Genomic DNA, 142,440 nt, shown 5'->3' on the forward strand with positions numbered 1-142,440 from the left:
GATCATATAATATAAATAATTAACACGAAATTATTTTTTCAATTTAGAAGAGTTGTTCGATTAAAAAAAGAAGTTTTGTTTATATTTTTTTCTAAGTAAAATATGAAGGGTCTTGAAAAAGTTTTTAGTGGGTAAGAAGGATAATTATGACACCAAAACAATTTGTACATAAATCATGAAAAACAATAAATTACAAAGATTAAATAAATCTGACAAACTTAATTTGTTACGTTACATGATTCAGATTTTGAGCATAAAAAAATATTCTTTTAAAACCCGTAACGTCATGTCTCGTGTGAAATAATGATAAACCGGTAGAACAAAACGGTGCCGTTCAGTCGCGCTTCATCGCCTTCAAGAGCATGTTGAAGCAACTTATCAGGGAAGGTATTTTATTTTTTTTAATATATAAATATCTGAAATATTAGAAACCCTATATTTCGGATCTTACTGCAGAGAACTCGAATCATTTTCCAGAGAATCGAGGTACAACGATGGCGGACAGTTCGGCGAAGCCTTCCCAGGCGGAAATAAAGCCCGAAGTTGAAGACACTGCCGCCGACGTACAGTCTAAACCTGCTGGCGGCAGCGGCGGAGGATGGGGCGGTTGGGGGTTTTCTACGTTTTCTTATCTCTCGGATCTTCAGAAAGCTGCTACCGTCGCCGCCGGAGAGATCTCTCGCAATGTATGTCTCCTTCCTTGCCAACCAATCATGTGCATGAAATGTACCGCGGTCTTCTACATCTTTATTTGCATTACTAACTGAGTAATTAGGTTGATTTAGTTTGTAAAATTAGATGTTTGAAGTGAATGAGTTCAATCTGTAGTCTGCAGCTGAAGCATTAGGTGGTAATCGGTCATCTTTTTGGTAATGTATTTGGTGTTGAAGGTTATTCTTTTCTTTTTTGATATGGTCAGTTGACAGCAATAAATGTGGCAAGATGCTTTTGCAAACCCTGTGTAATTTTCATTTTATGATTTTAATTGGAAAAATTTATGTTAGCATTATGATGGCTTTGGTATCCATTCGCTAGAGTGGAGAGAAAATGGAAGAAACATACTGCCTTGATGTTGGTTCAAATTTTATGAAAATGTTGACATGGTTCAGTAAGTCCATCATTAAAGAATTTCTCACTGTGATCATTAGTAGTGCTGATTTGGATAACAGAAATGGCATCGAATTGTCCGTTTCTTTCTTGGCCTAGTTCTCTCAGTTATGAATTATGAAACATATTTTGTAGAACATGCAGGTTTTTTTTATTACCTGGATCAAATCTCTGAGTTTCTTTGGTGTATCATTTTGCTAAATGTTTGAGTCGAATGGTACCTCAAATACAGGCTGTTGAGGTTGCTAGGACAGCAGCACAGAGCATTACTGATACTATGGCTGAAGAACCTAAATCAGCTAACGAGTATGGTACAGAATCATCCTTGGTCGTAGATGAAAGTGATGAGGTGGACGAGCTGCGCAAAATAGCATTGGATAAACTAGAGAAAGCCAGTGAAGAAACTTTCCTTAGCCAGGTATGTCATGTGAAATAAAGGTGAGAAATTTATTAACTATCTTCACTTCAATACCTACATGTCTCCCTTCCCTTTTCACATTCGCATCTTTCTTTTGACATTTGTCCGTCATTCCTAAACGTCAAATTGTGATGAACAAGAGTGTGTGCTTAGCCCAGATCCAACATCCAAAGGAGCATGTCTGAAAACTTTATACTCTCGGCTGTTTCAAGCACAAGAATAAGGGCCTGCCTTGGTTTATAATTACTTTATTTCCTTTATGTGTTGTAATTAGTATTCGAATAAACCGTGTGATATAGACATGGATTAAGTTTAAACAGTTTATATGTATAGGATTAGACAGTTATTTCTTAGTAGTTTGTTATGGAGAACTTTTTGTATATTTTGGATGGTTGTGGTATGACCGACGATTTCGGTTGGGATTAATTCTAGCAAGCGGACTAGGTCAAGTTATAGTAATTGGACAGACGTCCAAGTATCGATCCCACAGAGACTATTATTTAATTACTAAGATTCGATTATTTTATTTAATCTAGGCAAACAATAAAGAGTGATTTGATTTTTAATTCAACTACGTAAATTTTAAACTAAGTTATGCAAATTTAATGGCTAAATCGAATATCAGAGAGGCTTAGAACTTGGGATTTTCAAATTTAAATAGGATGACCGGGAACACACGACGGTAACAAACTTTGATTAAAATCATGCACTGGAATTATTTAACCACAAATTATTCAACATCACGATGCAATTCCCTGATTTAATCATAAATCTATTTCTAGAATTTATAATCCTATTTTTATTTAACAGTTCAATTATTTCTAATTGAATTTAATTAAACAAAAACGCATTTAACAATGAATGAATTACAGCTGTCGCCTAAAATCGCACACTGAAACCGAATACTATTTCTAGTCGGTTTAACCGTGTGTTGATCAATATTTTCGAAGCTAAACTCAATCTGTTCTCTTTCGAGTCAAGATTGAACGACAAACATGCAAATAATTGGCCAGATTAAAAGCACGAAATTTATACGAATATTAATCAATAACAGGGAACAAGTTTATAAATCAAATACTTCAATGAATAAATAGAAATCAAACGTTTGTCCCGTATCGTGGTCCCGATCACAAAAGAAAACTACTCCATAAATTCAAGACTAAAATCAAATTTAAATGTTGAATTCATGTCTGAAAATAAGAAATTAAAAAGAAGAGAGATTCTCAATGATGGCGCGCGGATCTTGCGTGTAAATTGCGTTGTCTTTCGCCCACGTTGTCGCCGTCTTTTCCGGGTCGCAAATCTTCCCTTCTTCTCCAAAAGTCGGCCGCCTCTTCGAATATTCAACCCCCCTTTTGTTTTGTCTTTTTCCTTTTTATTCTTCTTCCAAATCTCGAGCAAATCTTCGCCAAATTCATCATCCGATATCATGGACACGGACCCCGTGCTTGCATCCGGGCAAGGGTCCGTGTAGACTCTGCCTCAAAATTCTTCCGGAATGGTGGACACGGACCCCGTGCCTGGGTCCGTCCAGGGGTCCGTGTAGACTCTGGATTTTTCTTCTCTGGATGATGACAAGCACGGACCCCGGATATAGGTCTGGCAAGGGGTCCGTGTAGACTCTGTTATTTGTCTTCCTTTGGCGTATGAGGCACGGACCCCGTGCAGGGGTCCGTTTACAGGTCCGTCTACACTCTGCTTTTCTCTTCTTTGGAGATTGCTGCACACTGACCCTTACACGGGGTCCGTGTAAGGGTCTGTGTCTGGACTTCATATCTTCTTCCTATTTTTCCGGGTATTTCTGATGTGGCATTGCGGAGTTTGACTTTTCTCTCATTTCGTTGGCTTTCGCCCTCTCTTGGTCAAACCTACAAATAGCCAAAATTAATCGAATTAAGCGCGAAACTCGGAATAAAATTGCCAGATAAGCACGAATGCGACAAAATATAATCCCAAAAACGCTATATAATTCGTGCTTATCAACTCCCCCACACTTAACCTTTGTTCGTCCTCGAACAAATCAGAGAAAAATAAAGATGAGAAATATTTCAGATTCAGAACTCTAGAGACACAATCAAAACTTCTCAATTTGTCAAATTCTTTCACCCCCGGTCAGAAGATCATGCTTCGCATATCACAAGACTCGCTTTCGTTGCAATTTAAGATTCAAACATTTACCCAGTAAGGATCAACAGAACAAGATGTGTGTAGTGTGTAGGTCAGACTCGTACTCATCTTCAGCTACTTGGTTTCATGATCACTTATTTTTTTTTTTTATTTGTTATCGAGACGCCCCATATGCTTGACTTTCATACCCCTCTCTACTAAATGTTGAACGACAGTGACTTGGTTAATAGGTCTTTTTAAGCTTATAACGTAAGGCCAAGGCTCACGGCTACAATAAAAGATAGGGAATCAAAAGTGAGATACAATAAACATTATTCCTGTATCACATTCATTCAACTTTCGACTCGTCAACAGTTATTGTCTTTTCATCAATTCCAGAGCTCTAGCGTCTCCTTTTCTTTCTCATTGTCCATCAACTTTCACCCATAGAATTTTGTTTCGGGTGCTTTCAACACTATACATTTTCCTCCTCTTTTTTTTTTTTTTTTTTTTTTTTTTTTTTTTCATGAATAAAAATTCATCGATTCCTTCACACATAATTTTTCAATCCATTGGAGTAAAACATTTCAATGTGCACAGGAGTTTTATTTTTCTCACATGTAGGTAGGAAAAAGTGTATAGGCTATGATTCAGGTAGTTGATGTGGGATATTGAATAACCGACGAATGGGGGCTAACTGTGTGTCATACCATTCGATTTTTTCAGGCTCAAAAGGGGTTACTAGGGGCAATGAATGATGTATCGGTCAGGCTTGAAAGGCTCAAACGGTTCAAAGATCGCCTAAATCATCCCTAAGTCACCATCGTTCGTATTTTCGCTTCGAGGGCTAATCAGACAAGTTCTAGGGATCGTTGTTCGATTTCTCTTTTTCTTTTTTTTTTTTTTTTTTTGATTTTTTTTTTTTTTTTTTTTTTTTTTTTTTTCATTTCACCAATTCACTATCAACGAGTAAAAGTTTGACCTCGTGCATTGAACAAAATGTTGATACAAAACTGGTTCATGTCTGGCCCTCTCCTTGAAACTACGACTCATCTCATTCAATACTAGGCACAAAACCATTTTCCGGGTGATCCAAAATCTAACAAATTAATCCGATTATTAAGTGAAACAAGAGTTCTTTGTCTAAAAATAGTCTCCTCCTACGTTAAAAGTGATGTTCAGTGTTGTGCAACGATGTGTAACAAGACTGACCCACCCCCACACTTTGAACTTGACACTGCCCTCAGTGTAAAACAATATAAAATGAACTATCTAATATGTGAAAACAGAAACACTTCCCTGGTCAGATGTCGAGTACGTGGTGAAAAGAGGTAGAGATCGGCAAGTCCTGGTCTGTTCGAGATTTTGAGATCGGTCGCCCTGCTAAATTTTCCCACACCTGATAAATTCCACCGCCAGTAGATAAATTACCTGCACCACCAATCACTGAGATTAACTCATCAACTAAATACATAAAACAAAAATAAAGAAAACGAAAATAAAACAGGAAACGAAAACTAAAAATAAACACTGGGTTGCCTCCCAGTAAGCGCTAAATTCATTGTCTATAGCTTGACTACGGAGAAGCATCCCTCAAATAGCGGCTTCCGCCCATAGTAAATATCATACAATATTACATATGGGTCTTGGTTATATGTGCCCTCAAGCTTGGCATGATATTGACATTGTAGGCTCGTCACTCCAACAACACTCATGTATGAGTTCAGCTCCTTCGACTTGAGTTCTTCTACATCCTCCAACTTCTCTTCTGCCTTATCATCGCATAGGAATTCCTCGAAGAATTTTTCTTTCGTCTTTGAGATCGGTCTGCCTGCTTCCAGGTACTGCATGTATTCCTTAACATCCTCAGTTTCCAACTTTCCTGGACATGAATTAGTCAAGCAAATTCCTAAAGGATCTTCACCTATCAATTCCTGCGAACCACACTCAACAAGTTCGTCAGTAGCATCAATTCTAAAACAGTTAGATGTATCATTAGGATATTTGATGGACTGAAAAACATTAAACACCACACTCTCATCATTCAATCTCAACACCAACTCACCCTTTTGTACATCTATCAGAGCTTTTCCCGTGGCTAAAAACGGTCTTCCTAAAATAAGAGGAATCTCACGATCCTCTTCCATATCTAACACCACAAAGTCCACTGGGAAAATAAACTTATCAACCTTCACCAACACATCCTCCACAACTCCCCTAGGATATTTAATTGACCTATCAGCTAACTGTAGGGAAATTGTAGTTGGTTTCACCTCACCTATTTTCAACTTCTCAAAACATGAATATGGCATCAAGTTAATGCTTGCGCCTAAGTCACACAACGCTTTATTAAAATTCGAAGTTCCAATAGTACAAGGGATAGAGAAACTACCTGGATCCTTAAGCTTCGGAGGGAGTTTATTTTGTAAAATTGCAGAACATTCCTCCGAAAGCTTAACTGTCTCAAAATCTACCAATTTCCTCTTGTTTGATAAAATTTCTTTAAGAAACTTTGCATAGGAAGGCATTTGAGCTAAAGCTTCTGCAAACGGGATATTTATGTGCAGCTTTTTGAAAATCTCAAGAAATTTTGAAAATTGAGTATCCAGTTGCAGTTGCTTTGCTCTTTGGGGAAACGGGAGTGAATTAATATCAATATGAGAGTTCGAGTTTAGAGACTTACCTTTCTCCCTTGCGTTCTCGGACCTTTGCTTTGATGACTCCTTCTCCTTCGCATAGTTATCGACATCAACCACCTCTTGCTTTATGGGAGACGTCACCGTGACTGCATGGACACCTTTAGGATTCTTTTCCGTGTCACTAGGTAGTGAACCCGGAGCTCGTGTGGCCATCTGTGTCGCTAGCTGTCCTAGTTGAGTCTCCACTCTTTGCATCATGGCATCATGGTTTTGCCATCTCATCTCGTTCCCGGCTATGTATTTGGCAAGCATATCCTCGAGATTCGACTTGCTCTCTTGTGGCTTGAAACTGGGTGGCATTGAAGGTCCAGCACCTTGCGGTGGTTGAGGTGGCTGTTGAGGAGGTCTTTGCTGTGTAGGATGTTGTGGCGGATTAAAAACTAGTGGCTCAACAGCAGTTTCAGGTTGCCTCCATCCAAAATTCGGATGATTTCTCCAGCCCGGATTATACGAGAAACTGTATGGGTTATATTGTGGAGGACCTTGGTTTCCCACATAATTCACCGAGTCCCCCCCAAAGCACTGTATTCCCTCACAAGACATATCCGGCATGAATGGCATGTCACAAGATGGACCACCAACTAATTCAGCATTTCCTTGGATCTGATTCACTGACTTGACTGGTATTGACTTCTGCGCTTGTAACTGTGCCATCTGATGTGTCAATCCATCAAGTTTCGCTGTAATTGCTGCCAGAGCATCCATTTCCAAGAATCCTACTTTCTTCTCCCTGCGGTTTTCTTGCCAACCCACATTGCTCTCGGCCATATTGGATATGATTTCAAGTGCTGCAGTCGGCGTTTTTCGATATAAGCTCCCATTTGCTGCCGCATCGAGCATAGATCTCACAGAAGGATCCACCCCATAATAGAATGTCTCCACTTGCTGGCCAGTTGAAAAACCATGTCTCGGGCACATTCTCAACATCTTTTTAAATCTTGCCCATGCTGAATTCAGTGACTCCCCATCTCTCTGCCTGAAGGATGTGATCTCATTCCGCAATTGTGTAATTTTAGTTGGGGGAAAGTACCTATGCAAGAATACCTCAACCAATCCATCCCAAGTAGTGATGGAACCAGCTGGCAGATCACGAAGCCATTCCATAGCGTCTCCCTGCAGGGAGAATGGAAATAATCTGAGTCGAATGGCGTCGGTACTCACCCCATTGCACTTAATCGTATCACAAATCGACAGAAAATTCTCCAGATGTGCATTGGGATCTTCAGAAGGTGCTCCTCCAAATTTGACTTGAAGTTGGATCATCTGGATGATGCCTGGCTTAAGTTCGAATGTATTCGCCTGAATTGTAGGGCAGATGATACTAGAACCATAACCTCCAAATGCTGGTCGATGAAGCTCCATCAATGTACGGTTATCCTCTTCTCCGGCCATTTCCTCAACTTCTGGTTTACGGTCTATTTCGGATTCTGCTTCAGATTCGAATTCCAGAGTCAAGTTGTTGTTCCTTCGGGCTCTGCGGATACTGCGGAGAGTGCTTTCAATCTCAAGATCAAGTGGCACTAGATTCCTGACGTCTTGAGCACGGCTCATATAACACGAGCTAGCCCCTGAAATCAAAAGTTTAAGTGCACGATTTAAGCTCCAAGAGAGAATATAATAAGAAAAACTGAAACAAAATTAATTAAAATACTAAAGAATAGAATAACTGAAAAATTTAAAACTAAGAATAAAAGCCTAGTCTCAAACAAATAATTTATCCTAATATTAAATAAATAGTCCCCGGCAACGGCGCCAAAAACTTGACCGACGATTTCGGTTGGGATTAATTCTAGCAAGCGGACTAGGTCAAGTTATAGTAATTGGACAGACGTCCAAGTATCGATCCCACAGAGACTATTATTTAATTACTAAGATTCGATTATTTTATTTAATCTAGGCAAACAATAAAGAGTGATTTGATTTTTAATTCAACTACGTAAATTTTAAACTAAGTTATGCAAATTTAATGGCTAAATCGAATATCAGAGAGGCTTAGAACTTGGGATTTTCAAATTTAAATAGGATGACCGGGAACACACGACGGTAACAAACTTTGATTAAAATCATGCACTGGAATTATTTAACCACAAATTATTCAACATCACGATGCAATTCCCTGATTTAATCATAAATCTATTTCTAGAATTTATAATCCTATTTTTATTTAACAGTTCAATTATTTCTAATTGAATTTAATTAAACAAAAACGCATTTAACAATGAATGAATTACAGCTGTCGCCTAAAATCGCACACTGAAACCGAATACTATTTCTAGTCGGTTTAACCGTGTGTTGATCAATATTTTCGAAGCTAAACTCAATCTGTTCTCTTTCGAGTCAAGATTGAACGACAAACATGCAAATAATTGGCCAGATTAAAAGCACGAAATTTATACGAATATTAATCAATAACAGGGAACAAGTTTATAAATCAAATACTTCAATGAATAAATAGAAATCAAACGTTTGTCCCGTATCGTGGTCCCGATCACAAAAGAAAACTACTCCATAAATTCAAGACTAAAATCAAATTTAAATGTTGAATTCATGTCTGAAAATAAGAAATTAAAAAGAAGAGAGATTCTCAATGATGGCGCGCGGATCTTGCGTGTAAATTGCGTTGTCTTTCGCCCACGTTGTCGCCGTCTTTTCCGGGTCGCAAATCTTCCCTTCTTCTCCAAAAGTCGGCCGCCTCTTCGAATATTCAACCCCCCTTTTGTTTTGTCTTTTTCCTTTTTATTCTTCTTCCAAATCTCGAGCAAATCTTCGCCAAATTCATCATCCGATATCATGGACACGGACCCCGTGCTTGCATCCGGGCAAGGGTCCGTGTAGACTCTGCCTCAAAATTCTTCCGGAATGGTGGACACGGACCCCGTGCCTGGGTCCGTCCAGGGGTCCGTGTAGACTCTGGATTTTTCTTCTCTGGATGATGACAAGCACGGACCCCGGATATAGGTCTGGCAAGGGGTCCGTGTAGACTCTGTTATTTGTCTTCCTTTGGCGTATGAGGCACGGACCCCGTGCAGGGGTCCGTTTACAGGTCCGTCTACACTCTGCTTTTCTCTTCTTTGGAGATTGCTGCACACTGACCCTTACACGGGGTCCGTGTAAGGGTCTGTGTCTGGACTTCATATCTTCTTCCTATTTTTCCGGGTATTTCTGATGTGGCATTGCGGAGTTTGACTTTTCTCTCATTTCGTTGGCTTTCGCCCTCTCTTGGTCAAACCTACAAATAGCCAAAATTAATCGAATTAAGCGCGAAACTCGGAATAAAATTGCCAGATAAGCACGAATGCGACAAAATATAATCCCAAAAACGCTATATAATTCGTGCTTATCATGGTATATAAAAATCTATCAGATTATTTCTTTAAAAAAGGTTTGAAGAAACTGCAAGTTTCTCTCTTTTTCGAGCCTTACTTCGATATTTACAGGAGTTTTCTTGGAAGAACGAGGAAAAATGCATGCTGGAAATTAATTATCCTAATGCAAATAGGCCCGTTACACGATCCATTTCACAATCACGTGACATAAATACTATCAATTATATTCAGAGGTTTTATTTCCTCGTCTCATTTCATTTTCCAATTCATACATAAATATGATAATGCCAATGCAGGGCTTGAAGGCACTCGATACTTCAGTGGAATCTCTTACGACAGGAGCTTGGCAAGCTTTAGGAACAGCATGGAAAGGAGGAGCGAATTTAGTTAACAAGTATGTCAGTACAGTTTCTTATTTTGGAACATAAACACATATTTAGTAGTTACTGTAAAAACTTGAAAAACAAATAAAATGTAGTTTTTATAGTGATTAACTGAGTTTGCGAGCTAGAGGATCATGGATCTTGAGAAGCTTGGCGGTTTAAAAGTTACCGCATTCAAATTTCAAGCTGAAGCATGTATCATGTTTCACTTCTCTCTATGCAGATTTGTTATGTTTTTTCAGTACGCATTAAAAATATATGTAAGGAATAGTAACATTAGTCTCAGTTTTGGAGGAAATCTCCAGTAGAAGATGGATGTGATCTCAGTATGGTTGCAGTGCTGTCAATATTTGATGGATGATATGCATACATTGAAAATTGAAAATTGAAAATGTTATATTCCTGTTATTGGTGTTACATGATGAAGCTGATGGGTGTAGTGAGACACACATCATGTTTTATGTGACAAACAACCGAAACATTTACTTTTGTGATCCTTAATTTTTGCTGTCTACTTTTCTAGGATTGAAAATTCAGCTTCCAACATTTCAGAGTCAATTCAACATGGTGGAGTTGTCGGACCAACTGGTACTGTTGCGCCATCTCTGTTGGAGGTTTGCACCAGGTTCTCTGTTCTTTTTCACTTTTTCCAGAATTCTAACCCAATTTCTTGTCTTTCTTATTTCATAGACTGGAAAAGTTTTGACAGCAAAGGGAATGCAGGTGCTTGAGCTAGTTGGAAAAGAAGCTATGGATCTTTTAATTTCAGAATCTGGGATCGAAGTGGATAAACGGACCAAATTATCTGAGGGAAAGATAGATGAAGATCAACTGTTTGAAGAAGTTACTTTTGACAGATGCTTTTATATTTATGGAGGTCCAGAGCAATTGGAGGTATATAATTTGAAAATGTTGAATCCATTCATGTTTTAATTGCTTGTTCCTAACTTCAAAGTTTATTGTCTTGTAGGAGTTAGAAGCATTATCCAATCATTATGCACTATTATATAACCGAAGAAAGGGTAAGCTGTCCTCTGAACAAAAATCTATATATGATGGAAAGATTAAAGACATCCAGCACATTTTTGACATGGGTGTTGGACTTGATGGAGACCGTAATGAGTTTGAAAAAGGGAAGAAAATAGAGGATGGAAATATTGACAGTATTGACGAATTAAAGAATTTACATGAATCCAGTGTTCACAAGGCTGCTGAATTAGCTGCAGGGTAAATTTTCCTTCATTATTCTTTTTATTTCTGTTATTCTTCTAATATTTAGCTTGTGGCAGGTGCACTCATCTACGATAACCTGCTAAATTTTGTTGTTTTTCCTTGAGAAAAGAATCTTGTGATCTGCTATGATTTGTATTCAACGACTTTAATTTAGTTGAACCACAAAGATTTCATTTTCATGTATATTATCTCTTTGCCTATGGGCCTTCTTGCAATCTATTTTCATGATGCAAATTCTCATAGGGTTGCTGAACTGGTGTTATTCCAGCAATTGTTATTTAAAGTTTGGCATATTATAGTGTAAATTGATATCTTTCTTTTGCTTCCGTTTGTTCTTTTCCCTGGCTCTTATATTCATCCTGCATACCTTGTTTCAGAATCTTGTGAACAGGATCCCGATCTATGGAATTTAAACTGCTTCTATATTTTATAATCTATTGTAGCTTCACAAGTGCTTTGGCTGGCCTGGCTCCAAATGACATAATTCAAAGAACTTCTGGGAGACTTGATTCTCTTCATTCAGAGGGTGTTCATGTACGTAGAGGAGTTGAATTAGTAAGCAAGTTCTTTGGTTTTTTAAACACGTCAAGTGTGATTGATGCAGCTTTTTCGTATCAGAGACTTTCTGAGATGTGCTGTTTTGCTGTAACTCAACTGCTGATGCTTGGGAAGTCTATTATATCTAATGCAAACAAAGTGCAAGATCAAGAGATTAGTGAGGAAACAGTGAAGATAGATTGGCCCGAAGATTCTTTTGAAAGAGCCAAGATAATCCGAGTGAGGACAGAATCTATGACAGGAAATATTGAAGCAGTTTTCCACAGTTTTGTTACTGGTAAATTTTATCCTAGATTTCTTCATGCTTCTTGTGTTCTGTAGCATTACAAAGAAATCATATGTCCGCGGCCCTCGTAACCAAACAAAAAACACTCTAATCATTTTGATATGAACTTCATTGCTCAGGCATATCAGACGTAGCAGAAGCATATTTAGCAGCTATTAAAAGTGCCACTGCTAATTCACAAGAAATTGTTCCTAAGAACTCTATCCAGCAGAAGGCCAGTGCATTTACCGAACATCTCCGGACTGATCATAGCACGGCTGTGGGGAAAATGCAGGATGGTCTACAATACTTGGCTTATGTCGTTCTCTCATCATCTATGCCTCCTGCTTGAAACGTGAAAATTTTAATTTGTGAATATTTCTTTCCGTTTAGTGCTTAGCTGACCCATCTCCCTTTTTTACATAAAATGCTATAACTTTCTCTCTTTTCTGTTTTCTTTTTTTGTACATTTTCCCGATGTTTTATACAAGGGAAGAACTCACATTTGTGGATAGTTTATTATGATAAAAAAAGAAAAAGATAATACCGTTTATTTCTTGAGAAGTATATTTCAGTTGGAATTTGGGGAGAATTGTTCTGATAAAAGTTACTTCAATATTGTTGGTTCATTTAAAATATTTCACGTTAGTATATCACAACGGATATCATTACGACTCAAAACCACAAACTGCGAACGAGTCAACGGAGGAAACATGTCACCAGGTATTGGTCCTGATAAAGAATCGGTCCCAATCAGAATTCGATTCAAACTTCTCAACCCTCTAAAATCCACAGGAACCGGCCCTGATAGCATATTGGAGCCAAGATCAAGGTCAACTAGGCTTGTTAGATATTATATTACTGTATTATATTTTAATCCCAATATATCTTATTTAAATATTTTAAAATGCGTTATATATCGTTATATATATATTTTTCCAAAAGTTATTTTTTTAGGCTAATGCTGTTCTTGCAAACTAAGTTCTAATCGAGCGATAAATTTATTATCTGAAGCATTTGTTCTTGATTTCCAGCTAATATGAGTCGGTTTGGTTCGAGTCATAAATTATTTGCCACATGTTAGGATCCTTTTGAATATGTTTCGAACAATCTAAATTAAATAAGTGTTTTTAAAGTGGTGAAATTTTGATTTTGATATTATGTTTGTGAGACGGTTTCACGAATTTATATCTATGAGACGGATCAAGCCGATCTATAATTACAATAAAAAGTAATTTTTTTGGTTGCTGAATGATAATGGAGTAGTGGCTTGAGACATGAGATGATGACATGTAGTTAGGTGTTTTACCAATTCTCTATAAAAGGCCAACAATTACTACACATAAATCACATTTCACACGCTTGAAATCTCTTATATTCCGAAAGCAATTCAACAACAAAAAATTCAAACAACACTCTACTTATTTTCAAACAAAATTTTCGCCCAAGAAACAAGTCAAACAGCACCGAATTCTGAACAACACTCGACTCTTAAGATCGGAGAGTTTATCCTTCACATATCTTCAAAAAGACAATTTTTTTCGTTCACTTTTTAAAAATTGAGTTTGTCCTTCACATTTTCCCTAAAACAAAAAATGTTACTATATCCTTTGAAATCAAACATTTTTATATTATAAATTATGAATTTTTATTAACGTAATTAAAACATCTTACCTGAATTTAATTATTGGGAAACAACAATTCTACAAGTGACATGACGATTGGAATCAGATACTTAGATGATGTATATTTTAAAATATTTGAAGTATATTACTGATCTCCGTAATATAATTTTTGATAAAATGATAAATACTGATAAAACAATTAAAATAAATATTAGTATTGCAATCTAATTCTAATATTAGTATTAAATTATTTGTTTCTATACTAATAGTTATTATTTGTTATTGCTTTAGAAAAATACATATATTTTCAACAATTCTATACAAAATTTTGAATAATAATGGAAACAATAGAAATGATTTTTCTTTAGTTGTTTGTTCTATCATTTTGGGTTGAGCTTTTTCGTTTTGTTAACTTGCTAACGGCCCAAATGCTGCATAGCTTTGTTATCACGCTCAGGCCCGGGCCCAGGTCCAGGTCCAGTGTCACTTATTTCACCACGTAATTATTAAGAGTCATGTTATAAGTACAACGAGATTTGTATAACAATTTTCATAATACAAAAATTCATTTATATTTTTAGTTATCCAATTAGTCAAGTTTTAGTTTCAGTATAATAAACTAATTCTTTTTGCACATTTAGTCCGATTTTTATTTGAGTGTTGATATATCACTGATGATTGCTGACGTGAACTCAATGTGATATTGGTTATTGCTAACTTGTCTGATATCATTTCAGCAGTTCAATGAAAAATACAAAGAAAAGCCAACTTATTGAATTTAGATCGAAATTTGATTAATTTTTTGAATATAAAAAAATTAATTCCATCGTTGAAAAGATTCATGCGAATGTGGTATGATGAAGAATAAAATATAGGGGTACAAAAACTAAGGACCAGTCTACTGATTGTGAGTGTATGTAGTTGATAAAATGAAGCCATACAATGAGCACAAGTAAAAGAAAAAGAAAAAGTAAAGTAAGAATTTAAAATCCGTAATAATATATGGCAAAAATTTGTGTGAGACAGTCTCACGGGTCATATTTGTTAGACGGATCTCTTATTTGGGTCATCCATGAAAAAGTATTACTTTCTATGCTAAGAGTATTACTTTTTATTGTAAATATGGGTAGGGTTGACCCGTCTCACAGATTAAGATCCGTAAGACGGTCTCACATGAGACCAACTCATAATATATATATATATATATATATATATATATATATATATATATATATATATATGTGTGTGTGTGTGTGTGTGTGTGTGTGTGTGTGTGTAATATATAAATTATAGCTATAAAAAGATTAAGAGAGAAAGCACGTTCAATTGTGTCGATTGGACTTTTTGTGAAACAAATCTCCTATTTGAGTCGCTCATAAAAAAAATTTCTTTTTATACAAAAATATTTGTTATTATTGTCAATATGGACAGAGTCAACTCATCTCACGGATAAATATCTATGAGACCGTCTCACACGATACCTAATAATAAACAAGTCACTTGATCGTTAAAAGAAAATAATAAATTCCTCCAAATTAATTAATTGAACTAAGAAAAAAAGAGATATCTTATCTTGCATGATATTTTTACCAATATTCGATCCATATATCCCAAGAACAAATGGAGTCAAGTGTAGATTGAATCCGAACTTCAAAAATCCAATCTTCTTGTAATCTAGAAAGCATATATTAAAAGTTCTGGCACAAAATTGTTTTCAATAACCGATGTTTTCAACAAGAATATCATATCATCGTATACCATGGACCATGAAAAAAGGAGAAACATATTATTTCACTAAAGACACTCAAATAATTTATATTTTTTTTCTGGGCATATGATGCCTGATAAAACAATGGTGAAATGAAATTTTCTTTTAAGATATTCTATAATATATATTATAGTTTTTGTAGGACTGAACACTTATCGTTTTACAAAAAATTTTACCTTATGGTAACAGAGAAAGTCTAAACAACATGTTTCGGTTTGTTTTGGTACATGATTTGCACCCCCGCTGGCGCAAAAAAAAATATCTTGACCAATCATTCTTTCATTTTCATAAAGTGTAACACAATATAAGTTCATCTATACCATTTTATTTTTCCTACGTCGAACAAATTTATCATTCCTCGATTTCCATTCACAAACACAGAAAGCTCATTAGCACACACAACCCAACATAATTAACACCCTTCATCCTTTATGCGAACACTTACAAGCAAATCTTCTACTTCGATTGGGTCCAGTTTTCCAGTGGTGCGAGTAGATATTTTCCCCATAGGCATGCATCTTTGTCCTACTAGAAACTCATCTCGGTAATTTATAAATATAATAGGAAAATAACCAAGATTATCGTATAAGTTTACATATTTTGGTTTTGGTAATAAGCAGCAAAAATTTGGTTTTAGTACATAAATTTTTTTCCTTGTACATTTAGTTCTTATATTGATAGGAGTCTTGACGTAGTGTTGGACATATAAAAAGTGGAGTGGGTCTCATGTGAGACCGTCTCACGGATATTAATCTGTGAGACGGGTCAACCCTACTCATATTCACAATAAAAAGTAATACTCTTAGCATAAAAAATAATATTTTTTCATAGATGACCCAAATAAGAGATCAGTCTCACCTCGTGAGACCGTTTCACACAGGTTTTTGCTTAATCAGTGTTCATCAGGTTATCGAACTTCATGTAAGCATAATCTTGTACCACATCAATACTCTAAAAAAAGACAAAGTGTACAAAAATCAATTTAATGCTATAAGACCAAATTTTGATGATAAATAATATTCAATGCGTACAATTAGTTATTTATTCCTAGAGATGGTGACTCATGAATAAGAATATGTGCAAATCAACCATAATTAGAGAACCAAAAGTCTGTATAAGCCAACTTACACCATAAATTTTAAAATTTTATTGTTCCCTTATTTACTTCCCTACGATTTTATTGCTCCAAAAGGTGAAGTCGCTCACCTTAAGCGCCCCTCACCCCCGACCCGACAAGAATGTGAGAAGAAGTAAATCATGGTGACTCAGCCAACTAGCAGCAGCTAGACATTATGCTACGCCGCGCACAAGGAGCTCCCCATCATTGGAGGGAATTTAACTCTCACACTGCCGCTTGCGAGACTCGATTCCTGGTCATTGCTCCAAATTTCACTGCTGCTAACCAACTGAGCTAAGCTCATGCAGGGCCCCTACGATTTTATTGAATATATAGGATATAGCTAGGATTTCTCCTTGTAGAAACAATCCAAACTACAAGAAACTCGAACGAAAATCTCTCTCGGTATACTCAGGAGATTGGCAAAAACTTGTGTGAGACGGTCTCACGGGTCATATTTTGTGAGACATATGTCTTATTTGGGACATTCAAGAAAAATTATTATTTTTTATGCTAAAAGTATTACTTTTTATTGTGAATATCGGTAGGTTGACCCGTCTCACAGATAAATATTCGTGAGACCGTCTCATAAGAGACTTATTCCCGGAGATTCTTCAGTATTTTAATGTCTTTCGTCCCCGTTTACTCAATTTTGGTTCTTAACGAGACAAATCTCTCAAAATTCTCCATATTTTACAAGTTTATAAAGGTCAAATATATATACAAGGAAAACATAGAATTTGAAAATTTTAGGATGACGTCAACACTAAGACAGCTTATAAATATGCAATAATTCCCAACTCTTTCACACATCCAAACTTCTCAAGTTTTACTTCATTCTCAACCAACTCAGAAGGGAGTCTAGCTTCCCTCTTTTTTACTAACAGTTCCATCTTCATTCCCCTGATCTCGCTCTCCAGTATTCTTGATTTATCGATGGCATCAACCTCGATGACCCGTCCCTCAGGCAGCTCTTGGACTGCCAAAGAGAACAAGGCCTTCGAGAAGGCGTTGGCCGTGTTCGACAAGGACACACCAGATCGTTGGGCGAACGTGGCGAAGACCGTCGGAGGGCGAACCCCAGATGAAGTGAAGAGGCATTACGAAATCCTTGTGGAAGATGTCAAGTATATTGAGAGTGGTAGAGTGCCTTTTCCTAACTACAGGACCACCAACGGGGAAACACAAAGGTAATTGGATTACATATGATTTCTCCGCTCAAAACATTTTGACATCCTCGGTATTTAAGGCAAAAACTTGTGTAAGACGATCTCACGAATCGTATTTGTGAGACGGATCTATTATTTGGGTCATCCATGATAAAGTATTACGTTTTATGCTAAGAGTATTATAGTTATTTCCTTATTTCAAAAGAGTAAGCACCAAACTAATCAAAAATATCAAGAACAAAGATATGTTATTTTTATTGTGAATATGTGTATGATTGACATGTCTCACATATTTAGATCTGTGAGACGGTCTCACATGAGACTCACTCAATATTTAAAAGTCATATTTACGATTTTGATAAATTTCATCGTATTCATTACATGAGTGTTACTTCATAGGTGAACACATATGTAAGCACAGTTGGTGCAGAACTTATCAAAACATATATATATATATATATATATATATATATATATATATATATATATATATATATATATATATATATATATATCATGCTCGCATTTGTGACCACCAATGAGTTGATACTCACCTGTTAAATGTGATGAATCATATAATAATTATAAATCTAATAGATGAGTGTCATCTTGTTAGTGTGCAGGCACAAAGATGAGCACGATTGATAGACATAATAGCAAAACTATATATATAATTCATATCAAAATAATACGCCTAAATTATCAATAATGCAAAATATAAAATTACTATAATTCATTTCGAAAATTCTCAATTGAAATTATCATATTTTTTATGGATAATTAATTACAAATATATTCTTGTGCAGGACGATGAGGATCGTGAACATGCGGTGAATCGCGAAACTAAGCAATATCGAAGATTCCTCTTTGATTCAATTAAGGAGTCTATTAAGTATTAATTAAATTATATATTTTATCTATATTGTACAGAAGAATCATAAATTATAAAAATGACGATTCTTCCATAATTATATTTATTTTATCCAAAGTCTATCAATTTATTCCCGTTCTGTAATATTTTATACTCCATAAATAAAACATTTCTGACATGTATTACGTTAGAATTTGTTTGATTTTCATTTTCGATCATGCTAGCTGTCAATTTATGATATTAGTATACTAATTTATACTTTTTTATTTCAGTCCTTATTAATCAGAGTGTTGATTTGACATCAACGTGTCGATCAACGTTGCTGACTTATCCGATGTTATATGACAACTCTGATGAAAAATTATTAAAATTGAAAAAACTGCCAAAGTAGAGGGTCCTCACATCATAAAAAAATTGAAAGTGTAAAAGTTACGGTACCAAAAATATAATTTCCACATCAAACTATTTTTGTAATATCATTTAATACTTTTCGTTTGTGTATTTAATAAAATATGAAGTTTGTATTCATCGTAAAACATGAGGTATAAACAATATATAAATTACTTCACTTTTTAAAAATCTCAAGTCTTATAATTATTGAACCATAGAGGACCCTTAATTATTAGTTTCTGAAAGCTCATTAATTTGCATTTGTTTCCCAAGATAAATTTGATATTGTTTACACGTTTTTTTTTTGTCGCGAAATCTTTGAGTCGTTAACACTCAAAAGAGCAGGTCTCTTGTGAGACGGTTTCACAAATCTTTATCTGTAGGACGGGCAACCCTAACGATATTCATAATAAAAAATAATATTCTAGCATAAAAAATAATATTTTTTCATGGATGACTTAAATAAGATATTCGTCTCACAAAATACGACTCATGAAACCGTCTCACACAAGTTTTTGTCCACTCAAAATTGGTCAATGTAGAGAATCCCGCATATTAATAAAATCCCCGATTTCATCCGGAATTCTCTTATTTGACCGGTTGCTGATTTGAGTGTTACATGGTTTACGTTGGGCACTTTCCGCGCCTCTAATGCTTTGTTTTTACGCGAGTGACGATCCAAAAATTTCATCTTTGGATTCATCAAGCGACAGCTGCACGCCCGGACTCGACTATCAACATTTTCTTGAATATTCCTAATTCAGGGTATTGCTTTTTGTTCGGAAGTGCAATTCAAAACTTTTAAACCGTATATGGAGCTATCTATGTCTTGTTCACTCTCCGAACAAGGGATTATTGCTTCAAAGCAATCTTCCCGGTGATTGCGTCAGCTTACAACTTTTTCTTATAATCCAACATATGACATGATATTATTACCAATTGTAATATCGAGTGATAAAATCAGATATTTTGAATCATGTAACAGTTCGGATATCATGCTTTGATTATTGTTTCAATTGGACAATTATTGCTCCCTTTTTAAAAAAATATATATATTATTTGAAAAATAATTAGGATCTACTTGACTACTTCCACTTGTTTTGAGTACTCCAAATCATTAGTTGAACGTCAAAAGGATTTTCCGGTAAAATAATCAATAGTTTTATTATTATTTTATCTTTTTAAACAAAAGTCCATTCTTATATTAAATTTTAATAAAAATAAAGTATTTAAGATAAGTTTTGTCTAATAGTTTTTATCATAAATATGTAAAAATAATTATATTTCCCGAAACTCATTGAAACAAAACCGTTGTATCCTTTAATTTGAATAATATCTCATCTTCTTTTTTCGCTAAGGCACACGCAAAATATATCGTTTTTGAATCTATTTGCGACGGTTTTAATAAACTGTGATTATAAACCAAACTACGCTTTTATTAATCGGTGATCATACAATTTACACCAATTTTCGAGTTAGAAATTGATACATACTTTGCTTAATATTGCTTTTAATTAATTAGGAAGATGCATACAAAAAATATATTTGAAGGAAGATTAAAACATAGATTCTTAAGTGAAATTCGAAATTATTCGATATATTAAAACAAAACAGAACAAAACAAAAGGTGTTTTGAAGTCATCGATAGGCTCCTCTAATATGAGCAAACAGTTGATGTTTCTTGAAATACACTTCCATCTTCCGATCTTTTGGATTCCTGTCCATTAACCGACAAATATATATTATCAGAATGAAGAGTAGGTCTTTTGTGAGACGGTCTCACGAATCTTTATCTCTGAGACGTGTCAACCCTACCGATATTCATAATAAAAAGTAATATTCTAAACATAAAAAGTAATATTCTTTCATAGATGACCCAAATAAGAGATATGTCTCACAAAATATGACCTGTGAGATCAGTCTCACACAAGTTTTTGCCCAAAATTAAAGCAATAGTCATACATATATAATTTGAGTTAGATAAATTTGACACCATATAATATTTTTTTGTTTTTAATTTTTCTTGAATTTTTTTTAAAAAATTACGATCTTCTTATTTGAAAAAAAAAAAACACAGTTTAAAGACGAGACGATATTTGTAACTGAAGAGGCCATCTAAGCACATAGTCCTACCTGTAAAAAAAATATTTTAAAATGATATTTAAGAGATTTTTTTAAAATTAAAATTTACGTAATCTACCAATTTTTTTCTTAATCCTCATTTGTTTTTTTAATTTAAAAAAATTTTGTTCAAACGATTGCATTAAAGTTTTTAAAAAAATCAAAACATGCATGCATGTCTCAAAAAAATATGAAAGATTCTGGAATATTTATCATTTAGTAGAGCAAACTGAGAAAATATAATATATAATTAAAGAATTTTTCAACTTACATATTAATCCATAATTATGTACTTCATCATTATATATAATATATTAAATGTAGAGGAATATTATATATATTGACTCGATTTTGTGGGATATTTTGATAATAGAGACATTATTGGATATTCCCTTGCATGCAACAGTGAACCCTAAAACTCCAAAAAAAAAAAAAAAAAAGAATGATGGACCAGAAAATAAAGTCAATAAATAATATCGAAACATAAAGAGAATCCATCAAAAAAAATAAAGCTAAAAAAAATATATCAACAATAATAATACGAACCTTTTTAATATTTTTTCATCTGTAACTAGGAAACGGGACGTAGCCGGACTCGATTCGCCGGAGATCCTCCATCAGAATCTCGAAATGCCTTTTCACCTCGTCGGCCGACTTGCCGCCGCCCATGGCCCGAGCTATGTTCTGCCAGCGGTCGGGGGTGTCCTTGTCGAAGCGAGCCAATGCCTTCTCGAATAGTTTGTTTTCTTGGGGCGTCCACCGGGTTGAACTCAGTGAACTTGAAGCCATGATATCCAAGAGAATAAAACTGATCGATATGCGTCTTGAATTGGGATGATCGTAAAAATGTTTGCATGGGGTGCCTTTTATTTACTGTGGAAGGAGAGGGCCGGGAATCTCTCTACAATATTGGCTAAAAGTAATTGGAATGAGTGACTCGTCTGCACTACAGCCACAAGCTGAGAATGTGGACAAAGAGAGTACTTAATTGCAAGAGACCTTAGCTAGCAAATTAATTAACTTAGTGGATCGAATGATTTTGTTACATTTTGAAGAGGGCAAAAACTTGTACGAGACAGTCTCACGGGTCATATTTTGTGAGACGAATCTCTTATTTGGATCATCCATGAAAAAATATTATTTTTTACGCTAAGAGTATTACTTTTTATTGTGAATATCGGTAGGGTTGACCCGTCTCGCAGATAATGATTCATGAGACCCGTCTCACAATAGACTTACTTTTTGAAGAGAACATATATTTTGTTTTCAAGGAAAAATAAATTTTTTTCCATATAACTCGCATGCTTTTCAATTTTGATAAATTTATTTTTTTGTCAATTCACGATCTTAGTCCAGAAATTGAATTTTTTGGTTCATTCAATTGTTCAATTTCGGTTTTTGGTCAATTAAGTTTTCAAAATTTTTTTTGGTATATATATTAACTTTTATTTTCGACTATTCTGATTTAATATATTGCCGACGTGATATATGACAAGTTAGGAATTTTCAATATCACGTCAACATTTTTCAATGTCATATCAATATTTTCGTGTCACAACAGTATGTTATAATGTCACAGAATAACCAAAAATTAAAAGTTAGTGTACAAAAACCAAAATTTTAAAACTTATTTGATGAAATCATAAAAGTTAATGCACAAATAAAAAATTATTTTCCATTTTATTATCCATACTATCTTTTAAATTTTAAGTGGTCCAATTAAATCAGTGATAAAGCTTCATATAGTTGATAAAGATCAAATTAAATAGTGAACAAAGTTGGTCCAAATTCATATGGCTTTCAAAGTCTCTTCTTGTCTACACAAACTAACATATATATATATGTTTATGAGGTTCATGTAATTCTTGTAGTCAAATTAAATGACATAGTGATTTTCTTTTCTTTTCTTTTTTTCTTTCCATCTTTCATTTTTTCCATTAGTTTTCGTTTCTTTGTTTGTTTTTTTTTTAATGAACATCAAACTTTAAATAAATTTAATTATGGACATTAACTATTTACATATTTTTTGGGTCAAAACTTTTTAAATTTGTAATTTAAAACAGATTTTTAAGAAATTATTGATTTTCTGAAACATCTGTTGTTATTTTTTTCCGAGCAGGATTTCGGATGCAATTTACCCTCAGTTCAATTATTTTAAATCATATAACAAGTTGAGCATGATGTTTCAATTGCTCTCCCAACTCCTAATTATACAATCAGTTTTCACCCCCAATTTTTTTTCAAAAAAAAAATATTTTAGAAAACATATGGATTACTTCTACTTGTTTTGTGTACTTCAAATTGTTAGTTGAATGTCGAAAGGATTCTCCTAATATAGAAGGTCTCCTGTACAATGATCAAACAGGTCATATCCGTCAGACGGATCGACTCGATCGATATTTTTCACTCAAATCTATATATATTACATAATATACTTTTGACATAAAAACTAATATTTTTCATTAAAAGTAACATATATTACAAAATATTTCTTCATGACATCATTAACAAAAAAATGATAATTTACAGTAAAAAATAAAAATTTAGACATAACAAGTAATATTTTTCACGAATCCGGTCATATAAAAACCCGCTATCGATATTTTATTTCTAAAATATAAATGGCTTCGGTGAAATTTAAGGTTGTCAATCCAGTCTTTATATGTAATAACAGGAATCACTTGATAATATATATGATGATAATGTTTCTTTTTCAAAGAATCAAGCCCGAAGATTTTTGAATCGCTTGATAGCTTATAATTGGGTAATAACTCGAGATTCGGACCTTTTGGAATCCGACCCGCAAGAGGGTCCACCATCTCGTATTTGGATTTGGTACCTCCCAATTTTGGGTCATTTAAAAGAACAAATTCGTCGGATTATTCGAATTAATTAATGTGAACAAAATGGGGGAAAAACGAATGTCGCACGTTTGATAATAAGTCGATATACGTAAGAGTTTTCCAAGCCATGCAAAGGGAATCCTCTTCCCAATCATTGGCTTTAGGGTTTTATCCCATTTTATAATGACATTCAACTTAAATTTAAAAATACAGATTCAATGTGGTTTTATGGATGTTGAAGCTGTACCCATGGTTCTTTGATTTTTTTATTTTATTTTTATTTTTTACGTTTATAAGGACTTCTATTTTAGTGATTTTTTTTTTGTCTGAGTGCTGATATGATAGGATATATAAGCAATGTTAGATACCGTATCAGAAATAGTTGACGCTACATCAACAATGTTCAGCGTCATATCGGTTTTTCTGTGCAAAAAAAAAAAAGCTTAAAATTGAAAAAAAGTCAAGGTATTGTATTAGGACAAAAATTTGATTAACTAAAGGTTTGAGAATAGGTCTTTTGTGAGACGGTCTCACGAATCTTTATCTGTGAGACGGGTCAACCCTGTCGATATTCACAATAAAAAAATAATATTTTTCATAGATGACTCAAATAAAATATCTGTCTCATAAAATATGACATGTGAGGCCGTCTCACACAAGTTTTTGTCAAAGTTTGAAACCCCATTTAGACCAACTTATAGAATTTTCCCAATATTGACTGATTTTTGTCTCCAAAACACAATCAATTATATTTCCCAAAATATCACATCCCATAATACCTTGATATTATTATTTACAATATTAAGCAAAATAAAACTTAAACATAAAATAAAAAGATTAATTGGCTCGAATTATGTTTCTAATCGACGGAATATTAATTTCTCCAACTCTTTTCAAGTAAAAAAAGATGGCCTATTTTCCTTTTATCCGTACCATTTATGGTAATGTCGTTTTTAATCTCTAGGCCCAACTTACCTGAGGAAGGTCGGCCCACATATTATTTAGGTGTTTTACTAGCCCATTTTGTCAGCCCAATAACAAAGTAGATTGGTCATGAAATTTAAAAAAAAAAAATTGTAATAATCCATTTAATTCCAATACCACCTTCTTGATTGTATGATTCTCTTCAAAGCAAATGATTGTAAAAAAATGGAGTGTAAATAACAATATTCTCTTGTTTAATTTTTATTTTGGATAGCTAATTAGTCATAATTGAGTATATTGGTGTGCTAACTTTGTTTCTTTTACAATTTTTATTTTCGATTATTTTCGGAATATCAACTTAACATCAAATAATATCAACATGACACCAAATATTACTATTATTTCGCACATTGTATCAGTATTCCAAAAAAAAAAACTAAAGTTGCAAAATATATATACATCCATTTATATATATATATATATATATATATATATATATATATATATATATATATATATAATGGCAAAAACTTGTGTGAGACAGTCTCACGGGTCGTATTTTGTAAGACAGATCTCTTATTTGGATCATCAATGAAAAAATATTAATTTTTATGCTAAGAGTATTAATTTTATTGTAAATATCGTTAGGGTTAAATCGTCTCACAGATAAAGATTCGTAAGACTATCTCACAATAGACTTATATATATATATATATATATATATATATATATATATATATATATATATATATATATATATATATATATATATATATATAATTATATAATTATATAATTGTAATATAATATACTCCAGCTTGTGAAAGTTCCTCTAAGTTTCCGCCCGTAGGCTAAAGCATTCAAAATCGTGTGGACTTTTTGTATATGTAATATAATATATAGTAATGAAGCCGCGTGAAAATATATATATTTTTGGTTATGTTTGTCCATTTGTTATGTCAATTTATAACAATTTCGATGTTAAAAAATGACACGACACTCATATTTTAGATATACAATTTAAAGATATTTTATCATATTTAATATATCAATAAACAAAGATAAACACTCGTCGACGAGTGAACACAGTAAAAAAAATCTATACACACAAAGAGACGACTTGAGAATGAAACGAAGTCACCCAAATAAGACGAATAACCAATATGATCATGGGAGTTAAATTCTTTCCATTTTGTGAATCCATGTTCATGAACATGAAAGTCTGCTGCTGTTGTTTGATTTATCTGCTGGTGTTTACACACTATTTTATCGCTTCCACGGAGTACTGTATCGATGATCATGCGGATTACACGATCAAGGGTGATGTCTCGATAAACTGTGGGTCCAATGGCGTTTCCGCGGCCCGTAATGGCAGGAAATGGGTCGGAGATAAGCATCCGAAGTTAAGATCCTCGCTGCAGTTGAATGGCACATCGACCACCTCGAGTGTCTCAATTTCTGATGACGGCCAGATTCCTTATAAAACAGCAAGAATTTCCCGTTCAGCTTTCTCCTACACGTTTCTTCTCAATCCAGGTCAGAAGTTTATCCGCCTTCACTTCAATCCTACTGTATACAAAGGGTTCGAAACACGGACGGACTTGTTCGATGTTGTAGCCGGACCCTTCGTCTTACTTGGTAACTTCAGTGCTTCCCTGACGAGCGATGCGCTTGGTTCGAGTTACTTTACTAAGGAATATTGTTTAAATGTAGAAGAAAACCAACTACTGAACATTAGTTTCTCCCCTGCAACGAGTTGGTTGCGAGATGCTTATGCTTTCATTAATGGGATTGAGATCATCCCAGTGACTCCGGGGCATTCTCACTTTCATGGTGAGGATATTGGAGTACGAGTGATTGGGTATGAGTCTCAGTTGTTCTACATTGATAATGGAACTGCTTTAGAAATGGTTCACAGAGAAAAGGTTAGCTGGGATTCTGCCTCGCCGGATGACGATTTCAGCGACATATTTGGAACGGTTCCGAAAGAAAAGGCGAGAGTTATGAACTGGAAAATATCGGTAGATGTGGGATTCAGGTATTTGGTCAGGCTTCAATTCTCCAATCCAGGACTAAAGATGATTGAGAAAGGCAAACTGATTTTCAAAGTCCTCATCAATGAAATAGTTGCTTGCACGAATATTGACATATTCCAAGTAACGGACAGCATTCTCTTGCTCAAGCATAACCACAGGGACTTTATAGTTACAACCAGAGGGCGAAAAGAAGATGGTAGGCGTGATATCTCCCTTCAATCATATTATGAATTAATAGATGGGAATGGACCCTTTACGGGTTTTGAAATATTCAAACTGAGCAACCTTGACAATAGTTTTGGTTGCCCAAATTCCTTGCCTTCTAAAGGGGACTCACCATCCTGGACTTTCCAATCTTTGCTGTCCATTGTCGTGAATAGAAATGTCATTCAGACTGTTGTGATAGCTTTATCTTTTCTGGCAAACGTCAACCTTCCTGAGCTGAGAAGAATTTTGGAATCTAACAATACAGAGGAGAAAAACAAGCCATCAGATATAGCCGGACGATTCTGTCGTTCTTTTTCACTAAACGAGATACAGTTGGGTACCAGCAATTTCAGCGATGCACTTGTAATTGGAAAGGGTGGATATGGAAAAGTTTACAAATGTCTAATCGACTGGTGGGAGAGAAACTGTGGCCATAAAGCGATTAAAATTAAACTCTAAGCAAGGGGCACCTGAGTTTCTTGCAGAGGTCGAAACACTTTCTGAGCTTCGACATGTTAATCTGGTCTCTTTGATTGGCTACTGCAATGATCATGGGGAAATGATTCTAGTTTACAGCTATATGCCCAATGGAACTTTGGCAGACCATCTCTACAAGCTTGAAAGAAATGGTAATGATTGTTCTTCTCTCACCTGGAAGCAACGTCTTGACATATGCATTGGAGCTGGTCGAGGACTAGATTATCTTCACACAGGACACGCAGTCATACATCGTGATGTCAAGGTTTCAAACATTTTGCTGGCTGAAAATTTCACGGCTAAGATTTCAGATCTGGGTTTGGTCAAACATGAAAACAAAAGCGATGCAAAGAGCCCTGCTAGCACAAAAGTTAAGGGCACATTTGGATATCTTGACCCGAGTTACTTAAGCACGGGTAAGCTTACAAGGAAAAGTGACGTATATGCCTTTGGTGTAGTGTTACTGGAAGTATTGTGTGGGAGACCGGCATTAGACCAAAGAGTTTTAATGGATGAGCATATTCTAACAAAGTGGGCTCGAGACAAAATCAGTAAAGGAGAAGTTGATCTTATACTAGCTTCAAGTTTGAAAGGGGAAATTTTACCAGATAGCTTGAAAACATTTGTACAGGTTGTTGAAAGATGCTTGGATGATGAGCCAAAGAAGCGGCCAACAATAGCTCAAGTTGTGGTGCAACTAGAGTTAGCACTTGAGCAGCAGGAGACCCCGAGATCTTTGACACCAAATGAGATAACAAGTGTTGCTCCTCATCATGATGAAGCCAACATTTTAGTCAGTGGGCAACGAACATCGTCCTCCTCTAATGGGCAAACTATAACCTCTCATCCTAGAGAACAATCTCGGAACAATGATAGAGCCAATGTATTAGTACATGGGTCACTATCATTGACTTCCCCTAGTGATCAAACTATTAGTCCTCATTCAAGAAAACAAACTAGCCGCAATAGCAAAGCAATTGTACTTTCCAGTAGGCAACTAGCATCGTCCTCCACTGGTGAGCGAACTATGACCTCTCGTGGAAGAGTACGAACTGGCCACAGTGATGAAGCGAATGTTTTCCGCAGTTTGCAACTAACATTGTCCTCCCCTGGTACAGTATCCTCACCTCCTCCTAGAGCACGATCTAGCAGTAACATGGATACTGGTTACCCTTCATCTGAAGGAAACCAGAGGAACACCCCAGCATATAGGCCATCATTCCGGCGGTCGTGGAAGGCATTTGTGAACAGATTTAAGTCCCCCAAGAAAAAGAAATTGCCAATACCAGGTATACTTTGATACGAAGCAGTAAATTTAGAAAAGAATAAAAAATGCTCATGATTTATTTCTTGTTTTGCTAACATTCTGATAAACAAAAGCTTTTATTCTTAATGTGTAAAATATTTGAGAATCGTTTTAAAGGAAGTCAAGGTTGAGCCAGACTCAATGGATCAGCCAAACTATAATAAAAAATGTCACTGGTGAATGTGCTCGTACTAAATAGATTTACTTAATGAAAGCCGGAGCCGGATTGCACATGTTTGATTGGAACACCCTCGCATCTGCAACCAATCAGTTCGCCCAATCACATAAGGTTGGACAAGGTGGATTCGGTCCAGTTTACAAGGTGAATTTTTCTAGTCAGACCATCTAATTTTTTGTTGCTCCATTTTGCGAGATAGATTGGTGAAGTAAAATTTTTGAATATTTCTACTGAGCTTCATAGTTATTGCCATGTGTAGGCTGTACTGCCTTCAGGAGAGACGGTCGCAGTTAAAAGGCTTTCAACACATTCTGCAATGGGACACACTGAATTCGAAAATGAGATTCGTTTACTTCATAATCTCAATCACCGTAACATCATTAAACTACTTGGATATTGCCATGATGGTGAAGAAAGGATTCTGGTATACGAGTTCATGGAAAATGGCGGGCTGGGTGATTTTATTTTTGGTCGGTGATCTCATGTTCTGTTTTCCATTTCGTACTCTACTTTTGTATTTGAGAAACACTGATCCACTATGTTTTGAAATGATTTCTACACATACATAGATGAAGCACGACGAATCCAACTTCAGTGGAATCACAGGTTCAAGATTATCATGGGAATTGCTCGAGGACTTCGGTATCTTCATGAAGATTTAGGATCACAGATAATCCATAGAGATCCCAAGCCATCCAATATTTTGCTAGACAGCCAGATGAAACCTAAAATTTCTGACTTTGGACTGGCGAGATGTTTGGGAGAAGATCAATCACATTTGACAACGGCAATAGCCGGGACATAGTAATATAAATACTTTATCCAACACCCCCTCCCCTCCTTTCAATCATGGTTTACCGTTGTGGCCGTCGAATGTGGCCATTCAAGAATGGACTCAGCAGCTACCGAAAAAAGTTCTAGGTTGTAAAGAATAAAATGCTGTCACAGCGTGTTTTAAACAGAAATCGTCCGGCAACTACAAAGCAGATGACCGCTGCAGAATATATATTTTGAACTTTTTTCCAAAAGTTTTAAATAATGATTTTGTAAGAAAATCCAGGACGATCATCAGTAACATTCTGTGAAATATCTATGGAACAGGAACAGTAGCCTCTGCAACGACGGCCTCCTCGGTGAACCATGGTGTCAATATTAAATTTGGTTTGGAGTACAACCACATTTTTTTGTGATGTGTGTTATAAATGTGCAGTGGCTACATCGCCCCAGAATCCATGATGGATGGTAGATTTGCAACTACAACAGATGTCTACACCTTTGGAATTGCTGTCTTGGAGATTGTGAGTGGCAAGCGAAATGTTGATCTTCGTCGTGAAGATCAAGAGGACGCACCTTTGTTTGGCTTTGTAAGTATTAGATTAGTTAACAAAATAACATCAGTCAAATTGTTACTTTTTTAAAAAAAAAACTGACATTCTCAAGCGTATTTAGGATTAGCATGCAGGGGTTTAGTTAGGTATTGGTTATTTTACAACTTTTGGTTCAGATCATAGTCAAACTCAGGCTGCTTAAAACCAGTTTTTGATTAAGATATCTTACCACAAAAGCCTAGAAAATGGACATTTTTTGTCATGTTCTTTTCAGGGATGGAGGCCGTGGGAAGACGGCAAAATATTAAATTTGGCAGATAACTCGATTCAGTTCGATGTGGACGAAGCACTACGTTGCATCCAAGTTGGTATTCTATGTACACGAGAAGCACATGAACGACCAACCATGTCCGATGTGGTCGACATGTTGGAGGGAAAAAAATTCCTCACATGACCACAATGGTTGGCGTCGGCGTTTTTATTCGAATTTTCGATATATATGTTGAGTTGTAAATAATTTAGTTAGAAATGGGTTGTGCTTCTTTCATTGTAAGTTTGTGTTACCATGTTCAGGTAGGGAACATAACAAAAATGGTTATACAAATTGGTCTATTTTAGCGTTTGGTCTGATAATATGTTTGGTTTTAATCCTATTACTTGTCTCTTTTTTTGAAGTCTTCCATTTAATTTATCAATATAATTTTTAATATTTTTTTTAAAAAAAATATTGAATGAAAAGGCAAGGAAAATATGCTAAATGTCAAATTCTGATTCTTCGCCTCGACTTAAATCAAGATTGTGACATGGAATTAAGTCATAATATGTAACTTTATACATTTCCAACTCAAAAAGAGTGCCTATTTAATACTAGTAATTAAATACATTAAAAAAATACTAGTATGAATTCTTCATGCTAAATTAAATATAATATATTATAATATTGTACAAATGTGGATGAATTTGGATTAAGGTATTTAAAATTAATAATTGAAATAGATTTAAAATGAATATAATTAAGATGATTATCGTTTATCATTTAAAATCCAAATGTCAAATACATTCTCAAATCAAATCATTAAGTCAGATTCTTCCATCCAAACACAGCCAAGGGTTATGCTCGGATTTAATAGTTTGATTGGAGTGATACTTTTGAAAATGTCGATTTCAAAAAACTGAGTTAAAACAATTTGAAATTTGTCTTTAGAAATGGAAAAACAACTAAAAATCAAAGCAAATGAAATTCGAGTCGATATATTTAATCATCAGCCAAACAAGTTGCCCAGATCAAAATATTTAATATAATAATATTTAAATTTATCATAACAACAGTGATATTGGGAAAAAACTATGATATTAAATAGAATATTATCAGTAAATAATTCAACAATAATAAAAAAAATACTTACTTATAATAGTAGATAAATATATAAAAAATGTCAAATTCGGGTTCCAAAAAATATTACCAAAATAATCATTTGATAAACCGAAACTATTAACTTTGGATATGGGCCAAAGAAAATCTAGTCTTCGTAAACTTACCTATTTGGATCTAGCAAACACCACCAATGGAAACGGCACAATTCAAAGTGATCATAATTTTTTATAAAACCATACATGTTGGCAAAAATAGGGAGGTAATTCTATTAAATCCACCATTCTTTGACATGAATCAACAGTAAAAGCAAAATTTTAACTCAACTCACATCTAGTTCAAAGAACTTAGGGGGTTCACTTCAAGAAATGCATCATCCCATTCAGTCACAACGAATTGTTGAGATGTCCATACTTCTGCCTTTGCCATTTCTATCATAATGCAGATTCGTCCCCTGCCTCTGCTATCCGATAAATTCAATGAAGTTTTACATTTATGACTTTATAGACTAATCAAAAAATGGTTTGCCGGATTTTACCTTTCCCAGGCACAATAATGATTGGCGCTATTTTACAATTATGGAAGCAATATTCACTTGTGCTACCCTGCAGAAGGCTGTAAAGAACAGGATGAAAGAAACGATGAGAACTCGATCAAGCATGTATATATATATATATGATGAAGCATGTGATTGTGCAAGCGATAAAAAGTAACGGATGAGAAAGACCTTTGAATCAAACTTCGGCCTCTGGTGCCTATCACCACGGCAGCAGGCTTCAACCTTTCTGCTTCCTTGCATATAATCTTTCCTGCATCTCCTTCCACGATCCTAGCTTTCGTCTTGACCTATTCACCCAAAAATTTAATACTATTGGCTTGTCACAGATATAAACAAATATGTAAATGTCATTCTTGTCAGAAAAAATTCAAGGTGTTTCTTATTTAAATTTCAATTTTCAGCAAGTCACCATTATACAGAATCAATATGTTATATTCTTTAGTGATTTCTCAAATAAAAAGAGCACACACATTTAGATGCAATAAGCGAACGCGAGTTTCATCCGATCACAAGAATACTACGTGAAGTGGTTAGGGAAGACAATGATGAAAAATATCATATGATACAAATAAAATTTTCAATTCATTAATATATGCTTCTATCTAAATTTTCATGGCCCAATCTTTCTTAGCTAAACCATCTATTCCCACGAAACAAACACAGAAATCTTGCCTAGAATCATCACCCACATCCATATGTCTCTCAAACATCAAGATATCAAAACATTGAGAACCTGAATAAAAAACTCACCATAGCCACCTCAAGGGCCTCCACCGCAAGTTTCTCCATTAGGTTATGTGTCATCTCATATACGATCTGGTTCTTAAAACCTTGCCGAAAAATATGAGTTGAGAATAAAAAAAGTCATGAAACCACAGAAAATACATGCAAACTAGTAAGTTGGGGACCAAAACCAACAGAAGATCACCGAAATCAGCCCAACACAACATTGAAAATCAAACAATTTCCAAGAAAAACAAGAACCGAAGCATACTGGAGATTGCATGCACGAGGTGAATCGTATCGGCGAGGCGGCATAAATGGGTGACTGCCCAATCAAACGCGTGCTTGCTATTTGGACCATGATCCACAGCGATGATTATATCTCTCCCCCTTCTCCTCTCCCCGCTTTCCCTCTCCAACTCCGGCTCAGGCACAATCGGTATCAACGATGGCAGAACCACTTCTCTCCAGTTGTACTCTTCCTGTTCCTTCAGTGTCTCCATACCTTCCTCCCTTCCCTCCGGATCACAGCTTCTGGGATCTTTGGTATACGTCAAATCAACGGCCAGTGGGTGCAAAGATTGGATATTTTTTCAAAGCCCCTTTGGACAATGGCGTGTCGATATGAGATTACTTTTCCTTGTTTTACCCTTTTGGTAATCTGGATCCGAAAGGTGGACACCACTACACCGCACCGATTTTCCAATTTGCGAACTTTTTATTTACACAAGAGCCCCCACAGGCCTTATCCGGCCCCACCACTAATAGTCTGTCGCCTGAAAACTGTGAATCCAACGACCAACCAAACTCAAAATTCGAAGACCTTCTTCCATAATTTACCTCACATTCTTCAAACCGAATTGAACCCATTAAAACTTTTTATTAAGCTCATCTTAGCTGCTCAAATTCTAAATAAAAAATTGAATCCGATTCAATTCGAGTCAAAATCGTTACTTTCCGTTCAATTTAACTGAACTCCTAGAGTCCTGATTAAACTAATGGAACATTTTCGAAAATTCCAGTAAACAAGGAAGAGCATTTCACACACAACCACCTCCCAAAAAATATAAAAAAAAATAATCGAGAAATTCAAAATAGAAACCAGTGGGAAAAAATTAAAATCAACGAAGAGATCGAATGGAGAGAAGGTGCTCAGGTAACAAGAATGGATTAGATAGTTTATCCTCAGTAATCATCAGATTAACGAGATTATATTCAAAACCTCATCATTGCACCTACTCTTCTCACTCATGAGTCCTCCATTAACATAAATCAAAGTGCATGTTTTCTGTGTGCGCCGCAGAATTCCGGTGGCTGATAACGAAAAAAGAAGAAATCTTGAAGCCGCTAGGGTTTGATGCCATGGATTTGGTCTGAATTTATATAACGAGTGAGCTCTGGAGGGAAACCTCTTTTCATTAACGAAGCCCTAATCTATTTGAGAAAGGGCCCAAATAGTTTTATTATACATCGGCCTCTTTGGTGGAAATGCCCATTATTATGATTTAAGATATTAATTTAATTTAATTTAATTTGACCGTGAATCTATGCTACATCTGAAGTAGTTCTTTAAACATCCCGACACCACCCTCAATGTGACGGTGAATATTACCTACACCCATCGTCGATAATAAGATTTGATATCTGGATGGCAACAATGGTTTAGTAAATTGATCCGCTCGACGATTTTACTCGTGCATCCTCCATTAACATAAAATTTTGGAGATATTTGTAAGTAATTATTAAGTATGAAAAAATTTATCACTTTCTAGCACAAACGGAGCTTAGACCACAACTTTTGTCTCTAGCTATTATTTTTTTGGTTTGAAGCCATCCGACCCTCAAATTTTTTTAAAAAATAAATTATATTTATAAAAAAATTAAATATACTTTTTACCCCTCCCCCTCGATTTTTCTTCATTCCCAAAGTTTTTAAATTAGAATAACAAATTTTCAATACCAAATTTTAAATTAAAATTGAAAAAAATCTCAAATCTAAAACTAAATATTTTATTGTATCTCGCATTTGATTCTTTAACCAGATATAATATTCTAGAAATTTTGGGTTTGTTTTGTTATAATAAATAAGAAGTTCAATTTGATTTTTTATATTTAATTTTTTTATAAGTACTATTCAAAAATTAAAGGTAAAAACTGGTGTGAAACAGTCATACGAGTCGTATTTTGTGAGACAGATCTAGGGATGGCAATTTCCTCCGAACCCGTTGGAGGATCCGATACCCGACCCGAATAGAAGAGGGTATGGAGGGATTTTTAGACCCGATTAAATGATTGGGTAATTGGGTATGGGGATTTTCGGGTTCGGGTATGGAGGCGGATTTGATATAATCCGACCCACACCCGACCCGATTACCCGTTTAAATTAATATATATTTATATATATGTATGTATGTATGTATGTATGTATATATATAGTAATTATATTTATTTATATTAAAGATGCATCTTCTCAAATCCAAGTAAATCGATACCTTTTCTTTTCTGTTCCCTTTCACTTTCACTTTTACGTTTCAAGGTTTTACCACTTTTTTATTTTTCATTCAATTTCTCATCTTCTCCGCTGGTAAGTTTATTACATATTTGATTTCAAAAATTGAAAAAATGGTTTATTTCTTGATTATGGTTCATCATATTCCTTAGTTCGGAAACATGTATGATTAGTTCGGAGATGAAGACATGTGCCTTAGTTCATTGTTGGAACTTTTCAAGTTCTCAATCTTGATTTTGATGTTAACAAAACTTGTTATTGTGTTTCCAACATATTTACTCAAGTGTGAAGTTGCAAACACAAGAAGGAAGCTGAAACAGAATTATGCACAAACTGAATTTCTGGCAATCTTCGGTGTTTTGATGATATCTCCCAGCTGGATGATTCAAATGACAATCCGCCAATTGGACTGATTCGAAAACTCAATTTGAAACAATTCGTATTTCAAGTCAGTTGGGCAAAATCGGATGTTATCATGGTCTAACTGATCGCTCAATTACCGAACTGATCACACGAAAACAGCAATCAGTTGTATTTGAGCAGTTGCCGTATTTTAGTCATATCTCTCAGCTCGTTTATTGAAACGAAGCGATTAAGTATGCGTTGGAAAGATAAGACAAAGATCTACAAATCATTCTTATAAGTCAAAGTCTGAATCGAAGCTTATAATGCTGATAAATGACGATGAAGCTACTGGTTCTGCACAAACTGAAATCAGCTAGGCTGATTTCAGCACACCAGCTGAAACTGAATCAGCTGAAGACCAGTTGAACCAGTCCAACTGAACCAGTGGAACTGAACCATACCAACTGAACCAGTTCGACTGAATGACCAGTTGAGTTGACCATAGTTGACCAATTGACCAGTCGGGAAAATGCCCAGAAAGCTGAATTTGACCGTTGCAATCTCGGAAACAGTACAGAAACTTTTCAAACGGTCATATTCTTGTGTCTAACGTATATATCAGTGTTGGAGCCTATAAATACAACATCTTGAAGATCAAACAAAAGCTTTGGAAGAGGATTCAAAGCATGAGCAGTTAGCATGAAGAAATCAGCTAGTTGAGAGCACAAGTCCTTGTGTGAGGATACATTTGAGATGTACACTGTAGCTGATAAATTCCTCACACACGATCACTCACACATATACAAGAGAGTTGAAGTTCAAAGTTTAGTTGAGTGAGTCTTGCACAAAGACGTAAAACTTGTGTATGTAGTCTTTGCATATGAGACATTAAATAATATGTTGATTGTGAGGTGTTGCCTACAATCTTGAGTGCTAGGAGTTCAGTTTAGGCAGTGGAGTAAGTCCTAGCTGAATGGGTTTGTACAAGTAGTTGTATAAATCAAAGTCTTCTAGTAGATCCTTCCCAAGGGGAAGAAGGGGTGACGTAGGAGTGTTTGAAATCTCCGAACATCCATAAACAAATTTGTGTCTATTTGTTTATTGCATTTACTTATCATTTCCATAGTTTTAAAGAAACATTGTTGCAGCATTTTATGTGTTCTTCAAATACCAAAATATTGTATACCAAGTGTTTGATAAAATGCTTCAACCGAAAATATTTTTACTCATTCAACTTGCATATATTTTAAATGGTTTACAAAATATTTAGTCAGTTTGTACGAATGATTATTTCGAGTATTTTCCGCTTGGTTTTTAACCAAACTCGATTTAATTCATCGGTGTTCAATATTTCAAGAACCGAGCTATTGTAGCTCAACTACTACTCCCCCAATCGATCCTAACATTCATTGTATTCCTTCTACAATGTCAAGTGAAGAAGACATGTACGATTAGTTCAGAGATAAACCGATCTAGTTTTATTTTGGGTTGATAATGTTTACATATGATTAAACTAGGGGTAGCCCATATATTATTAATCAATTGAATTATAATTTTTTGGATATGATGTAAATTCTACTATATTTTTGTTGAATTGCATACTTTTGTTCAACTAATATAAATTGAATTGCATACTTTTGTTCAACTAATATAAACTATTTTTAATAATTTGTTATTTTTTGTATAAAGTTTATTTTGTAAATTTTTATCATTAATAATTTTTTTAATTGTTCATTTAAATAATTTTTTAAATATTCATAATTTCATTGAAACAATTTAAATTTGAAAACAATTCAATTGTATATGATGTGTATTTGGGCAGGGTATAGGTATCCGATAATCCGATGGGTATGGGGATGGGTATTGAAATTCAATACCCGATGGGTATGGGGATGAATTTAATAAATGAGTATGGAGATGGATGTATGAAATCTGACCCATATCCTACACATTGCCATCCCTAGACAGATCTCTTATTTGGGTCGTCAATGAAAAAATATTACTTTTTATGCTAAAAGTATTACTTATTATTGTGAATATCGGTAGGGTTGACCCGTCTCACAGATAAAGATTAGTGAGACCATCTCACAAAAACCCTACTCAAAATTAAATATCATCTCAAGCACGTTAATTTTGGGTTTAGTCGTTTAGAGCAGAGCGATTTGAGTTTAAGTTTAAACAAGTCGGACAGGTACAAATCTTTCTTAACCGATGTACCGCCATGCCTAACCAACCAACACACAAAAATTTGCCAAGTAGAGAGAAAACCTTGTAGCATTTAACCAAAGGATCCATGAAATTAAGGCATAACTGGCGGAACAAGTTAAAATATATATATATATATATATATATATATATATATATATATATATATATATATATATATGTGTGTGTGTGTCGCAAATTTTTATTCGTGAGCCGAATAAATTATGTTCATATTATGATAATAAATAATATTTTTAACATAAAAAATAATATTTTTTCTTTAGTGTCTCAAATAGAAGTTATGTCTCACAAAATTTTACTAATGAGATCGTCTCCCAAGAGTTTTCTGTGGGAACATAATCAAATAATAGACAACAAATCTAGAAACAAAAGCATAATGGATTTAATTACACAACCATTCTTGCACAAGATTTTGTACCTTTTTCTTAACGATAAAGGCCTATAAATCTCACGGTTGGCACGTACCTCTCGTACACAAATTTAGCATTACTTTCTACTTAAAATACCCAGATTTCCCCTCAAATTTCCAAGAGTTTTCATCCCACGCAGTCTCTTTCAATATATTGCTTGTAAGTCTACTCTTTTTATAACAAACTGATGGCTTATTTTAACCAGTAACCTCCCATCAATTCTTATAAAAATCATGTCCAAAACATGTAAGAATCATCAATTTACGCCAAACTCGGACAAAAAAAATGGGTTCGGGAAAAGTTTGTCGTTGGACTCTATGTTTCTTGTTCGCGTGTGTCGTGGGATTCAGGTCAGTGGCTCAAGTCGAAGCTGCGCTGAAAACATATCTGTTCGATGTGAGAAAATAAACGTTTATCGGATGTTATAAATGTATATATTCATTTTTTTTACTTTTGTTATTGTATCAATGTGTATATTTTTTTCAGATTCAAGTGAAGAATGTGAGCAGATTGTGTCATGCCAAGCCAATTGTGACTGTGAATGGAATGTTTCCAGGGCCAACAATCTATGTTAGAGAAGGAGACCGAGTCCAAATTAATGTCACAAATCATGCACAATATAACATGTCAATTCATTGGTACTAAAATTTCGATACTATTCATGAAAAAATATATGACCCTTGAATTATCCCCTCCAACTGTTCTTGATTCAAATACGTCGTGATTTTGGGTCGAATAACGAGTTTTATAGAACCCGAACCATTTAGTTTAAAGGTTTGTGATTCTATAATAGAATGCTAACATTTGAAGTTCACCCTTTCGTGACGACAATTTAAAAAAGAAAACATTGCATTTTTTTCATTGTTTTGTAGGCATGGAATAAAGCAAAATCGAAACGGTTGGGCGGATGGACCGGCGTATATAACGCAATGTCCGGTTCAGACCGGGCAGAGCTATACCTACGACTTCAATGTAACAGAGCAAAGAGGAACATTATGGTGGCATGCACATATTTTTTGGCTCAGAGCCACTGTATATGGTGCCTTTGTCATAATGCCCAAACCGGGTTTCCCTTATCCTTTCCCTCAACCTCATTTTGAATTTAATTTAGTCCTAGGTAATTATTTATTTATTTATCGTCATCGTCGTAAACTATATACGTATATAGATGTATATTAGATGTTACGCGAGTATTAATTTTTAATCTCGAGTTTGTGATTCATAATTCCATGAATCTCACGAGCTCGACTCGTTTTCTTATCGAAATGCATAACGTGTTTATGAGAAGAAAAAAAAAACAGGGGAGTGGTGGAATGATGATGTTGAAGAGGTTGTAAAACAAGGAAACCAACTGGGATTGCCTCCAAGAATGTCGGATGCACATACTATAAATGGCAAGCCGGGGCCTCTTTTCCCATGTTCCGATAAACGTAAGGGGAAATTTAGCTGTTTAATCCTTTCGTTTGGTTCAAGTTTTGATATATGAACTCCTCGATTTTCAAATACTGTAGTAGGACTGTTTATTTATTACAAATTTGGGAAGGTTAAAGAAAAAGGTTAATCTAAACACTCCAAAAACAGACACGTTTGTGATACAAGTTGAGCAAGGAAACACGTACCTCTTGAGAATCATCAATGCTGCACTCAACGACGAGCTTTTCTTCGCCATCGCCGGCCACAGCATGACGGTAGTGGAAATCGACGCGGTCTATACCAAACCATTCGCAACAGATGCTGTCCTAATAGCACCCGGTCAGACAACAAACGTCCTTGTTCGAGCCGACCAACAACCAGGCAGATACTTCATGGCCGCAAGGCCGTTCATGGATGCGCAGATTCCGGTAGACAACAAAACTGTGACAGCTATACTGCAATACCGAGACGTCCCGAACACCATAATCCCAAGAATGCCTCATCTGCCAGCACAAAACGACACTGCCTTTGCTTTGAGTTACAATGACAAGCTTAGAAGCCTGAACTCGCCACAGTTTCCGGTGACCGTACCGCTTAAAGTCGACCGTCATCTGTTCTACACTATTGGATTTGGAGTTAACCCATGTCCATCTTGTCAGAACGGAACGGCTGTCACTGCTTCCTTAAACAACATAACCTTTGTTATGCCTCGGACCGGCCTCTTACAAGCTCACTACTTCAACCTTAAAGGGGTGTTCACCATGGACTTCCCCGACCGTCCTCTGGCACCGTTTAACTACACCGGTGCACCACTCACGACTAATCTCAGAACCATGCAAAGCGCCATGCCACGGCTCAGTAAGGTAGCATACAATTCGACGGTGGAGTTGGTACTTCAAGACACCAACCTTCTATCAGTGGAGTCTCATCCATTCCATCTTCACGGTTACAACTTCTTCGTTGTCGGATCCGGGATCGGGAACTTTGATCCAAAGAACGACCCTGCGAAGTTCAACTTGGTGGATCCACCCGAAAGAAACACGGTAGGAGTCCCCACGGGGGGCTGGACTGCCATAAGGTTCAGAGCCGATAATCCGGGTAAGTGAATTCCCCTCCTTAGTCACACTTTCTTGACCCGAAAAAGCGTACCTTTTCATGCTTTTTGATGATCATTTAGGGGTTTGGTTCATGCATTGCCACTTGGAACTGCACACTGGCTGGGGATTGAAGACAGCATTTGTAGTGGAGGATGGACCAAGTCCAGATCTTTCAGTACTGCCTCCACCAAAGGATCTTCCACCTTGTTAAACTCATCATATTTATTGGATTTTTCATGTCATAACATGCGAAGTTTGAGGTTGTTTTACATATTTCTTGAGGCAGAAAATAGGCATTATTTTCCATTTTATCCACATGATGTGAAGTTGTTTGGCAAAGTTTTCATAAATATATTTTTAAAGTTTTTTGACTTCTAAAATACTATAATTACTGATATGTTGGAATGTATTACTTCAAATAAATGAAATGAGTTGGAGAAAAGAAAAATTAGTGAGGAAATAAGCTTGAAGTATAATTCTGGAAATAAGGGTAAACATCCGGGTTATTTTTATCATTTTCAAGTTTTAATTAATAAAATTTTATAAATTTCAACCCCCAATTTCGAACACTACCCAATCTTTTTTTTTTATTTTAAAAAAGCAAGTATCTATAAACATTATAAAATCAATGATAAATGTCCATGCAGTCCTCCACGTTAAGAATTTTTTTAGTTCGATCCATATTCTATTGTGTGCATCAAATTCATCCCTCGTGTTACTTTTTTCCCACCTTTAGTCCTCCTCTTACGTCAATGACGACCTTTCATTTGAAAAAGCCCAAGTTTTCTGATTCATTTCCGATTCAGTCTGTCCATGTTCGGGTGTTTTCACATGAGCATCACTGTGCCCAAATTTGGCCTATTTTGGCCATCAACATAACAAGATAAATAAATTTCATGTGGAACCGAAACCTATTCATGAATCCCGAGCTCAAAACCACGTTCGATGTTGAGACGCTGCAACCATAGTCCCTATAATTTTGAGTATCCAATAGTTATATATGTTTCTCGACGCATGGCTCGTGTTGGAATAGATCCAACGGCCATCATTAGCACTAGTCACCCCAGTGCAACATTGAAGTAATTCTCGTGTTGTCATGGAGAATATTTATCTCAAATATGATGGGGTGAAAAATACGTATAACACCTACTTAGTATTCACACATTATTCTACATTTTTTTGTCGTGCTAGCGCGCGGTAGTAAATGAATTCTGCTGCCATGATCAAATCACTGCACACTTCGGAACCATATATCATATGCTTGTAATTTCCACATTCAAGTGCACGTGAATCATAAAAAATGAAGAAAAAATACCCATATACTATATATAAATCTTTAAACCCTTCTCCTCATTCCGTCTTCAGATTCTTCTCGAATCATAAATCAGTCCACATTCAGTCAGCTCGGGGGTCGTGGGACCTAGCAGCAGGCTTTTTCCCTCGGTATGTCTGATAAAACAAGAACCCATAAATATAACATCGATTACTAATGAAAAGATTCAAAAGGATGATGACTAGTTTTTTGCAAGGGCATAAGAAAACACATATATAATAATCGATCTCGTCCCAAGATTACCTGCTTTCCAACATTGAATGGTATATATTTATACTTGATCATGTGCATGATTTGGCGCTTCATTGTCAGTACAAAAAGAACGATCCAGTAGAACAACAAGATAGGCCAGAACACAGGGACATCGAACATGGAGAAGAAGGTCATCAGAAATGCTATACAGAAAGCTTTGGTGATTGCATACCTGAAACCATTAGATGCAGAAAATGTGATATATAGTATAATTCAATTGGATATCCCAATTGACACATTAATTAAAACCAGTCACTAAATTATTAAACAATAAAGACTAACAATGGAGAACGATTATTTCATCCACAGATGAATAACGAAAACTATTTATGCAGGAAAAGTAGAGGATGATTCAATGATACCATCAGTTGACACTGTCTCTCACATAGTATTATTTATGCATAAAAGCATACATACATACCATTCACGCTTGTCATCACCTAGTAGCAGCAACCATGTTCGTTGCTCGAAGATTACTAGTAAACTGATAACAGTTCCATATCATTTTCCAGGTGACTTGCACTTATTTAAAACATTAACATGTTTATAAATCAAAATCAGTAGCAATTTATCAGGTAATGGCAGCATGCTAAATGTTCTAAGTGTTCTCAATTGTATCATCAGCTCGGAAATTAGTCAACCTTGGAAATATATTAACGATCAGCAGTCAAATATACAAAAATAATTACCAAAATTTGAACTCGGGAAGGCGGCGAATGAATGGTTTGAATTCATCAGAACCTTTTGTAGGCAGCCGAGGTCCATCAGACTGTTCAAGTTCCGGGTCAACAAGAGGTGACAAAAATCCAATAAGAAGATTTAGAATGTAGATCCCCAAACCATAGGAAACAACGTAAAACCCTTGAAGATAGTAAACTCGCAGAGCATAAACCAAAGCTAGAGCAAAAGTTCCAGTCCACCGGTAATGTGCGTGCAGAGTAGATTTATCTAAGTAGTACTGGAAAAGCCGAGATAGTTCATGCCTCTGTTGGTTCAGTGCCGCAGCTGCCGTTGAGGGCCCGTCACCTCCACCCCCCTCCATCAATAACACTCTCAAAAAAACTACAATTTTGATATAGCACTTCAACCAGGCCAACAACCTACAGTTGACAAGGATCAGCATGCTTCAAGAATCGTAAGGCAACACATTATCCCTATGCCGACTGGTAAAAATGCAATTGAGCAAAACAAAACAGCTGGAAATCTTTTATATGCTTTCCACTCAAGAGACAAAATAAGGAAAATTTTGAGACGCTAGAAAACAACACCCAGATTTGCAAAGAATAAAAAAGCTTCTCCCAGATCCCAAAAGAATACTCCATTAACAAACAATGGTGGCGTCAATGTTTCTTAAGGGAAACCCGAACAGCAAGACAGTTTCAAAATCCACAGACCCACCCGTATTAAAAAAAAAAAAAAAAAAATCAGCTGAGAGCTCCGAATAGAAAGATTAAATACATGATTCTTGCAATATATTGGACTGCTAAAGACATTTAGCACAAAATAAACAAATATTAAGAACACAGGCCAGTTTTTTCCATTTCTTTAAGCCCAATAACACACTTTGACTTGAAATGCAACTTCAGCTAACAACTGCATTTCAATCCAAATACCCCAAACAAAAACATCAATCTTAGTATTGTGTCCATTGTCAATGACTCCTTCGTTTAATCCTAATGGCAACAAAAAGCTAAAGAAATATTTGTTCAATTTCAAATCAACCCTAATTTCAAAACAAGTAGATCTCACAAAAACCGATCCCCAATCAGAACACTCAATCTTGGAGAGCAGAAACTATCCGCATTCCACCAGATATCAAATCAAGCATTTTCAATAAACAGTTTGCATTTCTTTTCTCTCAATAAACTAAGAAATTAGGTTTACCTCCCAACCCGGTGAAAGAAGATTTAATTTTCGGAAAAAATTTCGTCGGTGAAGATATATGGAAAAGTGTGTTTGAAATGCAGGTGGACAAGATACACACACCTGAGCTTAAAATACCAATTTCCAAAACAAATTTCACCGATATTTCACGATAAAAATAATATTTTTTTATAGATGACGCAAATAAGATATTCGTCTCACAAAATACGATCTGTGAGACTGTATCAAACAAGTTTTTGTCTTGAAAATAAATATTTTTTAAAAAATCTCATTCGGTAATTTCCGAAACAAATTTAAATTGGATTTTTTTTTCACTTTTTTCTTTAAAAAAAGCAATTGAATTGAAATAAAATTTTTAAAAAAATCTCATTCCCCATTTGTTATAGTCCAATTAATATAGATATCAAGTTAAAAACTTCGTGAAAAAAAGATTTTGATCATTTGCATTCGCATTAAACTCTCTTATAATTTTATGTGACATTTAATAATATCAACAATAATTGGTGGCATGCTTGCATCTATAGGAAAAAGAAAAGGAAAGAAAAAATAACAAGAGTGCTTTAAAGCGGCAGCACGATTGATTTAGAACGTGATACAAAATTGGGTGGATATTCTCTCCACCATTGTAATTGTTCAGAGTACTCTGAAACGATTTACAAAAATATATCGGGGTACATGTAAAATTATGAAGTTGGATATATTATTGCATAAAATTACAATAATAATAAATCACAGTTAAGATAAAATATAAATTTGATTAAATAACATTAATAAATATTTGAATACTAATGAACTTATTTGCTAAGTATAGAAATGGCGTGTCCAACCAAAATATCTAAACCCAAATAGAAACTTGAGTGTTGAACCAACACAATAATAATTCTTATAGAATATTAGTAGATATTCTATAGAGGCAGAACTTCATCTTATATCAATTATCATTTGAGCGATATAGACTTACACTTTAGTCAACAAAAAACATATACTCAAAGCAAAATAAATTATCAATATCAAGGTCGGTGAAACTCGTTGTTTCTTTGAAACATATTTGTTCTCTCACACGAGTCGCTTGAAAATCAATTAGAGTTTGTTTCCCATGATACAATGGTTCAAAATCTAATGACAATCAGGCACCAATTATTACGCTAAGCGAACTAAAAAACGTACCTGAATTTTATCACATTGAACAAAAAGAATCGAATAAACTACATAGCATATTTTAAGATGATAAGACAAGTGAATTTCTTAGAAAATCAAGTGTGCGGATTTTGAAAAGTACTCTCTATTTATAGCTTGTATGTTAAACATCAACACCCCAAATAATTCATATTCAAGGGCACTTAAAGCCCACTCTCCCACTACCATATATCGATGGTCATCACTTAATCACGTCATTAAAATTATGATCAAGAGGATGCGAAGGGGGTTGATTACATATGTAGGGGCACTATCCCATGATAGAATCAATGACCCAAATTTAACCACAAATACATGGGGTCCACTAATTTTTTTAAAATCACATATATGTGTGAATCTTGTCCATCCAAACCATGTGAGGGCAGTGCCCCCACATGAAGCATCGACTTAACATGCGAATGGTTGATTACATCCTACATGTAGGGGCACTACCCCATGATAGAATCAATGACCCAAATTTAACCACACATACATGTGGTCAACTAATTTTTTTAAAATCACATATATGTGTGAATCATGTCCATCCAAGCCATGTGAGGGCAGTGCCCCACATGTAGCATCGACTTAACCTGCGAAGGGTTGATTACATCAGACATGTAAGAGCACCACCCCGATGATAGAATCAATGACCCAAATTTAACCACACATACATGAGGTCCCCTAATTTTTTTTAAAATCACATATATATGTGAATCTTGTCCATCCAAACCATGTGAGGGCAGTGCTCCCACATGTAGCATCGACTTAACCTGCGAAAGGTTGATTACATCCTACATGTAGGAGCACTATCTCTATGATAAAATCAATGACCCAAATTTAACCACACATACATGAGGTCCACTAATTTTTATAAAATCACATATATGTGTGAATCTTGTCCATCCAAACCATGTGAGGGCAGTGCCCCTACATGTAGCATCGACTTAACCTGCGAAAGGTTGATTACATCCTACATGTAGGGGCACTACCCCCATGATAGAATCAATGACCCAAATTTAACCACACATACATGGGGTCCACTAATTTTTTTTTAAAATCACATATATATGTGAATCTTGTCCATCCAAACCATGTGAGGACAGTGCCCCCACAAGTAGCATCGACTTAACCTGCGAAGGGTTGATTACATCCATGGGCGGAGCTTATTAAGGCCCAGTGTGGGCAGACCACACTGGGCCAAAAAAAAATATTTATAAAAATGGGCCCAAAAAATTAATAGGGTTTATAAATATAAGTGGGCCAATTTTCTTTTAAAAAGCCCACTACACCTTGGAAAACAAATTAATAGGGTTTATAAATACTATTCTGTTGAAAATTATTGGAGCTACATGTCAAATTTCTTGAGTTGATCGCACGAAATTATTCGGGCTACCTGTCAAATTTCGCCGCTAAAAAACTGGTACAATTCTACTTTAATTGATTCTCTTTACATTTTCCTCTCAATTATTCGATTCTTTTTTGCTCCGAATTGTCTTAAATGGGCTCTCACTTGTCCCGCTAATTTACTATCCAATATTCAATTTACGTTAAACCCCAAATCCTTTTATTAGTTTTATGATGATTTCTGATGATTTTTTAGGATTTTCTTATAATTTCAAAAGTGGTGTTTGTTATTTTAATATGTGTTCGATGTTGTTTTCCCCTATGTAGTGTGTTCCATTTGTTCTTAATTTGAGCCTCTAATACTTTTATGTAATCTATTGTTGTTATTTAAAACCGTGTTGGTAGATATTGATTATGATTTATATGCTGATAGCTTTGTCATTTTTATTTTATTAGGAAATCAATATTTACAATGCATAGATTTTTTAAAAGAAAAGATCCAGAACCAGAAGTACAAAGCATTGGAGACGTTAGGGTTGAAGAATTTGATTTCTCACAACTACCGGCAGATCCTGGACTTAGGACTCCAATTTGTGAATATAATGTTAATATTAGAGATCAAGTTCGAAGGGCATATTTGCAAAAAGGTCCATGTTTCATGGTTTAATGAATTTGGTGATTGGTTAGAGTATAGTGTAGAAAAAGATGCCGCATATTGTTTGTATTGTTATCTCTTCAAGACAACTGAGGGAAAACAAGCAGGAGGGGAGGCTTTTGTTAATGAAGGATTCACAAATTGGAAGTGTAAAGATAGGTTAAATATTCATGTTGGCCAGCATGACAGCGAACATCATAAAGCTCGAATGAATTGTGAGACTTTGATGAATCAAGATGAGCACATTCAGTCAGTTTTGCACAAACAGTCAAAGCAAATGCGGAATGATTATCGTATCCATCTCAATGCTTCAATTGATTGTATTAGAGTTTTGTTGCGACAAGGGCATTCATTTCGAGGTCACGATGAAACTGAAAGTTCTCATAATCCAGGTAACTTTCTTATCCAATTGGAATTTTTAGGTGCTCATAATAAAGAGATTAATGATGTGATATTGAAAAATGCTCCTAAAAATTGCAAGTTGACATCACCTGATATTCAGAAGGACATAGTGAGTGCTTGTGCCACTGAAACGATTAATATTATTATCAGAGATGTTGGTGATTCCTTGTTCTCTATTTTAGTTGATGAATCTCGTGATGTGTCAACAAAAGAGCAAATGTCAGTTGTTATCCGTTATGTGGATAGTAGTGGACATGTAAATGAACGCTTTATCGGGATTGAACATGTTACCAGTACTACATCAACCTCACTTAAAGCTGCTATTGATAAGATGTTTTCTAGATAAAATTTGAGCATGTCTAAGTTGAGAGGACAAGGTTTTGATGGAGCAAGTAATATGCAGGGTAAATTTAATGGTTTAAAAGCACTCATCTTAAAGGAGAACCCATGTGCATTTTACATACATTGTTTTGCCCATCAGCTTCAACTAGCTCTTATAGCTGTGGCCAAGAAAAATCTTCCGATTTCTAATTTCTTTCGTGTTGTTGGTGATGTGTTAAATGTTGTTGGAGCATCTTGCAAACGTTCTGATCTTCTTCGAGAGAAACATTCGGATTTTATTGTCGAGGCATTAGAGAGGGGTGAGATTTCAAGTGGCCGGGGACTTAATCAAGAAACTACCCTTCAACGTGCTGGGGATACACGTTGGGGATCACATTACAATTCTTTGATAAGCTTGATTTCCATGTTCTCTGCTGTCATTGATGTGCTTGAAATAATTTCAGAAGATGATTCCAGTTCTCCTGATCAAAAAACCGAAGCATTTAATTTATTGGAATCAATACTTTCATTTGATTTTGCATTCAATCTACACTTGATGAAACACGTCTTAGGAATTTCGAGTGAATTGTCGACAACATTGCAAAAAAAAAGATCAGGATATTGTGAATGCAATGGATTTGGTACAAATATGCAAACACCGACTCCAAAAAATGAGAGATGATGGTTGGGATTCATTTTTAGAAAAGGTTAACAGATTTTGTGAGCAACATTACATTGATGTTCTCAAAATGGATTATATGTTCACACGTTGGGCACCACGTGGTCGTCCCCATCGTAATCCACCAGAAGTGACAAATTTGCATCATTATCGTGTGGATTTATTCTATGCTGTTATCGACATGCAACTTCAAGAGTTAAATGATCGTTTCTCAGAGGCAGGTACAAAGTTACTCCTTTGTGTAGCTTGTTTGTGTCCACAAAACTTGTTTTATGCTTTTGACAAGAAAAAATTGATGCAACTAGCTGAATTTTATCCACAAGATTTTTCAAGATTTGATCTCCTCACACTTGATGATCAACTTGAAACTTATATATGTGATATGCGTTTTAACAAAGCATTTCAAGGATTGAAAGGACTTGGTGATCTTTCAGAGAAGTTAGTAATGTCAAAGAAAAATATGGTGTACCCATTGGTTTATAAGCTTTTGACATTGACATTAATTCTACCGGTTGCAACGGCGACAGTAGAGAGAGTGTTTTCTGCCATGAGAATTGTGAAAGACAGATTGCGCAATCGAATGAGTGATGATTGGATGAATGATAGTCTCATTGTCTATGTAGAGAAAGATATATTTCTGACCGTTGATAATGAATCTATTGTACAAAGGTTTCAAAATATGAAGACTCGAAAAGAACAATTGTAAGGTAGTTATTTTGCGATGTTTTATGATTAAAAGATTTTTGTTGTTTTATTAATTATAGCATATCATAGACTACACTGAATAAAAATTCTAGCTCCGCCCCTGATTACATCCTACATGTAGGGGCACTACCCCCATGATAGAATCAATGACCCAAATTTAACCACACATACATGAGGTCCACTAATTTTTTTAAAATCACATATATGTGCGAAGGGTATCCTCAATGGCAAAAACATGTGTGAGACAGTCTCATGTGTCGTATTTTGTGAGACGGATATCTTATTTGGGACATCCATGAAAAATTATTACTTTTTATGCTAAGATTATTACTTTTTATTGTGAATATCGCTATGGTTGACTCGTCTCACAGATAAAGATTCGTGAGATCGTCTCACAAGAGACATACTCCTCATCAATTTTATGAAAAGTTCATGTATTAATTTTTTTTTACTATTTTCTAATTTTACTAATTGTTAATTGTCCCACATCGGTTTGATAAATAACCTTTGAGTGACATATATTGGCTTGGACAATCCTACCCCCTTGAGCTAGCTTTTGGGGTTGAGTTAGGTTCAAGTTCCAATCTTAACATGGTATCAGAGCCCGGGTTTCACCGTTATGTGTTGGACTGCCTATAATTAGGCCACCATTCTGCCTATAATTGGGTTATTTGTAAACTCCACGCTCCAGATGTTCATTCCTGGGCGTGAGAGGGGTGTGTTAATTGTCCCACATCGGTTTGATAAATAACCTTTGAGTGGCATATATTGGCTTGGACAATCCTTCCCCTCCTTGAGCTAGCTTTTGGGGTTGAGTTAGGTCCAAGTTCCAATCTTAACACTAATATTCATTTTTAGGACAAATAACTTTTAGTGGTACCTTATTTAACTCATATATATGCTATGTCTCTTTTGTTTGTTAGTAATGAAATCAGAATGTTTCACGATTTTGGCCATGACATAAAATATGTATAATATAGTGATAATTAAATTTAAAATAGATAATACAATATTTTTTTACTCCAATATTTAAGTAAAATTTGGTAAATATCTTGTAAATGTGGTAAATAATTATACCATTAAGTCTCTAAAACTTTCAAAATGACATTTAATTACGACTCAATTTCCACGTGGCACAGTATCAGCCGTCGATATTGAAAAAGTTGCTCGCTTTTTAACAGTTTGAAATTATACTACCCTCATATTTGAATTCTGTGACCGTTTATTTAATTTCTGTTTTGTTCTCTCCAGAAACACACAGTTCACACACCAGTATTCGTTCAAAGCACACAGCGTGCAGCAATTTCCTCTCTCAATTCGACATTGGATTTGCGGAGGTGTGTGTAGCGCATCGTGATCTTGGATCTGCATATGCTGTTCGAGAAGCGCATCTATTTCGAGTTTCTAAGTTGTTCGATTGTGATTCGTCGAGCTAGGTTTGGTGAGATTGAATTCTGATTGGAGCTTTTGTTTTCGATAAAAGGTATGAAATTTGGATTTCCTGAGTTTGATTGCGATTCAGACACACGGCACACGTAGTATCACAGCAAGTAATCTGAAAAGAGTATCGAAATGCTAAAAATGGATAAATTTTGTCCCATTTTTAGCCATTTCTCCGGCATTTGAGGGCCGTCGGTCACAGGTATATTTAAGGTGAAGTTCTATTCCTTCCTCCCGGATGATTTCAGTCGATTTTTGTTGGTTTTATTGCACTTTCGGTTTTTCGATCTGCGACCTTGGGGAAAAATTAAAGCTCCCAAACCGATATTTTGTAACCATCTAGTATTTGTACGTATAGTATACATATCGGGAACTTTTTTGTTGAATTGATTTCAAAATTTTGAGTTTCATACTGCCGTCCATTTGAGTATTTTGGCTTCTTGAATTTTAATCGTTCCATTTGTGGGTCTCCCCTGCACCACATAACGCGATAGAGAATATAAATTTATTCATAAAACTTAAAATGGGCATGGAATAGTATCTTTGAGGTGGGTTTTGATAAAGTATATTTTGATGTTGATATTCTGGAGCCAGCACAAGACATTGTATTTTCTCAATTTGTTCGATAGATTGCAAAGCATGGGTAGATAGCAAAGATGCTGGTTATAAATCTTTGAAAAGCGTATTGAAAATTGTACTTTGAAGTCCGAAATTCCAATTATATGATAGGAAACAGTGTTTGGAAAAGAAACTACTACACAGTTTTTGGAGAAGAAACTGTTGTGTCAGTTGTTTCGCACATTCAGATGTTGTCAATAGAGTTATTAAGAGGCTAATTTTTTATTTTTTTGATTTTTCGACATACCAATGGGGACCATACAGTTATTAAGAGGCTCTCATTCTTAATATATATATATATATATATATATATATATAGTAATATTAAAAGATGGTAAAAGATGAATGAATAGTAAAGGCATAAATCTTGTGACCCATAACCTTTTCATTAATATGAGAACTTGCTTTTCCTGAAGTAGGATGCCTGGATTAAGTATGAAAAAGAGAATAATGCCTACTGATTTCTTCCAAATCATTATGGTATCTACTGCATTTGCATTTTGGTGTTAACATTCTGATTTCTCTCTTTCGTAATTTTCGTCTTTCATGAAGCCACTGACTTCATCCTTGATTGTTATATCCCTAACTCATTGCTGGGTAGCATATAATGATCTGGGAGAGACAATTCGGAGAAAATTGCCTTCTTGTGGAAAGTGGCGTGTATAAATCTGCGTATCTGTGAAGCGAACATGGAAAGTGATATGACAAGCACCGCAACTCCAGATGGTTCTAGAGATGGTCTGCAAAGATCTCGACCTTTACATGGGTACAAAGAGTTCTTTTGTTTGTTTTAAATCTTTTTACAATTGATATGTGTTTCTGAGTTCGTCAGATGCATTTTAATCGTATCAGTTTTGAGCATTTTCTTGGTTGATGTTGTCATTATTTTAAAAAACTCTCGATTCTTTTTGGGTTTGACTTATGAGTCACTAACACACACAAAATTATATTGCATTCAGCTGTTTTGACATTTGCATAATTTTTAGCAGGAGGACGAGTGGTCCTACAAGGCGTTCCACAAAGGGACAGTGGACTGCAGAAGAGGTCAATTAGAGTCTTTATTGTTAAATGTGAATGTATCCATCCATATCAGCTACCAGTCTTTCCAGGATTTATTTTGTGTTCATATACTTTGAAGAATGGAACTTGTGTAAAGTTATATCGGATGCCCTGTTTTTTGTTGTGTTGATGTATTTATTTATTGTAAAAATGATTTATTTTTTTTGTAAATTGCAAGTCCTCCAGTGCATTGCTTTTTGAATTTTATCTGATAAAAAACCAAGCAACTTTATGAAGGTTGTGCCCAATACGTGTTATCTCAATCCTTTTCTTTGTTCTTTTTTTCCTGGAATAGAACGTTGATCCCCATTTGTGGAAGAGTTGCACAATTTCACAATAACTTGCACCATTCAGAGAAAACATATGAATACTATCCTTGTAGAGATTTTGGCTGTCGTAGTTATGAATCCCTAGTTATGAATGCCTACATTTAAGAGCTGAGTTTAAGCATGGATTTTTTGGTTTGTTTCTAATTAATTGACTCCATAGCATTTGACAAAGTTCATCTTTATGTTCTGTTTGCATTCAGTTGTAACAATACTCACTGATATAATTTTAAATAGTGTGTGGGGTCCTTTTTAAAATATGCACTTTTGTCTTTGTTAAAAATTCAGTGATCCTATATATCTTTTTTTCCCTTTATATTTACAGGATGAAGTATTACGCATTGCCGTTCAACGTTTCAAAGGCAAAAACTGGAAAAAAATAGGTAGCAAAAAAAAATTGCAATTGGTGCCTTTCGTCATTTATTACTAATCTGACTTGAAATTTGTTTGAATAATCTGTGGTTTTCTGGAGTCCCAAATCCTTGCTTAACTTGCGATTCTAATAGTTTATAAATATTTTAGCATAGTCTGCCTCTAAATTGGAACTTTCCGACAAAATGCAACTAAAAAATATGTATTCAATATAAGTATATCCCCATAACAGTAATGCTTATCCCCGAAAGTAGTTTATGTCAGCAGATCAAAATATAATTAACATTATTAGTAAGAGTATTTGTACTTACATCGTGGCTTATACGACTTCCTAATTTAAACACCTACACTTCTAACTTGACTCTGTGCCTGTTCTACTGCCTAGACCTCTCTCAACCGGTCCTTTCACCTGTTTCAACATAAACATCCTCACGTGAATGAACAAACTCATATACAAATATAACATCATCAAACATAATAAGATAGACAAGAAATAAAGAGTAAGTACGCAAATGTTTAAATGTTACTTCCTGAAAAAATGATGATGGAGTAATAATTCCCTTGGCTAATCTTGAACATATAGGAAATTATTTTGTTTGGTCTAATTTGTTATTTCAATTACATGGAAAAGTTAAGTGTATGCTAATTAAGGCTTTTTCATATGGGTTTGACTTGATTGCATATTTATTCTTTAATTTTAAGAGTAAGTAGGGCAGTCATTAGCTAACTTGTTGGTTGGCATAGTTGAGGTTTTGAAAATATGTCACATAAACTGTATGCAGCGGAATGTTTCAAGGATCGGACAGATGTACAGTGCTTACATAGGTGGCAGAAGGTTCTTAATCCAGAACTTGTCAAAGGTCCATGGTCAAAAGAGGTGAGGCAGTTTTTCTCTTCTTCGTTCTGGATTTGGCTCCCTGCTCGCACCCTCAGTTGATTGTATCTTTTTTCTCATTTGTGTTAGCTACTTATGTATTTCACGAGAGCACATCTAATACTCCTTTTAATATCTGATAGGAGGATGAAATTATGATTGAGTTAGTGAATACATACGGTCCAAAAAAGTGGTCTACCATTGCACAACATCTCCCTGGACGGATTGGGAAACAGTGTCGGGAAAGGTAAACTCGTGGGAGTTTCTCTTGATCTCTAGAGCTTCCCCTTGATATTCATATAAAGATTTTGTTGTTAAAAGCATTTTCCTTTTATATGCTTTCAAAAGTTTATGAACAAAGCAGGTATAAAAGTTTGTGCTTCGTTTCTGAATTGAATATTCAATACATCAAGGTGCAAATTTTGAATCTTGTCCGTAAGCTTCACTAGGAAAATTCATTTCTTCTATCTTTTGTGTAAGGTGTAAGCTGCAGTTTACGATTTAATTCCTTATATCTTGTCGCTGCACTGTGCTTTATCTGTTAATAATGTTTGTTTTGCAGGTGGCACAATCATCTTAATCCTAACATAAACAAGGAAGCTTGGACACAAGACGAGGAATTGGCTTTGATTCATGCACACCAAATTTATGGAAATAAGTGGGCAGAGTTGACTAAGTTTTTACCTGGGAGGTACTTGAATGCATGCTAATTACAAGAAAAATAATGTTATCCTGTTAAGTAATATGAGCTTCCATATGTAAATTACCTATATATAACTTATATATTATATTTATTACTCCTCAAGAGAGTTCTGTGTGTGCCATCAGGACTGACAATGCAATTAAAAATCATTGGAATAGCTCTGTCAAGAAAAAGATAGACATGTATATGGCCTCGGGGTTACTTTCACAGTTCCAAGGCCCACCTCTTGTTACCAATGCATGCAAATCAGCGGCATCGTCTTCGTCTAAAGCACAACCGAGTAGTGAAGATGGTAGTTTTAGAGATGGAGTAGAACCGGAAGAAATTTCAGAGTGCAGTCAAGGTTCAATTATGACTGGTTTGTCTCAATGCACAAAGCATGTGGTTAATTCGAGAATAGAACTCGATAGAGGGAATTGCAGAGTTACTGAAGAATCCAGCGCAGTGCCGTGTTCTGAAGATTGTCGTCCTGCAATTCATGAAGTTTCATATCCCATACCAGAAGTTCCTCATGAATTTGGTAGTACTTCTAAGTTTCTTGAACATGTTTTCGCTTTAGATTGGGAGCTACTTGACATGTCTTTGCTGGATCTGGGGCCAGAATCATCTGGGCAATTCCTGTCATCTTTGAGTGTCATGAATAACCATGAAACAGTGCCCTTTCCGCCAGAGACCCCTATGGGTGCGTCCACTTCGATGGAAAACACAATGGTGAATTCTGATTTTCCTAATTTTGTAGCTGGTTCAGATTGTGGAATGATTTACCCTGATGTGGGCCATGATGGATACTGTCCCTCGGAAAATGTAATTTCCCATATGGATGCAGCTGCAGAACCATTGGTTCACCACTCTTTGAATTTTCAGATTCCTGAAGATGGAAGTTTTACTTCACAGCGTTGCTATATGTCATCTGATATGCTTGGAATCCCATATAGTCAGCCTCTCCCTGTTCCTACTCAACTTCCTTGTGATAATGGTTCACTTATGTTTGATGTGAAGTCAAAGCAGCATAATTATTTTTCGATCAGTAATTCAGCACAGGAATATCTTTTACCTTGCACGGATGATGGTTTTATAAATGCCAGATATTCTAATTCCTCTCCCAGTGAACATACATCCGATCAGACAATGGGATTGTCAACACTAGTTCCAGCCAATGATTTTATTTTGGCACAATCAAATGATTCTCAAAATCATTCTGCCGGGGACAAAGATCCAGCTGCAACCAATGAACATAAGGACTCGGGAGCTTTATTTTATGAGCCTCCTCGTTTTCCAAGCCTAGATATACCTTTCTTTAGTTGTGATCTTTTACAGCCTGGAAGTGACATGCATCAAGAATACAGTCCACTTGGCATTCGTCAACTAATGATATCTTCTATAACTCCATTCAAACTATGGGATTCCCCAACAAGGGATGATAGTCCACATGCTGTTCTGAAAAGTGCTGCCAAATCTTTTACCACAACACCATCAATACTGAAAAAAAGACACCGGGATTTGGTTTCTCCTTTGTCTGAACAGAGAGGTGAAAAGAAGCTTGGAGGTGATTCAAACCAAGAGACATTTTCCAACCTGACCAATGATTTTTCCCGGTTAGAGGTTATGTTTGATTCGTGTGTAAACCATAAACGACCATTTCCAAATATATCTTCAAACAACAGCAAAAACTTCGAAACATCAGATGTAGGAAAAGAAAACGTTGCTCCAGCTTGCGAAAAGGTGAAAAAAGAAATAAATGAAAGGAATGACATTTCAGATAGCAAAATGCCGCAGAAAGAATTACATAGCATTGACGTTAAAAAGGCAACTGAACAGACTTCTATCACAGATGTCAAAACCAAGGCTGGAAGCAAAGAAACGGTGGAATTGGTTAGTGCCTCATCCCCCCCCCCCCCCCCCCCCCTCTAAATGTATAAGGAGGGGTATTTTGGGGTGTCTGAATCTTGCAAATCCATATAGTTGCTGAATTCTTAGATAATTTGAGCTCTTGATTTGATACTGTTATGTATAATTTGTCACGAGTGGATGTTTCTGAGATCATGTAGTTTTTTATTCTATGTAACACAGCATATGTGGTCGTACCCTGCGTATGTACCGCACATGAATGTCAAGTCAACTTAAAATCTTATGTAGGGGGTTCCGAGTTGTTTTACTTTTGTAAAGTTTCTAATGTTTTGATTTTAAAGTTAACTTAAATCACGATCACTTTTCCATTTTGACAGAAAAGAGAGTTCTCTGGAATCCTTGTTGAACATGGTATGAATGACATGCGCCTCTTTTCTCCTGACCGCTTTGTCTGTAAGAGTGACGGATCAATTGGTCCAGGTGCTATATCTCTAGGAAATCAGTATCCTAGAAGACTAGATGCTGTACCAAAACACGGAGCTATTATATCTTCTTCTGAAACTCCGTGTTTGTCTGTAGTTTGTTCTCCTCGTCTGCTTGCAAAAAATGACGGGACTACTGTGGTCATAACTACGGCTCTCCAATCCACGAGTCCTTCAGAGAAGAAAGTTGAAAGTTCTGGCAAAGGTGTACTTGTTGAAAACAATAACCTGTAAGACGAGTTCCGTTTCCTGTTTTTTCCGTTCTACTTATCTTCACTGTATACCATTTGCTTTTGTATTGGCCATGGTGTCATAGAGTGTTTTTATTTCCTTTAGATATGTTGACAACCCGTTCAAGAGGAGTATAGAATCCCCTTCGGCATGGAAATCCCCTTGGTTTATCAACAGTTTTATGCCAGGGCCCATAGTTGACACAGATATAACAATTGAGGTAAGAAGTATCTTTCCCGTCAAATCTTTAATATGAATTTTTTAAAATTATTTAAGCTCTCTCATATTTGGAAGTTTTGTAGGACATGGGGTACTTTTTAAGCCCAGGTGACAGAAGTTACGATGCCATTGGATTAATGAAGCAATTAGGAGAGCATACAGCTAGTGCGTTCGCTGATGCTCAGGAGGTGTTGGGAAGTGAAACTCCAGAAACAATATTGAAAGCAAAATGCGCAGAGAAGGAGAACAACCAAAATCTTAACTGTCAGGCAGAGCATCAATCCCTTTCAGCTTCATCTTTTCTGGTACACTTGCTAAGAGTGTTTTGAGAAACTGCCTTTTTCTCCTTGTTTTGTCTTCGAGAACTTGGTGTTTGTATTATCAGTGGGCAGTAAGCCATCATTTTTTTTTTGCCTGGTCAAAGACCTAACACATGCACACCCGGTCTGAAGCTCAATTAATTTGCATTAAATAGATATTAAATCATAATTTTCTTTTTGGAAGTTAAATATTATACCCAGTGAGTGTTCCAAGAGTTTTTTGACAGGTAATGTTCAAGCCATCATGTTACGTTTATGTAGGCCAAAGGGCGGAGCAAGGGAACTCAAGGGATGGTTCCCCCTCAAATTATAGGTGTCAATCCTGTTTTATCCCTTCAAAGTTCCCCTGTGAGTGTTACAAGTGTTTCTACTTAGGAAATATTAATTTTCGTCAAAATCTTGAAATTTTTAAGCCCAAGAATAAGCCTTTCCCAATATGTACGAGGGTTTGGAAGTTTAACTCAATTCACCGTATGTCTAAAGCCTAGAAACATGTAATCCTTGGTGTTATTATATGGCTTAGTGGTTATGATAGTTATAGCAGAAATCGGTTACCGAACATATATTCTGGTAGGAAAGGATTTGAGAGTGGATTTACTAGTGTGGTCAAAAAATTATTTTGCACTGTATACCAAAGCCAACCACTCAATATAAGCATTATCGATTATCTTGTGCTTGTGTTTGTAATTGTTTCGTTCTGTTTTGTGCATTATCTTCGTAAACCGCTGACTCTTCTCCAAATTGTCAAGTAACTATTTTTCTTCGAAAATTGCTTCACAGACGGAGAGACGAATACTTGATTTTAGTGAATGTGGCACACCTGGAAGATAAACTGGCAAAAATCTTGCGCAGGTGATGGTTGTACAAGTTCCTGTTCTTATTTGGTGAAGACTAGGACGGTAACGTGCGTGTTATAAGAGTTCAAGTGTAAAGCATGAATACTACAATATATGTATTATTACTTGACAATGATACATAATGTGTGACATTTGATTTTAATTTATTATATGATTATTTTATTGATATTTTACTGTATCAGACAGAACATAGCCCAGAAAGGTAGGAGGACAAAATTTTCCCAAATGTTTGGTGGTTGATTGTTGATTTGTATGAATTTGATTCAATTTATAAACGTAATTTAACTGATCAAAATGTGTAATAAAGAGAAGTAGGTTGATTACTTTTTACTCTTTATTTCTTGGGGGTATATAAGATGAAGAGTACAAATCAAGTGAGGTTATCGTGATAGAATAGGTCTCTTGTGAGACGGTCTCACAAATCTTTATCTGTTTGATGGATTAACCCTACCGATATTAACAATAAAAAGTAATATTCTTAGCATAAAAAGTAATATTTTTTCATGGATGTTTCAGATAAGAAATCCGTCTCATAAAATACAACCCGTGAGATCGTCTCACACAAATTTGTCCTTGTGATATACGGAAGTAGCTAAAAATTTAAAAGAAAATGGAGTAACTGTAAAAGGCAAAAGCTTGTTGAATTAATCGTTTGATACTTTGATTGGTAGGGTCATAATTGGATAACAGTAATTGTTCAGAAAATGAACCCAAAAACCCAATAGAAATATTATAATAACCAATTTCCTCTACAAATCTCATTCTTTTTTTCTATGCTCTTGATTAATTTGATTTAATAACAAGAGTTCGATAAAAATATAGTTGTAAGGATAATATATGTTTAAACTATATAATTATAAAATATTTCAAAATTAATTATATATATGAATAACATGTTTTAAACATATTAAACGGAAATAAATTTAAATATACATGTTTTACTGCAAATTTCAAAAAAATTAAATGGAATTCTTTATTAATAAGTGAATTTCTATGGAATAAAAAATTATTATTTGATATTGACATGTGATAATGTTTTTTTAATCAATTTCATGTATTGTATCATTTATAATCATAAAAAAGTTCTATTTATGCTGTTTTTACTGTTATGTTTAGATATACTTCATTTTACTTTTAAATATTATTCACACACGTTCTACGATTATATTTGTGATATCGAATTTTTTTTAATTCATTTTAAAGATGTAGCATATGATTTTAATATTGACCAGTAGTTGGGCCAATGTTAATCGATTTTAAAAATATAATTAATTTTACCTTTTTATTATATTTTTTAAAAGAACAATATTTTAATTTTAATAGATAAAAAAAACTGACAAAAAATTCACCTACTAATAATAAATTTATCTGTGAACGAGATGTTGGGAGCGTTCCTCATTTTGAACCAACTTGATTGACCACATCTGGACATATTATGCATACAATCAATGAAAGATTAATTTATTAATTATGAAGAATTTAATTATCTTATGTTTTTTTTATATAAATTATTTGTATTAATTGTTTTCTTAATGTTGTATTTTTATTTTATGTTTTTTATTTTTTTTATAATTAAAATTATTTTAAAATTTATTTTAATTTTTAATTGTTTGTAATTTATATTTTAAATAAGGAAAATTTTATTGAGGTATTTGAATTGGGTGTGAGGTTCATAAAAAAGTTGTCTACGGTTTTTCGGACTGTGGATAGATGAACAAATTTTATTTTATTTTCGATGTGACTATGATATGACAAATTGTTTTAGGAATAATGATATTACTTTTATTAATAACAGTTATAAAAAGAGTCGTTTTTCTTTTTTTTTGAACTAATTTGATTAACATTAATTCTAAAATTAGAAATTTTGGAATTCATTACTTTATAAAAAATTCTATATAACAGAGCAATCATATAAATCCCTCACCCCCTACCCCCTTCTTTATATTTAAAGTGAGTGCTTACATGATATTTGGAGCATAAAGTGAAACAGGAAAATTAGGAAAACAACTAAAATGTATAGGTCCTTCACATAATGAGAACCCTATTATTCAATTTATTCCTAATAAAGAATCTTCAAATTTATTATTCCTTTGATCTCTGATAATTAAGGCTGAAGTATTTAAACTTAATCTTATAAAATGTTTTAAACATACTTGGATCATTCCTAAATGAATAAATTTATATGATTGCTTGTGAATATTAACAAGCTTTTGTCGTAACAAATTAAATGAATCATATTCTCTTTTTAGAGGGATTGCTTCTTCAATAGTTTTTATGATATAATCAGATCTAAAATTAAAACTATCAGATCTATAATTTTCATATCTGATAATTTCTAGTCTTGAATGTTTTTCTCAAAATTTTCAGAAATTATTAATTCTTTATTTTTGGTATTACCACTAGTAGAAGATTTCTTCTTAGTAAATGATCTTATTATCTTGTCCATTAGAAATTCGAGTAGATACTGTCAAGGATTTATTCCTACCTTACCCTCTAAGCTTTACAGGTTTTATGGATATCTGACTTAAGGATTACTCCCGGGTCGAGCTACCTTTTTTTCCTATTGAACAAGAGAATATAATCTCTTTTACTTAGAAGAATTTCTTCAGTAAATGGCTATGATACCATCTTTAAGCAGCAAGTTGTGAACTTTGTTTCTCGAAAGCGTTTAAGGCAAGCTTAGATCTTTCTAAACTTGGATTAGAAAGATCACTGCTTATAAACAGGATTAATAACTGGGTCTTTTAATTGAATCTCAAGAAAACTGATACGATTTTTTACGAATATAATTTTAAAAGATAGTTAGCGGTATGCATGATATAATCAAAAGGAAGATTAAATATATAATGGAATTCATAAGACATAAACTTACATAATTCTGAATCGGAGAGATGCTTTTCCAACTCCAGAGATGTTGCACAAAGTCGACTATTATTGAAAGAGAGAAGAGTTTTTCGTGTGTAGAGCACAAAGAGCATACATTTCTTAAATAGACAAGAAAATGAAACAGTACTTCCACTATCTACAGTACTAATAAGAAACTGACACATAAATAATAACAGATAAGGTTACAAACACAATAATTCAAGCCTTAATACACAGACAAAATTATTACAAAAGACTTTTAGTCACAACTTCATCTGATTTATGAATTCAATAGTGCAAAAAGATCATCTCCCTCTTCATAGGGGTCCTGGACATCTTGCTCTTGATTTGTCATTTCCGTATTTTCAAAAAATTTATCTTTTCCTTTTGAAGATGTTGATGCTTGTGTAGGTAATGGTAATTGAGATTTCTCACCAAAGACTTCTCCATACATATTAGTAATAGTATCTTTGTCCATATGCTCAAATATTTCTTTAAGCAATGTGGCATGGGTTAGAGTATCTTTGTTTAGATTCTTCATAGCTTCTTTAGTTGGTCCGATAGCTATGACTCCTTGTCTATCATAAACATTTCCTTCAGCAAATAAATCTTCTTTGTCTCACCATTTTGTTAAAATCTTCCTAACTAAGATAGTAGAAGAAAATTCTATTTCCAATTTTTCTTTATTCTGGTCTTATAGTCCGTATTCCCATCTTATGATCCATGGAACATTGTAATTGATAGCAAATTGGAGAATGGCTCTTAATCCATCTAATCGGGTATTAGCTTATTGAAACTTATTCCATATGCTTTTAACATTTCTGGGAAGTATGGATGGCATTACACCCATGAGAGGAAGAAGTTTTTAAACCATGTAGGTAAAAACTGACTACTATCCTCAAGTTGGAACTTTATCCACAATGAATATTTTCTTTGAGAATTATCATAGATGAGAATAATATCCTATGCTTTGATATAATCATGATAATTAGACATATTTGGCATTGCATGGAATGTGTTTAATTGTCTTGCTTGTCCTAGAAGTAAACCCCAATTGGCAGCTGGGATAGTTTTCTTAACGATCATTTTAGAAAATGCAAAATCACGATTTCGATGCATGTGTTGAATTTCAACGGATCCGGTTTCAAGCAGGATTGTTTCAAAATAATATCTGGTCTTTCTTCTCAAGATGTGTTGTAAATCTTTGATCAAATAGCTTTGAGCTATATGGATAGGAGATAAACCTTTAGGGAGTGTTTGGTTTGCTTGATTAGGTGGGTTTATTTTTTTTAAACTCACCTAATCACTCGTTTGGTTCGATTTTTATTAAACCAAGTCAATCCCTCCTATGAATGATTAGGTTATATTAGGTAGGTTAAAATAATACCTCCTCACCCCCTAGGATTATTTATCTCACTCTTAATACCTCCTATTTTTCCAATTTTACTCTTCTCTTATATTCAAACTCACCACCACTTCCCGTCACCGATTGCCGCCGCCGCCGCCGCCGCCACGACCGCCACCGGCCGACCACCGGCCGACCGCCGACCCACCGCCGACGCCGACCATTTCCGGCGCTGGCCGATTTTTCCGGCCGGCCGTTTCAGGCCGCCGCCCCCGTCAGCCGTTTCCAGCCGACCATTTCCGGCCGCCGCCGCCGCCGCAGCCGACGCGAAGGGAAAGGGCAATTTTGTCTTTTCATCAAAAAATTCAAAATTATCTTACACTTAAAAATCGTACCAAACATAATATTATTTTACACCATATATTACAATCCTACCACAATCATTTTCTTTATCATTTACATACTAATCATTAGTTTATCCTATACTTCCAACCAAACGTAGCCTTAAGGTCTTTATCTACAGGACAACAATTAATGTATCTTGAGAGTAAATATAGATATTTGAGTTCTTCTTTAGAACCCTTTAATAAAAATATTGCATTATTGTAATATTGAATATCGTATGCAGTAAGATCATCTGCAAATTCTTTAATTGGATCAAAATTTTCTTCTACTGGATCTGGGAATTATGGATGTCATTACCCCCCATGAGAAGAAGTTTTTGAAACATGTAGGTAAAAACTAATTATTTTCATCAAGTTGAAATTTCATCCACCATGAATGTTTTCTTTGAGAATTCTCATAGATGACAAGGTGTGCGGACTCAAGAAGTCGTTATATGGACTCAAACAATCTCCAAGACCTTGGTTCGAGAGATTCTCAAAGGTACTGAAGAACATCATTATGTTCAGAGTCATGCTGATCATACCCTATTCACTAAGCATTCAACATGTGGTAAATGCACGATCTTGAGCTTGTACGTGGATGACATTGTCATCAGTGGAGATAACGAAAGTGAGATTGTTGCATTGAAGAACACACTCGCTTTTGAGTTCGAAGTAAAAGATCTTGTGAACATGAGGTATATCTTGGGAATGGAAATTGCTCGCTCAAAGAAAGGGATCACTGTGTCACAACAGAAATATACTCTGGATTTGCTCAGAGATACAAGGATGCTAGATTGCAAACCAGCTTCTATCTCAATAGATCCCACTATCAAATTAAGTGTAAGAACGTACGATGAGTCAGTAGACACGGGAGATAGCAGCGCTTAGTGGGCAAATTGATATATCTTGCTCATACAAGGCCCGACATCGCATTCTCAGTGTCTATGGTGAGTAGGTTCATGAGTAATCCGTCAGTCACACACATGGATGCAGTATTGACGATTCTCTGATACTTTAAAGGCTCCCCTGGGTTGGGATTGTTCTTCCAGAAGACAAAGAAACGAGATATAGTAGTGTTCACGGATGCCGAGTGGGCAGGTTCAATCTCTGATCGAAAATATACATAAGGGATGTGCTCATACGTTTGGGGTAATTTAGTTACATGGCGGAGTAAAAAGCAGACAGTGGTAGCTCGTAGTAGTGCTGAGGCTGAAGTGCGATCACTAACGACTGGAGTATGTGAGGGTTTTTGGCTGAGACATCCGCTAATTGATCTTTGAGTTCTTGTAATCAGTCCCATCACCACGTACTGTGACAATCAAGCCGCCATCAGTATCTCAAAAAACCCCGTCTAACATGAGCGCACCAAACACATAGAGATTGATCGCCACTTTATCAATGAGAAGGTCGCGAATAAAGTTATTTCTATGTGTTACATTCCTTCCCAAATGTAAGCTGCTGATATTTTTACTATGCCTCTTCATCAACCTAACTTTTATGGCATGCGAAGCAAGCTTGAGTTGTTAGATATTTACAATCAAGTTTGAGGGGAAATGTGAAATATATAGAGTTAGGTTCTTAGCATTCTTGGATGCTACATAACAAGAGTGTGTTGTAATTAGTTGTTGTATCCTTTACTGTTCTTATGGTCTTTCCCTATTATTAGGAGTCATTTGTGATTCCTCTTAGTTTTGTGGTCTGTTACGTTTATTAGCCTTGTACATGTATGGTTTCACAATGAATGAATAACACAAATTATTATTCACAAAATAAGTGTTCTTCTACCGTCCCTACCAAATAAGAAGATTTTTGATATACTGGAGTTTGTGCAACAAATATTAGAGAATGTATAATGAAACTAGTTACCTCAAAGCTTATTCATCTTCGAAGGTCGGCGAGCCAAGTTTATCATAGTATTGTCATTTTGTTTTTTTTTTCCTCATTCATCTTTTGTTTGAGTGAACGTAGAATTTTTATCTTGATTGGATAAAAATCACGAGTTATTGTCTTAACAAAAACCATTTGTAAGATGATACTGATTAATTAATTAATTACTTTAGATAATAATAATATTTTTCTTTGCATAAACAAAATTTCGTTAAAACTCCATAATTTCGACAATTTATAATTAAAAAATGTAATAGGATAATACTAATAAATTTAAGAATATACCTATTCGTATACAGACGTCTAGGGATGTAAACGATCCAAACCAAGCCGAACAGTATCAGGCTTGAGCTTGGCTCGTTTAAGAATAATTCAAGCTCAAGCTCGAGCTCGAGCTTGATTCGAGCTTTTATAATCTGGCTTGAGTTTGGCTCGTTTAAGATTGATAGAGCTCGAGCTCGAGCTCGAGCTTTATTCGAGCTTTTATCATCAGGCTAGAATTCGACTTGTCTTGAAATTACTAAGTTTGTGAAAAGCTCGAGTTCGACTCGTTAAAAGCTCGTTTATCATGTTAATCAAGCCGGGCTCGAGCTTGGTTTATTAATAGCTCGTTTATCATATTTAACAAGTCTGACTTGAGCTCGGCTCGTTTTCGAGCTCGTAAAACATACAATTGAGCTCGAATTTGAGCTTGATTCGAGCTTGTTAAAATTAAATATATCTATGAACTAATTTTATATTAGACATAAAAATTTAACTTTTATTAGTACTAATATTTTTATTTGTCAAATCAACAAATGAGTCAAGCTCGAGCTTACGAGCCACCTAAACGAGCCGAGTTCGAGCTCGCGAGCCTATTAACGAACATGTTTGCGAGCTCACGAGCCGAATACGCTTAGGCTTGAGCTTGGTTTGATTAAGTTGTCGATCTCAAAATCGAGCTTGAGCTTGGTTTGATATGAATAACAAACGAACTCAAACAAGCTTTTTATCGAGCCGAGCTCCGAATAGCTTGCGAACGGTTTGGTTTGTTTACATCCTGCAGACGTCCGTCCCACTTGGGTCTATCTCATCTTCTCCATTGCAGGTCCTATCTCTGTGTATTTATCCCAGCCTCAGGAACCCATTCTTTCATTGCAAACGGGGTTTTTGAAGTTGGATTTGTGCTGAAGAAAAGTAATTTAATTCGAGGAATAAGTACACCGGCAGGTGAGTTGGCGAAGCGCCGCGTTCTTGGAGTTGATTAGCTGCTGAATTCTGCTTGTTTATGGATTTTTTGTTTGATTTTCTAGTGTACTGCTGTTCTGTGTGATTTCCTCAAATTTCCCCTTGATTAAAGTCTGGATCTTTTAAATGAGAGGTGGGATTTGTTTTGATTGATGAAATAGACTTATCTGGTTTTGATTTTGGTTTTCCTTTTTACTGTGATTTAAGGCAGTGGTTTTGCTTTTGAATTGTAGCAAAAATATGTTTTTCTTCTTCCAGCTATAAAATTGGCGTTTTTGATTTTATGCTGACATGCTAAACTTGATTCTTTGGTGAAAATTTGAGGTAGAGTTGCCATTCCTTGAGAGCTAAAGCTATCATGTCTGATCGAGTCGTCCAATCTGTTAATGAAACCAGTGGTGTACAGCCTATGCAAACGTATCAGTCTGTGTGGATGTCACATTGGTTGCGAGCGAGATGCGAGGCCATAGCAGAAACACTGAATCTCGCGTCTAGTGTGTCTGGAAATGAGGAACTCAGCTATGGTATTAAGGGGGGTAATTTAAGGCATGAGTTTGGCGTGTTGACGTCTGGCAAAGAACCTGCGGTGACTGAAACTAAAACTTCTGAGATGATAAATTATAGTACCAAAATGGGCACTGAAAGATTCGGATTCGGCAGTTCTATTTTCGAGCACAATCGAAAGACCGCCGATGTGCAAGTGCAAAGAGCTGTGATTGATTGCAGCTTTGAGCTAGGTAAAGATGTTGACGTCAACAGGGGGACTCAGTTTCCCTCCATGCTTCGTGGGTTTCCATATGCCAGTGATACTTCATCCAGAAGATTTCATCCTCCAGATGAAGGTACTTCAAAGAATCCTCTCGAATTGATGAAAAATCATTCTTCTGCAGAAGAGAGCTCCTTCGTGGCGTTGAAGCCTTTGCAGGAAACTTTTGCTGAACCATCATCACTTGGTGTTCTGTATAAACATGATCTAGGAAAATATGGATCACACAGAGGAAAATCTGAAATCTCTTCTTTGATAGGTGGAGATGACATGGTTTGCAAAAATCAGTTTCAGAACACTCATCGGAGAGTGCGAGAGAATATAAGCTGCAATAAGCACAGCCAATCAGCAGATTTGGTTTGTCAGGGAAAACATGACAGCCTACCACAATTAGAGAATTTCATGAATGAATGTTTTAGGGAGAATAATGCATCCCTTTTTCTTGATGTTCCTTCCACGAGTGCTAATCGCCTACCGACATTTAATCAAGGGTGGTTCCAGAAGATGCAGAAGTGTTCAGGTCTCAGACCGTACCCTGATCATTTCATGGTTTCAGCGGAAACAGAGGCAAAGAAATCATATTATAATTGTTACTCTTTGCATAAGTTACCAAATCGTCTTCATAATGTGGAAACAATGAGAATATGCACCATCATGGAAGAAGAAAATCTCGAAGGTTTTCCCAGGTTCTCTCAGACATCTCGCAGTCTTTTAATCACAAAAACAACCGTTTTCAATCTGTCAAGTGAATTTGATATTTTTGATGCTACGAGAGTAATTACTGAAGTGAATGGAAATACAGCCGGTCAAAGTAAGCGAGAAGTAATACTTCAACCATTGAGTAATTCTACTGAGAGTGAAAGAAAAGGATATGTTGGAGATGTCGAGACTCATAGAGCAACACTAAACAATGAATCAACAGCCGAGACTGACACCATGGACATGGATCACTTTAAGGAGAATAACCCGTATTCAGGTATTGTGTTTTTTTTCCTATTTTTTGTATGGATTATTGCAGACAGATGTCAGACTTTTAAATAGTTCCTTTTTTAAAAAAAAAATTGAAGCTGATGTGCCATCGTCGTATGATGCTCGAAAGTAACTGTAATAAACTATATTCTCTTATCTCACCCGAGTTAGTTTTTGTAGTAGCTACTTTACTGATCCTAAGCTTCTCTATTTTGTCTATTGTAGGTGCAAATTCTACTCCATCAGATAAGGTACTCTACTTATGCCTGTCATTGTAAATTAAGTATTCTCATATGTTTATACAGATTTAAATCTCCATCTGCATGTTCCTTTTACAGTATGACCTACAGAACCTCATGCTTTTGCCTAGTATCTGTTAATTCTAGGGTGATGAGCTCACAGATCAAATTATTGATGATAATAAAGGTCTACTTGGGTGTTATTTCTGCTGGCCAAGTCAAGACTACTTATTGAATATTTTCCATATGCATGTTGTACATTCTAGGCATGTTAATTATGAGGTAGTATAATATGCCCATTGGCTGAGTATTGTCTTGTCTGTACGTCCAAGATTTTTCTGGTTTAATATAGGATGTTTGCATGACCTTCTGTTCTCTATGGTGTTTATCATACTATATTCTGCAGTTCTTACACTTCAGTATGACAATTGGTTATGTGTAGGCTTTTAATATGAACTCGTTTCTATCATATCCAATTGATGTTTTCTCCTCAAGAGAGACTAAAACACGAGGCCCAAAAACCAAACTGCCGGATATCAACTTGGAGCTCCCTGCATTCGCAGCTGCAAAAGCAGCGTCATCAGAGAATTCAGGTCCTAGCTCCTCAAAGACTCAAAGTTTGGAGATGGACATGCTCATGGCGCATGCTGAGCCATCTAAACCAAATTCTAATCTCAGCCTGGAAGATTCTCGAGAAGCAGATCCAGGCAACAGATGGGTTAAGCGTCTCAAGTTGAGCTCTTCACAATCCTCTTCTTATGGCATGAATAGTTCCAATCCGACTGAAAACTCACATGATAAGAAAATGAAAAAGCATTTTGGTAGAATTCTTATGAATGGCATCCCTAGCTCGGAACCATATTCGAGGAAGCATCATGGCAAAGAATCAATGGCGTTGGATAATAAAAGGACCTTATCTAAGCAAAAGACTGAAATTACGGTGAGCCCAACAAAAAAGAATTCGGAGTTGTTGCTTTCACAACCCTGGATACAGAGGTGGCGGCACGGTGAATCACGTGGTTCCCGGGAGTATACCGAAACAATGGCAGTTTGTGCACTACAAAGTTCGAAATTGGCACTGCAGGACCATCATAAGAAGCAGTTTCCCAGTATCGGAGCTATGGCACTGATGGGAAAGGCTATGAGAGGTTTTCAACCATGTGATCTCCAAAACAGGGGTTCTTTCACTGTTTGGAACACGAAGACCATATGAAAAATACCCTGTTCCGCTGGTGTTACTTTCACTTTCTGAGCCCCCCTCCCCGTCTTCTCAATCAGGGCCACTGGCGTCACAATCTCTCAAGTTGCTCTGTCTGCACTGAATTTCCATCTGTAAGTGATCTATTTAATCAATATATTCACTTCACTGTAATTCGTGAGGCAATTATATTTTCATTACACAAGGCCGATGTCTCGAGCTACACCGGAAAAATTACCCCGAAAGCGTGAGACACATGAACTCGAATAGGATACTGAGACTTTTGGTCTTTATGTAGCATATGAGCAACTTTTCCAGCCCAATATATGGGGAAAGATTCAACATAGAACAACAGCCCTTCTGTCAAGGCCACTAGTGGACTTAAAGAACACGACATGTGAAACATTTAGTGTTGTGGATTGTATGAAATTATCATATGATATACGTAGATAGGTTACGACGAACATATGTATTCGATCGCTAGTTCGAGTCGAAATCAGCTGCGTGAAACTTCTTGTGTGGTTCTCTCAACTTCAGCTGTTGAGATGTCATCACTTGTCTATTCTATCTTCATTGAAAAATGGCAACAAAGAACAAAGAATTTGAAGGGCATTTTGACAACTTGAAGTTAGTGATATTTTGCAATGAACCAATAAGAAACTGGTTTAGGCAAAGGATGTTACATCCTTATTTTTCTTCATCAGTTTAATCAGTTTTCCTGTTAATAAATTGCTCAAGTTTTTCCATAGTCAACAATCCATCCAACCATTGCTTGGGCCTATGAATTTAAATCCAAATTCGTTGAATTTGATTCCAATTTTAAGGTTGTGTCTGAATTTCATTAGAGGGAATTCTCTTCCTAAAATCTTTTTCACAAATTGAATTCATCATTCAATGACACTGGAGATTAATTTAGAGTTGTATTCTTTTTTCCCTTTTTTTAGATTGAATAATGATATTTTAATAAACATCACAATATAAAAATAAGATGAACTTATAATTGTTAGAAAAAAGTTAGGTATTTGTAGCATCTATGTATCATTCAAGTCAATTAAGTTAAAATTTGTAACGTCTATTTATAATTCAACTCAATTAACTTGCATAAAATAATTATTTGATTTCAATTATTAATTTAAGAAAATGAATCTTCGTTTAGTAAAATTATAGAAAATGAAGTTTTCTTAAGCAAATATATTTTGGATATAAAATGGGTGAATGAAGTATTTTTTTTTTAGTTTTTTTTTTCAATTCTTGTGTCTAAATATATTATTGGTTTTTTGTTTTTCAAAATACAATTTATGTTCGTAGGCTTTCTTTACTTAATATAATGTTTTATTATTTTTTTTATATAACTCATTGGTTAACAAAATATAGGTTTTTGAAAGATTTCAAATTTACAAATTCGTGTGATTATAGTTTAGAATATAACTTAAAATAAATAATTGTTGTCACATGTTCTTAGAAATTCCAAGAATTATAATTAAATACTATTTTAGATTTTCAAGATGTATTTTTTAATTTTAGGAGAATATTTATCAATTAATTGATGTAACATGTAGAAAATATTGTCATTATATATCAAAATATTTTCTTACACTCTTATATTGTTAAATTAATAAAAATATGTTCATATAATTTACACTGTTATATTTCTGAATCAATTTAAAACCATTGTTATCATTATATTTGTATTGTTCTGTAAATTAAATTTAGTACTTAATCAAGTAAATCATTATTTTCATTTCTTATCATTTGTTTTGATCGATCTTTTTTGGAACAAAATGTTGTTTGATTGAATAGCTCACGTTATTCAAGGAGTAAAAAATATTTTTATTATTGTGGGGATTCGGACGCTAATCAAGTTCTTAATTATCATTGGGACTAATTAATCAATTATAAAACATGGTCTAAATTTTTTTTTTAAAATGCGGAACGTAGTGAAATGAAACTCATATACATATCAGTATAAAATACAATACAAGTCATGTACTGCATGCATTCAACTAAACTAAGGTTTAACAACTAATGTCAAGTGTTACAACCCTATTATACATCATAATCAAAGTCCGGAGCCTCCACTCTAATCACGATCTCTCTTCATCTCCTGGACCCTGATCCTGTCCCACCTGTTGTCATGTACACATACAGACAAGACAACAGTCGGATAACTCCGGTGAGAATAAATCCCAGTATAAATCAACGAAACATGCAATCATATAAACAAATATAAAGCATGTAATCATGTAACAGTAATATGTATCAAAATCTGAAACATAATCAATCATAAAACTGTCTAACATATACGTGACTCCACGTCTCAGACTAGACTCAATCCTAGTCTAGGGATCCCGGTTTCCAAATGTGGTGTTCCTATATCGAATTCCGTAATAGAAGGAACTCTGATCCTATTACTCGATATAACCAAATATGGTGTTCCTATATCGAATTCCGTAATAGAAGAATTTCAATTCTATTTACTCGATATAACCAACATCCGGTGTCCTGACCTAACCGTCATGGACTGTAGCTCTATTGCTAATATCCTTATCTTGAGACATTGTGCAATGTGCCCGTGGCGATCCCGCCACTATCAGGCACTTCCGTCCCAAGATTTCTATACTATTTTGTGACATCGTGCAATGTTCCCGTGACGATCCCACCACTATCAGGAACTTCTGTCACAAGATTACTCATCTACTACCTGTTATCTATAATTCAAGAGAACAAGTACATCAATCAAATCAATGCAAATATCAATGCAATAAAGTAAAGTATGTGATTTAGGGAAACTCAAGTCTAAACCGACTCAAGTCGATCTCCCAATACCACATTGACTTATACCTTTCTTTCGTCGGTTTCTGGCTCAGTCGAAGTCCTGAATTCACAGTCTGTCTGGCAATGACAATATCAATAATCTCATCTCAATATACCTTTCAAGTGAATAACAATCTGATCAATCGGGATTTAATTCAAAATCAACGGCATAACGGTGCATAATGGTACAATTTCAATATCCCCGTCAATACAATATCCTCAGATCACAGTTACAATCCATAACCCATATCCAATACAATCCGTAATCCAATCACAATTCAAATCTGTCTGGTATAAATCAATATACCCTAAAAATTCATAACAATTCCATAATCAGTCCGTTTTTCAATCTGACTTCGATTCTATGATGTCTAATATGTCCAGAACATCATATATGAATTATATCAAATTTCTACAACATCATATTTTCAAATGATACCAGAAATCAATAAAAATTACGTCCAGTAGTAGCTGTCAACGAGAGGAACACAGCACCGGGTTCGTATTCAAATTCAGACGGATAAATCTCACACAATATCAATTTATATCCACGAAATGAAAGCTCTTTCTAACCTTTCTCGGCCGTTTCCTTTTTCAGAATGGGGGACATTTGTTGTTTAATATATATATATATATATATATATATATATATATATATATATATATATATATATATATATATATATATATATTAGCATGCATGAATGTGACAAGTGTCACATTCAAGTCCTAATTGCACTTTAGTCCCTCAACTTTTCACTATTTGCAAATCGGCCCCCGTTCAATCTTTTAATTCAATTTCAATCCTAATTAATTACAAAAACCGTGGAGTCTAATTCATCATTCCAAAATTCGTAAATTAACAAATCTCGGGTTAAAGTGATATAATCTCGGGCTTTACAATTCTCCCCCTCTGATACATGATTTCGTCCTCGAAATCTCATGCATCTCATTCGTATCAATAAGGAGTATATATACAAAACTGTATAAGAAATTTACATCAGTGAAATAATGCTGGGAATTCTTGTCTCATATCCGATTCAGTTTCCCAAGTGGCTTCCTCAGTGCCATGACGAGTCCATTGAACTTTCACAAGGGGAATCGTCTTTGTTCTGAGCTGTTTTTCTTTACGATCGATAATCCAGATCGGTTTTTCGACATAACTCAATGTCTCATCCAGCTCGGTCTCGTCTGGTTGAATCACATGAGAATCATCAGGAAGATATTTCCGCAGCATTGATACATGGAAAACATCATGTATCCCGGATAATGAAGGCGGTAATGCAAGTCGATAGGCACGATCTCCTATCTTTTCGAGAATTTCATACGGACCAACGTAACGTGGAGACAATTTCCCTTTCTTGCCAAATCTGACAACACCTCTAAAAGGAGAAATCTTCAGGAATACTCGGTCTCCTACCTCAAATACCAACGGTCGTCGTCTGAGGTTAGCATATTTGTCTTGTCGGCCCTGGGCTGCCTTCATTTTCTTTTGAATCAATTTCACTTTCTCAGTCATATCTCTGATCATATCAGGTCCAGTCTCAGGAACTTCAGAGATATCATCCCAGTAAAGAGGGGATCTGCATTTCTTTCCGTACAATGCTTCGAAAGGAGCCATCTCAATACTCGTCTGATAGCTGTTTTTGTACGAAAACTCGCAAAGAGGCAATGCATCTTGCCAATTAGTACTAACATCAAGCACTACAGCTCTCAGCATAGCCTCCAATGTCTGAATCGTCCGTTCTGACTGTCCATTAGTCTGAGGATGATATGCGGTACTCAGATGTAACTTCGTACCTAGAGCTTGCTGCAAACTCTGCCAGAAGTACGAAGTAAACCGAGGATCTCGGTATGAAACAATCGACTTCGGCACTCCGTGCAGTCTAACCACTTCCTGAATATAAATATCGGCCATCTGGTCATACATGTAGGTCATTTTGTATGGAATAAAACATGCAGATTTGGTCAATCGATCAATCACGACCCAAATCGCATCACAACCTCTGGAGGATCTCGGTAACTGTGTCACAAAGTCCATGGAAATGTGATCCCATTTCCATTCAGGAATGGACAAACTCTGCAATAATCCTCCGGGTTTCTTTCTTTCAGCTTTCACCTGTTGGAAATTCAGACACTTAACTACAAATTCAGTAACATCAGATTTCATTTGCTTCCACCAATATTGTGTCTTCAAATCATTATACATTTTCCTGCCCCCAGGATGAATGCTAAAACGACTGTTGTGCGCCTCTGTCAGTATTTGCTGTCTCAATTCTGAAACATTTGGCACAACAAGACGATTATTCACATACAAAACGCCATTTCTCACCTGATATTCCGATCGATGTCCCGCTTTAACCATATCAATTGACTCCCGTATATTCTGATCACCTTTCTGAGCTGCTTTAATTCTCAAAATCAGCTCTGGTTCAGCTTGAATAGTACATAATCTCAGAGGCTGACAATCTGTTTCCAAAGCTAATCCAGACAAACAACAGTCTTCTATCAATTCGAAACACCTATCGTCGATAAGGATAGTGCACATACCTTTCGACTCAGCGCATCTGCTGCTGCGTTGGATTTCCCTGGATAATATTTTATTTCACAATCAAAGTCTTTCAGTAAATCTAGCCATCTCCGCTGTCTCATATTCAGCTCTGATTTCGAAAACAGATATTTCAAGCTTTTATGATCAGAATATATATCAAATTTCTCACCGTACAAATAATGCCGCCATATCTTCAATGCAAAGACTATGGCTGCCAATTCAAGATCATGAATTGGGTAACGAGATTCATGGGGTTTCAGCTGTCTCGAGGCATAAGCAATCACATGCCCCCGCTGCATCAAAACACAACCCAATCCTCGGTGAGATGCATCACAATAAATGACAAAATCACCAGTACCTGAAGGAATCGTTAACACATGCGCACTGGTCAATCTCTTTTTCAATTCCAGAAAACTGGATTCACAGTCTTCTGACCAAATAAACGGAGCATTCTTCTGAGTTAACTGCGTAATCGGTTTGGCAATAATCGAAAAATCTTTAATGAATCGGCGATAATATCCTGCTAAACCCATAAAACTGCGAATTTTCGGCACAGATGTAGGTCTCGGCCAACTAATCACGGTTTCAACCTTACTGGGATCAACTGATATACCGTTTCCCGATATAATGTGACCCAAAAACACAACCTGTTTCAGCCAAAACTCGCATTTCGACAATTTAGCATATAATTTCTCCACCCTCAAAATTCTCAACACAGTCCTCAGATGATTAGCATGCTCAATCATATTCTTTGAATAAATCAATATATCATCAATGAATATGATAACAAAATCATCCAAATATTTCTGAAAGACGCGGTTCATCAATCCCATAAATACCGCCGGTGCATTCGTCAAACCGAATGGCATGACAATAAATTCATAGTGTCCATACCTGGTTCTGAATGCTGTCTTAGAGATATCAGAGTCCCTGACTCTCAGTTGATGGTATCCAGATCTCAGATCGATCTTGGAATATACAGATGAACCCTGCAACTGATCAAACAAATCATCAATACGAGACAATGGATATTTATTCTTTACCGTTGCCTTGTTCAGCTGCCGATAGTCGATACAAAGTCTCATCGACCCGTCTTTCTTCCTCACGAACAGTACTGGAGCACCCCAAGGAGATACACTCGGTCTGATATACCCCTTGGCCAGTAAATCCTCCAACTGTTCTTTCAGTTCTTTCAATTCGATCGGTGCCATCCTGTATGGAGCCCTCGAAATCAGAACTGTTCCTGGCATTAACTCAATGCTGAAGTCTATCTCTCGAATCGGAGGCAATCCAGAAATCTCATCTGGAAAGACATCAGCAAATTCACACACCACTGGCAAATCCGCCAATGATGGGCTCGATTTCAGTAAATCAACTGAATATACCAGGAATCCATCCGCTCCCTTCTGCAATAACCGAGTCATATTCATTGCAGATATCAAAGGAATTATAGCACGAGAACCCTTACCATAAATTTCCACTACTCAGCCATCTCAGGTCTGAATCGAACTATCTTATGGAAGCAATCGACTGTAGCTCGGTACTTGGTCAACATATCGATACCGACAATACAATCAAAATCAGATAAACCAAGCACAATACAGTCTAGCTCAATCGTATGCCCATCATACTGCAGTATACACGATTTAACAGATTTTACTGATATCAAACATGTTCCTAACGGAGACGTGACAGATACTACAGTGGCTAATGACTCAACAGGCAATGTGTGCATTAATGCAAATCTCTCCGAAATAAAGGTATGAGATGCACCAGTATCAATTAATACATATGCAGGATAACCAGAAATAAAACAGTTACCTGCAACTACATCGTCAGGTGCGTCCTGTGCCTGCTCCTCGGTCAAAGCAAAAACTCTGGCCTGCTGTCTCGGAGGCTGGCTCAATGTCTAGCCCCCTCCTGGCCTCTGCTGTGACTGAGTAGACGGTGCTGGCTGAAAAGTATGAACGGCAGATGGTCGTCTACCTGCCTGAGCCACTGATCCCGATGACTCAGCTGCCTGCGATCCCTGGACACTCCTCTGTGGACACACTCACGCAAAGTGTCCTTGCTGTCTACAGATACGACAGCTACCAACCACTCCTCGGCACTGCTCTGTGGAATGCCTCCTTCCACAAGAGCTACAGTACGGTCCTGTATAAATCTGGCTCTGACTAATCTGTCTCGAGCCGCTTGAGCTGGACGAACTAGTTCCCGATTTCTTGAATTGCTTCCCTCTAGCCTTCAAGAAATCCTTCTTCCTGCTACCACTACCACTCTCGAATCTGGGAGGTGGTTGCTGTGATGCCATTACTGGAGGCACAAATAGAGCTTCCCTCGGTCTCAATAAACCGACTTCAGCTCCTTTAGCTCGGTTCAGTGCGTCGGTAAAATTGTTCGGTCTTCCAGTGTTTACCAACGTAAAGATTTCAGGATTTAGGCCATTTATGAACTGGTCCGCAACGGCCTCATCATGTTCAGCTACATGAGGAGCAAATCGGAGCAGTGTAGAGAACTTAGCCACATATTCATCAATGTTTAACTGGCCCTGTCTCAAGTTCGCAAACTCGGCTCCTTTGTCCTTCCTATAAGATACTGGAAAGAACCGTAGATAAAATTCAGACTTAAACACATTCCAGGTAATGGCCGTACCTCGTTGTTCCAATGTCCGTTTCGTCGTGATCCACCAGTGTTTAGCAACATCATGCAACTGGTGTCCGATCAGTTTCACCCTCTTTTCCTCAGTATATTCCAAAGATTCGAACATCGCTTCAATATCGTCCAACCAACTTTCACATTCCACGGAATTCTCCGTACCTTTTAGAGTCGGTGGATGAAATGACTGAAACCTTTTCAACAGTTTCTCCATCGCTGTAGGAGTCACATCCATGGGAGGATTCGATGTACTCCCCTGTTCTGGTATTCTTCTCGGAGGCATATCTGAAATCAAAAGGATTAGTAACCCCAAACCAGAATTCTATTTCAGTCCTCCTCCAATCATCTTACTGCTGATCCAGAATCGGCTCTGATTCGTTCTCAATAACACATGTCTTCAAATCAAATCAGATACCAAATAAACATGTACTATAAAGCAGTAAATCATGCTAGCATTCAAAAGCAGGAAAGAAAACACATTCTACCCCGCTCACTAGCTCCTATCTCAATCTCAAGGATCTATCGCTCTGATACCACCTGTTATGGGGACCCGGACGTTAATCAAGTTCTTAATCATCATTGAGACTAATTAATCAATTATAAAACAAGGTCTAAATTTTTTTTTTAAAATGCGGAACGTAGTGAAATCAAACTCATATACATATCAGTATAAAATACAATACAAGTCCTGTACTGCATGCATTCAACTAAACTAAGGTTTAACAACTAATGTCAAGTGTTATAACCCTATTATACATCATAATCAAAGTCCGGAGCCTCCACTCTAATCACGATCTCCTCATCTCCTGGACCCTGATCCTGTCCCACCTGTTGTCATGTACACATACAGACAAGACAACAGCCGGATAACTCCGGTGAGAATAAATCCCAGTATAAATCAACGAAACATGCAATCATATAAACAAATATAAAGCATGTAATCAGGTAACAGTAATATGTATCAAAATCTGAAACATAATCAATCATAAAACTGTCTAACATATACGTGACTCCACGTCTCAGACTAGACTCAATCCTAGTCTAGGGATCCCGGTTTCCAAATGTGGTGTTCCTATATCGAATTCCGTAATAGAAGGAACTCTGATCATATTACTCGATATAACCAAATATGCTGTTCCTATATCGAATTCCGTAATAGAAGAATTCCAATTCTATTTACTCGATATAACCAACATCCGGTGTCCTGACCTAACCGTCATGGACTGTAGCTCTATTGCTAATATCCTTATCTTGAGACATTGTGCAATGTGCCTGTGGCGATCCCGCCACTATCAGGCACTTCCGTCCCAAGATTTCTATACTATTTTGTGACATCGTGCAATGTTCCCGTGACGATCCCACCACTATCAGGAACTTCTGTCACAAGATTACTCATCTACTACCTGTTATCTATAATTCAAGAGAACAAGTACATCAATCAAATCAATGCAAATATCAATGCAATAAAGTAAAGTATGTGATTTAGGGAAACTCAAGTCTAAACCGACTCAAGTCGATCTCCCAATACCACATTGACTTATACCTTTCTTTCGTCGGTTTCTGGCTCAGTCGAAGTCCTGAATTCACAGTCTATCTGGCAATGACAATATCAATAATCTCATGTCAATATACCTTTCAAGTCAATAACAATCTGATCAATCTGGATTTAATTCAAAATCAACGGCATAACGGTACAATTTCAATATCCCCGTCAATACAATATCATCAGATCACAGTTACAATCCATAACCCATATCCAATGCAATCCGTAATCCAATCACAATTCAAATCTGTCTTGTATAAATCAATATACCCTAAAAATTCATAACAATTCCATAATCAGTCCGTTTCTCAATCTGACTTCGATTCTATGATGTCTAATATGTCCAGAACATCATATATGAATTATATCAAATTTCTACAACATCATATTTTCAAATGATACCAGAAATCAATAAAACTTACGTTCAGTAGTAGCTGTCAACGAGAGGAAGACAGCACCGAGTTCGTATTCAAATTCAGATGGATAAATCTCACACAATATCAATTTATATCCATGAAATGAAAGCTCTTTCCCTGGAACCTTTCTCGGCCGTTTCCTTTTTCAGAATGGGGGACATTTGTTGTTTATTATATATATATATATATATATATATATATATATATATATATATATATTAGCATGCATGAATGTGACAAGTGTCACATTCAAGTCCTACTTGCACTTTAGTCCCTCAACTTTTCACTATTTGCAAATCGACCCCCGCTCAATCTTTTAATTCAATTTCAATCCTAATTAATTACAAAAACCGTGGAGTCTAATTCATCATTCCAAAATTCGTAAATTAACAAATCTCGGGTTAAAGTGATATAATCTCGAGCTTTACAATTATAAATTTTATATTTTGTTATATAGAATGTGTTATGGATTCATGTGCCTCATAAGAGCTTTCATGCTAGTATGTATGTATCTATATACATATGTGTGTCTACATATATATATATATATATATATATATATATATATATATATATATATATATATATATATATATACTAGAACAGTGCACGTGCGTTGCACGTGGAAACGATTTTATTTGAGATAAAAGTAGTTGATATAATAAATAAAATTGAAAATTATATTTTTTATAAATTCATATTAATTACATATATGAAATTTACATGTTTTCACATGTTTATTTTAAATAATTTACTTTTCGTTATGTAATTTTGTTGGTTATTTCTGTGTACATGTCAAGTTTTAATAACAAGAACAGATATCGTCCGAAAAAACTTGATATATTACAAATCTACATTAAAAACAATTCTTTAATTAACTTGAACAAAAACTTGAATAAATTAATAAACTAAATTGAAATTAAAATAAAAGGATAAAACAAACACAATTTAAATAATTTAAATTAAAATAATTAATAAACGACTGTTCAAATATCGATTAATGCACATATCAATTCTTAAGCAATGATTTTGAAGGAATTCATTATTTTATCAATATGTTATGTCAAATTATATTTAACTAATTCAACAACATACAATAACCAAGTGTCCTTTTGTTATTTAATAATTGCAATTGCAACAATGAATGATGGATTTCTCTAGCTTTCGTTTTTTAGGCTATGACTATCAGCATGTACTCAATCTCATATGTTGTTAGGACCGGCTAGATGTTTAGAGGGGGTGAATGAATACCTATTAAAACTTTCGGTATTATTGGTTTGAGCTAACAAAATACAATCGCTTTATCTCAACTCAGTTGAGTTACAAGTCAACAAGGTAAAATATATGCGCAGAAAAAGAATTGTGTTCAAAGTTGAACCAAATAGATACTAACACGATAATCGGTAGATCCAATTATCCCAATGTCAAAAATATTCATGATGTTCAGTAGTTTTTCGTTGATGAAAATATTGTTAAACAACCAATTCAAGCTGATTTTGATGGAGAAAATGGAGAAGAAATGCATCAACCTTTGGAGAATGCATAATATGTAGAGTACAAGCAACAATCAATAATCAATCAACATATTTTAGTCAACGAGACAAAAAATGAACAAAGATCTCAACGATTTAGAAGAAGAGCAACATGGATGACAAATTATGAGGTAACTGGTAATAACCAAATTGAAGATTAATTTGTTCATTTTGCTCTATTTTCATATTGTGATCCAGTAGCTTTTGAAGAAGGTGTCAAAGAATCAAAATAGCAAAAGGCAATGGATACTGAAATCACATCCATCGATAAAAATAAAACTTGGGAACTCATCGAGCTTCGAAAAGGTCAAAAAACGATGTGTGAAGTAGATTTACATGAGTAAATTGAAAGAAAATGGAAAGTCGACATTCTTACATGGAGACTTGGAAGAACATATATGTATCCATCAACCTCCTTGTTATATTAAGTTGGAAATGAGCATAAAGTGTATAAATTGAAAAAAAAACTTTGTATGAGTTAAAGCAAGCCCCACGAGCTTAGTATAGTCAAATTAAGACTTATTTTTTAAGGTATGTTTTCAAAAAAGTTCATATGAGTATAAACTTTGTACAAAATTGAAGATGATGGAAAAATCTCATTGTTTGTTTATATGTTAATGATCTTATATTCTCTGAAAATGATAGTGTCATGTTTGGAAAATTTAAGAAGTCCATGATGGTTGAGTTTGATATGTAGGATCTTGGCAAGATGCATCATTTTCTTGGTATGAAGTAGTTCAATCTACTTATGAGATTTTTATTTCACAAAAGAAACGTGTTCAAAAAATTTTGTGCAGATTTAATATGAAGAAATGTAATTATGCAAGTACTCCCGTAGACTATGGTTTGAAGATAACAAAAATTTGTTAAGGAAATAAGATTGACAACACATTTTACAAGCAAATTGTTAGAAGCTTAATGTATTTGACAGCAACAATGTCGGATATTATGTATTCTTTCAGTCTCATAAGCAGATACATTGAGAATCCTACAGAAATACATTTTTAAGTTGTTAAGAAGATTTTATGATGCCGACAACGAACACAAGAACTTGGTCTCTACTATAAGAAAGGAGAACAATCAGATTTGAAGGAGATCGAGATGATAGAAAAAGAACTTAAGGATATGATTTTTTTTCTTAGATCAAGCGGTTGTTCCATGCACTTCGAAGAAACAATCAATTGTTACTTTATCAACCATTGAAGCTAAATTTGTTGCATCAACTTCACGTGCATGTAAAGCTATTTGGTTGAGAAAAATTCTTGAAGAGCTTAAATTCACGAATCATGATCTTTTTGCAATTTATTATGATAATAGTTCAGCCATAAAACTATCAAAGAATCTAGTCCTCCATGAAAGAAGCAAGCTCATTGATGTGAAATATCAATTTTAAGTGACTGCACAAAGAATGAAACAATTGATCTCATATATTGCAAAAGTGAAAACCAAGTAGCTGACATGTTTACCAAGTCCCTGAAACTACCTGTATTTCATAAACTAAGGGAGCTACTTGGTATTAGCATACTACAAAACAAATTTGAAGGATGATGTTCTTATTAAGCCGATGTTTACCTTATCGGTTTAAGGGAGATATTATTGAATTGTTAAAGGTTTGTCGAAGTACTTAGTTATCTGTCTTGTCAAATAAAATCTGTTAGTCATTGTTTACTATTAACAAAGTATTACAGAAAATAATTATCTTAGCATATTTGTTATTTAGTGGTCAAATATTGTTGCTATTTTTATGGTTTTTTTCATATGTATATTTGCCTATAAAAGGCTCATTGCTGAATAAAAAATATATATAATAGAAAACAAAATTCTTCTCTTTGTTTGATTTATATTTTATTCTCTGAATCACTAACCACAAATCTATATGTTCATTTAACTTGAAGTTTAAAAAATACAATTCGAACCATTTTTGCTTATAAAACGTATATGTTTATTTGATTTGAAGTTTAAAAAATCAAGTTTGAACTATTTTTTGTTATGAAACATAGAAAATATATCTTTAAAAAATATTAATAATAGCCTACTTTTTCATGTGAAAGAATGCATAATAAAAAAATATGTAAGAAATATTAATAGCATTCAAATTTTTATTTGAAATAATGCATAGTTATGTATCAATTAAATAAATAAATAAACTAAATTAAATTAAAATTATATCAATTATTAACTAATAATAGGGAAAATAATGCATAATGATGTATCAATCTATCAATTAAATAAATTAACTTTATTTAACTTGAAGTTTAAAAAATTAAGTCTGAACCTCTAACTAAAAATTAATATGTTCATTTAGCTTAAATTTTAAAAAATTAAAAAGATACATTAATCGTATATAAATCAATCAAATCAACAAACGTTAGAGCAATATTATATGAGTATGTTCATTTTAATAAGTCGGTGAAATCACAATACATTATTATTATTATTACAAAAAATAAAAAACTAAAATTATTCACATCGTGATGTCCTCACAATTATTTCAAAAACAATAAAGCACCAACATCTACAAATATTTATTTATGCTAAATTTATATATCGAAACATATGCAAATCAAATATTAGATCACTAAAAATTTATGGATGAGTGTTATAGATAAATATAAATGAGATAATGACATATTTATATATTGATTTAACTTTAAGTTAAAAAAGTTAAGTATGAAACATTTTTTGTTAAAAAAAATAGAAAATATATTATAGGTTTAAAAAATACTAACCACAAATTTATATGTTTATTTAACTTGAAGTTTAATAAATACATTTTAAATTATTTTTGGTTATAAAACATATATGTTTATTTAATTTGAAGTTTGAAAAATTAAGTCTGAACAGCTAACAAAAAATCTAACAAAAAATTTATATGTTCATGTAATTTGATGTTTAAAAAATTAAGTCCTTACCATTTTTGGTTATAAAACATAGAAAATATATTTAAAAATAGAAAAATTTATTATAGGTTTAAAAAATACTAACAATAAATTTATATATATGTTCATTTAACTTGAAGTTTAAAAAATAAAGTTTGAACTATTTTTAAGTATAAAACATATATGTTTTTTTAACTTGAAGTTTTAAAAATTAAATCCGAACCACTAACAAAAAATTTATATGTTTATGCATTTGAAGTTTAAAAAAACATAGAAAATATATTTAAAAATAAAAAATATATTGTAGGTCAAAAAAATACTAACCATATATTTATATGTTCATTTAAATTGAAGTTTAAAAAATAAAGTTTGAACTATTTTTAGTTATCAAACATATATATTTTTTTAATTTGAAGTTTAAAAAATTAAGTCTGAACCATTTTTGGTTATAAAACATAGAAAATATATTAGAAAATAGAAAATATATTTTAGGTTTAAAAAATACTAACCATAAATTTATATGTTCATTTCAGTTGAAGTTTAAAAAATAAAGTTTGAACTATTTTTAGTTATAAAACATATATGATTTTTTTTTAAATTTGAAGTTTTAAAAAATTAAGTTCGAACCGCTAACCAAAAATTTATATGTACATGTAACTTGAAGTTTACTAATCATAAATTTATGCGTTCATTTAAATTGAAATTAAAAAAATAAAGTTTGAACTTTTTTTATTTATAAAACATACATGTTTTTTTTAACTTAAAGTTTAAAAAATTAAGTCCGAACCGCTAACCATAAATTTATATGTTCATTTAAATCGAAGTTTAAAAAATAAAGTTTGAACTATTTTTATTTATAAAACATTTAACAAAAAATTTATAGATATATGTTAATTTAACTTGAAGTTTAAAAAATAAAGTTTGAACTATTTTTAGGTATAAAACATATATGTTTTTTTAAATTGAAGTTTTAAAAATTAAATCTGAACAGCTAACAAAAAATTTATATATTAATGTAACTTGAAGTTTAAAAAAATTAAGTTGAAACCATTTTTTATTATAAAGCTTAGAAAATATATTGATGTGAAATAATGCATAGTAAAATAAAATGTATCAATTAAACAAATTAGGTAATTAGATAAGAAAATTGAAAAGTCACCTAAATAAATAAATAAGACATTAATTAAGTAATAGTTGGAAAAGGGTAACCAAGTAAATTCACAATTCAAACTTATATATTTATAATAAATATATATTGATGTGAAATAATGCATAGTAAAATAAAATGTATCAAAAAAGTGAAAAGTCACCTAAATAAATAAATAAGACATTAATTAAGTAATAGTTGGAAAAGGGTAACCAAGTAAATTCACAATTCAAACTCATATATTTATAATAGTATAGATATAGATAGATATAGATAGATAGATATAGATATAGATATTGATATAGATATAGATATAGATATAGATATAGATATAGATATGATACAATAAATTTGAATTTTTTGAAATTCTTTTTGATCTATTTGGTGTGATTTATTTACTTTGTTAAGAATGTCACTCCACACCATATTTGATTACTGCTAATTTATTTTTATTTTCATTTTTAATAATTGTATGAAATATAAATCATGGTAATGCGACATATAATACTAAACCGAGTGAGCCAATCACCACCTTTAAACATTTCTATCAAATCTGCGTCATACTTCATTATTTCTTCTCCCATAGATGCAGAAAAAAAGGAGCATACAAAATCTCACCTTAATTACATTCTTTTCGACAAATACTGCCTTACAAAAGAAAAGGAACGACGGTGTCGATTTGTAAAACCGGTTACCCCGACTCCAAGTTGTCTCAAAGCTTGCATTCCTGACTTCGAACGACTCCATTTTGTATGCATTATATGACTGTTCCATCGTTGATCGTTGCCTTCTCGAGTATGACGGTGATCCCTGAACGAATACAGAATCCTTCTTCCTGTCTGTTACCTTCTTGAACACCCTGTTAAAGCCACAGAGAACTATTAAAGAAAAAACTTTGTTTTTGGTGAAAAAGCTATTGCATTATATGTGATAAAATCTTACATCTTTGTTCATGATGATCACGTTTTTCCCTATTCTTGCATTCTTGTCAATAATACAGTTCCTACATGTCAAAAGTTACGCGAATCTCTTAAATACGAGCTCGTAAGAAACCATAGTATGTTCATTTCTTGGCTAAAACGAATCTCAACCTGTATATGTATGTACGTGCGTTTGTGTATCCAAGAAAAGGGTGTATGTTTGTTAACCTGATTTTTGTATCTCTACCTATCCCCATGGGAACTTTCCCTTGTGCGAGGAGGGAGGCGATTTCAGGTTCTGTTTGGTAATTATCGGCCCCCATCATTAATGTATCCTGTTATCCAGAAATATGATATAAAACATGCATATTCCGAATATAAAGCCTGTGTTTTAGTAAATGGAAGCACGACTCTTACCTTCAGTTCCACACCGCTGTCTAAACGAGAGCGCTCGCCCACAATCGAGTGTTCGACTATGCATTCTCGTAAGAAACACCCGTGTGAGATTATTGCATCCTTAATCTGAAAGATGGACTTGTTATATTAACCATATGAGGAATATGTTATGAAGCAACTTTTTTTTAGCTTACCTTGCATTTGTCGATTTTGGTTGGTGGTAAGAAACGAGGAGACGTATAGAAAGGAGTCTTTGGATCGTAAAACTCAAACTTAGGAAACTGCGCATAAAATTATCGACGTCTCACTTTCGAAGAATCGAACATAAAATGAACTTATCAAACGAAAGAAAATGAGAGGAACCTCATCGGTAAGAGCTAGATTAGCTTCGTAGAACGATTTTATCGTTCCAATATCCTCCCAATAGTCTCTGAATACATATGCCTGCAAAAAAGGCACATATAGATTTTCTTGGATGTAAAATCTTTCTACGAAAAATCAACTGCGTAAACATACTTGCACGTTGTATTCTTTTATAGCAGCGGGTATTATTTCCGATCCAAAGTCATTTGAATTTGGATATCTCCACCTCAGGAGATTTAATAAAATGTCTGTCCTAAATGCATAGACACCCATTGAAGCGATGTATGGAGATTTTGCTGCTTGGAGAGGCGACAGTCCTATGATAGACGTATCCACTTGCTGCAGGAATGTGAATTTAACAAATTAGGACAAAATGTGACATAATTTATGTGAAGTTTGTTTTGCATAGAATATGACATTGTGGGACGATTTAGAAAGCTCCAAAGAACTAAGTTTAGAAGATTAGATTAGAATACCATTGCTTTCTTATCAGCTCCCCAAGGTTTTTCGGCAAATTGGGTTATTCTTCCTCGGTTATCAATCTTCACCAGTCCAAAATCCGATGCTCGGCTACATAATTAAGGAGATTTTCAATCAGATACAACATGAACACAAAAATTAAAAAATTAAATCAATCTTGGAACTTAGAACTAATTTTGACAATTAAATCATAAACTAGAACTAACAAGCAGGTTTAGAACAGCAACAAGAAACAGTTCGACTAACCTGTCATCCACAGCTGCGCATGAAAGAGTGAGATCCGCATTTCGGTCAATATGGTTCTGCTCGGGTATAGAAAAGGCTGAGAGAAACACCATGGAAAGTTTCCATAAAAATGGTTGGTTTTTATGAGCGAACATACCTGAACAAAGTCCATATAATCCATCCTATAAAGGTGATCCCCTGATAGTATCAATATGTTGTCGACGTCTTTTGCCTTTGCGTCCTGCAAGATTCATTTAAGGATTCTAATGTCATAAGAATAATTATCCAAACAAATCAAGATGATATTGCAAAAGCCAAATCTACAAACTCACCTCAAATACCCATATAAATTGCCTGACAGCATCTGCGGTTCCTTGGAACCACTGTTTTCCCGTATCTCCGGCCGTTTGAGTAGCAGCCAAAACCTGTTTTACATTAACAATAAGTAAAATGCTTTTGAAGAACTGATGCATCTTTATAATTCTTAGCAGTGGAGGGAGATCCAAGAATCCGGGAAAAGGGGACTAGATGGGGCAACTCAATAGATGTGGGGTGGTGTTAAAACTTAGTTGTACAAAAGTCACATATAAAATCCTAAAAAAGGAATTGCATCACCCCTTCCCCCGGCCTTTTGCTAGATCTACACTTCTTCACTGAGTATAACAAGAAAAATACTAATTTCCAATGAGGAGGTTCTTTTTCATGCGAACATATGTGGAGATATGAAAATATTCGTATACAAATCACAACCTCAACGAATCCATCACCAAAGTTGAGACCGTTTCCAGTATAGGTTCGAAAGATGTGACGATTGAGGGAAGCAGAATTGAACTGTGTCAGAACAAAGATCTTGTTGATGCCACTGTTGATACAGTTGCTCATCGGTATATCGATCAGCCTATAACATCCTCCTACTGGAACCTGCAAACAGCATCACAAAAGTCGTGAGATCTCGAAGAATCAAACTCAAAAACAGAAAGTAGTTTGATAGTTCATGTCAAGGCCATTGTAGTTTGATAGTTCATGTCAAGGCCATTTGCTATTCAACATCAAGGACAAAGACAATTGAAAAATCATCAAGATCACACTCTTTTTCTTGAAATGGTATTTCCAGTTGTATACTGCGATGCTTATTTGTAATTCGTGATCACGAAAATATTATCTTACAGCCGGTGTTGCGGCTTTGCTTGTAAGAGGGAAAAGCTGCGTGCCTGCACCTCCTCCAAGAATTATTGCTGCCACATTCTTCGGATTCGCATTGCGCCTCTCGAATTTTGGTGCCTGGACAGTCTAGAAACACACAGTTCAATCAATATAAGTATTCCCATGATTTGAAAACACACAACGAGCGAGGGGGTTCCAATAAAAAAGCAGCATATTTCATCCCAAAATCGTATTAAAAAATGGCTTTGTTTTCGAAACAATGAAATATATTATCGTGCATTCAAAATTTACTACAACTACAAACAATATATAGAACTTCAACTAAAATGAATCAACATAAACTGTGGGGCAAAAAAACAAACCAGAGTTTCTTGGATGTTTTCTCTGGTGAGTACAGAATAAGCAACCCCAGGTTTGATCTTCCTTTCCTTCTTCTCAAGATTCAAACCGTTTCCCCATTGATTCATCCAACAATTATTCAAACTCCCTCTAATCTTCTCTCCCCAAAATCCATTACCTCCATTAACAAATCCACCTCTGCTCAAAGTTCCAAAATGGCAGCAAGCATCCATCATAACTCACTCACTAATCCAAAAAAAAAAAAAAAACACATACAAATTCAAGAATCATCACCATTATGAGAAAAATCCAAAAATCCCATAAATTAAAGGAATGATCAAGCCTAATTCACAAGATTCAACATTACACACAAGTAGAAAGGTTTCAGTAGTGTATCAAAGAAGTGCAATATGTAATCCAAGCAACCAAGTAAAGTATAGATTTTCACCAAAAGGTTGGAACCCATTAAAAAATTCACTCTGAACAGTGATTCATAAGCAAAGTTACTTATATTAATTTTTTAAAAAAACCCTTTAATATTTAGGAAAAAGTACAGGGTACAACTTAAAAATTGCACCTTCGGAAGGTGTAAAATAAGATCACCGAGAACTCAAGAGTCGAGATTTCAACCATTACATCGTGCAAAATGGCTGGCAGTCCAAGATTTTTTGGTTAAACGGAAAATTTCTCGTCCTTAAATCGAGATTCTTGAATCGAGAATCTTGAACATAGAAAACGAAACAGAAACACACAAAAAATGAATATCATACCACAGAAAGGTGGTGGAGGGAATGCAGATTGCAGTGCAGAATTATCGATTATGGTTACGAAGAACTGATTGATTTAGCCGGAAATGAATAAGAAATCAGCGAAGTGAAGGTGGCAGCTTTACTGGTTCGTGGGATATCACGAGATTCTTGAAACCTTGCATTTGGTTATGGCAAATACTGTATATATAGAAAAATGAAAGTGTAAACTTTATTATTTCTAGCAAAATCTTGATTTTACCATGTTAGGCACTTATTGATAGTACATTACAAATTCATGTAACTTTTTTATTTTTTTTACATATTTCGATAGTTCTATTTTATTTTTCAAAAAATATAATTAAAAAAAAAAGGAAATTGCTTAATCTGAACTTGACATATTCATATTATATCTATATATATAAGTATTATTTGCATTTAGCACTCTGAATTTTGTTAACCACATTCACCCTTACAATTCTCTTCAAGAATGTGACAACAACGCCCTCCCTTGCACTTATTAATTTTAATTAGAGATTAATATGTTTTAGAAATATAATAAATAATTTTCATCTATTCATACAATCTCACAACAACATGATTTATTGTTTTAATTTGTTGTCATATAATTTTGATAATCTAAATATTTTTATGTTTATATTACATTGATGTTGGGTCAAATATGAATAAGTGAGAATATTACCAAGATGATTGATATTTTGGAAGTTCTCGTGCGTCAAAGTGCTGACGTTGCGTCATTTGATCTGTTTTGCTATGTGAGCTGTAAAAGAGTGATGTCATATCTTAATGTATAATACTACCTCTGGTGGTGACATGAATGACGGTAGGGAAATTGTAAGACTAATCTCTAAAAGATATGAGACAATACCAGCAGATAGACACACACTTCCCTGGACTCATGGACCTAACAGCTCGACATATTAGCATCGAAGTATGTGCACTATGCACTGCCACGAGTATAAAACAATAAAGTTGCGCATTGGCTTTTGACATAGCGGTAAACTTTTGATCCTAATAATTTGTATGAAAGCAAGGTCATGAGTTCAAGTCTCCCATAAGCATATTTCTATACTTCTTGGGAGAGAAAATGTTGGGCTAAATATATATGAGTGAAAATAGTACTGGAATGATTGACCTCATGAGAAGTTCACATGCGTCAAGGTGGCGTTGCGCCACTTTATCTGGTTGGCTAGGTGGATCTTTGTAGAGACAGGACCGACGGTAGAAATAAGGTGAGACTGATCTCTTAGAGGTATGCGACAATACTAACAGATAAACACGCATCTCGCTAAACTCATGTGCTTAACAGCCCGACCAATTAATACTCAAGTAGGATCACTCTGCGCTGCCACAAATATGAGGAAATAAAGTTGTCACTTATCTGTATGTTATAGCTTTTAGTCTAATAAATGTTTGACGCTAACATATGATATATGTAAATTTGATTTCAATATTTATATTTTCTGAAAATATATTTCGTATTTTTATTTAAATTATTTTTCCACATATTATTATCTTATATACAATTAAAAGTGAAAAATATTAAAAAATAAAAATATGGTTATATATATTCTAAAATTAAGTATTGATTGGAAGTTAAACATTTTTTTTTCAAATAAAAAGATTAAATAAATATGATATGATTGAATTAGCTTATATTTCTAAAAAAAATAGTGTCCATAAAAAATATCATATCATTCAAATTAATTAATAACCTTTCCATGGAACATTTTCTAGTAAGAAAATATAATAAAATAATAAAATAATTTATTGATGGCTCAAGGAAATATATGAAGTGGAAAGAACAATACATAGCAGTTAAAAAGTTAATTCAAAATCCATACAAATATATTATTTATAATTTTATTTTGTTAAATATATTGTACAAAATAAATTAAATTTAAAAAAAATTGAACAACCTAGTGCTTTTTAAAAAAAATATTAATTAGTTTAAATTAAAATTGCAAACAAGAAGTTTTGAAAATCGAGAATATATATTATGCAAAAGATAAAATATGGACCGAACTTTCATAATTCCTATTTGTGTCTTGAATGTTGCCAGCTTAATAAGTTTTGAAATTGTTTAACATTTTTACTTTTTCAATATAATGTCATTTTTAAAATGTTAATCTATCAAAAATAAATCTTGAATATATTATTGTACTATCCAAAAATCAAACTTATTATATGAAATTATAAGACTATAAAGTTTTAAAAAGGTAATGGTATTAATGATATGAAATAAGTTAAAGAAACTAAAGTATCGATGTTATATGAATAAAATGAAAAAAATATTTATTAGAGTCCTAATGAAATGTGATTAACAAAATTTGAAGTAAACCGGATCTTATTATTTTATGAGTTAGTTTCATGTGAGACCGTCTCACAGATTTTAATCTTTGAGACGAGTCAACCCTAACTATATTCACAATAAAAAGTAATAATTTTAGCATAAAAAAATAATATTTTTTTATGGATAACCCAAATAAGATATCCGTCTCACAAATACAACCCGTGAGACCGTCTCACACAAATTTTTGCCTTATTTTATTTATTTCAAGAGGCATTAATTTCCTAAATTTTCCAAACCAATAGAGGAAAAGATTTTTCGATATCGTCCATGTCTCCATCACATAACCAAATAAAAATGTCAATTTCATGATGTATTGCCATTGAATTATTCATGGGAGATGGATTAAATATTATCATATAAATAATAGGTGTAATAATAAATTTTTATTTTATTTTTAAATTAAGATTTATTTTCGACATCAGTACTACATAATTTTATATTTGAAAGTTCGGTGGTGATAAATGGACGAAGGGAACTTGATAGTGTACCGTTAGATCAATAAAATATTGTCGAAGTATCGTTTTTCTCATTCATGACACAGTGGAAGTTTAAAATTTTTCGTTTTGACATTCGAAATGGTCATTGGGTAAGTATGTTTAAAACATTCATAGAGTGTAAGAATTTTATACCCATGCATGTATCATGTTTGGCCTCCAAACTATTCCATGTTTAAAGCGAAGATAGTCTTTTTTGTAAATCTGTGCGAACAGAAATCGCCTTTGAATATCTAATTAGGTCCATGATCAGAAACTGTTATCCTCGCTTGGATTGCACTAGAAATCGCAAGAGATTTATGCGTTGAAACTATAACCTCCGAATTTCCAAAATTCGGAGACGGTGCAGCAACGCCGGCGTGGCGGTGGAGAATACGGAAGGATTTAAATTTTGTTCTCCAAATTTTCAAGGATGGCCAAGAGCTTTTTCACGAAGTTGGAAGGATTTGTGTTGAATTTTGTGTGCCAAAATTTTGTTATGTTTCATAACCCCTCATGGCGTATGTATAGAGCGCGACTCCTGATCTAATCAAGAATCTCTCTCCCACACGGACTCATCTAGAACATTCATGAGAATTTTAGATGTTATTAGTCATCATTACTAGCACAATCATTTAATTTCTAAATTCTTAAGTCACTAAAGAAATGATTTTGAACTTATTATAACTCTGATCGATGATCCGAGAGCGTCAATGTGTCAAGTATACAAGTCTTGTTTATATAATGAAAAAAACAAAAATTTCGAATATAAAAAATTTCGTTCACCATATAAGGCAGTTATTAGTTTAGTGAACTCCTTCACTAAAACATGAAATTCCATTCTCTTTCTTTATTTAACAATTAATCAAACTTTCATTTCTTTCATCCTATGTAATCAGTTCGTAAACTCCTTATATAAGATTCAATTTTGATCTCCATTAAATTGTCGTAAAATTCAACTCTTTGAATTTTGAATTTCTCCACAAGGACACATAGTCCGATATTTGTGTGACCCTCAATAGTTCAGGGATACAACTAACTCTGGGTTCACATCTCCATGTGATTCAGAATAATATTTATTCTTATTCAGGTTTACACTAATTAGGCCCATTTTTTCATCAATTCATTGATCAAAAATGTCAAAACTCATTTATGATTGAACCAATCGGATCATGGTAAGAGAGTCTACTAGCATCGCTCTATGATTCCCTAGGTATCATTGATAGTACCTGCAAAAACTTTAAGTAATGGTTAGCGTACAGTACGGTCCCTTCAACACATATATCCCGATCAAATATGCAATTATTGGTATATCGAGAATTGCCTATGAATTCGATAACGATGTGATTCATCTTTTAGTAATAATAGTGGCATTATATGTGCAACTAAGAAAACACGTTTCCCTAAAGTACATTTCTTATTCTGACAAAAGACTCATTGCACTATTAACTCGTCAAATCACATATGATATCTTTACCCGTTGGTAAACGATGAATCTCTAACTACAATGCATTTGCTCTTACGTATTTCGGAACTACACCCAATCTCGCCACTTGGTGACCTTCAATGGAGTCGGTAAACGAATCAATATACATGTTTGTACGTATAGCCCCTACATTGTCCCGGGTCAAAAGATTAATAATGTACAACCATAACCACATATTATTCCACCCGATAAGTGAGATCAACTTGGATAGCCCGAGGGAGGATTGTTCAGTGCATCATCATATGACCACTCATTTGTATAAATAGACATCTACATGCCCTTGCCAATGAAACATTGTGTTTACGTCACATATGCTAGTCTCATATTCAAGCGACCTTTATCCTTATTTTAAGCCGCTGATTCGACTAAGTACCTGTTTAGAATATATGGTACACTTCCCAATGAGTTTTATACTTTTACGTTGAGAGGCATGCCTCATGGTACATATTGTATATTCAAAGACTTTATATATGCAGCTTGCATGAGTATAAAGATAAAACATAATACAGAAGCATAATGCCATAATTGAATAAAATAATAAAATATTATTAAAATAAAGATAATTTTACATTAGAGTCAGTAAAAACATAGTCACGTGTTGGTTTGCTGGGCAACTACTCTCCAGCTTCAAACAAACTAGTCGAGATGAATTGCCATAGAATTTGGAAGAAAATTGAGAATTGTAGATCAGATTATATCTATTTTGGTGTTAATTGATCAGGTTGTTATGAATCCGAGAAGGTACGCGTCCATCTATTGTATTGTCTCATATCCCTTAAAAATCAGTCTTAAAATTTTCTTATATCTACTCATGGCCTCATCAAAGACAATATTACCTATTAAGATTTGGCGTCACTCTTCTACGGTTTATTTAGTCAACCAGATCAAACGACATAATATCAACAGATTGACGTACGAGTACTTTCCAAGAGGACATTCATATAGTATTACTCTCACTCATACATGCTTAAGTCAACAGAGATATTTGTTGGACATGATAAATAAAATAAAATTCATGGCTCAAAAAAATATATGAAGTGGAAGTCCAATAGAAGGAAATATTTACAACCTTTAGTTAAAATCCAATGAGTCAGAAAAATAGAGGTTTGAACACTTGGTGCGCGCATGATTGAGGTTGACCCATGGTCTATGACTGATGAAAATGGCAGATCAGTTAAATCGCTTGGAGGAATGAACAAAAGCATAAAAAATCATCAGAAAAAGCCTATACACAACTCATCGATCAAAAACTCAAAGCAAGATACTATCCGTAAATTTCATCAATTCTAGTTAATTTTAGTTCCCTTATTTCCCGTTTATGATCTTAATTCCCTTATTTTTTAGCATATTTCTTCAGCTTTTATTTTAAGTTCTAGTTAAAAGATGATTATCTCAATTCATAATAATACAATTAATTTGGTTGTTTTTCATGAATTTTTTCCTTCAATTCTTAAATTAAATTCCTAGTTATTGTGAAGTTAGAATTAACAACCAATTCAACATTTACATTGCTTGTTTTTTAGAAGTCAGATTTCACATTTGACATGATTTCGTATCTGATATAGCCTTCGTAATAAACAACACCAAAACACAAAACTTATATTCAACTCATCTACTTTAAATTTTAATCTAAAAATAATATTACCATAATATTCTATTCCACAAAATGTATAGATACAAATAAATATATTCCCCACTTCCCATCGTTGGTGTTTGTTCATCCAATAATAATTTCATAAATTAATAAGTTTATTTGATTAATAATAATTAATATAATTAACATTATGATAAATAATAAATTTATTTAATATATTAAAACAATTAAAAAAATAAATATTATTATTTTTAAAATCCTATTGAAATTATTTAAATATCATATTTTCATAGTAAGTTGAACTAAACCGCAATATCATCTTATTCGTTTAAAAAGACATTAATTTTCTAAATTTTCCAAACCAAAGGAGGAAATTTCTCGACATCGTCCATTTCTCCATAACACGACCAAATAAAAATGTCAATTTCATGATTTATTGCTCTACAATTATATTCATGGGAGATGAATTTTTTTATTTATTATTAGATTTATATTGTATAATTCTATAATTCTATAGAACTTGTGTTAAAAAAAAGTATCAATTAATTTATTAAATAAAATTTCATGATGTTGCCTCTTCAATTTGGAGCCATTACGTAGAGAAGCATGAGCCGTTAATGAACCCCAAGTGGACCATTGTACATCAAATCTTCCTATGTTGTGCATCATTGACGTCTATCCTCGAGTGGCAAGTCTTATCCGTAGCCCATGGATACGGGCTAACACTCGTCGCTCGGGATGATAATAAGACGAGGACGGATTTATCATCTCTATCTTAGTCTTCGAATTTCATCATCACCCTCATATCCATCTCGATTCTCGTTTTTCGGGTTCGGGAAATCCCCAAACTCGAAACCGTGGAGATTAAATCCACATCCTCGCCTCATCTCAATTTAAAAAATTATAATTGGACAGGACGAAGGCGGGTTCGAGGATTCCCCGAACCAAAACTTATTATTAATGATAATATTATTATTTGTTAAAATAATAAAAAAAATTCTTCTCCATATTACTATATCTCTAGAGTCAATAATTTGATATAAGGAACTACTGAACTCAATCACTTGTTGTCGCTACTCTTCAGTTTTCTGTTGAGGTCTATCCTGTAGAGGTACTCAAATTGGATCAGTGGTCGATTTTTAGGTTTCGTCGTAGACCTAATTGGTTATTTTCAATTACGTAAATCAATAGTTCAAACCGCACTAAAAAATAGGGCATTTCTCAATTTTATAGAAACTTCTTTACCAGATGAGTAAGGATGCAGCTCCGTGGACCGCAAATAATATTAATAAAATAATTATTGTGGTAGGTATGGGTCCGCATGATTTCAAATATTCAAAAATCTTCGAACTCGAGAAAATCGAGGATCTCTGTTCCCGACTCTATCGGGTTTACCTTACATGGCTGCGAACTCGTGAAAAAAATTGTCAATCCCTAATTGTCACTTGATGCCAGACATCAATGTAGGGAGATTTGATGTACAATAGTCCACTTGGGGTTCATTAACGGCTCATGCTTCTCTACATAATGGCTCCAAATTGAAGAGGCATTATTAATCTATTTTTTATTATATATATATATATATATATATATATATATATATATATATAATTTGATAGTGAACCCGTAGGAACAATTTTCTTATTTCTTTTTATCTATTTTTTATTTAAAATTATTTCATAACATTATACATTTAGCGTTTTACCAAAAATTATAGTAGACATATGTATCGAAAATCAAATACCATATAATGTAATACTTTAGAACTTATAATAATTAATTATATATCTTGAATATGATGACCATCTGCTAGTAATAATATTGATATAAGTAAGAAGTCGTAATTGTCTTATTAGTTCCATCCCTTGATGTAAAAATTTAAGAAGATTGGTTATTTTTAAGATTAAAAATGCATGTAATCAATATATATGCAATTTTTTCAAGTAACACAATTTTTTTCCTGGAGAAGAAGCAATGACAGTATCTGGGGAATAAACATCGACTAACTCTGTGCCAGCAGCTGCGGTAAGACAGAGGATGCATAAGAGATCGAATTTTAATATTTTGAATAGAAAAAAATGGATGTTTTAAGAGTTTCATGCCATAATAATTAAATGGACCCGTGATAGAATCTATTTTGAGAAAATAAAAGGGGCAATAATGAAGGTGATTATAGTTGAATTGACAAGAGGGAAAATCCCCCAAAGATTTTATTTATTTACAAGAGTGAGACAGCAAGAAAATTGCCAAATAAAGTTTAACAACTCCACCAAACATCCCCATTGTTGGCAACAAGCATGTGAACCTTCACGTGATCTGCTGCTAACTTTATTTATTTACACCATCACGAATTGATTGTACTCTGTCCTATGAGTTTTGTCAAGTACAAAATCATCTGCTCTATATTATTTATTATTCTATATTTGTATGTATTATATGATTGAACTTTTGATTTTTCGGTATTTGATAAATAAATACACTTATGCAACATATAGATGTAGCATAGAGTGTAGTTGAGGATTTCGTTCTTGGAAAACTACTTAGTATATCCTTAAAAAGGATACTGGTGTTAGAGTATATGTCTGGTAAGTCGATGATTGGTTAGGGAATTTATCGACTTAAGTGTAACAAACAATCTTTATTTTAATATAATTTAACTTTTTATGATTTCATTTTACTTTATATGTATATCTATGCAATCAGCATAGATAAAGTCCTTGATTATACTTTAATACAAACCAAACGTAATTCGATCTCGAAACTCATTTGTGAACTCTGTATATTCTAAACTCGTTTCTAGTAGATTCAGTTATCTAAAACAAAGATAAAGGTCGTTTGAGATTGAGACTAGCATATGTGATGTTGTGTACCGTGTTTCATGGTAAGGACATAGAGATGTCCAATCATGCAGATGTGTAATCATATGATGATTGTACCGAGCAACCCTCCCTCAGACATTCCAAGTGGTTATCATTCATCGAGAGGAAAAGTATGTGATTGTGATTGTACATGATTAGTCATTACGACTCGGGACAACACTGAGCCTCTACATACTAGGATTGTACTTTGACTCGTTTACCGACTCCGCGAGGGTCACAAGGTGGCGAGGTTGGGTACACTTGCGAAATGTGTAGGAGACAGTGCATGTTAGTCGGTAATTCACCGCTCACCTACGGGTGTGAATATTCTATGTGATCTAACAAAATAGTAGTGCTAAAAATATCTGGCCAGAGTGTGAGATGTGTACATTAGGGAAAGAATTCCCTAGTTGTGCATGCGATGACACTATGAATATTTCATGATTGTATCACATAGCTATCGGATTAATATGCAACCCTCAATGAACCAATGGTTGCAGATTCGATCGAGATATATGATATAAAAGGACTGTATTGTACGTTAATAATAACTGATTGGTTCTTGCAGGCTGTATCAGTGATACCTAGGGAATCATGAGCCGATACTACTAGTCGCTCTTACCATGATTCGATGGGTTTAATCAGAAAATCATTTCTGACATTCTCATGATAAAATGTTGGTGCATGTCCGAATAAATGAAATTGTACTGAATCACAAAGAGTTGTGAACTATGGCTAGCTGTATCCCTGAACCATTGAGGGTCACACAAGCACTGGTTTACTAGTTCCTGTTGAGATAATAAATTCAATGAGTTGAATTTATAAGAAATAATTTTGGTATGATCAATCGATAAGCTTATAAATAAAGTTTATAAAAAATTATACACATTTTAAAAACATGACTGCTAAAACAATCAAAAGAAGTACACATGCCTTATTTAGACATTGGTGATCTCAAAACTAAAGTGTGATCATAATAACAAATAAGTTGAAATTGTCACATCGATGAGGTTATATCGTCGATCGGGATTATGATGATATTAATGTAATGTGAGCATGGATCAAGTGATTGTAAGAGTATAAGCTCATCATGCTAATTTATTAAAGTTCAAATGAGTTTTAATAATTAAATTATATTTTAATGAATTAAAATATAGCTAATTAAGTTTTTATTAAATATGGTTTTGATTTATGTAATATGAAAATATTCATGATACTATTATTTTAAAACTTGCACACAAAGAAAATAAATGCATAATATTCTCAAAATTTTTGTATTGATTCGAGATTGACCATGAATGGAATGCAATAAGAATCTTTCATTAATTTAATTAATTGGATTAATTAAGTAAAAGAAATATTAGTATTAAAATATGATTTTCTTATTCTTAATAAAAAAAATGTAGCATTCAAGACGTTTAAGGAATGATAAGAAAAATTTATTGCTCTCAAAAAATCTCATTTTTTGCAAGAAAAATTCGGCTTATAATATTGAGTCGATTTCTTCTTCTTCTTCTGTCTATATGCAAAATATCTTCTAATTTTCTAGTGCAAGTGAGAAGAGGAACAAGTAATCCGGTCGTGGACTTGATTCGGAGATCGAAGAAGGAGATTTGAAGAACGTACGTAGAGATTTATAACAAGAGCTATGTCCGCTAATACACGAGTAGTTAGAGTCAAGTGAAAATTTCACTAAAGATAAAATTTTCTAACTCCTATGAATGTTTATTTAATTTAAATCATACGAGTGTCCAAATAAAATTTTGAACGTCAAAATAACATTTTAAACTTCCGCTGTGTTTTGGACATGAGAAAAACGATGAACCAACAACTGGATCATGTAAGTAATATATTTAATGAAAAGTCAACCACATATTTAAGGATTCAACCACTTTGGTTTAACATTTGTTATCCTTGCTTGGAGAATTGTATTTTATTCTTTATTTTTAAGTTATTGGATCATGTAATCTCATGTCTGTTATTGGACCATGTAAACTCATGTCTAGATTGATATTTGATCAGAACACCAAACCATATCTGGCTAACATAATAACCAATGGGAGATTTATTTGATAATTTATTCAATTTTGTTAGTTTAATCATGAACTCTTCACCAGTGTTAACTTGAACTTGTTTGAGCACTCTTTGTAACCAAGATTGCATGACCATCCGCAAGAACTATATAGAGACTTCGACCAAGAACGTGCACAACCAACTTACTCACGCACACAAGCTCAATCACAGTACACAACAAGATTACGTGGTTCGTCCTCTTTCAAGGCCTATTGGTTATCCCAATAGACGACCACTTTATCCTGCCCAATTTCAAGTTCTCTGATGAATCCTTTCAACCATAAAACTTCTTTGATGGCTTTGATGATAGCTATAAACTTTGCTTCAATGGTTGATAATGCCACCACTGATTGGAGTGTAGCTTTCCAAGTAATGGCAGTTCCAAACATAGTGAATATATAGCTTGTTAATGACTTTCACGTGCCCAAATTTTCAGCAAGTCTGAATCCACAAATCCCACTAGTGGACTTTCTTCTTCTTTGTTGTGTTTAAATTCCAGCCCAACATTTGCTGCCCCCTTCAAATATCTAATCACCCACTTTAGTCCCTCCCAATGAGAAGGACCAGGATTTGCCATGAACCTCGATACCACATTTATTGAAAATGCTAAGTCTAATATGCTACAAACCATTCCATACATAAGACTCCCAACACCACTTTCATATGGAACATTTTTAATCCTCTCATTCTCCTATCTATCATGTGGAGCTTGGCCTTTTGAGACCTTCAAAACGTGGTCCAAGTGGAGTGGTTACTGCCTTGGCCTTCTGAATGTTATATCTGGTCAAGACCTTCCTTAGATATTGTTCTTGACTTAGGAACAAGTTCTTGTCTACTCTCTGTCTTTGTATGTCTATACCCAGAATCTTTCTCGCTTTCCCTAAGTCTTTCATTTCAAATTGGGAGTTTATTTGTTGTTTCAGAGTTTTAATCTCTGACATGCTGCTACGAGCAATAAAGATGTCATCCACATATAAGAGAAGATATAGGGTAACCTTCTCCTTCTTTAAATAGACAGCTGTCATATCCATTTATATACATCCCAATTTCTCTCATGTAATCAAATTTCTTATTCCACTGTCTAGGGTTTTGTTTTAGGTCATAAAGAGATTTCTTTAGAAGACATACATTGCCATGATTTTCTGTAGTGACATACCCTTTGGTTCCTCCGTAAAGATTGTTTCCTCAAGCTCTCCATGCAAGAATGCAGTTTTAGCATCAGATGTAATTCTAAATCAAATTGAGCGACCAAAGCAAGTATTAATCTTATTGAACTACGTTTTACCACTAGGGAATAGATTCCATCTATTCCTTCGAGTTGTGAATAGCCCTTGGCAACCAATCCTTTGGCAACGAATCTTGCCATGTATTTTTGCTTCTCAGTTCCTGGATTTGAGTCCTTGAGTTTGTAAATCCACTTGCAGTCCAATATTCTTTGATCCTTAGGTTTATCAACTAATTTCCAGATCTCGTTTTTCTTTAATGAATCCATCTCCTCATCCATTGCATTAATCCATTTCTGTCTTTGTTGGCTCACCACAGTTTCCTTATAAGATGTAGGTTCCACGGTCGCCACCTTTTCAGCTATATACAATGCATACCATGTTAGATCCACCCGTCCATGCTTCTTTGTTGGCTTAACTTGGTTCCTTTGTCTGTCTCTGACCAGCATGTATGTTCTCATGTCTTTATTTGGTTCCGCTCCTGTTGATGATCTTGTTGTGCCAACCTCTGAATCTGTTTGAGTTTCATAATCATTCACACGGGTATTCTTTTCAGGCTCGACCTCGACTTGTGATTCCTCACACTCCATAGCTTCACTTTCTGGTTTAGTTTCCTTCAAAGCATACCCCATTTTTTACTAATCAAACTAGTGTTCTAAATGGCGGCTAGGCACCACCTAGGCGGTTGCGACCACCTGCCTATGCATGAGGTGGATGTTTTAGGGGTCCCAAGCTATACGGCATTGGGGAGGCGGGTCGAGGTGGCGGGCTAGGCAGGCAATCAAGATTTTTAAGTTGCAGTCAACAATTTTAAAAACATAGTCAACAATTTAAAAACTTAGTCAACCATTTTAAGAATCTAGTCAAAATAAACTAATTTTAAATATCAAAACCCTAGCACATCTCACTTTCTTTACTTTGTTTTGGTTTTCACTCTCTCAACTTGCAAGTCTCAACCACCAGGCATTGCATATTTATTATTTATCATATTTTTTTTATAATATTTCAGATTTTATGATTTCAAAAATCAATTTTTTTCCTATTATTAATTTTTTATTTTATTGTTGATTTATTGTTGAAGATTAATGGAGGAAAAAAATAAACAACCGGAATTCGAATTTAAGCCTAAGTCTAATGATATTGTTTGGGAATATGGGATGTTGCATAATAAAGAGAAAATAGATTGGATCACATGCATGTTGTGTAAGAGGTTTATTAAAGGAGGAGTTTATAGGATGAAGTATCATATTGCGAGTATTGTGAGGACAAAAACAGAGTGAGAGACTATCTTGAAATTAGCAAGAATAAAAAGCGTCAAATGGTGGAAGAACTAAAAGAAAAAAAGGCGGAGATAAACATATGTGTTGATTAAGATGATGGTGATTGTCAAGTGGTGGAAGATATTTGATGAGAAGCGTAAGGGTAGACTTGATAGTCCTTTGCATCATGCCGCGCACTTATTGAATCTGTTTTTTTACTTCAAAGATTCAAGCATATCAAATGACACCAATGTCATGAATGAGTTTTTGATCAATTGCGTTGAGATAATTTTTGCCACTGACGAGGACATGTAATCTACCATTGCTAATGATGAATTGCTGAAGTATAAGAGTAAATGTGAACAATTTAGAAGAAAAATGACAGTCGCGGCATATGAGAAGGTGGATGTGTACCATGACTTTGACCTGGTTAAATCTTTTTTCCTTTATTTTTATTCATGTCAGTATATGTATTTTTTATACCCAACTTTGGTTTAATTATTTTTTTTTCCTCTTTGCTTTTTTAAGTTGGATGGTGGTCCAATTATGGTGGTGACACTCCAAACTTACAAAAAATGACAATGAGATTGATTTCTTTGACAAGTATTTCATCGGGGTATGAAAGAAATTGGAGTTAATTTGGAGGAATAAATATTGAGAACTAATTCATAATATATCTTATCTATCATTTTTTTATTAATAACAATGGTTTTAATTTTTTAGATACACACTAAAAAGATGAATAAGCTACGGACATCAAGATTGAATGATCTTGTATATGTCAAATTCAATGCCAATCTTATGAAAAAGAAGAGTAAAAGAGAAATGGGTGGAGATTTGCTTCTACCCTCTCAAGCTAGTGAAGCTCAAGGTTGGCTTGTTATGATGGTGATGAAGATGAGGTCGAGCCACGTTCAAGACTTGCTTGGAAAATGGTAGTGGAGGCCTCGGGAGCGGATGAAGTGCTACATCCCAGGAGGAGTGCAATGAAAAACCCATTAGAGAACCTGAAGAAGATTTAGATACATCGGATGAGGAGAATGAAAAAAAAATGTTGACTTTGAGTCCAACGATGAGAGGATCATGAATGTAATAGATAATACATATGTAGATGATTTGGAAGATTAATTATGTTTAGTCTACTACTTGTTCTAATTATGGATAATTGATTGAAACTTTGAAATTTAAACTTAATATTTTGGTAAATATTATTTTGTTAGCATAATAGCATTAAAATGATGATTAATATAATAGCATTAAAATGATGATGAATATTTTTAATTGCACATTATCTAGATTATATTATATTGTATGAAGCTTCTTTATGCTTAAACATTATTTAATTGCACATTTTACATAAAAATGATGACTATTTGTGATTACATTGCATGATTATTTATGAATCTCTATAAAAAAAAATTACTTAAAAAAATTCAACCGCCTACCGCCACTGCCTCCGCCATTTACAACCTTGAATCAAACACAACATTCCTTGAGTTAAAGCATCTCGGTCCTATTTTTTCCAGGTTCCACACCTTATAACCTTTAGTACCTTCTGGATAACCATGAATATACACCTCAAGGCTCGAGCATCCATCTTATATTGCTTTACATGTACATAAGAAAGACATCCAAAAACTTTTAAACCTTCATAATCTGCTGGTCTGCCACTCCATGCCTCCATAAGTGTCTTAAAACCTATGGAACTTGATGGACACCTGTTGATTAGATAATAGGCAGTAGAAAGTGTCTTAGGTAACTTTGAACTTAGAATCATGCACCTAACCTTTTCTAGTAAAATTCTATTCATTCTATCTGCAATCCCATTCTGTTGGGGTGTTCCTGCCACTGTGTTATGTCTGGTGATGCCGCTCTCTTTGCACAACTTGTTAAACTGATCGACAGATACTCAAGTCAATCATCAGTCCTAATGTGTTTCACTCTTTGACCAGTTTTGTTCCCCTGTCAATAGCCATTCTTTAAATCTTGCAGCAGCCTCATCTTTGGTTTTCAATATAAATGTCCATAACCTCCTTGTGAAATCATCTATGATTGTCATAAAATATCTTCCTCCCCCATGTGTGGCAGTCCTTGAAGGACCCCATGTGTCCGAGTGTATATACTCTAGAGGTCTTTTGATGGTATGTTTTACCTCTGCAAAACTAACTTGTTTTGATTTTCCCACATAATATTCACAAAGCTCCATATTCTGGATTTCGCCATCACCTGGCAGCCTCTGTTTGGACGACTTTTGGAGCACTTTCTCACTTAAATGTTCAAGTCTTTGATGCCAAAAGTTTGTCTCGTCTTCTGATTTGTGTGCTACTGCCGTTCCGCCAATAACTGTATTTCCTAATAAGAGATACAAGGAGTTTTCGATCACTACTTTCATTACTACCGGTGACCCTTTCACTACTTTCACAATTCCTTTCTAGGATTTGAATGTGTAACCTGTTGAATCCAATGTACCTAATTATATCATATTCATCTTAAACTCTGTTACAAATCTTACATTATTTAAGAGCCTATCCACCCCATCACGCGTTCTTATCCTAACAGGGTCCTCTCTTTTAATCCTACAAGCTTTGTTGTTTCCTAGTAGGACTAGTCCCTCGTCAATATCTATTAGTTCTTCAAACCATGAACGAACACCCTGAATCTATTATTTGAGTCTTCCTTTGTTATCACAAGAGCTTTAGCTAACTCATTACCATCAATACCACTGATGCTTCACCATTAACTGAAGACCTTTCTTATTTCCATCTATTCCGTTCGGGGCAATTTCTTTTGAAATTACCTTCTTTGTGACAGATGAAGCATTTGAGTTTCATTTGGCTCTTGGATCTTGATCTTCCTCTTTTAAATTTTGATGTTTCTTTTCCGGCCTTCCCCTTGTCATTATAACTTCTCCTGAGGATTCAGTGCCTAATGCAATCTTCTGTAATTGCTTGGTTCTTATTGTGGATTGAACTTCCTCAAGTGTAATTGTTTGTTCTCTGCCATATAAGATCGCATCCTTGAAGTGTTCATGGGTTCTCGGCAAGTGCATTCAGGAGTATAAGAGCTAGTTTGATCTCTATATTTTCAAGATAATCTAGAATCTTGATAAATTCTTCAATTTGATCTTCAAGACCCTGATCTTCCTTGATCTTGAAGGAGTAGAGTCCCTGTTTCAGATACAACCTGTTTGCTAAGGACTCGGTAATATATAGAGATTCTAATTTACTCCACACAGCAGCTGCATCCATTTCCCTTGCTACCTCCCATAAAGGTTTATACCTCCCGTAAAGGTTTATCACCAAGCAGAGAATGATGGCATTGTGTGCCTTCTCTATGGCTTCCTCCTCATCTTTTATTGTACTAGACATGTCGCGCTTTAAGGAAGCCTTGTTGAATTAGTATGGCTCTCATTTTGATTTTCCACGGGGAGAAAGTTCTTTCTCGTGAATTTTTCAATATCACACTCCATCGTTCTCATTGATGTCTTTTCCCACATACAATGCCACTTGTCATTTTAATGGACTCTTCACCAGAATGAAAGCCAGTAATTGATCTTGTTTGAGCACTCTTTGTAACCAAGATCTCTTCTATTTGCTTTTCCCTGTTTTATTGTGATGTGTGTTCTGTGTGCTTCTGTCTTTTGATCGTATCCCTCGGTTTTTCTTCTGGTTGGTATCTCTGGGAGCCTTTTTCTTGAGGATGAAGATCTTTTTAGGAAAGTCTCTACCCTAACCGTTATATCCAATTTCCGATTTTTGGGCTTCTTGTTTCTTTATGCCACTTCGTTTATCAAAACCTCCTCACTCAATCTTATTGGGTTTTCCGTTCATAAGCCCAATACCCTCCAAGTTCAATATTGGAGAAACCCATACTACAAATTCAAACTCAGGTAAAGAAGTATTACATTATATATTATGAAAAATTAATCACTTTTTAGAAAAATTAAATAAATATAAAGATTCTTCGTATATACAATATTCAATAAATTATAAATAAATCTGTAAACAAGTGATAGCTGTGGCACATGATTCGTTATATATTCAATATCCAATAAAAAAACAAGTGATAGAGAACAAATGATTTGGCACCTCAGTACATTTCCTCAGATTGCAGATAAAAGAACACCAACTGGAATAAACAAACAAAGAGATTTCTATGAGCAATACTATTACCACCCCCATTAGAGCACGGAATTCACCGAGTACCACAAGATGCTATAAACATGAAAACAAGTGTGAACTAATCTAGTGATATGCAAAATTGGAAACGCGATGACAGCCATTAAGTAAACTGGATACTGGAAACAAATAGTAATATAGGAATAACAGAAGAATCATGCTTCACATCTTTCAAAACAACATAAACAAAAATACAAAAGAGAGTCCAAAAAAGGTAAAAATCCACTCGAAGGTCTCTTAAGTAGTAAAAAGACAAAACACCTAAGTGTTGGTGGCTCTAGTGTAAATCTGCTGGCTTGAATGAACTGACACCATTCTGATCAAACCTTTAGCCATCAATTCTCTAATGGCCCTCCTTGCCAGTGATCCATTGATCTGTGAATACATATTTGGTTGGATCAGATGTAATTAGTGCAGTCTATATAGCTAAACAAATTTTTATCAAGAAATTAAACTGTAGCAAAATGGGTAATCAGAACACAAGGTTTCACATTGACACAAGAGCTGCCAATCATTAAATCAAGAGCCTGCAAGACATAAGAATATCATGCCTTTACACACTAGGAAAATGGGTGACCAAATCACAAATTTTCATTTTGAGACGAGGGCTGGATAAAACTATTTTCTATACACGTACTTGAGCTAGACAAGTTTATTAACTAATATAAATCTAGAAAACTTCCATCCCAACTGATGTTGAACTTTGTATTCGCCAGGAAGAATTCAATAAGACTCCCAAACATACCACAAAACCATCTATCAAAACAATTACATGGTCAAGAGAGTTTCAGTTAACTACAAATCCTACAGGAGTATGCATAAAAAAACAAAGGAAGCATCTATAAAAGGAGAAAATAATCCAACTTATGAATCCAATCCCTACTCTGTCAAAGCAGAAACTGTTCAATTAAAGAGCTAATCATAAAGAAATATTCGAAGGTAGCATTCATGCAGGAATTTGAAATATTGCAACCACAAACCAAGAGAATAGGTTCCCAACAGTCCCCATCTCCACATCCACGTGAACACTAATTAAACCATGAAAAACCACATGGCCAGGATCGCCACAATTAGTACATAGCCAGCAGCACATTCCAGGAAGCACAAAAATTAAACACAACCGAATCCAGAAAGATTTTTAGAGAAAACAAATGGTAACAGAAAATTCATGATGCTAAAAAGAAACTGAAAACAACTCATAAATCAAGCACGCAAGTTATCGCGCAATCCATCTATCCAAGAATGAATAAACTCACTCTGAGACGGTCGGAAAGAACGGAAGGAGTGATGAGCTTGTACTTAGGAGCCTCGGACAGCAGTTTGTCGTAGGTCGCCTTATCAAACATCACCATGTTGTTCACCTTCTCCTTTTGCTTACCCTTGCTCCATTTCTGCAAATGCAACATATCCCCAAATCAAAGTTTATTCTTGGGGCCACGTACGGCCAATAACACACGCACACCGCGCAGAAAAGCAAGAATAAGCAGTAACCTTCTTCTTCTGTTTTCCGCCACCGGACTTCGCTGGCTTGGATGCTGGCGGAGGAGCTTTTTCCTTCTTCGGCGCCTGAAAAAGAAAATAGAAACATGATTAACCAGAAATCACAAATGGGATTTCAGCCTGTGCAATTCATATCACCGCCTTACCATCGGAAAATGAAGCGTAGGAGTCGGTGGAGAGGCGGCGGATAATCGTAGCCAAAGGCGGAATGAAGAGAGTACGATTAGTGATCGAAAACCTAGTTGGGGGTTTTATCTTCTCTTCTCCCATTTGGGCCATAAGGTAAGCCCAATGAGAAGCCCAAATTGCGCTAAATGTGGTTCTCTGAAAATGAAATGTGTATATAATAAATTAAAAACTAATTTATTTTGGACAAACACTTATGTGAGACGATCTCATGGATCGTATTTTGTGAGACGGATCTCTTATTTGGATCAACTATAAAAAAATATTAATTTTTATGCTAATAATGTTATTTTTTTTGTGAATATCGATAGGATTACCCGTCTCACACATAAAAATTCGTGAGATCGTCTCACAAGATATTTATTCTTTATTTTGTAATGAATTATATCACGAATACATTCTTTTAACAGTATATTGTATCGAATTAAATAAATATAAAGTATAATTATAATATAAAATATTTATCATTGTAATTTTATATTTTTACTGCTTTATTAGCAAATAATATTTAGTAGTTAATTTAAGCAGGATAGTTTCAAAACAATATATTTTATGTGTCAAATAAATTAAACATACCTATATGTTAAATGCTTTTTTTAACATATAGTGTGTAGACTTCTCCTAGGAAACGAAATTTATTTAATTTGATTAAAAATAATTATAATTTTAGTTCTAAATTTAATTTTAAAATTGAAAATTTACCTGTTTATGCAGCTCGATTTCTCCATATGAGTTGTTTTTGATAGAGTGTTTCTTGTTTATTTACTGGTATTTTGATCGTGTGAGAAGATTGACTCGTTTTATATTTACAAAAATAATATTTTTCTGGTATAAAAAGTTATATTTTTTTATGAACCGGGTCGGATTAGAGATCTGTCTCACAAAATAGACACGCAGCTGTATTTGGTTGGTATGTTCCATAGCAGTATTTTTGGGGTTTTTTTTAAAAAAAAAAAACAACAAAAATTTTAAATCTTATGATTTGAAACTCCCATTTTTAAGAGACCAAAAAAATTACGTGAGACGGTCTCATAGGTCTATTTTGTGAGACGGATCTCTTATTTGGGTCAACCATGAAAAAATATTACTTTTAATGCTAAAAATATTACTTTTTATTGTGAATATCGATAGAGTTGAGCCGTCTTACAGATAAAAATTCGTGAAACCATGACCTACTCTCTCTAAGAATTGAATGGGGAGCACCCTCTTAACTCAACCTCTTTATTTTCTAAATTAAGCATAACGATAAAAAGGATAAGGGACATAATCAAAATGTAATCCGACTCTAAATTCCCTTAATCCAGCGTGTTTATACCGTGTGCTTGTATCGAAGGATTTTCGAATCCTACCAATTATTCTTAAACACAACGAATCAATTTTAAATAAGTGAAGGATCAAGAATATTGTGCACTAATCTTTGCCTTTACACATGTAATAATAATAATAATAATAATAATAATGATAATAATAATAATGGGTTTAATCTCTTACTATTTATTAAGGCTGAGTAGGTTAGAGTAACTTCCTTGGTCTGTTTTTTAAAATACCTAAAATACCCTTCACCCCACTCTCTACATTACTAATTATATATATTAATAAAGTGTTAAAAAATAAAAGCAAGTTACATGTAGTTTAGTGGATAAAGCCTATGTTTCTTCATCATGAGGTTGTAGGTTCAATTTTTACTTGGGCCTTTTTTATTCTTTTTTAATTTATTTTTTAGTCCATATATCAAAATTATAATGTAGTCACTCATTATTTCTTATAAATATATTTTGATCCTTATTTAAATATAAATCAAATAAATTATAAAAACATATCGTACAAGCACGCAACGCGGGCGTCGTTGTACTAGTTAATTAATTAAGACAATGGGGTTTTGAGTTTGATTTGTGCATCTTTTTGTCTTCTTTGAATTGGATTTTTTAGAACCATAAAAAAGTGATTTAAGATGCCCTATTATCCATTGTTGGAATCCTTATATTTGATAGTGACTCTAAATAGTAGAAGCAAAGAAAAATTATTTTTTCTTTCTCATTTTTTTTGTTTTTTTAAAAAAATGTTATGGAAAAAATGTGAATTTTGTTTAAAGTATCTTGTGAGATATTCTCACGAATCTTTATATGTGAGACGAGTCAACCCTATCGATATTCACAATAAAAAATAATATTCTTAGCATAAAAAGTAAGACTTTTTAATGGATGACTCAAATAAGATATCCGTCTCACAAAATACGACCCGTGAGACCGTCTCGTATAAGTTTTTGTCATACTTAAAATATGATTATGGTGTCTAGCTTTTGAATCCTTAGCATTAGGATGTATTATTTATGTTTGGGAAAAAGGAAAATATATTTCCTATTTGGATAACTCATATAAAAATATTATTTTTTATTGTAAATATAGACATAGTTGATCCGTCTCACGAATAAAGATCCGTAAGACTCTCTCACAAAAGACGTGCTCTTCTTTTTGACTTCTTATTGATTTTTTTTCCTAAAAGATGAGACAAAATACTTAGTAAGAATATTTCAAGAATACTTAGTAGGAAAATTCTTAAATTTATTTCAAGAATATTTATATTTTTAAATAATTTGAGTGTTCTAAATTTGATTTACTTGTGTCTCAATCACTATAATTACATGCAACAATTTAAAATTATTTCTTTATAAACTATAGGACTTGGAGAAGCAATGCTTTTGGAAAGGCATGTCTCCCACTACCACTTGTGATTCCATTAGTTGGATAAATGTTGCCAAAGTGGCCAATGGAGCCCAGATAACTGGCTCGCTTGGGGTTAAAAAGCCGCCTCCACAAAGCCCAATTATTGCTAATGGGCTGTAAAAGTGGGCCCACGACTTTTAATTATTCAACGGTTGGATTCTGCAAATTTTGGGGTGCTTTTGCAGTTGGATTTAATTAAATGCAAATTTGCAATTAATTTAATTCAAATGATTTTCCCGAATTATAAGTGTATATATCACTAATAAATTGGTGTTTAGGGAGACATTGATGAATTTAGTTATTGACCATAATTTTACAGTTCACACACACATATATATAGTTTTGATATGTTGTTCATCTATCATGCCCACTTCTGTACTCACCAATGAAATGAAACATATCTAAACTGTACATTCAGATTAAACAGAAACAATAAAAATTATGGAGACAATATTCGAATTTGTCAAAGAAATTATATCCAACTAACGAATTGGTGTGATATATTTATATCCAACTAGGCCCATAGTTTCGGAATTGTATGTGAATTAAGCTCGAGAAAATGAGGTTTTGCAATCACTGACTCAAACCCATTGTCGAATCGTACTCATCATAATATAGAGGTACTTAATGGCAAAACGGGCCAATCTGGTTTTTCACAATAAATGTGATATATGGAACTGTTATGAAACGACTTATTAGTAGATTAATAGATCACTTCGCAATGTCATATATATCACACATCTTGGATCAATCCTATAGATATGTAAAATACAAGATTTCCATGTTGGCGATATTGCTCGTGTATATATATATATATATATACATATATATGTATGTATATATTTCTCCACTCAATTTGTTGGAGTCATAATTAAAAGTGCGTGTTGTGTTGGTTTTCTTTACCAAAAGGAGATAATAGGTTGTCTAGATAATAATGGCATTAAAAAAAACCCAAGCGTGGTGCTAAAAATCAAACGTTAAAAGATTAGGAAGGGCCGATTTTGTAACACACTTTTTCCTTGCCACTTAGAAATCATTCAACCACTATTTAAAGAAAGGCAAAAACTTGTGTGAGACGATCTCACATGTCGTATTTTGTGAGACGGATCTTTATTTGGGTCATCCATGGAAAAATATTATTTTTTATGCTAAGAGTATAACTTTTTATTGTTAATATGGATAGGATCGACCTGTCTCACAAATTAAGATCCGTGAGACGATCTCACATGAGACCCACTCAGAAAGAAAAGAAAATAAATAATTTCAAACTAACTCTTTATTTTTCTCAATGAAAAAAATAAAATTATTTCAGAAATCTCACCATGGCCATCATATACATTCTACTTATAAAATTACTCTTATTTTTAATAGTAGAAATGGAATATAATAGTAGAAAATGGTAGGGGTGGGCAACGGTCGGTTTGGTCCGGTTTTACTCTACAATGGTTCGGTTTTTCGATTTTCGGTTTTGAATATCTCTAGTCCAAAACCGAACCATTTTATTACAGTTCGGTTCGGTTTTTTTGTAGTACGGTTCGGTTTATACGGCCGGTTATATACAGTTAGTTAAAATTTGTTACAAAATAAAGTTATACGCCACTTTATGTCATTAAAATCTAAATCATAGTATTTTTCAAACATTTAATTTGTGAGATTTAATTTTTTATATAAAAAATTAAAGAAATATATACATAAAAGAAAAAAAAAATCGATTGGTGAGTGGTGAGAAAAAAGAAAAAACGATCAGATTGAAAATTGAGAGTTAATGATACTAAGTTCTTAAATCTTAATAGGCCCATTATACATAAAAAAAATCGTATACTTAACAATAATATGACCCATTATACATAAAAACCTTATACTTAACAATAATATGGCCGGTTCGGTTTTTCGGTTTTTTCAGGAGTTAAAACCGAACCGAAAAAACCGAATTTCATAAATTTTAAAACAATTACCGACCGAAAAACCGATAAAACTGAACCATTTAAACCGAATTATTCGGTTCGTTCGGTTTTTTTGGTTTTTCGGGTTTTATGCCCACCCCTAGAAAATGGAGTTTAAATAACCTTAATTAGTCATCAAAAGATCAATGATTGAATATGTATCATTTATAGTTTCTTTGTTAGTAAGGTATAAAAAGTTGACCCCCACAAGAAACAAAAATAATAATTCCCATCACAAAAAGAAAAGGTCAAGAAAAAGATTAAAGCCGAATGAAGAAAAAGAAAACAAGTTGGAAAAAAGGTGTGACTTGTAAGTTTGATAATCCAATTAAAATAGAAATATATTATATTTATGTCAAAATAGTAGCTATTTTGCGATTTTAATAATTTTTGTCGTCAAGTTTCAAATTTAGTCATTTATCTTTAAAAATTTGACAATTCAAGTTTGAAGTGCTGGTGTCAGCCACATATCGACATTACATCTACGTCATATCAATGACTGGAACTGTAACTTGACACTATTGATAAAAAAAAAAAAAAAAACAAAATATATGATAAAATTGCAATTTTCACATATAAGTTCATATTTAAATATTTTAGTAATATATGGATTATGTATTTTACAATCTAAATAATGGTTAATAATAATTTTTTATAAAAACCGTCTCCCATGATTTTTCAACCAAGTACAACTGATGAAAGTAAGGGAAACAAAAAAAAGGTAGACAGTATCTATTATGTTTATGGAGTCTATAAATACCATCATCCTCTCCAAACATTGTCGCTCCAAGAGCCTAAACAATATGTGTAGAAATAAAAGAAAATCGAGGGTTCAGGCCAAAATCTTCTCGTTCAAGTGAAATCCCTCGAAATTTTTTGAAAAAAATTAACAAAGAAATCAAACCCTCAAGTTGTTGGATCCAAAAATGGACATGTTCAAGTTTAACGACGTAAGAATTGAGAAAGCGAACATCTCGAGGTATCGAAGACTTGAGAGGATGGCCACTTTGTTCAGATTTGTGGAGCTGTGCTTTTTCTTGATCATCATCTCCAAGTTCTCCAGTAAGTTCCCGTTGTCTTTCCAATCATCCAGCGAATATTTCAGGGGTATCTCAGTCAAGTTGATAAGCCCGCGATTCGTTTTCGTGGTGGGAAACGTTATTATACTCGTGTTGTTCTTGAAATCCGGGGAATTCGCAGCCAAAAATGGCGGAAAACCCTCAGATCTTTACGAGGAGTACGTGGAAAAATGTCGAAGGGATCAGGAAACATGCGTTACAGAAGAGAAGATAGCTGCAATAGCAGATCATGGTAATAAATATGGTGTTTGTTCTGATGAAAGGAAGATACACCGGAGTTGTTCTGATCAGAATCTCGCGAAAGCAGCCACGCATGTCAACCAGCTGAGGCGGACCATGACGGAGGAGTACAGGAAAAGTGCTGCGAATCGCCGTGGTTCTTCCAAGCTGGAGGATGATATGAGCGGTGAAGAGTTCCGGAGAACCGTGGAGGCGTTTATAGCAAGGCAGCAGAGGTTTCTGAGGGAAGAAGAGGAGGAAAGTACTTAGAATTTTTCTTCTCTTCTTTTAATGTTAATTGTAACATACTGTACAAGCTTGTAAGAGTGATAGCTCTAGTATACCTTAAAAAGTTGTAATAACTTGTATCGTGTAAATAGGAGTATATCTTTATATCATAATTTGGATGTTATATTCTATAACGTCTAGTCGAGACTGCGAATTTTGATCGAGAGATGAAATTATTATTTTCGAAACTTATTTTTTCGTGTAACGACGACGACGATGATCACGCTCCCACATGCCTTCCGAGTTCCAAATCCTTCTTGGCTGAAATAAAGCCGAAGGTCTGATGGTTGTCGGGACCGACAATTACAGGTAAAAAGACAATCTTTGACGAGTTATATCGTAAAAGAATTTTATAGTTTAAAATATTTGAGTTCGTGAGTCCACTTTGATGTTTTAATTGGATAATCTTAAACTCCCAGTAGCTTCATGGTGATGAATCTAATGATCCACGAGATTTATGCCATGAAAAGAGTGGAAAAGTCAGCAAATTACTGGTACGATAAATTAAGACCAAGATTGGTCATTCGTGAAGGATTTCTAATACCACTGAAACAAGATAAATTCACGAAAAAAGGATGGGGAATACGATTCTAAATCTTGTTCTACAAGCATATTGTTCTTTATGACGCGGTGTTTACAGTATGGATTTTGGAATTTCAGACTGTCAAAGGAGAAATTTATTCGAACTAGATGCTCGCCTTGCTACTCTGGATTCCGAGTCTTTAGCATGACGAAAAAGAGTCACCTTAAGAGCTACGCCCCGGCAGCGAGTCGCATACACGACCATTCAGTTGTTTCGTGGTGCTCCACCCCAGTCAAAATCCCAAGAGAGGCTCGCCCGGTGCGATCAGCTAGGATCAGAATGTTCTTATATTTCATTTAAGAACTTGGCTAGTGGAAATGATAATTGAAAATCGATATTCCATATTCTTTTTTCCCAGAATTTATCTTGGTAATCACTCTGAGTCTTCATCCGAATTGAAAGTTTAATCATGGGAACTGGAACTTTAAGTAAACAACACTGGATTTCTCTCCACAGGAGAATAAATTTTAGCAAACGTGTTCCAAAAATGCAATTCAGACAACCAGAAAAAATTTTAAAATACAGCGTCGAGAGCAGAATGCCGCCAAGAAATCAATCAGGATCCGAGATTGTTTTCCACTTGAATGCTGTGAAAAATGACAACACACGCACGTTTTAAAGGCCTTCAAAAAATCTTAAATGGTCTTCAAACGTCTCCCCGTGCCGGATCTTGGACACTGATCCATCATCTTCAACCTAGTAAATGAATCCGGTTTCAGCATGTAAAGAGTGAAAATATTTTTAGAGGATTCACCAATGACTAAGAGCGTAATGAGATGAATTTAAGAAAGTGTGACACTAGCTTACGAACCCAGTATTCGGGTGGACGCATCTTGAGATTGTAAGTCGAAGCCATGCTCATGCAGTAAGCACCAGCATCATGTACGACCAATCCAGTTCCCTAAAAGCAAGAGAAGAGTACAGTGAGACGCAAAAGACAAAGGCATGCTTTATCGCATGAAAAGGGCTAACTAGTTACCCTATCAGGCGTTGGTAATTCCCTATCCTTCCCCAAGAAATCTGCAGACTCGCAAACGGGGCCAACCACATCAAAAGTCGAAACCTCGGCACTTGGAGATGGAGGGGACACCAGTTCTATGTGCTGCAATTAAAAATCAAGTGAAAAACAACAGCTTAGTAAAATTTTGTGGGACATGTTGTGCTGCTAATTCAACACAACGATAAAAAACATGAAGCTTGCATTGTTGCACGGTTTAAAAGATTTGACTTGCAATATTATCATTCAGCTATTGCTTTTGGTACATCTGCAAGTGCTTGATTCTACAAGTTTTATTTTATTGTTTCAAGTTACAGAGCAGGAATCTACGGCAATATCCAGATGGGCAAAAGAAAAAAGTGGATAATTATAAAAAGATGCAAGGATGGGACAAAGAACTCTAGACTAGACCTCATGAAACTCTATATGAACCATAATGAAGGAATGAACGACATTGGATATGGAGTAATTTACCCTAGTAAAACCTAAAGGGGTCGGGTATTATAAAACCTGTTACCTGACCCATACCCGTCCTGAAAAAAACTGAATACCCATTACCCGACCCATACACATGTAACATTACCCAAATCCGACCCAAATGGGTTGGGTACAGGTTGGATGCCCATTCTAATTTCTACCCGTACCCATTGCCATCCCTACCAAGTAATGCATAAGAATTGTGTGATTGGCAAAGAGAACATTAAAAACTCACCTGGTAAGCTCCATACAAACTTGGGCGGATAAGTTCTGCCATGCTGCCATCAATCACTATAAAATTTTTAGTCCCGTTGGTTTTGACCCCGGTTACACGATTGACCAAGCAGCAAGAGTTGGCAATAAGTGATCTTCCAGGTTCAATAATTAGATTGAGATTTCGTGAAAGAACCAACTCCCGAACCTACAAAAGATAGCCCACAAATGGTCATGACACTGAATCCTCACCAACGTTCAGGGATGGATGATGATAAAGAAAATAAAATAGGATCTGAAAAAGAAATTTAGCTGCATTGATATTCTCATGTATAAATTGTGTGAAAATGGTGAAGGAGATTTCATGAGTATTTGTCTTAAAATGATGGAAGAGTCTCTAAATGTATTTGGAACATAAAAGCTGTAACTGAACTTACGGTATCAATAAGGTCTCGAGGAGTCGGAAGAACTGCTCCAGTATGATAATAATCAATCCCCAGACCGCCTCCAATGTTTAAGTAGTTTATTTCAAAACCTTGAGAACGAATCTCGTCTATATAGTTTACCATCAAGACAGCAGCATCTCTAAAAATATCTACCTGAAAAATCAATAAAACCATGAAATGAGAACTGTGAAGCAAATATTAACAGAGATCTGAGAGCTATCAAGAAAATGATGAATAGAAGTTCCCCATAAAACACCGTATAAGCAAAAAGGTACCATGTGAAAATACCTTTGTAATAGTAGACCCGAGATGACAGTGGGCCCCAACAAGCTTGAGTTCATTAGGGTGTGCCTTCACAGCATCTAAGAACCACTGTAGCTTCTCATTTCTAATGCCAAATTTGGAATTCTTATTTCCTGTTGCAACGTAAGCATGGACCTAATAAATGCAAGCACTAGATGTTAACTGGCAAGTCACAAAATTCGTCATTTCAGCTATCACCAAGATTCATAATAACATTAATTGGAAACATATTTAACCAAGTAACTAGGAGGAAAAACTCGAAGTAGAAACCGAGCACTTAGAGGCAGGTCCACACATAGTGACAAATTGGAAATATCCAAGGACAAAAAATTATTGACAGGTCTGGTTTCAAGCAGTCAAACAACCAGATTTGCTTCAGGAATCAGTTCTTTGTACCTGAGGATCAACATCTGGATTGATGCGTAAAAGCACATTAACTTTCTTTCCAGAAATTCTTGAAGCAGCCACAATGTTTTCCAAATCAAATTCACTGTCGATGTTGACAAAAACTCCTTCTTGGGCAGCCAAGACAAGGTCCTCCAAGATTTTCCCATTCCCATTAAAGACACACCTGAAATACATAATAATAAGACACTATTCGGCATTCGCGTGCTTAGCACAATTTCGTTCAAAGCAAGAGTCAAGTGTAGGATAACCAAAAGCGCAACAATCATTCTGCATGTCTATTATGCATTCCGGACTTATTTCATTCTAATTCTACTTTACCCAAGGGAGTTAGAACCAGATGAATGGAGTAACCACAACTATACTAATGAAAACCGAAACAACGCTGGCAATTTTCAAAGGGTTTCATTTTCAAGCAATCGTTAAAGGTTTAATAAGCATTCAAACCAAGATTTCTTAAGCTTCATAGCACTGTTGCATCTTTTTAAGCAATGCAAATAGCAACAGAAAAGAATTAAGTATCCAGATTCAACTGGTCAACCAAAAAACTAGACACACGTGCACATTAATAAAATTAGACACCTTCAAGTGCAATTTATAAGCAAAATGACATCATACACCCAAAATAACTTCACAAGCTACATTGCACAAAAAATCTTTAATCCCTCTAAATAGTAAATAACAATACAATAAAATTTTCCAATTTCTTAATCCATCTTATAATACTAATAGATTCAAAAGAAGTTCTAGTCATGCAGTTTGCAATACAGTTTCACAATCTAGATGGAACAAAATACAATATCATGAAGAAACAAACAATCAAATAGAGAAAAACCTACAATTGCTCACAATAAACCAAAACAAAAAAGAACGAAAAACAATAAACCTTGTAGGATCAAAACCAGCACGGAGAGCCAACTTCAGCTCGTTCCCACTAACCAAAACAGCCCCACATCCCAAACTTCGTAAATGCTCCAGAATCTTGAGATTGTTATTCGCCTTAATTGCATACCCAATAACCGAAGTCAACCCCTCCAAAGCTTCTCTATACGCCTCAACATTCCGAGTAATCTGAGGCTTGCTGTACAAATAAAAGGGTCTTCTTTCCACAACTTCCATGATTTCCTCAACTTTGACTCCCTCACAACACAAGAACCCATCCTCTGATTTCGTGAAACAGTGCTGAAATTTCTGGGTTTTGGGTTCTGCCGGGGACAGAACTGCCTTCGGAGAACGGGCTTGTAGCGAACCTGCGGGTCCTGAAATGGGCCTGGGTTTGAATGGTAGACTTGAGTGTGTGAAAAATAAGTTTGAATGGCGTGGTTTTGGGCAGAGGGTTTTAGGGGTTTGAGAGAGGAGATTTGAAGCCGCCATTGTTGGAAGTGGAGCAAGAACCAATGAAGTGGGGCAGCAAAGACTTGACAGTGTAAATAAAAATTTCCTTTACATCATATTATTTTTAAAACTATTATTAGAGTGTTTATCTGGTTATATAAATCAGACCGGGCTTCTAGCCCAATGGTCTCACCCGCCGGATTAGCTGGCCTCCCACTCTGGGTTCGATCCCCCTCCCCTGCGTGAGTTGTAATAAAAAAAAAATCTGGTTATATAAATAGGCAGTTACTCGTCGTATGGATTTCTTATACAATCTCCAACTCATATCTTTTATTTTTCATCATTTATCTTCTAAAATAAAGATCATCTCTATTTTCAAAAACCTTCTTCAACTCATATCCTCCAAATATTACCAAATACTCTGTTTCTTTAATTTATTTAATTTCATTTCAACTCATATCCTCTAAATATTACCAAATACTATATTTCTTTAATTTATTTCATTTTCGAACACACATACACATACATATAATTGATTGCAGTACTTCAAATGCTCGTTCAACGTCTTTTCTGTTTTTTCTTTGAACCTTGTGGATTATGAATTTTTTGCACTATAGTAGCCCACTTTGGATATATACCATCTGCTAGATAGTATTCCATGGTGTATTCTTTTCTTTGTATGACATAGTTAGCGGTGGGCGCTGCCACATTGGCCAAATTAACAAAGAGATGATATTTTGACAACACATTATGGTCATTGTTTGAACACGGCAAACCAAAGTATGCATGCCATATCCACAATTCGTAATCTGCTACGACCTCCAAAATGATTGTTGGTTTTCCGCTAGACCAGCATATTGTCCAGCCCAACTTGTTGGACAATTTTTTCACTTCCAATGCATAAAATACAGGCTTCCCAACATCCCTGAGAATCCACGTTATTTTCCAATAAGGAAAATCATTGCAATGTCCTCAGCATTGGGAGACCGAAGATAGCAGTCACCAAACACCTCCACCACAGCCCGACAAAATCTTTTTAAATTTTCAATCGCAGTAGACTCCACAATTTTAATATACTCATCTGTTGAATCTGTCGCCACACGGTATGCTAAGATATGCATTGTAGCTGTTATCTTCTGGTATGGGGACAACCCAAGCCTCCCCAACACATCTACTTTCTATACGAAGTAATTATCATGTTGTTAAACGGATTCCATAATTAGCAAGAATAGCCGACGAGACATTCGAAAACGTCGCTTGAACATTGATTCATTGTACATTGGAGACTCAGAAAAATAGTCATTGTCCAAGCGTTGTTCAGCGGCTAATATGTCTCGATTAATCACAACATGGCCCGAGATCGAGCCTCGACGGTGCAAATTATCACATTCTTGGAAGTAATTGGAGACAAAAATAGCATTGTTTATGAGTTGGCTTAAATTGTTTGTTATTCGTCAATGCGATATAAATCATTCTTTACGTTGACACTAGGTTGATCTTCGCCGTCAGATGACTACGAGGATGCGTAGAAAGAAAAACTCGAAGGACTCTCTCATGAAAATTCATTTTTGAGCGATATGAGTAAATTATCAAGAAGCCACTGGTCTTTAAATAAGTGATGACTTGGTTTTTACGTCGAAGCCATGAAAATTATTTTGTTCTGCAACTACTGATTGGACTTCTTTTGTTTTCGCATCGACTTGGTTTTGTTTATTGTGTTGAAAAATATTTGTCGCGGGCTATGCATTTCTACTAAAAGCCAACAAAGGGTTGTCTAGTTGCAATCAGCTATCACGTTTTGTCTAGTCGCCATCAGAGACAACTCATATGTCAACTCTTGTGTATTTACTATCTATCTCGGGCTATGCATTTCCACTAAAATCGAACTGAAGGGTTGTCACGTTGCAGTCAGCTATCAAGGGTTGTCTATTTGCTAGCAAAGAAAAGTCATCTGGCACGAGTTTTCACCCACCAATAAAGAAACTTTGTAATATGTCAGAGATGTATTGTACATTAAAAATAAAGTTCTTTCAATTTCGTATCCCAAAACAAATCAATCTAATTAATTTTAATCTGTGCCATCAGATCAGATATTGTTTAATTGAGACGATGATCAAGATTTCTTATCCAAAATGTTTTGGCTATAAATTGAAGTATCATTCAAAGTAATGACACCGCTCCTACAAATTGAATAATTATTTACAATCAAATGAGTTCATCTAAACGTGGTGCTGCATTCTCAATCGAGGAGGACAAACTACTCATGATGGTTTATCTTGATGTCTCCCAAAATCCAATAATTGGTATAAACCATTCACGCGATAGGTTATGGTAACGAGTGGCCGCTACATAAAACAAACAACTCATCGGTAAATAAACAAAGCCTCGAACTATTAAGGCCCTCCAATGTCGCTGGTTTAACATAAACAAAATTGTCCAAAACTTTAGTTCATGTGTTAGCCAGGTGGAACTTAGTCCAAGTAGTGCTTCTTAGAAAGACATTGTGAGTAATTAATTTTTTTTATCATATTTATATGAAACTATATTTTATACTTTCTGTAACTAAGATACAATTCATACCTTGTTATAGTTGGATCAAGCAAAAGCCTTATTTAATCAATCAGCTGGGTCGACTTGGCGGTTGGATCATGTGTGATCTTTACTTAAGGACCAAGAGAATTTTAGGTCATCAAACGCCATTTTACCTAATTTCATACCAAACCACGAGATTATCGACTAATCTCAGTCCGACTATTCTCCTAACACAGAATCACCAACACACGATTCTCCAGGACTATCGGGTTTGCGATAAACCTGGATAAAGATAATCCATCAAGATGGAGTTCTCAGCGTCTAATTGACATAAAAAAAGGCCAGAAAAGCTATTGAAGAACACTTGAAGGACATTTCCACCATTGCTAAATATACTGAGAGAATGGTTGTTGTGATGGAGAATGCTGATGTGGGGACTCGGACGCTAATCAAGTTCTTAATCATCATTGGGACTAATTAATCAATTATAAAACATGGTCTAAAATTTTTTTTAAAATGCGGAACGTAGTGAAATCAAACTCATATACATATCAGTATAAAATACAATACAAGTCCTGTACTGCATGCATTCAAACTAAACTAAGGTTTAACAACTAATGTCAAGTGTTTAAACCCTATTATACATCAAAATCAAAGTCCGGAATCTCCACTCTAATCACGATCTTTCTTCATCTCCTCAACCATGAACCTGTCCCACCTGTTGTCATGTACACATACAGACAAGACAACAGCCGGATAATTCCGGTGAGAATATAATCCCAGTATAAATCAACGAAACATGCAATCATATAAACAAATATAAAGCATGTAATCAGGTAACAAAGATATGTATCAATATCTGAAACATAATCAATATCAAACCGTCGACAATGCTCGTGACTCCACGACTCAGACTAGATTCAATCCTAGCCTAGGGATCCCGGTTTCCAGACATTGGCATTCCATATCGACCAACAGTAATAGAAAAGACTCCAGTTCTATCCACGTCGATATAGTATCGATCACTAGTAATAGAAGAAGCTCTGTTTCTATCCACATCAGTATAGTATCGATCACCAGTAATAGAAGAAACTCCGATTCTATCCACATCGATATAACATCGATCAACAATAATAGAAGAAGTTATAATTCTATCCACATCGATACAATACTGATCACCAGTAATAGAATGAGTTATAATTCTATCCACATCGATAGCCAATTATCAAGTAGCAGACTATGGCACTTCCGCCAATACAATATCTCATGACATCGTGCAATGTGCCCGTGGTGATCCCACCACTATCAGGCATTTCTGTCATAAGACTACTCGTCTAATACCTGCTATCTATAATCAAGAGAACAAGTATATCAATCAAATCAATGCAATATCAATGCAATAAAGTAAAGTATGTGATTTAGGGAAACTCAAGTCTAACCGACTCAAGTCGATCTCCCAATACCACATTGACTTATACCTTTTTTTCGTTTGTTCCTGGTTCAGTCGAAGTCCTGAACTCACAGCCTGTCTGGCATGACAATACCAATAATCTCATGTCAATATACCATTCAAATCCACAATAATAATCTGATCAATCTTGATTTAATTCAAAATCAACGGCATAACGGTACAATCTCAGTTTCCTCATCAATACCAAATCAACAGACATCAATTACAAATCATAACTCATATCCACTACAATCTGTAATTCATTCGTAATCCAAATCTGTCCGGTATAAATCAATATACCCTAAAAATTCATAACAATTCCATAATCAGTCCGTTTCTTAATCTGACTTCGATTCTATGATGTCTAATATGTCAAGAACAACATATATGAGTTCCATTCAATTCTGACAATATCATAATTCCAAAGCATGTCAAAACGTAGCAAAACTTACGTCCAGTTGTAGCCTACGTTGCTAGGAACACAATACCGAAGTCGGATTACAAATCAGACGGACGGATTTTACACGGTTGAGATTTGAATTGCAAGAATCAACAATTCCCTCAGTTTTTCGATTTCCTTTCCTTTATACTTCTGAGGAAACGATTGTGTGTGTATATGTAGTAGCCCGAATTCCAAATTGGGTAATTAACGGAGTAATGGTGATTAAGAAGGTTTAAGGTGTAATTTTGGCTATGGTCATGATCGGACGGACCGAAGAGGGTTCGGAAGCACCGAAGAATTCGGACGATCCGAAGTGTAGTTCGGTGAATCCGATCATAGGTGTCAAGTGTTGATCGACACGTCATTTTCCATGCATGTTCGGACGGTCCGAAGTGTATGATCGGAGGATCCGATCATGAGCTGTCAAGAGCCAATGGACACGTAGCGTTCGGACGTTCCGAAGTGTTGTTCGGAGGATCCGAACATGGCCTATAAATAGTGCTCGGATTTCCTCATTTTGACTTGCCAATTTCTTGAGTTTTCTCTCATTTTGGAGAGTTTGGAAGGTTTCTAGGGTTAGTTGTTGGTCGAGCGATAGCCAAGAGCTGCCAGGAGTAGTAGCGTAGCGGCGCCTGAGTTTCAAGGCAATCGACATCAAAGGGCTGTCGACGGACGAAGGTAAACCCTAAACCTTTGGTAGTACTAGGGAGTACTGGTTTTGCTAGTCGAGCATGGTAGTATTGATTGAGTATGCTTTTGATGCGTAGGCTTGTGCTAAACCTGATTAGCGGTGTTGCGTAAGGCTAGGCTTGCTGTGATAGAGGTACGAAAGTACTATCCGAGATATCCTGGTTGAGTATACATTCATATATGTGTTGCATGAGTATTTGCTGCATTGTTATATGTCATATGATGCATGCTATTATGTCACGAGTTATGATGCATATTGCATATCATGTTGAGCCGTATCTCCTTCGAGATAGCCTTTACTGTTGAGCTGTATCTCTTTCGAGATAAGCTATATCTTGGGGCCGCTCAGCCCTGTCTTGTGGACGCATGGACACCGAGAGTACACAGTGGCCGACGGGTCGGGAGGGCTTCGGTGGTCCGGGACATTTTAGGTCCACGTCTGTCTTGTAGTGGATGCAGTGACCCAGAGGTTGGACCGCGCGGCACTATCCACTTGGCGCCTCTAGACTGAGCATTTTGAGATCCTTTGTGATTCCTGTTTCTTGACTACCCTGGTATCATATCATAGCATGTGCATTTCATATAGGTTTGTATACTCATATTTTTGTACTGGGCGTTCTTATCGCTCACGTCCTCGGTTTTATTTATTCTTGGACACCCCATTCCCACGGGGCAGGCCTCAGGTTGGATGGCTCAGGAGGAGCAGGAGGAGGACGTTGAGTAGCTGGTTGGTTTAGTTTTCAGTGTTTTCCATTTGATTCGATATGGTTGTACTGGATATTTCATTTTGAGTTAGTCTAGACTTCGATTTCGATTGGGTTGTATAACTATTGTTGTTGGCCATATTTCCGCTGTTATCTCTGATTATAATTAATTAAGTTAGTTGCATGCTTAGTTCTTGACTAGTAGGTGATTCTGGAACGGGTCACTACATTTATGGTATCAGAGCATGCGTATGATTTTGGGATATAGATTCTGTTTTGGGATTTCCGTTGACCATTTTACCATTTTCCCTATTCTATCTTGTAGCGATGGCTGACCATTTTGATGACGGGAGTAGTCAGGGGAGTGTAGGTCGATGGGGTGACCAGGACGATCATAGACGTCATCGTGAGCATCGTCATCGTCGGGATGGTCCTAGGCGTTTCGATATGCATCGTTTCATGCAGATGGGGCCTAAGCCTTTAGTTGGCGGTGAGACTCCCGATGATGCGGAGGATTGGTTAGAGCGCATGGAGAGTTGTTTCCGCGCATTCCAGTGCACCGATGAGCAGAAGATGGAGACCCTTAGTTTTCTTCTCGAGGGTCGTGCTCGCAGGTGGTGGCGATCGACTTCTGCGCCGATAGTTCAGTCGCAGGGTAGAGCGACTTGGGTCGATTTCCGTGCAGCGTTCATGCAGCTGTACTTTCCTCCAGCCCTTCGCCAGGCCAAGACGATTGAGCTCCTGAACCTTAAGCAGGGGAGTATGTCTGTTGATGAGTATCAGCAGAAATTCTTTGAGTTGTTACCCTTCGCTCCTCATATCAGTGGCAGTTCTGAGGCCAAGTATGATCATTTCCTCCAGGGCCTTAATCAGGAGATCTTTGATCGAGTCACTGTCTGTGATAATCCTACTTCTTATGATGGGTTAGTGAACCGGTGTCGCCAGGCAGAGATCAGTCTCCAGCGTGGTAGGGCTATTCTTTCTTCTTCTAGACCTCCGAGTACTTTGAGGCCTCGATCTCAGTCATTCAAGAAATCTGGTTCATCTTCTTCTGGATCTGGATCTCGATCTAGTGGTGTTTTCCGCTTTGGTAAGAAGAAGGAGTCTTGTGCGCATTGTGGGAAGAACCATCCATCGGAGCAATGCCGAGTAGCCGCAGGAGCTTGTTATCAGTGCGGAGAGATGGGGCATATTAAGAAGAATTGTCCTCAGTTGCGAGGTGGAGCAGGATCCGGTTCTGGATCTCAGACGACTGTTCAGCAGAGGAGGCAGGGTCAGGCAGTGGGTAGTTCGAATCTTCGACCTCGTGCCCAAGGTCAGGTTTTTGCGCTGAACCAGGATCAGGCTGCAGATGAGACGGAGAGAGTCATAGCAGGTACTTTTCATTTATGCGGTATTCCTGCTTTTGTTCTTATTGATACAGGAGCCTCTCATTCCTTCATTTCTGCACGATTTGTTAAGCGTCATAGGTTACCCTATGTTTCTCTAGACGTCATTCTTTCTGTTTCTACTCCGATGGGTCATTCGGTGTTAGCGAAGCGTCTAGTGATGGGTTGTCCCTTAGATTTTGAGGGTAACGAGTTGACTGCGAATCTTATGATCCTAGAGATGGAAGATTTTGATTGTATCTTGGGTATAGACTTATTGACTACCTACCGAGCTACTGTGGATTGTTACCAGAAGCTTGTTCAGTTTCGTACGACTGAAAGCTCTAGTTGGTTTTTCTATGGTGAGGGAGCGCGACCTCCGATGCCAGTGGTATCTGCTCTGAAAGCCTGTCGTGCTTTAGAGTCGGGCGGGGAAGGCTACCTCATCTATGCGATTGATTCATCCACAGGTAGTGTTGGTCTAGAGGATATTCCAGTGGTTTGTGAATTTCCTGATGTTTTCCCAGATGAGATTCCTGGTTTTCCTCCGGTTAGAGAGGTGGAATTTGGCATAGATTTAATGCCAGGGACTGCACCGATTTCTCGTGCCCCCTATCGTCTTGCTCCGTCAGAGATGAGAGAGCTGAAGCAGCAATTGCAGGATCTTCTTGATAAGGGTTATATTCGCCCGAGTGTTTCGCCTTGGGGAGCTCCAGTCTTGTTTGTCAAGAAGAAGGATGGATCGATGCGGTTGTGCATTGATTATCGCCAGCTGAATCGGGTGACGATCAAAAACAAGTACCCTTTACCCCGTATTGATGACTTGTTCGATCAGCTTCAGGGTACTTCTGTTTACTCCAAGATCGACTTGCGATCGGGTTATCATCAGATGAGAGTCAGAGATGATGATATTTCCAAGACTGCATTTCGTACTCGTTATGGGCATTACGAGTTTCTAGTTATGCCATTCGGATTGACGAATGCGCCAGCGGTGTTCATGGATCTGATGAACCGAGTCTTCCGAGATTTTCTGGATCAGTTTGTGGTGGTTTTCATTGACGATATCTTGATCTATTCCCACAGTGTGGAAGAGCATGCCCAACACTTGAGGATTGTGTTGCAGATTCTTCGCGAGAAGCAATTGTATGCTAAGCTGAGTAAGTGCGAGTTCTGGATTGATCATGTGGTATTCCTTGGTCATGTGATTTCCAAGGAAGGAGTTTCTGTGGATCCCAGCAAGATTGAAGCAGTGCTGAATTGGTCACGTCCGACGACGGTGGCTGAGATCCGTAGTTTTCTAGGTCTGGCAGGGTATTATCGTCGCTTCATCGTGAATTTCTCTCAGATAGCCAGACCATTTACGCAACTTACTCGGAAGGATGTTCCATTTGAGTGGTCATCCGAGTGCGAAGATAGTTTCAGAGAGCTTCGTCGACTTCTGACTTCCGCACCTGTTTTGGCGTTACCGTCAGGATCTGATGGTTTCAGTGTTTACACCGATGCCTCCACTCAAGGCTTAGGGTGTGTGTTGACGCAAAACGGTCATGTGATTGCTTATGCTTCCAGACAGCTGAAATCTCACGAGGAGAAGTATCCCACTCATGATCTGGAATTGGCAGCTATTGTGTTTGCGCTGAAGATTTGGCGTCATTATTTGTACGGTGTTCAGTTTGAAATCTTTACTGATCATAAGAGTCTGAAATATCTGTTCACTCAGGCTGAGTTGAACATGAGGCAACGTCGTTGGATGGATTTGCTGAAGGATTATGATTGCGAGATCAAGTACCATCCAGGTTCTGCGAATCTCACAGCTGATGCGCTTAGTCGCAAGGTGAGAGCCTCTGCACTTCAGACTTGTGCTATGACTAGTGCCATCCAGGATAGTTGCTCGTTGGGGTTTAACTTCAAGCATCGGAAAGGTATGGAGAGCATTCGTGTTGCTACCATTTTATCTGAGCCCAATTTGTTCACTCGGATTCGAGAAGCTCAGATGTCTGATCTCAAGACTCAGAGATTAGCTCGGTTAGTTGGTGGTGATAGTAATTTCCATTATCAGTCCAATGGTCTTCTGTGCTTATCTAATCGGGTTGTAGTACCAGAGGATGACACTTTGAGGGACGAGATATTGTCTCAGGCGCATCGAAGCAAGTTAAGTGTTCATCCAGGAAGCAACAAGATGTATAGAGACTTGAGGCTGCGGTTTTGGTGGAAAGGGATGAAGCGCAGCGTGTATCAGTTTGTCTCCAAGTGTCTAGTTTGCCAGCAGGTTAAGGCAGAGCACCGTCGACCGGGAGGATTGTTGTTGAACTTACCTATTCCAGAATGGAAGTGGGAGCATATTACGATGGATTTCATTACTCACTTGCCATTATCTTCGAGGAACAGCGATGCTATCTGGGTAGTGGTGGATCGACTCACCAAGTCTGCTCATTTTCTGCCGTATAATCGTGATTTCACTTTCGATCGTATGGCTCGATTGTACATTCAGGAGATTGTACGTTTGCATGGAGTGCCTGTCAGTATTGTTAGTGACAGAGATCCTCGTTTTACCTCACGGTTTTGGGGTAGTTTCCAGTCAGCTTTGGGTACTACACTGAGTCTGAGTACTGCTTATCATCCGGAGACTGACGGTCAATCAGAGAGGACTATCCGTACGCTTGAGGATATGTTGCGAGCCTGTGTTATGGATTTCGGACCCGCTTGGCAGGATCATTTGCCTTTGATTGAGTTCGCGTACAACAACAGCTATCATCGTAGTATTGGTATGGCACCATTTGAGGCGTTGTACGGGCGACGTTGTCGTACTCCATTATTCTGGGATGAAGTCGGGGAACGACAGGTAGAGGGACCGGAGTTAGTCCAGCAGGCTATAGATAAGGTTGCAGTAATCAAGAAGCGGATTAAGACTGCTCAGGATCGACAGGCTAGTTATGCGAACACAAAGCGTCGACCTCTTCATTTTCAACCAGGTGAGAAGGTGTTTCTCCGAGTTTCGCCTTTTCGCAGGATTTTGAGATTTGGTCTCAAGGGTAAGCTGTCTCCGAGATTTATTGGTCCATTCGAGATACTGGAATGTGTGGGAGATTTAGCTTACAGACTTGCGTTGCCGCCGTACCTATCAAGTATTCATGATGTGTTCCACGTATCCTTGTTGAGACGTTATGTAGCAGATGAGTTGCACATCTTACATCCATCTGAAGTTCAACTTGATACGGATTTGTCTTACGTGGAGCGACCAGTTCAGATTCTAGATCGCAAAGATAAGGTGTTGCGGAATAAGATCATTCCTCTTGTCTTAGTGCAGTGGCAGCGTCGAGGCACTGAAGAAGCCACTTGGGAGTTAGAGAGTCGTATGCGTTCGGAGCATCCAGAGCTCTTTTGAGTTGTGCTTTGTATAAGTTTGTGTTTTCAGTTGTAATCATAGTATCAGTTGTATTCAACAACAATTGAGATGTATTAATGATGTTGTTATTTCGTTTTGTTCATTCTCTAAGCCTGATTTCGAGGACGAAATCTTTTAAGGGGGGGAGAATGTAGTAGCCCGAATTCCAAATTGGGTAATTAACGGAGTAATGGTGATTAAGAAGGTTTAAGGTGTAATTTTGGCTATGGTCATGATCGGACGGACCGAAGAGGGTTCGGAAGCACCGAAGAATTCGGACGATCCGAAGTGTAGTTCGGTGAATCCGATCATAGGTGTCAAGTGTTGATCGACACGTCATTTTCCATGCATGTTCGGACGGTCCGAAGTGTATGATCGGAGGATCCGATCATGAGCTGTCAAGAGCCAATGGACACGTAGCGTTCGGACGTTCCGAAGTGTTGTTCGGAGGATCCGAACATGGCCTATAAATAGTGCTCGGATTTCCTCATTTTGACTTGCCAATTTCTTGAGTTTTCTCTCATTTTGGAGAGTTTGGAAGGTTTCTAGGGTTAGTTGTTGGTCGAGCGATAGCCAAGAGCTGCCAGGAGTAGTAGCGTAGCGGCGCCTGAGTTTCAAGGCAATCGACATCAAAGGGCTGTCGACGGACGAAGGTAAACCCTAAACCTTTGGTAGTACTAGGGAGTACTGGTTTTGCTAGTCGAGCATGGTAGTATTGATTGAGTATGCTTTTGATGCGTAGGCTTGTGCTAAACCTGATTAGCGGTGTTGCGTAAGGCTAGGCTTGCTGTGATAGAGGTACGAAAGTACTATCCGAGATATCCTGGTTGAGTATACATTCATATATGTGTTGCATGAGTATTTGCTGCATTGTTATATGTCATATGATGCATGCTATTATGTCACGAGTTATGATGCATATTGCATATCATGTTGAGCCGTATCTCCTTCGAGATAGCCTTTACTGTTGAGCTGTATCTCTTTCGAGATAAGCTATATCTTGGGGCCGCTCAGCCCTGTCTTGTGGACGCATGGACACCGAGAGTACACAGTGGCCGACGGGTCGGGAGGGCTTCGGTGGTCCGGGACATTTTAGGTCCACGTCTGTCTTGTAGTGGATGCAGTGACCCAGAGGTTGGACCGCGCGGCACTATCCACTTGGCGCCTCTAGACTGAGCATTTTGAGATCCTTTGTGATTCCTGTTTCTTGACTACCCTGGTATCATATCATAGCATGTGCATTTCATATAGGTTTGTATACTCATATTTTTGTACTGGGCGTTCTTATCGCTCACGTCCTCGGTTTTATTTATTCTTGGACACCCCATTCCCACGGGGCAGGCCTCAGGTTGGATGGCTCAGGAGGAGCAGGAGGAGGACGTTGAGTAGCTGGTTGGTTTAGTTTTCAGTGTTTTCCATTTGATTCGATATGGTTGTACTGGATATTTCATTTTGAGTTAGTCTAGACTTCGATTTCGATTGGGTTGTATAACTATTGTTGTTGGCCATATTTCCGCTGTTATCTCTGATTATAATTAATTAAGTTAGTTGCATGCTTAGTTCTTGACTAGTAGGTGATTCTGGAACGGGTCACTACAGTATATATATATATATATATATATATATATATATATATATATATATATATATATATATATATATATTGCATGCACATGATACGTGTCTCCTCAAAATTCATGCACAGCCTCTCGCGCATATGCGTGAGTGCTGCTGTCCGTGCACTTACATTTTCACATGTTACTTCAAATCGTGTCTCGGTTAATCCTTTCATAATCATATCAAATTATAACTCAATAATTATAGATTACTAGGATTAAATTTCCGGGCATTACATTTCTGCCCCCCTAAGATACGATTTCGTCCTCGAAATCACAGGCAATCAATCATATCACTAAGGAGTATATATATATATAACTGTATAAGAAATTTACATCAGTGAAACAATGCTGGGAATTCTTGTCTCATATCAGATTCAGTCTCCCAAGTTGCTTCTTCAATGCCATGACGAGTCCATTGAACTTTCACAAGAGGAATCGTCTTTGTTCTGAGCTGTTTTTCTTTCCGATCAATAATCCGAATCGGTTTCTCGACATAACTCAATGTCTCATCCAGCTCGGTCTCGTCTGGCTGAATCACATGAGAATCATCGGGGAGATACTTCCGCAGCATAGATACATGAAAGACATCATGTATTCCTGACAATGAAGGCGGCAAGGCGAGTCGATAGGCACGATCTCCTATTTTTTCAAGAATCTCATAAGGACCTACATATCTTGGAGATAATTTTCCTTTCTTGCCAAATCTGACAACACCTCTGAAAGGAGAAATCTTCAGGAATACTCGGTCTCCAGCCTCAAATACCAACGGTCGTCGTCTGAGGTTGGCATATTTGGCTTGTCGGTCTTGAGCTGCCTTCATTTTCTTCTGAATTAATTTCACTTTTTCAGTCATATCTCTGATCATATCAGGTCCAGTTTCAGGAACTTCAGAGATATCATCCCAATAAAGAGGGGATCTGCATTTCTTTCCATACAACGCTTCGAATGGAGCCATCTCAATACTCGTTTGATAACTATTGTTGTACGAAAACTCGCAAAGAGGCAATGCATCTTGCCAGTTAGTACTAAAATCAAGTACTACAGCTCTCAGCATATCTTCCAAAGTCTGAATCGTCCGCTCTGACTGTCCGTCAGTCTGTGGATGATATGCGGTACTCAAATGTAATTTCGTACCAAGAGCTTGCTGAAAACTCTGCCAGAAGTGCGAAGTAAACCGAGGATCACGATCTGAAACAATCGACTTCGGCACTCCGTGCAGTCTAACCACTTCTCGAACATAAATATCGGCCATCTGGTCATATCTATAGGTCATTTTGTATGGAATAAAACATGCAGATTTGGTCGATCGATCAATCACGACCCAAATCGCATCACAACCTCGGGAGGATCTCGGTAACTGCGTCACAAAATCCATGGAAATGTGATCCCATTTCCATTCAGGAATGGACAAACTCTGCAACAATCCTCCTGGTTTCTTTCTTTCAGCTTTCACATGTTGGCAATTCAGACACTTTGATACAAATGTAGAAATGTCCGCTTTCATTTGTTTCCACCAATATTGTGCCTTCAAATCATTGTACATTTTCCTTCCACCAGGATGAATGCTAAAACGAGTGTTGTGCGCCTCTGTCAGGATTCGCTGTCTCAATTCTGAAACATTTGGCACAACAAGACGATTATTCACATACAAAACACCATTTCTCACCTGATATTCCGATCGATGTCCCGCTCTGACCATAGCAATCGAATTCTGTATGTTCTGATCACTTTTCTGTGCCTCTTTGATTTTCAATATCAATTCTGGTTCAACTTGAATTGTATACAATCTTAGAGGCTGACAATCTATTTCAAAAGCTAATCCAGACAAACAGCAGTCTTCTATCAAATTCGAGACACCTATCGTCGATAAGGATAGTGAACATACCTTTCGACTCAGCGCATCTGCTGCTGCATTGGACTTCCCTGGATAGTATTTGATTCCACAATCAAAGTCTTTCAGTAAATCCAGCCATCTCCGCTGTCTCATATTCAGCTCTGATTGCGAAAACAGATATTTCAAGCTTTTATGATCAGAATAGATTTCGAATTTCTCACCGTAGAGGTAATGTCGCCATATCTTCAAAGCAAAGACTATGGCTGCCAATTCAAGATCATGAATTGGGTAACGAGTTTCATGGGGTTTCAGCTGTCTTGAGGCATAAGCAATCACATGCCCCCGCTGCATCAAAACACAACCCAATCCTCGGTGAGATGCATCACAATAAACAACAAAATCACCAGTACCTGAAGGAATCGTTAACACAGGCGCATTGGTCAATCTCTTTTTCAATTCCAGAAAACTGGATTCACAGTCTTCTGACCAAACAAACGGAGCATTCTTCTGAGTTAACTGCGTAATTGGTTTGGCAATACTCGAAAAATTTTTAATGAATCGGCGATAATATCCTGTCAAACCCATAAAACTGCGAATTTCTGGCACATATGTAGGTCTCGGCCAACTAATCACGGCTTCAACCTTACTGGGATCAACTGATATACCGTCTCCCGATATAATGTGACCCAAAAACACAACCTGTTTCAGCCAAAAATCGCATTTCGACAATTTAGCATACAGTTTCTCTGCCCTCAAGATGCTCAACACAGTCCTCAGATGATTAGCATGCTCAATCATATTCTTTGAATATATCAGTATATCATCAATGAATATGATAACAAAATCATCCAAATATTTCTGAAAGACGCGGTTCATCAATCCCATAAATACCGCCGGTGCATTTGTCAAACCAAAAGGCATGACAATAAACTCATAGTGTCCATACCTGGTTCTGAATGCTGTCTTAGAGATATCAGAATCCCTGACTCTCAGTTGATGGTATCCAGATCTCAAATCGATCTTGGAATACACCGAAGAACCCTGCAACTGATCAAATAGATCATCAATACGAGGCAAGGGATATTTATTCTTTACCGTTGCCTTGTTCAGTTGCCGGTAGTCGATACAAAGTCTCATCGACCCGTCTTTCTTCCTCACGAACAGTACTGGAGCACCCCAAGGAGATACACTTGGTCTAATATATCCCTTGGCCAGTAAATCCTCCAACTGTTCTTTCAACTCTTTCAACTCGATCGGTGCCATCCTGTAAAGAGCCCTCGAGATCGGAACTGTTCCTGCCATCAACTCGATGCTGAAGTCTATTTCTCAAATCGGAGGTAATCCAGGAATCTCATCTGGAAAGACATCAGCAAACTCACTCACCACTGGCAAGTCCGCCAATGATGGGCTCGATTTCAGTAAATCAACTGAATATACCAGGAATCCATCCGCTCCCTTCTGCAATAATCGAGCCATATTCATTGCAGATATCAAAGGAATTCTAGCACGAGAACCCTTACCATAAAATTTCCTCTCCTCATCCATCTCAGGTCTGAATCGAACTATCTTGTGGAAACAATCGACTGTAGCCCTGTACTTGGTTAACGTATCGATACCGATAATACAGTCAAAATCAGATATCCCAAGTACAATACAGTCTAACTCAATCGTATGCCCATCGTACTGCAGTATACATGATTTAACAGATTTTACTGACATCCAACCTGTCCCTAACGCCGAAGAGACAGACACTACTGCAGACAATGACTCAATAGGCAACGCATGACTCAATGCAAACCTTTCAGAAATAAAAGTATGCGATGCACCAGTGTCAATCAGTACATATGCAAGATAACCAGAAATAAAACAGTTACCTGCCACAACATCATCAGGTGCATCCTGTGCTTGCTCCTCAGTCAAAGCGAATAGTCGGGCCTGCTGTCGAGGAGGTTGGCTCGCTGTCTGGCTCCCTCCTAGCCTCTGATGTGACTGAGTAGGCGGTGCTGGCTGAAAGGAATGAACGGCAGAAGATCGTCTTCCTATCTGAGCCGCTGATCCAGATGACTCTGCATCCTGAGATCCCTGGGCACCACGATGTGGACACACTCGGGCAAAGTGTCCATGCTGCTTACAAATGCGGCAGTTGCCGAACACTCCTCGGCACTGCTCGGTGGAATGCTTCCCTCCACAAGTGCTACAGTAGGGTCCTGTATAACTCTGGCCCTGACCAGTCTGTCTAGAGCCACTCGAACTGGATGAACTACTTCCAGCTTTCTTGAATTTCTTCCCCTTAGCTTTTAGGAAATCTTTCTTCCCACTACCACTACCGCTCTCAAATCGGGGAGCTAGTGGAGGCAGCTGTGATCTCGGTGCTGAAGGCACAAACGAGGCCTCTCTCTGTCTCATTAAACCGGCTTCGGCTCCCTTGGCTCGGTTCAAGGCATCGGTGAAATTATTTGGCCTCCCGGTATTCACCAGGGTGAAGATTTCAGGATTCGGGCCATTTATAAACTGATCCGCAACGGCCCCATCATGTTCAGCCACATGAGGAGCAAATCGGAGCAATGTAGGAACTTAGCCACATAGTCCTCAATGTTTAACTGGTCCTGTCTCAAGTTGGCGAACTCGGCTCCTTTGTTCTTCCTATATGAAACTGGAAAGAACCGTTGATAAAATTCAGTTCTAAACACATTCCAGGTAATGGCCGTACCTCGTTGTTCCAATGCCCGTCTAGTCGTGATCCACCAGTGTTTAGCAACGTCATGCAGTTGGTGTCCTATCAGTTTCACCCTCTTTTCCTCCGTATATTCCAAAGATTCAAACATCGATTCAATATCGTCCAACCAACTTTCACATTCCACGGAATTCTCCGTACCTTTCAAAGTCGGTGGATGGAATGACTGAAATCTTTTCAACAATTGCTCCATTGGAGTAGGGGTCACATCCATAGGAGGATTTGAAGTACTACCCTGTTCAGGTACTCTCCTCGGAGGCATATCTGATAATCGAAGAGGTTAGTAATTCCAAATACCACTTACCAGTTTCAATCCTCCTCGGATCATCTTACAGATGATCCATTCCAAATAATACACAATACCATATCAAAATCAGATATTCAGGCAAATATGTATTAAAACAGGAATTCATGCTAGCAATCAAAAGTAGGAAAGAAAAACACATTCTACCCCGCTCACTAGCTCCTATCTCAATCTCAAGAATCTATAGCTCTGATACCACCTGTTGTGGGGACCCGGACGCTAATCAAGTTCTTAATCATCATTGGGACTAATTAATCAATTATAAAACAGGGTCTAAATTTTTTTTTAAAATGCGCAACATAGTGAAATCAAACTCATATACATATCAGTATAAAATACAATACAAGTCCTGTACTGCATGCATTCAAACTAAACTAAGGTTTAAAAACTAATGTCAAGTGTTTAAACCCTATTATACATCAAAATCAAAGTCCGGAATCTCCACTCTAATCACGATCTTTCTTCATCTCCTCAACCATGAACCTGTCCCACCTGTTGTCATGTACACATACAGACAAGACAACAGCCGGATAATTCCGGTGAGAATATAATCCCAGTATAAATCAACGAAACATGCAATCATATAAACAAATATAAAGCATGTAATCAGGTAACAAAGATATGTACCAATATCTGAAACATAATCAATATCAAACTGTCGACAATGCTCGTGACTCCACGACTCAGACTAGATTCAATCCTAGCCTAGGGATCCCGGTTTCCAGACATTGGCATTCCATATCGACCAACAGTAATAGAAAAGACTCCAGTTCTATCCACGTCGATATAGTATCGATCACCAGTAATAGAAGAAGCTCTGTTTCTATCCACATCAGTATAGTATCGATCACCAGTAATAGAAGAAACTCCGATTCTATCCACATCGATATAACATCGATCAACAGTAATAGAAGAAGTTATAATTCTATCCACATCGATACAATACTGATCACCAGTAATAGAATGAGCTATAATTCTATCCACATCGATAGCCAATTATCCAGTAGCAGACTATGGCACTTCCGCCAATACAATATCTCATGACATCGTGCAATGTGCCCGTGACGTTCCCACCACTATCAGGCACTTCTGTCATAAGACTACTCGTCTAATACCTGCTATCTATAATCAAGAGAACAAGTATATCAATCAAATCAATGCAATATCAATGCAATAAAGTAAAGTATGTGATTTAGGGAAACTCAAGTCTAACCGACTCAAGTCGATCTCCCAATACCACATTGACTTATACCTTTTTTTTCGTTTGTTCTTGGTTCAGACGAAGTCCTGAACTCACAGCCTGTCTGGCATGACAATACCAATAATCTCATGTCAATATACCATTCAAATCCACAATAATAATCTGATCAATCTTGATTTAATTCAAAATCAACGGCATAACGGTACAATCTCAGTATCCACGTCAATACCAAATCAACAGACATCAATTACAAATCATAACTCATATCCACTACAATCTCTAATTCATTCGTAATCCAAATCTGTCAGGTATAAATCAATATACCCTAAAAATTCATAACAATTCCATAATCAGTATGTTTCTTAATCTGACTTAGATTCTATGATGTCTAATATGTCAAGAACAACATATATGAGTTCCATTCAATTCTGTCAATATCATAATTCCAAAGCATGTCAAAACGTAGCAAAACTTACGTCCAGTTGTAGCCTACGTTGCTAGGAACACAATACCGAAGTCGGATTACAAATCAGACGGACGGATTTTACACGGTTGAGATTTGAATTGCAAGAATCAACAATTCCCTCAGTTTTTCGATTTCCTTTCCTTTATTCTTCTGAGGAAACGATTGTATATATATATATATATATATATATATATATATATATATATATATATATTGCATGCACATGATACGTGTCTCCTCAAAATTCATGCACAGCCTCTCGCGCATATGCGTGAGTGCTGCTGTCCGTGCACTTACATTTTCACACGTTACCTCAAATCGTGTCTCGGTTAATCCTTTCATAATCATATCAAATTATAACTCAATAATTATAGATTACTATGATTAAATTTCCGGGCATTACAGCTGAGGTACATCGACGACATCTCATTGATGTTGAGAAACAAAGAAATGTTGTAATGTCTTTTAAGTAAGAAAATAAAATACTAAGGATGAATCATATGTATGTTGATGAATCAGCCCGTGCATACTTGATCAAAGAACAACAAAAAATTTGGTAGAAAAAAATGGAGACCAGGGATGGCTCTAACAGGACTTCTACACCGTTTAGACAGTTCCTCGTAGGAACTTCACCATCTGGGTTCTACCTTCCACCATACTAGTTTGCTCTCATGATTACAATGAACTAAAAATGTGTTTATCTTTGTTGTTGTGTGTGTGGGTTTTTTTATTATTGATGATATGTCACTTAGTATTGTCTACTTTTTTATGTCTAAAAATATTTCATGTTTATCAATTTAAATTATGTGGGTACTAAGTGTTAACAATAAATTGTGTTATGTATTTCTTTGTCATTAAATTGTTCATTAGTTTCATTTGGTAAACATTATAAATAGTAAAGTATAGTTAATTCGTAAAAAACTAAAACAATTAAAATAAGTTTTTCAGAAGTAAATAATTCAAAATAAAAAATCAAAAATGGACCAAAAAATTATTTAGCATTAAAAATAATTAAAAAAATTCGAAATAAAAAAAATTGGCCTAAAAATTTAATTAAACTACAAAAAGACTATATTGAAATTTTTAGAATATAAATTTTACAATTATTTTCATCTCCTACTCAATCTTCTATATGAATAGTGGCACTCCATAAATGAAGGATCACTATTGCATGCTCTAAATTGGAGGAGGGAAATAGAACATGGTTGGAGAAGATTTCCTCCTCTATAATGTAGGAATAATGGAAAGGTTGGAGATGCCTTTTGTAAGGCCTTGTAATTAATTATCCGATAATTTTGGCATAATTAGAATAATTATTGAAGTTGTAAATTAAAATTGTTATTTATGCCAAATAATTTTGTAGGTGTGTAAAAAATATGTATTTTAGAATATCAGAGAATTTAAGGATATAAAAAATACATATAGAGTTTAAATAACACAGGAGAGCAAAATAATTACAGACCGGGATTTTATTGGGCATGTGTTACAATTTTTTTAGTAACAAATATACATATACATATACACCATTTACCTTGATGAGAGAGAAGGAAGTAAAGATAAAAGAAGAAAGAAGCTTTCCCCCAAACTCCATTCCCGTCACTTGTGTAGCGGCTGCGGTAAAATCGCGATAACTCCTCCGTCCGGCATCCAAATCTCAAACGGTTTGAGGGTTTTGCTTCCTTACTTCAGTAGCTTTGTTTTGAACCATGAATCGCCACTTTTGATGCTCGTTTCAGCCCCAATCAAACCCTGTTTCGGGACTGCTCCTGTTCGAGTTTCTTGTTCGATTTTTAGGTGAGCTATTGTTTGGTTTTTCTTGGTTCTTTGGAGTATATTGAGCAAGGATTTGAAGCTTAAATCTTACCTTGATGTTCCTGCGTTTTCCAGCTAGTTTTCAGTTCGGTTTTTGGCCATGAATAATGTTTTCCGACGTCTTTTCCGATGAGTAGCAACATTGGACCGCTAGCGACTAGTTTATACTTCGATCTTTGTAATTTAAGATCCAATTCCAGATTTTTCGGTGAATAAGTAGGCTGCCCCGAAGTGTAATTTTACTCGCTTCGATTTAATTTCGCTTTGTCGGTTTTAATACATTATATTGACGTATATATTTGGTTTATATTATAGGTTCGACCGTTGAAGAGCTTTGAGGTATAAATCGAAGAGTTTGTGAATTAGTATCGAGTTAATCGTGTGATTATTTTGGAGAATCACGGTTATTTAGTTGAAATTTCAGAATTGTTGAAATTGATTTGGGAATTAAGTTTTGATAATTAAAAATCAATAAGTTGGATTAATTTAGTTTTATTGGCGAATTGTGAATTATCCAACCTATTTTTATCATTGTTTAGGTCGAGGAGATTAAAGTTGAGCTTGTTCTGATTTTAGAGTTGGTTTAGGTATGTTACAGTTCAGTAACATACGACGGTAAAACATAAATTATGTTTAATTGTCATTCTGTGTTACATGGATTGTGTTTATGATTTGTTGACTGTTGTAAATTGTTAAATGCCTTCGTTGTGATATGTGTTTATTATTGTGACATATTATTGGCATTTAGCATAGGGCATACTGTTATGACATTCATGTTGAGCCCTATCTTTCTTGTTAGCCATTGTTGATATCCGTTGTTATCTGGAACTGTTGTTTATCTCGGGATCATTGTGTGGCTGATAGGCCTATACACATGAGACCGTAGATGTGATTGAACAATCCCGTGGTTAGTGCAGCCTTTTGAGGTGAGCGCTGGGATTGTGTCATCTAGTTCGTTTTGGTTGTGACATCCTGTTATAGCGTATCAGCTGTATGGAGGCCGAGTCAGGGGTGTTATTCAGCACAGCTTGGCAAACCTCGCATACTTGACAGGGCGGTTTAGCTGCATGACGATGTAGCTCCCCTATGTTGTTGCTCGAGCATTATTCCAGTTGTTATCGTATCGTTTGTTGGCTCATGTTATTCCGGTTATTCGTTAAGCCTTTCATGCATTGCATATTACATTTCATTATATGATTATGCATGATTTATGTTATTGTTGTTATTGTTGTTATTGTTGAACTGTTTCATACCAGAATCTTAACCTCAGTTGTTTACTGGGGGGCTGCTGTGGTTGCTTTTGGGCATCATGGTAGATCTCCCGAGTCGTTTTGCAGCATCAGACCGAGGTTCCGCCAGTGGAGCTCGGGATTGAGGTTGGATTGCTTGGTTCTGTTCAGTGGAGTCTCCCAGTTAGTCTATATGTA

The 142,440-nt window shown here is 35.5% G+C and overlaps 14 protein-coding genes, 1 long non-coding RNA gene, 1 other non-coding gene and 1 pseudogene across 32 annotated transcripts in view; 10 read left to right on the forward strand and 7 right to left on the reverse strand.

Moving 5' to 3' along the window:
* Nucleotides 1–288: 288 nt before the first annotated feature.
* Nucleotides 289–12,648, forward strand: LOC140809861 (uncharacterized). Its single transcript, XM_073167618.1, has 10 exons — nt 289–387; nt 478–686; nt 1,340–1,525; nt 9,953–10,050; nt 10,563–10,653; nt 10,730–10,933; nt 11,010–11,266; nt 11,716–11,806; nt 11,891–12,107; nt 12,236–12,648. The coding sequence occupies exons 1-10, from the start codon at nt 363–365 to the stop codon at nt 12,445–12,447; spliced, it is 1,590 nt and encodes a 529-aa protein (XP_073023719.1). The 5' UTR covers nt 289–362; the 3' UTR covers nt 12,448–12,648.
* A 4,765-nt stretch (nt 12,649–17,413) lies between these two features.
* Nucleotides 17,414–18,837, forward strand: LOC140808632 (transcription factor RADIALIS-like). Its single transcript, XM_073165758.1, has 2 exons — nt 17,414–17,795; nt 18,581–18,837. The coding sequence occupies exons 1-2, from the start codon at nt 17,542–17,544 to the stop codon at nt 18,606–18,608; spliced, it is 282 nt and encodes a 93-aa protein (XP_073021859.1). The 5' UTR covers nt 17,414–17,541; the 3' UTR covers nt 18,609–18,837.
* A 1,677-nt stretch (nt 18,838–20,514) lies between these two features.
* On the reverse strand, nt 20,515–22,039 carry LOC140808633 (protein RADIALIS-like 4). Its single transcript, XM_073165759.1, has 2 exons — nt 21,703–22,039; nt 20,515–20,752 (listed from the first exon to the last, which is right to left on the reverse strand). The coding sequence occupies exon 1, from the start codon at nt 21,943–21,945 to the stop codon at nt 21,718–21,720; it is 228 nt and encodes a 75-aa protein (XP_073021860.1). The 5' UTR covers nt 21,946–22,039; the 3' UTR covers nt 20,515–20,752; nt 21,703–21,717.
* A 3,983-nt stretch (nt 22,040–26,022) lies between these two features.
* On the forward strand, nt 26,023–31,078 carry LOC140808630 (putative receptor-like protein kinase At5g39000; annotated as a pseudogene).
* A 957-nt stretch (nt 31,079–32,035) lies between these two features.
* Nucleotides 32,036–34,462, reverse strand: LOC140809836 (universal stress protein PHOS32). Of its 2 annotated transcripts, none has more exons than XM_073167583.1 (5): nt 33,381–34,462; nt 33,137–33,216; nt 32,555–32,673; nt 32,366–32,442; nt 32,036–32,290 (listed from the first exon to the last, which is right to left on the reverse strand). In XM_073167583.1, the coding sequence occupies exons 1-5, from the start codon at nt 33,610–33,612 to the stop codon at nt 32,262–32,264; spliced, it is 537 nt and encodes a 178-aa protein (XP_073023684.1). In that variant the 5' UTR covers nt 33,613–34,462; the 3' UTR covers nt 32,036–32,261. The 2 variants fall into 2 exon arrangements, with proteins under 2 accessions (XP_073023684.1, XP_073023685.1); XM_073167584.1 differs by having other exon boundaries at nt 32,036–32,287; nt 33,381–34,459.
* Nucleotides 34,260–34,343, reverse strand: LOC140811027 (small nucleolar RNA U30). Its single transcript, XR_012113419.1, has one exon. It is a non-coding gene; the product is annotated as a small nucleolar RNA U30 (small nucleolar RNA).
* Nucleotides 34,463–38,835: 4,373 nt separating the features above from the next.
* Nucleotides 38,836–41,479, forward strand: LOC140808631 (laccase-11-like). 2 transcript variants are annotated; one of them, XM_073165755.1, is made up of 6 exons: nt 38,836–38,995; nt 39,086–39,237; nt 39,472–39,716; nt 39,901–40,029; nt 40,181–41,110; nt 41,190–41,476. In XM_073165755.1, exons 1-6 carry the CDS (start codon nt 38,885–38,887, stop codon nt 41,318–41,320), a joined length of 1,698 nt encoding a protein of 565 aa, XP_073021856.1. In that variant the 5' UTR covers nt 38,836–38,884; the 3' UTR covers nt 41,321–41,476. The 2 variants fall into 2 exon arrangements, with proteins under 2 accessions (XP_073021856.1, XP_073021857.1); XM_073165756.1 differs by having other exon boundaries at nt 38,883–38,949; nt 41,190–41,479.
* Nucleotides 41,480–42,198: 719 nt separating this feature from the next.
* Nucleotides 42,199–44,692, reverse strand: LOC140810101 (protein RER1A-like). The gene is made up of 4 exons (XM_073167911.1): nt 44,579–44,692; nt 43,384–43,794; nt 42,686–42,866; nt 42,199–42,558 (listed from the first exon to the last, which is right to left on the reverse strand). The coding sequence occupies exons 2-4, from the start codon at nt 43,734–43,736 to the stop codon at nt 42,505–42,507; spliced, it is 588 nt and encodes a 195-aa protein (XP_073024012.1). The 5' UTR covers nt 43,737–43,794; nt 44,579–44,692; the 3' UTR covers nt 42,199–42,504.
* A 3,008-nt stretch (nt 44,693–47,700) lies between these two features.
* Nucleotides 47,701–48,501, forward strand: LOC140809132 (uncharacterized). The gene has a single exon (XM_073166622.1). It carries the CDS (start codon nt 47,701–47,703, stop codon nt 48,499–48,501), a length of 801 nt encoding a protein of 266 aa, XP_073022723.1.
* A 9-nt stretch (nt 48,502–48,510) lies between these two features.
* Nucleotides 48,511–49,861, forward strand: LOC140809133 (uncharacterized). The gene is made up of 2 exons (XM_073166623.1): nt 48,511–49,057; nt 49,179–49,861. Exons 1-2 carry the CDS (start codon nt 48,511–48,513, stop codon nt 49,859–49,861), a joined length of 1,230 nt encoding a protein of 409 aa, XP_073022724.1.
* A 1,225-nt stretch (nt 49,862–51,086) lies between these two features.
* On the forward strand, nt 51,087–59,385 carry LOC140808926 (transcription factor MYB3R-1-like). 13 transcript variants are annotated; one of them, XM_073166304.1, is made up of 13 exons: nt 51,087–51,513; nt 52,471–52,684; nt 52,905–52,962; nt 53,629–53,686; nt 54,458–54,552; nt 54,693–54,796; nt 55,112–55,240; nt 55,378–57,124; nt 57,478–57,580; nt 57,680–57,812; nt 57,919–58,033; nt 58,116–58,337; nt 58,614–59,077. In XM_073166304.1, exons 2-13 carry the CDS (start codon nt 52,608–52,610, stop codon nt 58,725–58,727), a joined length of 2,955 nt encoding a protein of 984 aa, XP_073022405.1. In that variant the 5' UTR covers nt 51,087–51,513; nt 52,471–52,607; the 3' UTR covers nt 58,728–59,077. The 13 variants fall into 13 exon arrangements, with proteins under 13 accessions (XP_073022405.1, XP_073022397.1, XP_073022399.1 ...); XM_073166296.1 differs by having other exon boundaries at nt 51,087–51,343; nt 51,468–51,513; nt 57,478–57,812; nt 58,614–59,074; XM_073166298.1 differs by having other exon boundaries at nt 51,087–51,343; nt 51,468–51,513; nt 52,520–52,684; nt 57,478–57,812; nt 58,614–59,074.
* A 7,355-nt stretch (nt 59,386–66,740) lies between these two features.
* On the forward strand, nt 66,741–70,642 carry LOC140808819 (uncharacterized). Of its 3 annotated transcripts, XR_012113017.1 has the most exons (5): nt 66,741–66,901; nt 67,244–68,661; nt 68,880–68,905; nt 69,336–70,225; nt 70,390–70,642. XR_012113017.1 is itself a non-coding variant. In XM_073166102.1 (4 exons), the coding sequence occupies exons 2-4, from the start codon at nt 67,278–67,280 to the stop codon at nt 70,104–70,106; spliced, it is 2,181 nt and encodes a 726-aa protein (XP_073022203.1). In that variant the 5' UTR covers nt 66,741–66,901; nt 67,244–67,277; the 3' UTR covers nt 70,107–70,642. The 3 variants fall into 3 exon arrangements, 2 of the variants coding, with proteins under 2 accessions (XP_073022203.1, XP_073022204.1); XM_073166102.1 differs by having other exon boundaries at nt 69,336–70,642; XM_073166103.1 differs by having other exon boundaries at nt 67,248–68,661; nt 69,336–70,642.
* Nucleotides 70,643–86,130: 15,488 nt separating this feature from the next.
* Nucleotides 86,131–90,455, reverse strand: LOC140809405 (glucose-1-phosphate adenylyltransferase large subunit 1-like). Its single transcript, XM_073167017.1, has 15 exons — nt 90,286–90,455; nt 89,539–89,761; nt 89,180–89,302; nt 88,763–88,933; nt 88,345–88,437; nt 88,170–88,253; nt 88,034–88,089; nt 87,784–87,877; nt 87,461–87,646; nt 87,308–87,388; nt 87,139–87,225; nt 86,966–87,070; nt 86,777–86,883; nt 86,571–86,631; nt 86,131–86,487 (listed from the first exon to the last, which is right to left on the reverse strand). The coding sequence occupies exons 2-15, from the start codon at nt 89,749–89,751 to the stop codon at nt 86,386–86,388; spliced, it is 1,563 nt and encodes a 520-aa protein (XP_073023118.1). The 5' UTR covers nt 89,752–89,761; nt 90,286–90,455; the 3' UTR covers nt 86,131–86,385.
* A 17,418-nt stretch (nt 90,456–107,873) lies between these two features.
* On the reverse strand, nt 107,874–109,564 carry LOC140810590 (small ribosomal subunit protein eS25y). The gene is made up of 4 exons (XM_073168433.1): nt 109,426–109,564; nt 109,271–109,345; nt 109,036–109,170; nt 107,874–108,154 (listed from the first exon to the last, which is right to left on the reverse strand). Exons 1-4 carry the CDS (start codon nt 109,426–109,428, stop codon nt 108,041–108,043), a joined length of 327 nt encoding a protein of 108 aa, XP_073024534.1. The 5' UTR covers nt 109,429–109,564; the 3' UTR covers nt 107,874–108,040.
* A 5,337-nt stretch (nt 109,565–114,901) lies between these two features.
* Nucleotides 114,902–115,866, forward strand: LOC140808942 (uncharacterized). Its single transcript, XM_073166335.1, has one exon. The coding sequence runs from the start codon at nt 115,058–115,060 to the stop codon at nt 115,697–115,699; it is 642 nt and encodes a 213-aa protein (XP_073022436.1). The 5' UTR covers nt 114,902–115,057; the 3' UTR covers nt 115,700–115,866.
* Nucleotides 115,867–116,723: 857 nt separating this feature from the next.
* On the reverse strand, nt 116,724–120,584 carry LOC140808941 (diaminopimelate decarboxylase 1, chloroplastic-like). The gene is made up of 8 exons (XM_073166334.1): nt 120,028–120,584; nt 119,133–119,307; nt 118,722–118,871; nt 118,425–118,586; nt 118,010–118,195; nt 117,280–117,402; nt 117,112–117,201; nt 116,724–116,996 (listed from the first exon to the last, which is right to left on the reverse strand). Exons 1-8 carry the CDS (start codon nt 120,513–120,515, stop codon nt 116,916–116,918), a joined length of 1,455 nt encoding a protein of 484 aa, XP_073022435.1. The 5' UTR covers nt 120,516–120,584; the 3' UTR covers nt 116,724–116,915.
* A 20,202-nt stretch (nt 120,585–140,786) lies between these two features.
* LOC140809621 (uncharacterized) overlaps nt 140,787–142,440 on the forward strand; it is a 1,927-nt gene continuing 273 nt past the window's right edge. The window contains exons 1-4 of the long non-coding RNA XR_012113141.1: nt 140,787–140,995; nt 141,089–141,191; nt 141,329–141,352; nt 141,553–142,440. The exon at nt 141,553–142,440 is cut by the window's right edge and continues 273 nt beyond it. This is a non-coding gene — a long non-coding RNA (uncharacterized lncRNA). The remainder of the gene's footprint in view (nt 140,996–141,088; nt 141,192–141,328; nt 141,353–141,552) is intronic.

Source organism: Primulina eburnea, chromosome 13 (genome assembly GCF_022965805.1).
Source record: "Primulina eburnea isolate SZY01 chromosome 13, ASM2296580v1, whole genome shotgun sequence".
Lineage (NCBI taxonomy): Eukaryota > Viridiplantae > Streptophyta > Magnoliopsida > Lamiales > Gesneriaceae > Primulina > Primulina eburnea.

What these genes read in the sequence shown, in the direction of transcription:
- LOC140809132 (XM_073166622.1), top strand. Translation starts at nt 47,701, where the DNA reads ATGTTAATATTAGAGATCAAGTTCGAAGGGCATATTTGCAAAAAGGTC.
- LOC140809836 (XM_073167583.1), bottom strand. Translation starts at nt 33,612, where the DNA reads ATGGAGACACTGAAGGAACAGGAAGAGTACAACTGGAGAGAAGTGGTT. An exon ending in AGGCCCTTGAGGTGGCTATG is followed by an intron (nt 32,674 to 33,136) that starts GTGAGTTTTTTA and finishes TTGGGTGAATAG; the next exon opens with GTCAAGACGAAAGCTAGGAT. An exon ending in GGCCGAAGTTTGATTCAAAG is followed by an intron (nt 32,443 to 32,554) that starts GTCTTTCTCATC and finishes TGTTCTTTACAG; the next exon opens with CCTTCTGCAGGGTAGCACAA.
- LOC140808926 (XM_073166292.1), top strand. Translation starts at nt 52,608, where the DNA reads ATGGAAAGTGATATGACAAGCACCGCAACTCCAGATGGTTCTAGAGAT. An exon ending in AGATCTCGACCTTTACATGG is followed by an intron (nt 52,685 to 52,904) that starts GTACAAAGAGTT and finishes CATAATTTTTAG; the next exon opens with CAGGAGGACGAGTGGTCCTA. An exon ending in AAGGTCCATGGTCAAAAGAG is followed by an intron (nt 54,553 to 54,692) that starts GTGAGGCAGTTT and finishes AATATCTGATAG; the next exon opens with GAGGATGAAATTATGATTGA.
- LOC140808819 (XM_073166102.1), top strand. Translation starts at nt 67,278, where the DNA reads ATGTCTGATCGAGTCGTCCAATCTGTTAATGAAACCAGTGGTGTACAG. An exon ending in GGAGAATAACCCGTATTCAG is followed by an intron (nt 68,662 to 68,879) that starts GTATTGTGTTTT and finishes TGTCTATTGTAG; the next exon opens with GTGCAAATTCTACTCCATCA. An exon ending in ATTCTACTCCATCAGATAAG is followed by an intron (nt 68,906 to 69,335) that starts GTACTCTACTTA and finishes GGTTATGTGTAG; the next exon opens with GCTTTTAATATGAACTCGTT.
- LOC140808632 (XM_073165758.1), top strand. Translation starts at nt 17,542, where the DNA reads ATGGCATCAACCTCGATGACCCGTCCCTCAGGCAGCTCTTGGACTGCC. An exon ending in ACCAACGGGGAAACACAAAG is followed by an intron (nt 17,796 to 18,580) that starts GTAATTGGATTA and finishes ATTCTTGTGCAG; the next exon opens with GACGATGAGGATCGTGAACA.
- LOC140810590 (XM_073168433.1), bottom strand. An exon ending in GCGGAAAACAGAAGAAGAAG is followed by an intron (nt 109,171 to 109,270) that starts GTTACTGCTTAT and finishes TTGCATTTGCAG; the next exon opens with AAATGGAGCAAGGGTAAGCA. An exon ending in TTCTTTCCGACCGTCTCAGA is followed by an intron (nt 108,155 to 109,035) that starts GTGAGTTTATTC and finishes ATGTATTCACAG; the next exon opens with ATCAATGGATCACTGGCAAG.
- LOC140808631 (XM_073165755.1), top strand. Translation starts at nt 38,885, where the DNA reads ATGGGTTCGGGAAAAGTTTGTCGTTGGACTCTATGTTTCTTGTTCGCG. An exon ending in TATAACATGTCAATTCATTG is followed by an intron (nt 39,238 to 39,471) that starts GTACTAAAATTT and finishes ATTGTTTTGTAG; the next exon opens with GCATGGAATAAAGCAAAATC. An exon ending in GTTCAGAGCCGATAATCCGG is followed by an intron (nt 41,111 to 41,189) that starts GTAAGTGAATTC and finishes ATGATCATTTAG; the next exon opens with GGGTTTGGTTCATGCATTGC.
- LOC140808941 (XM_073166334.1), bottom strand. Translation starts at nt 120,515, where the DNA reads ATGGCGGCTTCAAATCTCCTCTCTCAAACCCCTAAAACCCTCTGCCCA. An exon ending in ATCCAGATGTTGATCCTCAG is followed by an intron (nt 118,872 to 119,132) that starts GTACAAAGAACT and finishes TGCATTTATTAG; the next exon opens with GTCCATGCTTACGTTGCAAC. An exon ending in CTCGAGACCTTATTGATACC is followed by an intron (nt 118,196 to 118,424) that starts GTAAGTTCAGTT and finishes TATCTTTTGTAG; the next exon opens with GTTCGGGAGTTGGTTCTTTC.
- LOC140809133 (XM_073166623.1), top strand. Translation starts at nt 48,511, where the DNA reads ATGTCTAAGTTGAGAGGACAAGGTTTTGATGGAGCAAGTAATATGCAG. An exon ending in ACACGTCTTAGGAATTTCGA is followed by an intron (nt 49,058 to 49,178) that starts GTGAATTGTCGA and finishes ATTCATTTTTAG; the next exon opens with AAAAGGTTAACAGATTTTGT.
- LOC140809405 (XM_073167017.1), bottom strand. Translation starts at nt 89,751, where the DNA reads ATGATGGATGCTTGCTGCCATTTTGGAACTTTGAGCAGAGGTGGATTT. An exon ending in GCAAAGCCGCAACACCGGCT is followed by an intron (nt 88,934 to 89,179) that starts GTAAGATAATAT and finishes TGCTGTTTGCAG; the next exon opens with GTTCCAGTAGGAGGATGTTA. An exon ending in TGCGCAGCTGTGGATGACAG is followed by an intron (nt 87,878 to 88,033) that starts GTTAGTCGAACT and finishes TTAATTATGTAG; the next exon opens with CCGAGCATCGGATTTTGGAC.
- LOC140808942 (XM_073166335.1), top strand. Translation starts at nt 115,058, where the DNA reads ATGGACATGTTCAAGTTTAACGACGTAAGAATTGAGAAAGCGAACATC.
- LOC140810101 (XM_073167911.1), bottom strand. Translation starts at nt 43,736, where the DNA reads ATGGAGGGGGGTGGAGGTGACGGGCCCTCAACGGCAGCTGCGGCACTG. An exon ending in CTTCCCGAGTTCAAATTTTG is followed by an intron (nt 42,867 to 43,383) that starts GTAATTATTTTT and finishes TAATGGTTTCAG; the next exon opens with GTATGCAATCACCAAAGCTT. An exon ending in CATTCAATGTTGGAAAGCAG is followed by an intron (nt 42,559 to 42,685) that starts GTAATCTTGGGA and finishes TTGTTTTATCAG; the next exon opens with ACATACCGAGGGAAAAAGCC.
- LOC140808633 (XM_073165759.1), bottom strand. Translation starts at nt 21,945, where the DNA reads ATGGCTTCAAGTTCACTGAGTTCAACCCGGTGGACGCCCCAAGAAAAC.
- LOC140809861 (XM_073167618.1), top strand. Translation starts at nt 363, where the DNA reads ATGTTGAAGCAACTTATCAGGGAAG. An exon ending in TTCATTCAGAGGGTGTTCAT is followed by an intron (nt 11,807 to 11,890) that starts GTACGTAGAGGA and finishes TTTTCGTATCAG; the next exon opens with AGACTTTCTGAGATGTGCTG. An exon ending in TTTCCACAGTTTTGTTACTG is followed by an intron (nt 12,108 to 12,235) that starts GTAAATTTTATC and finishes TTCATTGCTCAG; the next exon opens with GCATATCAGACGTAGCAGAA.